A 132,902-nucleotide genomic window follows, 5' to 3' on the forward strand; every position below is an offset into this window, starting at 1 on the left:
GCACAGAGCCCAACTCAGGGCTCAATCCTAGGACCCTGAGATCATGACCTGAGCTGAAATCAAGAGTTGGAGGCCTGACGGAGCCACCCAGGTGCCCCTGGCATTCTGCATTTCCAACAAGCTCCAAGGTGATATGGATGCTGTTGGTCCATGACCATACCTGAATAGCACACTTCTGTCCATTCAGGGACAAAAGATTCTGGAGCATGCAGACAGCGCAGGTAGAGAACTCACCCTCCATATTCATGTTCCTTACTCTGTGAGGACGAGATGGACATTACCAGAACTGAACAGGCTCTCCCTGGACATTCCCACCCTACCGGATCAAGGGGCTGCATTGCAGTGGAATGCAGTGACCAACCTTGGGTCACCTCAAATGGCAGTGTGTCGGCTTCGCCACAAACTACGGGAGTTTTTAATCATACTGCACTGAGGGACTTGCCCACACCATACCAACTGTTCATGTGGATCTTCGTTGTGATGTTAACAGCTTATATAAAATTTCTGATTCCTAAGCAGCGGTATTACTGAAGAGAGGCCGTGGCCCTGCCTCTGCACAGGAGAGAATCCACCCGCAACCACAGATCTGAAATCATCTAGATATTGTCCGGACAGCAGCGGGACAAAGGTCTCGGGGAGTTCGGATCCAAGCAGAGGACTGCGGAATTACTGCAAGTCGTTGGAGAACCCATGTCTACAGACAATGTTTCTACATGTACAAACTAGTTTTTTTGTAGATGTCATTAAGATAAATTTTTTTTAAATATCTTAAGTGTGAATAAGTTCAGGCTAGTTATGGCACACTATGTATTTTCTCAATTAATGGATATTAAAAGACAATCCCATATCACTCGGGGTCATCACAATATTTGGACATTAAAAAGGGGTCCTTGTCTTCCAAAACATACGCCAGACATAGCCTGACATAGGAAAATTCAAATCCTTCAATATTTCAGAGAATAAATGATAAATATGTCATTATTAAATATGTAAAGAAATTATGTTCAAATTCTGAATGACTGAATTTCTCATTATTTAAATGAGGAAAGAAAAAGCTGCAGCCGAATTTAACCTCAGATGGTTTAATAGAGGGATCTTATTCACTATATACAGGATTCTCTAACGACAGTGGGCTGGTCCCAGCCGGGCGACCTGACCAACACGGAAACCCCGGGGCAGCGCAGGGGCCACTAAAAGTTGACCGTCTTGGCCGGCTTCACGTCTTCCATTTCGGACAACAGCCAGCGGTAAGTACGATGGCGCCGCAGCACCTCAATGGCCTTGAGCTCCAGGGGTGTGGCCTGAATTCCAAGGTCTTCCAAGCCAGGCAGGTGGGGCAACAGCATGTCCGTGATGTGAAGCTGTGGACACACAGAACCATGGAGAGCTCTGAGACCTGACCAAGAACACAAAGTGCCATCTCACCGAACCCTGAAACACTCAAGTTGGCCTGAGTCCCATCACTGAGACTTGTCTCCAAAGGACACGTGGCTGCTTTTGATTCCTGCACCTCACTAAAAGTAGACCACAGAAAAAGAGTTTAAGGGAAGGAAAAAGGCAAGGTCACCAAATATCAGTGCAAATAGTTCTACCCACGAACACAGAACACTGGCTCCAGATGAGCCATTCCCCAGACTGAACCAGAATCAATCTGCAATGGAGAAGCACCAGTCACATTGTCAAGGTGGCTTCACAGGAGGTCCAGGAAGAAAATAAAACAGGGGCTAATGCAGAAGCAGCCCATTCCCCAATTCTCCCTTGTGCACGGGCTTCCTGCTTCCATTCACACTGCTGAATTAAGGAGATAACTGGCATTTGTTCCTTGCTCATTAAGAGATAATCCATTAACCTTTATGCTCCTACTATACTTCATCTGGTTGATCGATGCTCACCAAGATCTAAAACACCAAACCCATCTTGTTTGTAGAGGAGAATGAGCTGGAAGACTTCCACAATCCCAGACCATCCACAAGCACACGAAGAGAATCAATACGCATATAGAGCAACTCGCTCCTTCATCCTCCCCACCTGACAAGGTCTGCAATTTTGATCGGAGTGCTGTGAGGCAGCCTCCAAATCCAAAGCCCAATCGGCCTACTGTATCCACACCCACTCCATTATCAGTGTAAGAGACACATTTGCACGTATTCAGACAGTCAGTCCTCCTGTCTGGTTTTTCATGAACGTAGAAGGGATATCTTGAAAACGGTCTCAGCTTTCCAGACACAGCCAGTCAGAGGGGAGGATCAGGCCTGCCCCATTCACATCTGCTCCCCGAGGACTTTCTCATCTTCTCTATGTTTTAACTTTTAGGTAACATTCAGAGGATCATTTGGCTATTCTTGCTGAGAAAAGGTCAATAGGTCTTCAAAGATAGAGACAATACAGAATTTTTATTTTATTTTGTGTTCTTCCTCGAAATACTTTTACCCGCAGTGTGGGAGACCAGCACGGGAGACAGCAAGACAGAAAGAGCCAGAGCTCTGGAACCCAACACACTGTAGAGGGACAAGACAGGCAGGCAGCCCAAGACTGGTCAAGAGAATGAGAAAGGAATAATCGACCTACTTGGATTAGGGTAGGCAGAGTGGACACCTTTCTTTAAGCCAAAAATGCTCAATATTATTGCATACACCTTCAGAATAAAAAGTTGAAAAACAAAACAAAACAAAGGGCCTGGAGAGGCAGGAGTAGTAAGATCTGACATATATTTTGAGGGTTGCCTGAATAATACCTGTTGATGGTCTACGGCTGTGCTGCCTAGTACAGTAGCCACTGGCCAAATCTAATTTTCATTTAAGTTTAATTAAAATTAAATAAACTTAAAATCTTATTTTTGCTGTTGCACTAGCCATATTTCAAATGTTCAACAGTCCTATGTTGCTAGTCGCTACATTTTTTTTTATTATGTTATGTTAATCACATACATTACATCATTTTTTATTATGTTATGTTAATCACATACATTACATCATTAGTCGCTACATTTTGAACACTGTAGATTACAGAACATTTCCGTCACTGCAGAAAGTTATGCTGGACAATACTGGTTTAGTATTAGTAATCAGGGGAGAATTCCTAGGTTTTTGGCTTGAGCAACAGAGAGAACAGTGATCTCATTAACATAAGATGAGAGAGGCCAGGAGAGAAGCAGGTTTGCAGTTCTATTTGTGGAGATGTTAAGTTTCAGGAAACTGTATTAGACCCAAATAGATATAAGAGTCTGCAGCTGGGGAAGGTGGGGGGCGATTCAAGGCTGGAGATAAAAATGCAGCTGTGAGCTCACAGACAGCAGCTGGGGCATGGGACGAGGGGAGGGTCGTTCAGAGAATGAGCAAAGATACAAAAGGGCTGAGGACAGAGCTTGTCAGTCCCCCAACATTTACAGATCAGGGAGAAGAGGGCAAACCAGGAAGGGAAACCAAAAAGCATGGCCGAGTGAGAGGAAGAAAAGCAAGGGAATACAGAGATGGCCAGAAAACAGACTGGCAAGTGAGGGTTCAGGGAAAGAAGGGGTGATCACAGGTAATCTGGAAAAGAGCAGCTTGTGGGGAGAAATGGGAATAAGAGCCTGAACGGAGTGGGTTAGAAAGACTGAGGTAAGCAACGGTTAAAAGCAGGAATAGACAGCTCTTCTGAAGAGTTTGGACTCAAAAGGACCTAGGAACAGGATGGTGGCTAGAAGGGACAAAGGGGAAGGGAGGGTTTCACCTTTAAAAAAACGGAGCCCTGAAGGCATGTTTGTGTGCCAGCAGAAAAGGAAAACAGACCACGTTGGAGAGAAACTAAGGCAGCACCCCCACAGCTGAAGCAGGCTGAGGCGGGGTGAGTTTCAGGGCCCAAGCTGCAGGGCTCGCCTCAGAAGGATAGTGGACAAGAGCATGCAAATAACCCAAGCCAGCAAGCGAACAAAAATCAATTCTAACTTATCCATATCTAGCTCTCTGCCCCGTACCTGGCCAGGCAGATGTTCATCACATACTCACCCGCTCCACTTTATCCCTTGTTGTCCATGGCTCAAATGGACTCATTTCAAAGAGTCGTGCTAGCCATCTGGAAAAAGGCATAAATATAGCGCATGTGATAAGCGTCTCCATACCCAATACTCAAGCTAGCCTGCAAGAAGCATCAGGAGGAAGGCTGCATAGAGGCAGGGGCTCACTGACTGTTTTGTTTTTAAGAAAATAACCAATATCCTGGCACCACTACCTGTGAGGTTACCTTTCCTCTCAAGCTAACCCAGCCTGACTGCCCTCACTGAGAGCAGCCCTGTTCTCCATGGAAGACACAACAAATCCGAACAACTGAAAATTAAAATAAAGCCATTACTACCAACAAAACAAACAAAAAATATCTGACATTCAGAGAAGTCAGTGCCATCTAATCTAATTTAAACCTCAGACATTCAGATATGCTTCTGTTAAGAACGTGGGCCGAGCTGAGTAGTATTTAAGATGCAAATTGTAATCCTTAAAAGCAGGCGCCCCAAGGGAACCAAAAAAATTCAAAAGTAAGGAGAAGCCTAAGACGGATGATTCAAATCAGGAAGCAAACATAAAACCCAGGACAAGAGAGTCGCCTGCTTCAATTAATGCCATCTCTCCACTCTTACTGAAAACAGGGTTTTCCTTATCTGCCACCAAGTTCCTGTTAAGTATCCTCGGGGCAGGGGGTTTCAGCCTGCATCCAGGGTACCCTAGGAATTCCTCAGGGCCCCCACAGAGCACTGGGGGCACAGGCTGGGAGTACGTGCTCTGAGGATCGCCCCTCACTACAGCTAGAGCAGCTCTGCTTCTATCTGATTTACCTAGTAGGTCTCCAGGGGGTTACTGAATGCGGGGTTCCACAGCTTTCTTTTTTAAAAACTTAGCATAAAAAAATGAAAAAGGAAGCTGAAGATGGGTCAAAATTTCTCTGGGAACAAAGTCTCAGATTCCAGACAACCTATCCCGATGGCACTTTACTGGGCTATTATAGCGTAATTAAAACACCCCCCACAAACCTCCAACTCTCTGTGCTCTGGCTGTGTGTTAACAGAGGACCTCCACTGCCCATTTCCGTGCCCTCGGTGGGCCACTCCGTTTGCATATGGCAACTCCACTATGCAGTAACTCTCAATTCCATGCACAGCCAAGGAAGCAGCTCCCAGCGGTCTGGCTGCACCAAAGCCGCTATCAGAATGACCTCACTACCGACTCCAGTGGATACTTTTAAGTCCTTCACCTTATCTGACTTTTCTGTAGCCTTTTATTCCACAAATACTGACAGAGTACCTACTGTGTGCCAAGCACCGTCCCAGGTGCAGGAGGTACAGAAGTGAACAAACTGCCTCGCTTCCCTTCTTGAAACAGTCATTTCCTCCCTAAAACACCCCCTATCCCCTTGATATCTAGGCTTCCAAATGCTCCACTTTTTTCACTTACATGTCTGATGACTCACTTTGCTCTTCTTGATAAATTTCCCTGACTCTGCAGGTCCTTTAAACGGAGGTATTCCTCGTGCTTGGCCCCCAACCCTCCTCCTTCACATATACTTCATGCTCTTCCCTAACCTACGTCAGTCACGGAGTAAGTGAGAATGAAGTAGACGGCTTGAAAAATAGAACACCCCCAATAAATAGTATCATCACACTGCATTCTGCCTATTTTTCTGACATGTGTGTTAGATCACAAGCTTTCTAAGGGTTTCGTATAATATCTTGGGTCCCTAGTGCCTTGCCTCAGACATAGTAGGCATTCAAGAAATATTTGTTGAATGAATGCAGGAGTGAAGTGCCATGTTGGTTTATAAGTCAATCCCTGGCAAACTGGATGTGAAGGTCTCCCTGACCAGACCACTAGTATGTGACATGATCATTCTGAGATTCTAAACCTGCAAAGGGAAGAAGTGAATCAAGAGGCAGGACAAGAAGAAGATAAGGCAACCACAAGGTCAAGTCTGAATCAACCCAGCTCCTTTCCCCAATTATATGATCAGACTGGTTTAATAAAGAAGGATCCTTTCCCATGTCTGGGTGAGTGATTTAGGGAAATCTGATTGCTCCTTCATACAACCTGCCGAGCAAGACACTTCTCCAAATTAAAATTCCGTGGTTTCTAATGAGAGAATCTGAAGAACTGCAGATTTAACCTCTCAACACACGTTGTTTTTCTCATCCACACTAATCCACATTTCCCTTTCTTAGACACCTCTGGTTCTGTCCTAGACTAACATCAAGACATCAGGAGCACCTCCTAGTTAAGAGATAGAGGCTCTACTATAACGAACATACTCCGTATAACCCTAAATGACAGCATTACAAACAAATGTATGGAGTTAGCTCTAGTTTAGAAGGCATAAAAAGAAACACTTTACTTACCGATAGGCAAACTGCGGCAAAGGGTACGGCAGGAAGGGTCTGTGAGCCACAGCAAAGACATACTGCACCAGGTCAAAAAGGACGTACTGACTGGGCCTACAAAAAGAAAACTTACAGTTCTCCAAATTATTGGCTCCTTACAGATTTTCTTTTCAAATTTAACAAAATAACATTTTCCTTATGAAAGAGGAAACACATATGCACTGCAGTAAATACAGACTGGCACAAAGAAAACTCACCCATAATCCCATCAAAAAAAAAGTTAATATATTTAATGTAGCCTTCTCATCCCCTTACATATACACATTTTTTTGCTTTTATAAATGTAAGATTACATAGGTCATCCTATTCTGTAATGTCTTTCATTTAACATTAAATCCCAATCACCTTTCTATGTCACTCAATATTCTAGCGCATATTTAATGATCACATAAATTGCACTGCATGTAATCATAACTATTTGATAAATTCCCAACTTGGGGGATATGGAAGCTATTAAAATATATTTTTCCTTTATAAGATAATGCTTTAATGAACATTCTTACAGTAAACATTTATACTTATCCATAATTATGTATTTATAATGTATTCTAGAAGTGGAACTGGCTCAGAGTATGCTTAGAAATTTTAAGGCTTTTATTGAATACTTCCATACTGCCTTCCAAAAAGGTCCTATCAATTCACATAAAATGCTAGCAGCCCTCTCACCAAAAATGAGTTTAGTCATAAAACTGTGCCAATCTGTTAGGTAAAAAAGGTACCCCAACATTCTAATTTGCATTACTTTAATGATAGAGATTTATTTTTCTTTTTACAGTTTTACCTACTACCTACATACACTTTTCTTTTCTCTCTTTCCTCCTGAAGTCCCGTCTATAAAGAATGATTTGTAAGAATTCTTTATATATACATATATATGTATGTGTGTGTGTGTGTATGTATTTAGAGAGAGAGAGAGTAAGAGAGTGAGAGAGAAAGCGCGCACGCATGAGGAGGAGAGGGAGAGGCAGACTCCCCACCAAGCAGGGAGCCTGATGTGGGGCTCAATCCCAGGACCCCGGGACCACAACCGAAGGCAGACACTCAACCGACTTGAGCTGAAAGAAGATGCTCAACCGACTGAGCACCCAGGTGTCCCAGAATTCTTTATATTTTAATGATATAGTTGGAAATATTTTTTACTGTTTGTATTTCACTTTTTAATGTTTAACTGTTTTGTGGCATACACAAGTTTAAACATTTTACTTAAGCAAAAGTTCGGATTTATTTTATGGTTTGATTTTATATTTAGAAAATCCCTCTACAGTAACCAGTGACATAAATTCCCACATATTTTTTCTTTTTATTTTAAAGGATTTTATTTATTTATTTGAGAGAGAGCACGAGAGGGGGAGGGTCAGAGGGAGAAGCAGACTCCCCGCTGGTTGGGGAGCCTGATGTGGGGCTCGATCTGGGACTCCGGGATCATGACCTGAGCCGAAGCAGACGCTTAACCAACTTGAGCCACCCAGGCGCACCCTGACTTATTTTTTCTAATGCTTTGGGGTTTAATCCATAACATACTTTCCTTCTGCAAAGTATTTTTGTATTGATATAAGGTAAAGGTATAAGACCATTTACTGAATCATCTATCCTGTCCCCATATTTTGAAATGTCACATACTGTGCTCACTTCAGCAGCACATCTACTAAAATTGAAATGTCACATACTATATATTCTTACATATATTTGAGACTGCTTCTGGACTTTCTATCCCACAGATCTGAATAATTTTGTACTGGTACAACCTAGCTTTAGTAATTATTATTGCTTATAATACATTTTAATATCTCTTCTCCCGTTTGCCTAGTCCCCTTTGCCTCAGAAAGCCTGTGAGAGCTCAAGAGTTGAATGAACATAATTCAGTGAGAAACTCCTCATTCTGACATTTTAACAAACAAAAACAAAAAACATGAAAATGTCAGCGAGGGGAACTACCAGACAAAGGCCTCAAGTAGCTTCCTTCAAGTTCCAGAAGGATGTGTAAGGATCACTGCAGGGCATACAAGCTATGCCAAAGAACAATTTGTAATCTTCACAATGACAAGCAATACTGGTATCATGGGTAAACTAATTATATGTAATATACTTGCTCTTCAGCTGCTCTGAAGCACTTTGTGTTCCATTAACTGTGACTCAAGGACCGGTTTAAGTGCCTCTGCTCACAGAGAAAGGTACACTGAAGCCTGTGTCTTTCCTAGCTTAGATTTCATGGTTCAGCATCGTAGTCATTCCTTTGCAAATAGCCTCAGCAAAACCTTGTCCCCCAGCCACCTCTCCACTATACTAGCGTAGCCAAGTCCCTCCTCTGGCTCATGCAAGTATCTGCCTTCTTTGTGCCAGAACCCCAGCAAGACAGAGCTGGAGAGAAAATACAACTGGGCTACCTGGCCTCACCTATATTTCTGATCACTAACTTCAAATGGAAGACTCCGTTCTGCTTTGCTACCCTACTATGCTCTCCCAAGAGGTGTTCTTCTGTGCTCCCAGGGAATACTTCCTATCTTCTCCTCGGTCCTCAAGGTTTCCATATACCTCTCTGACCCACCCCACCCTGCCTTTTAGCTGATGATCTCCCCACTCGTCATCATTTTCTTAATGGTGCCTTGTGAAGTACGGAAGTTTTCCATTTTGGCAGTGTCTAATTTATCAGTTTTTCCTTTTATGAAGTATGCTGTTGATATCACATCTAAAAAAATCTCTGCCTGGGGCACCTGGTGGCTCAGACGGGTAAGCGTCCAACTCATGGTTTTGGTTCTGGTCATGTCTCCGGTTGTGAGATCAAGCCCCGTGTCCAACTCCACACTCAATGCCAAGTCTGCTTGAGAGTCTTCCACCCTCCCTCTCCCTCCCCCTTGCTCCTCCCCCCACTCACACTCCCTCTAAAATAAATAAATAAATAAATAATAAATAAATAAATAAATATCTTAAAAAAATTAAAAATCTCTGCTTAGCCCAAGGTCTAGAAGATTATTTTTCTTCCAAAGTTTTATAGTGTTAACTCTTACATTTAGGTCTCTAATATGTTTTGAGTTAATATTTTCATGTATTGTGTGAAGTTAAGGGCGTATGTTCAATTTTTTGCATGTGGATTTCCCAGGACCGTTTGTGGAAAAGATTATTCTTTCCCCATGAAGTGTCACAGCACTTTTGTCAAAATCAATCATCCATAAACAGAAAGGTTGATTTCTAGACTATCAATTCTGTTTAATTCATCTATATTCTATTCTAATGCCAGTATCACAGTCTTTATAACTATGGTTTTAGAGTACATTTTGGAATTAGGAAATTTAAGTGCTCCAATTTTAGTCTTGTCAAAATGGTTTTGGCTATTGTGGATCTTTGCATTTCCCTATAAATTTAGAATTAATTTGTCAATTTTTGCAAAAAAAAACAAAAAACCTGCTGGACTACAGATAGGATTGGGTTGCATAAATAGATGAATTTGTGGAAAACTGCCATTTTAACAATATTGGCTCTTTCAGTCCATGACCAGGAGATGTCTGTTTACTTAACTCTTCTTTAATTTCCCTCAGCAGTGTTCTGCAAGTTTCTAGATACAGGTCTTGTATTTGTTAAATTTATACCTAAGTACTGTGTTCTTTTGATGCTATTGTGAATAAAATTATTTTCTTAATTTTATTTTCAGATTGTTCATTTGCAAATATATGGAAACAGTTTTATATACCGATCCTGTACCTGTGACCTTGTTGACTTTATTAGTTCTCATAGTTTTATGTACATGTGTGTCTAGCAAGAGATATTTAATGAATGAATGGTAGAATGAACCAACATCCTATAGTTAATAACTATGAAAAAACTAGAAGCAAAATTAAGGTCTTATGCTTTTGCCTTCACCTCAAAGTGTCTGAGAAATAAGCAAAGTTTTCCCCTGGGCTAAAGAGACAAAAAGAGAAACGCAGGTGCCTATCCAGAGTTCGCACACACAAAATGGGTACACTGCCATGCCTAGCACTTCCTTTCCCACCAACATGCCAAACAAGTATGGCGCACTGCAGCTCAGCAAAGAGACTGGAAGGGGCTAGGCAAAGGTAAAGAGGGAAATGGCTAACTCCTCCCAGAGTTATTTCCAGCAAGTAGTAAGCAAAATCTGTAAAGCCATTTCTACTCTTCTTTTCTTCAGAATCCTAGTGTAACTACCGTTTGACTAGAGTCAGAGGTCTTTGAGTCTAGTGATTTATGGACCCGGAGCTGAACACACTTTTTGTGACTAATTCTCCTGGAGTATATAACTCTGTGCTAACACAGTGAACTAGGAACTCAAGAGAGGGGCACATATCTTACAGCCGCTAGATACAGAAACACAGTATGATTTTTTACACTGACAAAAATTTTACTTAAACTAAGCCTATAACAATAGTGAAAAACATAACAATGTATGAATTCATAATCCTGGGAATATATACTATGTTTCCTGGCTTGAAAAGTGTCTTTTCTCTGGAAGCAAATATTTCTTAGGAATTAAGCTATCACTTAGTTGTTCAATCAGATTCTCACCTTTCATGGAACATCAGGTGTCATTAGTTTTGCTTCATAGAATAACAGGGTTCCAGGCCAATTATTAGGTGATTTGGTACCTATCAATCTGGTGGACTGAGTCTTAATTTTTTCGTTTTAGTTAAGTCAGAAAAAAGGTCCTAAATCCAGCTGTGACAGGATTTAATAAAATCAGGTAAGTCACACAGCTTAACTGTGCCCCATCTGTCCTAAGAGCAAAGAGAGCATATCATAAATGATCAGTCTTGTACAGCACAAGCAACTGTACCCTAAACCATCCATCTCCAACCTTTTGGGGGCATTGCAATACTCTATCAAAAGCAATTTAATTTTGCAACTGTACTTATTCCCTAAAAGTATTCTGGTTGTGTTTCTGAATCTATAGTAACATGCTTTATATGTTAAAACATCACTGGAGTAGTACAAAAGCATCCTTGGTGATCACTGGACTAAGTATATGTAATAGTCTAGGGCAACTGGTTCTCTCAGACTTTGGTGACAGAAAAATCACTTATTAAAGCAGATTCCCAGTTCACTCAAAATTCTGATTTAATAGAACCGTTCAGGAGATTCTGACAATAGCGGCCTTTGGACAGCTCTTTGAGACACACTGACCTCAGGGCTAAGGGAATAAAATTTCTGGAATAAATACAGTTGAAGAAAAACACTAAAAATGCAACAAATAAATCTGTAGTGACATGTTTAAGTTATTGTTCTTGTAAATCATTACAATTTGTTCATTTTAACAGGTAGCACAATTTTAAAGTCAAACTCTAGTCACCTACCCAACGAAGGCAAAAGATTTCCCTCTGGAATCTGGATCCTTAATTGCATTAACAATTCCTTTTGATACATCTACAACCTGTAAGAAATCGTAACACATGTTTAAATAATTGTTGAAAGAGAAAAACAGAGGGATGGGGAGATGGAGGGTGAGAGGGAGGGAGGAAGGAAGGAAAGCAGGCCACATCAATCACAACCAAAAAATAAAAAAAATTTTAAAAATAAGTTCAAATAATGGCATTGTCCTTTTTTTTTTTTTTTAAGATTTTATTTTGACATAGAGAGAGAGAGAGAACAAGTAGGCAGAGAGGCAGGCAGAGGGAGAGGGAGAAGCAGGCTCCCCGCTGAGCAGGGAGCCCGATGCGAGGCTCGATCTCAGGACCCTGGGATCATGACCTGAGCCGAAGGCAGTCGCTTAACCGGCTGAGCCACCCAGGTGCTCCCTGGCATTGTCCTTTTTGAGAAAGCTCCTTAAAGAACCCACTCCTCAAGGGCTCAAATGAGTCTACATATAAGTCAAGTAAAAATGGTCTACATATTGGAAGGTTCACCTAAATATTTTTTCTAGTCAGAACATGTTCACACTCAGACAGCTGCTGAGGCCTTCTGATTGGACTCTGCTCACTATCTCTGCAATCTCACCCCTTATCATTCGTCCTAATGCTGTTACCATGCCGCACAAATTAGTAGGCGGAATCCTATGGAACTGCCAATATCCTACCATTTTGACTTTCCCAAATAATAATCTTAAATGATTTCAGACCCCATGGTTTTCAATCGGGGGTGATTTTGGCTTCTCCTGGAAGGCCCTTTTGGCAAAATGCCTGGAGAGGTTTGTAGTTGTCACAACTGGGGGGGTAGTGCTACTGCCATCTGGTGGCCGGCGGCCAGGACTGCTGCTGAACAGTCTACTGTAACAGCCCCTCCAACAAAGAATTATCCGGCCCAAAATGTCAATAGTGCCACAGGTGAGAAACCCTGTTTTCAACATAATATGGAACCTAACATGCTCTTACCTCTGGACCCCTGTACACACTGTTCCTTCTGCTTGGAATGCTCTTCCCCAAACACCTTCATCTGACTTGCTGCTAGCCACCTTTAAGGTCTTACCTTCAATGCTGTTTCCTGTGGGAGGCTATCCCTGAACCTCAAGCCTGGATTCAGTGTCCCTCTGCTGTATTACATAAATCCTCTCCCTATCACAGCACTTACCACACCGCATGACAACTGCTTTGCTAGCCTGCCTCTGACTGAGGCCAACGTGAGGAGAGCAATCTGTGTCTAGTTCATATCTCTATATTCCCAGTGATGTGTACAGTGTGCCTAGCACATTCAATCTATTTTTCTTAAGTGAGCAAACAAATGAACACACAGAGAATACATGTACCTCTTAGATAAACTGAGAGGCAAGCAGTTGGAGCAAGTTGAAAAGAAAAAATGATGGAGTTACAGGATTAGGATAAAACCAGAAAACTGATCACCTGCCTCTGAATCCGCCAAAGCCCTTTCATCCGGGGTACTTACGTATACTGGGTGCTTCACTGTCTTCTTGCCCAAGGAAATAAGAGGTACACCACCAAACCAGCGAGTATCTGACAAAAGAAAGAGAAGTATGCTTTAGAAGGCCTCGACTACTAGAAGCCTCACCAATCTCCATATGCTCCAGGTTAGCAGAATCATTTTGCATAACTGAAATAATGGAATAAATGTAGCTGACATTGAGGAAGCTAATGGGCAGCCACTTGTTTGTCAGATAACAAACATGGAAAGTAAAAAGGCCAAATTTTTAAGGACGTGGAGAGCAAGGGAAAATGGTCAAATGGCTTGGCCACTTGGTGCATGGCCATTCCCAAGATGGGAAAATCACTGCACCCCATTCTAAGGAGGAACATAGGAATCAGTAGATCAGCAACACAACATGGGTAACTCAGAAAAGACCACTCTGGTAAAAAATGGAAATTTAGGATATGATGAATGCATTACCACAAATATGTGGGAAATGAAAAGATTATTTAATACATGGTGCTGAGACAATCATTTTACTAAAATGAGAAAAAAAGAGAAGAAGGGAGGGAGAGAAGGCTCATATCTCACCATAAACCAAAGCAAATCCCAAGTGGACTGAATGTAAAGGTTAAAAAAAAAGCCTTACAAAAAAACTTTTAAAGTAGACATTATTTATAAGAGCATCAAAAAGAATAAAGCACTCAGGAATAAATGTAACCAAATTGGCTAAAGACTTGCACATTGAAAACTGTAAAACACTGCAGAAATAAAACTTTTTAACGATTTATTTATTTGAGAGAGAGTAAGAAAGAGAGTGGGGAGAGAGGCAGAGAGAGAGGGGGAGAGAGAATGTCAAGCAGACTGCAAGCTGAGGGCAGAGCCTGACATGGGCTTTATCACATGACCCTGAGATCATAACCTGAGGCAAAACCAAGAGTTGGATGCTTAACCAACTGAGCCACCCAGGCGCCCCACTGAAAGAAATTTAATAAGCCACAAATAAATAGAAATACATCTCATGTTCATGGTGGAAGACAACACTGTTAATATGTCAAACCACCCAAAGAAATCTACAGGTAATGCAATCCCTATCAAAATCCCAATGGTATATTCTGCAGAAGTATAGAAAGCTCCATCTTAAAATTCATATGGAATCTTCAGGGACCCCAAATAGCCAAAACTATTTTGAGAAAGAAAAACAAAGTTAGATCATATGGGAGATTTCAAAACTTACTACAAAGCTACAGTAATCAAGATCCAAACTGTGGCATAAAGATAGACATATAAACCAGTGGAATAGAATAGAGAAATAACTTTTGTATGTATGGTTAAATGATTTTTTTGACATAGTGCCAAGACCATTCAATGGGGAAATGACAGTGTTTTCAATGACATCAGTTTCAATGATGCTGGGAGAACTGAATATCCACATATAAAAGAATAAAGTTGGACCTCTACCTTACACCATATACAAAAATTAACTCAAAATGGATCAAAGACTTAAACATAACAGCTACAACTACAAAATCCTTATAAGAAAATACGGGGGAAAGTTTCATGACACTGGATTTAGCAATGATTTCTTGGCTATGATACTAAAACATAGGAAACACAAGTAAAAACAGATAAGAAATGAATTTGGGGAAGGGAGGGAAGACAGTGACATAATTCAGTCCAAATCAGATGATAAATTTTATTTTATTTTAATTAATTAGTTAATTAATTTAGTAGGCTCCATGCCCAGTGCAGAGCCCAACATGGGGCCTGAATTCACAACTCTGAGATCAAGACCTGAGCTGAGATCAAGAGTCAGAAGCTTAACCGACTGAGCCACCCAGGCACCTCAGTAAATTTTATATTATATGTTTTTTACCACAATTTTTTTTAAATTGGAAATTAATACAGAATATGAAAAGACATGAGCAATCAGAGTGAAAAAACACAGGATAAAAATATCTAAATTGGATAAATGAACTGTGGTCTATACATACAATGGAATATCATTCAGTTATAAAAAAGAAATGAGCTATCAGCCATGGAAAGACATGAAGGAAGCTTAAATGCAGAGGCTAAGTGAAGGAAGCCAATCTGAAAAGGTGACATAGCATATGATTCCAACTATATGATATTCTAGAAAACAAACTATGGAGACAGAAAAAGATGAGTGGTTGTCAGGTATTAGGCGTGTGGGTAGCAGGGTAAAGAGGAAAGGATAAGAAGGTCGGGCATAGGAGATTTTTAAGGCAATGGAACTATTCTCTATGATAATCTAATGGTAGGTAGATGTCATTATACATTTGTCGAAATCCACAGAATGTACAACATAAAGAATGAATCCTAATGCAAATTATGGACTTAATTAATAATAATGTATCAATATTGGCTCATCAATTTAACAAATGTACCACACTAATGCCAGGTGTTAATAATAGAGAAAAGTGGGTGCCTGGGTGGCTCAGTCGGCTAAGCATCTGCCTTCGGTTCAGGACATGATCTTGGAATCCTGGGATCGAGCCCACGTTGGGCTCCATGCTCAGCGGGGAGTCTGCTTCTCCTTCTCCCTCTGCTGCTCTCCCTGCTTGTGCTCTCTGTCAAATAAATAAATAAAATCTTAAAAAAAAAAATAATAGACAAAAGTGTTGTGGGCAGAGATCCAGGGTTTAAAGGGTATGTGAGAACTCTGTGCTTTCCATTCAACTTTTCTGTAAACCTAAAACTACTGTAAAAAAATAAAGTCTATTAATTTTAAAACAATTTAAGTAAATATGCCAGCAACAAAAAATAACAGTAAATATAACAAAAGATGTTATAATATGTAGTCTAAATCAGTAAGAAAAACATCTCTCAAAAAAACAAATACACATAGGCAAAGGACGTATAAAGAAAACTGAAAGAAAAAATATGAATAGCTAACAAGGAGAAACAGGAAGCAACTGATAAAACTGTACCCCACCAACCATCCTAGGACTTCCTAGGAGGGTCAGAATCCTCTCCTAATACATAAGTGAATAAATTGAGAGGTAACTGGTAATTTGATAGAATCGGAAACTAAAGCTGGGTTCTTATCACAGACTTTAAAAATGTATTCTCCCTTCCCACCCCCACAAATGTACAGGGAAGTCACTTTTTTTACCCGTAAAATCTAAAAATCTCATCACTTAGTCAAGGAGACTGATTTCTTCTGCCAAGACAAGTCTAATTATTAAGCAAACAAAGCCTGAGAGCAAGCATAACACGATGCCCAGCCCATGAAAGCAGTTTACATACCAGTTTAACAAAGGCCAAATTCCTATTTATTAGTCCCTAATCCCATTCCACAGAAATTGCTATTAACAAGGAAGACTGACATGATCTTAGGATCATGAGGTTGAGCCCCGTGTCAGGCTCTGCATTCAGTGAGGAGTCTGCTTGAGATTCTCTCTCTCCCTCTGCCCTCCCCCTGCTCGCGCACTCTCTCTCTCTAAAATAAATAAATAAAATCTTTAAAAAACAAACAAACAAACAAGAAAGACTGATTACATGCACCTGACAAACTACGATGCTGCCTCTTTGTCTTTCAAAATCAACATCCAAGGGACTTGGCAATCAGACTGAAAGTGAGAAAGCAGTTACGAGGGGCTTCATGTGAAAAATAGAAGTAAGGCCAATATTTAAGCACTGACTACGGGCTACTTCATTTCAGTAACATGCCACTCTTGAGACAGACATTTTCATCTCCATTTCAATATACAAGGAAGCTGCCCCTCGTACACCTGCCACAGTCACAGAGCTAGTCAGTCTCTGTCTCCCAAGGCTGCACTCTTCCCGTGAATCTAAGGTGCTTCTTTTCTTAGACAGTAATGAAGACCACACTAGGCACATTGAACCTTTGGGGAGAAAAAGGCAACTGGGGAAGAGAAAATATACCTCAGTCTGTCGAGTCAGAGAACCCTGTTAGCTTGCGCTTAACTTCAACCTGGTTAACCGGTATCCTCTTTTCTACTACTAAGAATACAAGAGAGAATACATACTTGCAAAATGATTGAGGAATCTATCCTCTCTTCCAAAGATGTCCGATGGCTTTATGATGATGGCTTCCGGAAATGCATCTCTCACTTCCTTCTCTCCAACAGCCTAAACAACCAACCAAACAAAAAATAGAGCTCAGAGATGAGTGAACAGAGCTTGCGTTCCTTCCACTATCAGGACGTTACTTATATTTCAAAGGTCAGTTTCTCCAGATTAAGGCAGGATTCATAAAAGTCAGTTACACAGAATTTTTTTTTAAATAACACACAAAAGTGCCCTGCTTCTAATGGCTCTTTTTGGGTTTCTTCCTATATTTATCCTGGGGAAGCTTACGCAGAAGAAAGGAGAAAACTCAGAGTAGAATTTTTCCAGCCTCCATTTTTCTTTCTAACCATAGGTTCTCTAGATGGTGTCACCAATCTAGCAGGCTGCCAGACAAAGGAGAGTGTGTTCGGAGGCCACGATATGGAAGTGGCAGCACACATACCTACCCAGAGTGGGGACAGGCCAGGAACCTTTCTAACCTCAACACCCTCGCTTGTTTCCATCTACCTCCTAGACGAGGCCTCTTTCCGTGCAAGTATCAGCACCTTATCCAGCCTTCCTCCCCACCTGCACAGCCACTGCGAGTGACATATATGTCCAGGTGGACTTGAACCTCTGTTTCTTCAGCTTCTCAACTCCAGTGATCTCTTCTTTTCTCCACTTCTGCCCCCTTCAACTCATTCAGGCCATGGACCATATCAACAACTGCGATTACCCTTCTTCTGAAATACTACATGAAGACATCCTGTTCTCAGATGGCAATCTCCCATACTTCCAGCTGCTGCTTCTTCATCACCTGTTCCTGGGATGTCTGGTCATCACCTTCTCAGGAGCGCTAGTCCTCTGATGCTGCTTTCCTCCACATCAAGTCCTCCTAACTTACCTCAGACTAGATTCCATGGCCCAACTTGTCAATCAGTCTCTTACCAATACTGTAAACTATCTCATCCCTTTGTCTTTACTCCTCCACCCACCAGGCAAAATCCCAATTCTGAAACAACCCCATTAGCTTCCTTCTTTGAGCCATGCACTCCCACTGTCTTCAGAGCTAGAGGAAAATAAATACATAAAAATCATAAATTGGACAACTCAATAGCAAAAAAAAAAAAGTCCCAATTTGATCAAAAAATGGGCAGAAGATCTGAATAGACATTTTTTCCAAAGAAGACACACAGATGACCAACAGGTACATGAAAAGGTGCCCCAAATCACTAATCATCAGGGAAATGCAAATCAAAACCACAATGAGATATCACCTCCCACCTATTAGCATGGCAATTATCAAAAAGACAAGAAATAACAAATGTTAGTGAGGATGTGGAGAAAAGGGAACCCCTGTGCACTGTTGGTGGGAATGTAAATTGGTGTGGCCACTATGGAAAACAGTATGAGGGTTCCCCAGAAACTTAAAAATATAACTACCATATGATCCAGCAATTCCACTTCTGCTAACATGTCCAAAGGAAATAAAAACACTAACTTGAGAAGATATCTGCATCCCCATATTCAGTGCAGCACTATTTACAATCATCAAGATATGGAAGCAATCTAAGTGTCCATCAGGAGATGAAGGGTTAAAGATGTCATAAATACACACACACACACACACACACAATGCAATTAAAAAAGAAGGAAATCTTGCCATTTGCAACAACATGGATGGACCCTGAAGGCATTATGCTAAGCAAAGTATTCAGACAGAGAAAGACAAATACCATAGATCTCACTTATAAATGGAATAAAAAAAAAAAAACAAAAGCAAACAAAAACCCCAGCAAACTCATAGATACAGAGAACAGATGGCCAGAGGCAGGGGTAAAGGGGATCAAAAGGAACAAACTTCTAGTTATAAAATAAATAAGTCTCAGGATGTAACATACAGCATGGCGACTACAGGTAATTTGAAAGTTGCTAATAAAAGAGTAGATCATAAAAGTTCTCATCACAAGGGGCGCCTGGGTGGTCCAGTCGGTTAAGCGTCGGACTGTTGATTTCAGCTCAGGTCATGTTGGGCTCTGTGCTCAGCAGGGAGGCTGCTTGTCTCTCTCCCTCTGTTCCTCCTCCTGCTCATGTTCTCTCTCTCTTTCTCAAATAAATAAATAAAATCTTAAAAAAATAAAAAGTTCTCATCACAAAAAAAAAAAATCTGTAACTATGTGTGGTGATGTTAACCAGACTTACTTATTGTGGAGATCACTTCACAATATATACATATGTCAAATCATTACATTATACACCTGAAACTAATATAATGTATGTCCATTACACCTGAATTCAAAAAATCATAAATTGCTGCCACTTATATACTCATGTCATAAATCTTAACTGGGACTTCAACATAACCCAAGTACTGTTTTCTTCTAATTAGCTGTTCTCTCCTATGACAATTTCAAACATTCTCTATTCTATTCAAATTCCTCCCTTACTATGCTCTTTCTTCCAATAAATGACTTCACCTTCTCATTCAAAGAGAAGATATGGCAGCAGACAAAAACCACCTCAAGTTCCCACCAGAAAATCCACAACTCTCCTCCTTTCTTATCTCCTCTGCTCCAGGACTCACTTCCTTTCACTTTCTCAGGAGCCTGCCCAACTGACTCTCTCCTTTATCCTCAGTCTCACTCTTTACCAGCACCTTCTCACCAGCACTTACACAATGTCAAGATCTTCCACCTTAAAAGAAAAACGATTCTCAACTCCACGTGCCCCTTCAGCTTCTTGCCCCATCCCTCTTCTTACCAAACCACTTAAAAATGCCACCTGCTCTTACTGTCCCCACTGCCTCAGTTCCTGCTCACTCTTTGTTCACCTGTGCTCTAGATTCTGCCCCAACACTTGCACCCAAACCATTCTTAATCAGATCAAAAATGACCTCCATCCATATTGGTAGATCCAAGGTGACTTTCCAGTTCTCACCTCACTCGGCTTCTCATTGGCATTCATAAGCAACTACTCCCCCCTTGCGACACTATCTTCCCTTGGCTTCCATGACCTTATACTCTCCTGGTTTCCCTTCTACCTCACCATGTCCACTCCTTCTCAGTCTTTGTTTGTTTGGGTTTTTGCAGGTGCCTCCTTGTCTACCAGAGCACTAATCATTGGTATTCCTCTGAGCCCTGTCCAAAGTTCTCTCAATCTACGCTTCCTCACTAGGCAATCTTATTCCCAAACATTGCTTCAATTAACCGGTTTTATTTTTTTTTTTTAAGATTTTATTTATTTATTTGGGGGAGAGAGAGAAAAAGAGAGAGAGCATGAGCCAGGGGGAGGGGCAGATGGAGAAGCAGGCTCCCCACTGAGCAGGAACCCTAGGATCATGACCCAAGCCGAAGGCAGATGCCCAACTGACTGAGCCACCCAGGCACCCCTAATTAACTGGTTTTGTATCTTCAAACCAGACCTCACTTCTGAGCTCCAGGATCATAAACCCCATTCACCATTGTTACTTGGATGATTGACAGACACCTGAAATGCAACCTGAGTCCAAAACTGGATCATCCTCTTCCTTCTCTGTAAATACTATTTTTCTATCTTTGCTGTGCTTTAGGATTACCTAGGGATAGTTAAAAATATCGATGCCCAAGTTCTATCCCCAGAGATTCTACTTTCATTGGTCAGGGTGCAGGATTTTTCAAAGTTCCTAGTGCTTCTAGTGGGCAGCTAAGGCTAAGAACCACTGCCCGAAAGCCTTGTCCTTCTCAAGTGTTTCTCCCCTTATTCACCAGCACTACCATCTACCTTGTGGTGTACACCACAGGGCTGGACATCTCTGAGTCTTCTCCCACCACTGACTCCAGCCCCAACCCTGGCCCTTCCAAACAAGCATGGATTCAGACGATTCTGTGAATGCCAGATGCAGGTAGGCAGAGAGTGCATACGCTCATTCTCCCTCATCCATGCAGTATAAAAATGCTGAGGCTTGAATGTGCTGCCAGCCAGTTCCATGACTATGAGAAACAGCTTACACAAAAAGAAGGAGCTGAAAGAATCACAGAGAAACCAAGCTGAAACTCTGATGAACCTTGGCACCAATGTGGCTAAGTTTCCTTATTGCTGGATTTTTCAGATTATAGGGGCCTATAAACTCCCTTTATATTTAACCAGTTTACACTGAATTTTCAGATGCTAGCAATTAAATGCTCTGAACTGATAGACAGATGCCCTCTCTACCCCCATTATATGCTCCTACAGCACAGCTCCCTACTTTGCAACACCAGGCACAAGTGGAATATTTTCCTCAATAGATTAGAAACTAGATAGGGGCTAGGACTGTGTCTGTTTTATTTGCTACTGTATCCCCACCATCTAATACAATATACAGCACACTGTAGGTACTTAATAAATCATTTGTTCAATAAAAGAATGCAGTGGGTCAAAAAGCTGGAGTCCCTGGCAAAGAACTCTGCGGTCCTTACCAATGTGACCCAAAGCAGGCTCATGACAGCAGAAAACAAATGCTAAAGACAGCCCCAGACACTGCAATTCCTTTGAGTCCCTGATAATAAAGACATTTCAGGCTATAGAATGACCCCAAATCAGAATGGTCAATCCCTAGGTACAATCTGGATGACAATGTGGTTTCTGGAAGTATAAAAAGCCTAAATACTAGATTTCCTTGGCAAATATTTATCCCTGTCATCTTCAGCCTTTACATTACCCCTGTAAGAGTAGCATACGACCATACTAGGCATGAGGTTTGAGAAAAAAAGATGGTCTTTCAACCTGTAGGTGATACGGGTAGGACGCTTTTGACAGAAATAATACTCTACCTTTTATGAGGTTTACTATATAATCCTATTATGTCCCAAGCAACTTTCAGCATTTGAGAACAAGTATCCATCTCTGAAGCCCCTTACCAGAGTTCCCTGCAAACAGAAAGCACTCAACCAAAATGTCAGAATACAACACACACATCACACACATCAATCTAATTCTGGATATGGAGAATTAGAGAAACCCCTTTTATTTCTGGATATGTCAGTGAGAAACCCTTCTCACTTAACTCATGTTTCAAAGGGGCCAAGAAACTCTGGGAACCACTTCCCAAGTCAACTTGTCACCTACCTTATTTCTCAGATATCTAGAAGGGCTTTTAATATCAGCATTCAGATGTGAAACATGAATGAGCTTTTCAACTCCAGCTTCCTTGGACACTTGAGCAATTGCACGGGGAATCTTCACAAAAATATCCTCAAAATCAAAGTTTCTGGAAGAAGGAAGAAAAAAAGGGGGGGGGATCAGTTAAGAACACCTGTTTAAGGATTCCAAAGCTTTCTGTGATAAGCTAGTTTTCATACTATTGCTGGAATTCTTAATAGTTAAAACTTTTAAATGGCAACAATTTAACCCAAAGTCAAAATTAATATATATATGTGTATTTTATATATATAAGTTTTACTGCTCATCATCATTACTGTACATAATTTAAACCTTACCATAAGTCATAAATCAGCACACATAATATTCTCTGTGCTCCAGGAATCCCAAGGCTGAGACCCTTTGAGAACATCTGGCTGCAGTGGCTGGGAAGGGGGGAAGTGTTGGGAGCTGAAAAGGGACCCACTTCTTATCCCTGGGCCTTTGTTTCCCCCAGGGGGGAAAAAAAACTAAAAAAATCAGTCACCAGTTTAATCCAATAACATTAACATTACACAATAACATTAATGCTTACACTGTACAAGGCGCTGTTATTAGTCACTACAGGAGATTTAAAGTTGAATGAGACTCTCCAAGTCACCAAAGAACTTAGAAATATGTGATGAGGCAGACTTAGATTATCAAACTTTAATAAATGTTAAGAAAATGGTATGAACAAAATGTGCAACTATAAGATTAAAACACTATCTGTTGATAAACAACCTACACAAAGGCTAACAAGAACTGTTCAAACCAGTACTCATGTCATCTTTGATTAACAATGTGAACACTGTTTACGCAAGAAAAACCAATGTTCAGCTTGATGAACAGTAGGATGGGCAAAATCGTCCTGCCTAACCCATCCCAGCTGGACGAATCTAAAACAGGATCAGCCATTATGAACCAAACGGTCATTCCGTCAAGCTGATGACACCAACCACACTGACATAATCCCTACCGGCTTTTTATGGGTAGCGCATCACATTGCTCACTTATACCAGACTTACTGCCAACTGAATCTCCTGAAAGGGGGTTTTTGGGTATGTAAACAGGTGTCCAATGCTTAATGATGGACTAACTAAAAATGTGACAACTACAATTCCTGACATTAGAAGGTACCCAGTGAATGTCTACTGAACCTTAAGATAGCATATGCAAAGAAAAAACAAGAGCCAAAGACTTACTTGGTTTCCCATTCTCGCCCAACAAGATTAATGACCACATTGCTGTGCTTCACTGCTCTTCGGATAGAATCTTTGTTCCTCCCGTCCCATTCCTATAAGAACAACAGCCAGTCAGATGCAAACATAAGGGCAAGTTTCAAAACAGGCCATCTGTTGTAGTCATAATATGGTACCATTTCATACAGGCTCCATTTATTACAAGAGAAATGGTCATGAGGTCTCAAATTCCCTCCTGATTCTCTGACTCTCCTGGAGACAAAAAGATCACAGTCTATTTTATTCAGGCAATGAAATGATAGAATTAGAAAAGACAATATTCATTTTTAGTGGGGCACATCCATTTCTGGCCACCCAACTGCCCCTTGCAACTTGTAAGGGAATCTGGCTACCAAATCTCCCTTCCTGAAATAGAGCCAAAGAGTCAAGGATCATTTGGGAGGAAAACTGACTTGCCCTTTTTGCAGCAACCAGCTACAGATTGAAGGTAGGAGGAGTATCTCTTAAAGGCTACCATTAAATTGGGAGCATTCATGACTATTTTCTTATCTCTCCTTAATGCTTTCCTCTTTATAATCCTAGATGTAGTCATTTCTTCTAGTCACTTCAGATCTAGTCACTTCAGACATTGAAAACAACACACAGGGAGGAGTGACCTGCCTAAAAGTGCAGGGTGAGCCAATGGCAGATTTCAGTGTAGAACTACATGTCTGAGTGATTCAAGCCTACAGTCAGGTTGACGATTCTTTTCCAAAACGGAGACCAGGGATTAAATTACCTCAAAGATACAGCATTTTCTATGTTAAAATGAAATTGGATTTTTTAAACATTTCGAAGGAAAATAATAAGTAGTAAGAAGTTCTTAGGGTCAAATGCTAAGGGGTATGTATGAGTGAAAGGAGAGTGAGTGAGAAAGGAACAATGGGGCAGGGGGAGTGACTGGGCGGGGCCCACTAACATACCTGTGCAATTTAGAAAGGGCTCCAGAAACCAGACTCAAGAGCAAAAGATGAAGCCCTCAAGAGGAGGAACTAGTTATAACTGATGCAGGAGAGGGGGTACAAGAGACATATAGAGTGACAGCTGGGGAGTCAGACAACTCCATTTGCCTTTTGTGAATGGTGTACAAAGTTATCTCTCCAACCTCTATGTAAAATTTGAAAATACAACCTATCTCAGGGGTTTGCTATGAAGATAAAGTAAAAGAGACATACAATCTGCAGCACAATGAGTGACACAGCTAATAAAAAAAAACAGTTCTTGGGGCACCTGGGTGGCTCAGTCGGTTAAGCGGCTGCCTTCGGCTCAGGTGACCGAAGGTCACTTTAAAAAAAAAAAAAAGCAGTTCTACACATAAAAAGCTAAAAAGACTTTTTTTTTTTTTAAGATGGCAAGAGTGGGAAAAAAAGAATCCAAGAAGTGGATTCCAAAACTCAGAGTGGCTTGGGGTACATCTGCAGGAATGGCACAAGAGAAAAGCCTGGAGAGAAAGAATTAAAAGGAAACCAAATTCCCAGGGATAAGGCCCAGGGGGTACAATCAAGTTTGCAAACCAAGTGGTTGTTCAGACAGTAGTTTCCACCACAGACTAAAGCAGGGAAATCAGTACCTCACACTTAGTATGGTTCACCCTTGTCAAAAATAAACAACAATATAGTGAAGTCTTTCCGTTTTATCTTTCTCATACTTCCCCTTTTGTAAACATTATTATATTCAAAGTAATATACTTGGGGCGCCTGGGTGGCTCAGTTGGTTAAGCGTCCGACTCTTGATTTAGGCTCAGGTCATGATCTCAAGGTCGTGGGATCAAGCCCCACGTTAGGCTCCATGCTGGGCACAGAGCCTGCTTAAGATTCTCTCTCCCTCTGCCCCTCCCCGCCTTCACGCTCGCTCTCTCTCTCTCAAAAAAAAAAACGTTATATGTTTAGTCTCTGTATTCTCTATTAACACTGAGAGCTCCCTGTGGTCTTGTTCATCAAAACATGCTCAGAGTTTAGCTCAACGTCAGGCATTCTATAAATACCTGTGGAAAGAATGGAATATGTATCATATATCTCAATTCCAATGACTCCACATCTGCAAGCCAAAGTTTTCACCGATCATTCGTGAAATACTTTAATTTTGAGGATTGACAAAGTGACCAATAATCTCAAGTCACAAAGAAACAGGAAAAAAGCTAAGCTCCTCTAACTGTAAGACCAAGAAGATATTTGAGAATAAGATTTTAGAGAAGATGGCATCAGGGAAATCCAAATCAAAACCTCAATGAGATACCACCTCACACCAGTCAGAATGGCTAAAATTAACAAGTCAGGAAACGACAGATGTTAGCGGGGATGCGGAGAAAGAGGAACCCTCCTACACTGTTGGTGGGAATGCAAGCTGGTGCAGCCACTCTGGAAAACAGTATGGTGGTTCCTCAAAAAGTGGAAAATAGAGCTACCATATGATCCAGCAATTGCAGTACTGGGTATTTACCCCAAAGATACAAAAGTAGGGATCCGAAAGGGTACGTGCACCCAATGTTTATAGCAGCAATGTCCACATTAGCCAAACTGTGGAAGAAGCCAAGATGTCCATCAACAGATGAATGGATAAAGAAGATGTGGTATATATATACAATGGAGTATTATGCAGCCATCAAAAGGAATGAGATCTTGCCATTTGCAACGACGTGGATGGAACTGGAGGGTATTATGTTGAGCAAAATAAGTCAAACAGAGAAAGACATGTATCATATGATCTCACTGATATGAGGAATTCTTAATCTCAGGAAACAAACTGAGGGTTGCTGGAGTGGGAGGTGGGGTGGGAGGGATGGGGTGACTGGGTGATAGACACTAGGGGAGGGTATGTGCTCTGGTAAGCGCTGTGAATTGTGCAAGACTGTTGAATCTCAGATCTGTACCTCTGAAACAAATAATGCAATATATGTTAAGAAAAAAAAAAAAAGAAAAAGAAGAAGAAGAAGGTAGCAGGAGGGGAAGAATGAAGCGTAGACGAACCATGAGAGACGATGGACTCTGAAAAACAAACTGAGGGTTCTAGAGGGGAGGGGGGTAGGAGGATGGGTTAGCCTGGTGGTGGTTATTGAGGAGGGCACATTCTGCATGGAGCACTGGGTGTTATGCACAAACAATGAATCATGGAACACTACATCTAAAACTAATGATGTAATGTAGGGGATTAACATAATAATAAAAAAAAAGATTTTAGAGAAGAAAAACACTTTAGAAACAAGAAATTTCCAACATATTCTTAGCTTGTGAACATTCAGTAAGGAATAAATGAAAATGTTATTAAAAATAAGTAAAAATTTGGGCGCCTGGGTGGCTCAGTTGGTTAAGTGACTGCCTTCGGCTCAGGTCATGATCCTGGGATCCTGGGATCAGGTCCCACATCGGGCTCCTCCTGCTCTGCGGGGAGCCTGCTTCTCCCTCTCTCTCTGCCTGACACTCCCCCTGCTTGTGCTCTCTCTCTCTCTCTCAAATAAATAAATAAAATCTTTAAAAAAATAAGTAAAAATTTAAAAGAGATCACAAATAATCTGCATGAATATATCAGAGATCTTCAGAATGTTTACCAAATTATTTTTTGTTTTTATTTATTTTCTTAAAGATTTTATTTATTTGACAGAGAGAGACACAGTGAGAGAGGGAACACAAGCAGGGGGAGTGGGAGAGGGAGAAGCAGGCTTCCCGCTGAGCAGGGAGCCTGATGCGGGGCTCGATACCAGGACCCTGGGATCATGACCCAAGCCAAAGGCAGACGCTTAACGACTGAGCCACCCAGGCGCCCCCCAAATTATTTTTTAAAAGGGGAAGTATGTACATGGAAGAGCTCAACTTCATACAGAATGATAAAAGCAGGACAATTTAGCCAGAACAGGAGACTGAGCATCAAGGCCCAGAGTGTTTCTCAATAGGATAACTGCAGGCACTGGGGACAATGTAACTCCCTGTGGAAACGGACTGCTCTGGGAGCTGTATGATATTTAGCATCCCTGGTCCCTAGCTAATAAACCAGTATGGTCTCCAATCATTGTGGCAACCAAAAAGGCCCACACGTTTTTAATCACCCCCTTGAAGGGTCCCCCCCTACCCTGGTTCCCTACTGCCTCACCCCATTGGCAACTCTTGGCCAAAGGAAAAACCTGCAGATTATAGAATAGCAATAGGGAAGCACAACGAGCACTGTTCTAAATTCAGTCTGTGCCAAGGAAACCAAGTTATAAAACACCCTATTTGTGATTTTCACCATCTACAGAAGAACTGTCCAACAGAAATATAACATGAGGCACACAGGCAATTCTAAATTTTCCACCAGTCACATTTAAAAGAGTAAAAAGAAACAGGTGAAATTCATTTTAATAATATATTTTATTTAACCGAATATATCCAAAATATTATTTCAATATGTAATAAGTGTAAAAAATTATTAATGATATATATCACTTTCTTTGTACTAAGTGTTTGAAATCTGGTGTGTATTTTGTATGTACAGCATCTCTTAATTAAGATTAGCCACATTTCAAATGTTCCATGACCACACGTGGCTGGTGGCTACCATACTAGATGGCACGGGCCTACAGCAGGGGTCAGCAAACCATATCCCAAAGGCAAATCTAGCCTGTAGTCTAACTTTGTAAATAAAGTCTTTTTTTTAACATTTTTTAAAGGATTTTTTTATTTATTCATTTAAGACACAGAGATACAGAGAGAGAGAGAGAGAGAGCATGAGCAGGGGGAGAGGCAGAGGGAGAGGGAGAAGCAGGCTCTCCGCTGAGCCAGGAGCCCGATGTGGGGCTCGATCCCAGGACCCTCGGATCATGACCTGAACCAAAGGCAGACGCCCAACCATCTGAGCCACCCAGGCGCCCCTGTAAATAAAGTTTTATTAGAACACAGCCACTTCCATTCATTTATACATTATCTATAGCTGCTTTCAGCCTAGAAGGGCAGAAATGAGTAATCATGAAAAGACCCTGTGACCCACAAAAGCTAAAATATTTACTATCTGGCCCTTTACAGAAAATGTGTGTCAACTGCTGGGCAAGAGTTTAAAAGAAGGGGATGAATGAAGGATGCCCTTGGTTCACTCTGGGATGAAACTATTGCTTTATTACACTGTCTCTCTCTCCTAAAAATGTCCTCAGTAATTTACATCTGTCAACTCCAATAATCAGTCACACAGGCTCTTACCAGAAAGATAATCTGGCCCAGGTCACCCATGGGACGAAGGTGCATGGTGTCATATGGATCACACCGATAGGGTACGATCACCTGTGACCCCATACGTCCTAAAAAAGAATGGATTGAAACAAGGATCAACATTAACATAATATGGATATTTACTTTATAGGACAATGAATGATTTGGTAAATATTTAACTTCTAGTATGATAAATGAATGGATACCATGTTTAACAAAAAGCATATTTTGCTGTGCGAGAGATGCCGTAACTTTTCAGAGACCACATTCCTGTTTCTACAACCTATACAGAAAGCATGATAATGCTTCCTAATGAACAGCAGATCAGAATTACATAAACCCAAGATAAGAGTAATCTGTAACACTGTTAAATTGAAAGAAACATGGTTCATGGCTTCTCATTAGGCAACCCTAATAAATGGCACTGGGGCATACGGAACTTAAAGAACTACTTACCAAGATGGTTGACAACATATCGGCCCAGGAATCCTGTTGCTCCAAACACAGTGGCCACAATCCCACTGACTGAGGAACGCCCACCTTTGCCATGAGGTATGAGTGCATGATGAAGCTGGCGCTGGGGTGGGCCATGAAACACAGCTGTGGCTCTTGCAGTAATAGAAGAACCTTAAACAAAACCCCAGAGTATACAAAAATGGTAAATGTTAATATATATCTTTTCCTAGAAACTGGTAACATTATTTTGTTATCAGTACTTTCATATACTTAAGATGAATTTTTAAATCAAAAGTTGTAATTTAAGTGCCAACAGCAATAATAAACTACCGCAACAAAGAATCCATGTGTCATAAGGAAATATTAAAAATTAGAAAATACAGTTGATCTTTCAATAACACTGGTTTGAACTGCATGGATCCACTTTTATGCAGATTTTTTCAATAAATACAGCACAATACTATATTTTCTCTTCATTATGATTTTCTTTAATAACATTTTTTCTCTCACTTTACTGTAAGAACACAGTATATAATACATACAGGTAAACATACAGAATATGTTAATCAACTATTTATGTTACCAGTAAGGCTTCTGGTCAATAGTAGGCTATCAACAGTTAAGTTTTAGGGGAACCAAAAATTACACATGAATTTTTGACTGCAGGGATGGGGGGGGGTCAGTGCCCCTAACTACTGTATTGTTCAAGAGTCAACTATAAACTTCCTGCCCTATGGGATACAATATACCTAGGAAGATAAATCACATTTAAAAAATTAAAGTTACATATTAAGAGAATATAAACCTCCACAATAAAAGGAAATGAGAGAATGCACAGGAAGAAAGCAATATAAGAGGAAGGATTCTTGAATAAAATGGATTTTGGGGGGGCGCTTCTTCCAGTTTTACTGAGAAATAATCAACATATATCACTGTGTAAGTTTAAGGTGTACAGCACGATGGTTTGATTTACATATATTATAAAATGATTACAACAGGTTCAGCTTATGTCCATCATCTCATAGAGATATAATAAAAAAGAAAAAAGAAAAAAAACAATTTTCTCCTAGTGATGAGAACTCTTAGCATTAACTACCCTAATGTTTTATCATTATCATTCGGCAGCATTAGCTATAATCACCATGTTGTACATTACATCTCGAATACTTATTTATAACTGTAGGTTTGTACTTTTGACCACCTTCCTCCAATCCCCCTTCTGCAACCCTCTGCCTCTAGGAACCACAAGTCTGAGCTCTTTTTCTCTGAGTTTGGGTCTCTTTTTAATCCCACATATGAGGGAGATCATACAAAGTTGAGATCATATGTATTCGTCTTTCTCTGACTTATTTCACTTAGCGTAATGCCTTCAGGGTCCATCCATGTTGCAGCAAATGGTCGGATTTCCTAGTTTTCTTTATGGGCAGATAATATTCCATCTTATATAAATACCACAACTTCTTTATCTGTTCAACCCTCGATGGACACTTAGGTTGTTTTCATGTCCCGGCTATTGTAAATAATGCTACAATAAACATGGGAGTGCAGGTACCTCTTTTGAGTTAGTATTTTCATTTCCTTTGAACATATTAGCAGAAGTGGAATTGCTGGATCACATAGTAGTTGTATTTTTAATTTTTTGAGGAACCTTCATGCTATTTTCCATAGTGGCCGTTCCCTTTTCTCCACATCCTCGCTAACATTTGTTATCTCTTGTCTTTTTCATGATGGCGATTCTAATGCGTAAGGTGATATCTCATTGAGGTTTTAATTTGCATTTCCCTGATGACAAGTGATGTTGAGCACCTTCTCATGTACCGGCTGGCCTTTCACATATCCTCTTTGCCCATTTTTTAATTGGGTTATTGGTGGGGTTTTTGCTATTGAGCAATAAACTAGTTTGAGTAAGGCTGTAAAGAGGAACAACAGAAAGAATAGATTTCCGTGTGAAACATGTAAAACATATAACAATGTAGACGTGGGAATGAATAAGCCCAGTGCAGGGAACAGAAGATTTACCTGGAACAGACTCTGAAACTGATAACGAATGAAAAAATAAAGTTGATGATACATGCTGGAGGCAGAGGACTATTAGTAGAGAACATTTTTTTAAAAAAAGAGTACAGTTCAGACAATATAAAGCTACTGAAAATCATCAAAAGTCATGACGAAAGGAGTGTTTGAGAAAAAATTTTCTGACCTTTAGAAAGGTTAATTTGTCAAACCTCTCACTATTTACATCTCCACACTATATGCGCAAGGAGACCATGTGGCCTTAGCCTGGACATCTGCAAGGTGGGGAAACACGACTTCCCATTGCAGACCATTCTCATTAGAGCCATTCTAACAAAGGGTTCCACCACATGGGAGATCAATGACTGTTTCCCAGCAGCTTTGATCCCTTTGTTCCTCTGGAATGACAAAGAACAAATTTAACCCCTCTCCTGCATTTAAGTTCAGCAATTATATCTCTACTAAGTCTTTTCCAGGTTACACATTCCTAGTTCCATCAACTATTCTTCATTTGGCAGAGGTGTAAAACTCCTTTGGAATCACACTCCCAATTTTCAAGTCCCTTGAAACATATTATGGCAAAGTTTTAGAGCAAATTACTTAACTTTCAGAGAATAAGTAAAAACCAACTAAGACATTTAAAGGGCTAATAAACTTTTGCTACAATCAACAAACTGTTTACCATCAGCACTGGTGCTTTGTAAACTTGGGGAAAACTGAAAGAAACAAATAGTAATTGCTTTAGAAAATCTGTATTGGAAAAAAAAAAAAAGGAAGGAAGGAAGGATGGTAAGTAAGTAACTAAGTAAGTCTGTGTCTCTTCTCTGCACATGATTCTCCAGTGGCATTCTACCCAGAAACCATGGGTTTTCCCTAATCAGAAGCATGAAATTAGAGAAAAAGCCTAGCTTACTGAACAATGACTGAAACCACAAAGATTAAAAACAAACACTGCAGATCAGACACTTAACAACAAACTGTTACCACAATAACAGCTAAACTTACAAAACTGTTAACAGATGCCAGGCATTGTTCTAAGTGCTCAGTAGGTATTATCTTATTTAATACTATTCTTACTGTAACTTTACAGATGTGGAAGCTCAGGCTCAGAGAGTTTAAGTGACTTGCCCGAAAAGCCAGCAAAGGAGACTGAAAAGCAGCCCAGTAAGGTAAGGGGAAAACAAAAGGAAATGATACTCAGAAGGTAAATGAAGAAAGGGACTGACAGAGGTAACAGTTAACTCTATCAAAGGCTGCTGAAAAGTGAAGTAGGATGGGGACAGAGGACCACAGACCTAGAAGATGTTGGTTTTGAGTGGCCTTAATAAGAACAATTTTATTGCTGTGGGAATGACAGCCTGACTCGAGCAGGCAAGAGAGAATGTGAGGCAAAGAAGTGGGAAAAGGAGTATCAATGATTCTTCTGAGGAGAGATGATGTGAAAGGGGGTAAAAGGACTAGAGGAACATGAGGATAAGGAAGGATTTTTTTTTTTAATATTAGCTATTATAACATATTTATACACTGATGGAAATGACCCAGTAGAGGGGAAAAATGAATGATTCAGGAGAGGGAATGCACAGGTAATTGAAGATGGGATGGAATGCAAAACAAAGGAAGTGGCTTTAGATCAAAGCAGGAGGAGCTCGTCCACTATCACAGGAGGGAAAGCTGAGAATTATCACAGCTCAGCTATTAGATTTTTATGGTGGGAAAAAGATCGTTCTCATCTGATTCCTCTGATTTCTAGGTAAAGGTGAGAATGAGACAGAAGCACATGTTAAAAGTTTTAGGAGACTGACAATGTTAAATAATCATTATGGAAAAGGCAAAGCAAATTTCTTGAAAAACATAATACTGAAAATCTACTTGATATCTGTATTCATGAATTTAAAATAAGGTCAGTCAGTTTTGAGTTTTCTGTAGCTCAGTTCTCTACTGCAGGAAATGTGTGGAAAGCTTGGTTTAATTAGTGGGGGTTTTTTTGTTTGTTTGTTTTTTAATGCCACAGGCAGATGGGCTGGGGAGTTAAGAATGTATGGGGGAATGATTAGAATGATCTTTAAGGAAGGAAATGAGGACACTGGATAAAGGACAGTAAATAAAACAGGAAGAATGACTGGAGTCAAGGAATTAATATCTCAAATGATTGTTAGGAGATTTACAATAAATGTATATAAAGCATTTAGCACATTATCTAACGCATGTTAAGCACTCCATGAGTAACAGATGCTTTCATTTGTTATTACTTCAGAATCTCTTGGGTGATGTTACACTAACCTCATGAGATTATTTATTTTCCCCCAACAATTATAGGCCAAGCACCATTCTAGAAACTGTGACTAGCACAATAAAAATGACAAAGTCCCTGGCCTCGGGGAGCTTACATTTTAGAAGGTTGACTTGAAAATTAATATGTGGGTAGGTACCTGTCACAGTGCCTTGCACTAGGTAGGTACTCAATAAATAAAAGTTGTTACCTTCTTTGGCTCCAACCTCTCTATTTTCTTCCATATGTTATGAACCATTAGGAGAGTAATATTCTTTACTCATTATATTCCTCTGCTCAAATACCTCTATTGGCTTCTTACTGTAATATATAAACCAATCTTCTCCAAACATATTTGCTTGCATATTGCATTAGTTTTATTTTTTATTTTATTTTTTTTTAAAGATTTTATTTATTTATTTATTTATTTGACACAGAGAGAGAGAGAGACAGCTAGAGAGGGAACACAAGCAGGGGGAGTGGGAGAGGGAGAAGCAGGCTCCTGGCCGAGCAGGGAGCCCGATGCGGGGCTCGATCCCAGGACCCTGGGATCATGACCTGAGCTGAAGGCAGACGCTTAACAACTGAGCCACCCAGGCGCCCCTGCATTAGTTTTAAACATTTATAAATCACATATACATACTGTGTAGTACCAATACATCATATACACTAAAAAACATTAAAGCACTTAGAATAGTGTCTGGTATATAGTTTAAACTACGTAAGTGTTAGCTATTGTTGCTGTTTTATTACTGAAAATGTTTTTTCAGTTCTAATACTGTATTTTTGTACCCCACTGATTCCTCTTGCAAAACCCACTTTCAAGACCACTGAACTAAACTGCTTGACTTTCAAAGTCCTCCAATTTTTGATCTCATCTAACATAGTCAACTTTCTTTCCTACTATTCCGTATCTACAGGTAGTCATTTCACTGCCTCCTAAGTACTTTGTGATTCCATTCTCACCACCTTGTCCTTGCCCACGCCACGAAAAGGTCTAGTTTCTCTGACTTTCCAAATCAAAACAACCCTAAAAAAAAAAAAAAAAAATCAGTGGAAGCACTAAAATTCTCCACTGGTCTTCCAATCTTCCCTCACTACTTCAAATGATACTAATCTTTCCCTTTTCTGATTTCCTACAGTACTTAATAGTCTCTCCATATCTCACCATATATAATTGTTTTACACGGTTCTGTTCTATAGTTTTTTGATTATGTTACACACTAGACTTGCCTCTCTAGAGTTTATGCAAAAGCTTACTTTACCAGAGACAATAAAGCATAGAGGTTAAGAGCACAAGCTATGGCTTCAACTAAAAAGAAGTTAAAGTGAAAATATTTACGAAACTATTTAGGACTGTGGTTAGCAAATAGCCAATACACAATAAATGGTAGTTATTATCATTCATGATCTACATTATGTCACACCAACGTAATACTTTCACAAGAACCAACAAATGTTCTAGAGGGGAGGGGGGTGGGAGGATGGGTTAGCCTGGTGGTGGGTATTGAGGAGGGCACATTCTGCATGGAGCACTGGATGTTATGCACAAACAATGAATCATGGAACACTTCATCTAAAACTAATGATGTAATGTATGGGGATTAACATAAGAATAAAAAAAATTAAAAAAAAAAAAAAAGAACCAACAAATGTCTTTGCAAAGAAGTCATGGCTACAAAACCATCCACAAAATCGATGTGAACCAATCACCTTCCCAGTGGTATGTAGGAGCTCTATCCAAGATGGAAAATAGAAAAGTATCCTCCAAATACTCCTGACTTGCTCCTCAACCTAAACATCAGAACGACTTGTGGAGCTTTTTTAAAACCCAAGGTGCAAGGACCCAACCTCAAAAATTCTGATTCAATAGCTCTGCAATGAGTCCCCATTTCTATTTTTTTCTAAAGCACTAAAAATGATTCTGACATGAAACTAACTGTGAGAGCAAATGATATTTAATAATGACTTGAATACACTATGGAAATATACAACTTTTGGAGGTCGATTGAGGCAAATTTGTGAAAGGGTGGAGGGGGAAGAATGATAATGAAGTGTAACTGTATTCCCAATTTCCTTGCTTTTCTTGACTCGTTTTGTGAGTGTAAGGGTAAATTTATATTTTCAAATTGAGGAACATGACAGCAAATCCAATCAGAATAGAAGGAAAAATGAACAACGCTTAGACAAACCTTAAGATATCCTTTACTCTTCACTTTCCTTTCCACCAAGCTCCTCATTGTTCTCTCCAGCATCCCTCGCTCCCCCAGCCCCCAGTGCCTCGACCTAACACACTCTACATATGCAGGGATGCTTTTGACTTAGAAAGTGCTTTTATAAATATTACTTTATTTAATCGTTTCAGAAACTCCCTGACGTTGTGGTATTATCATCCCCACTGTAACACGAAGAATCTGAAATTGAGATAGACTAAGGGCTTGCACAAGTTAAGAAACTTTTCTCACTATCCTTTTTTTCCCCCATCCTTTTCAGATTCCTCCCCACAAACCCCCGAACGTCCCGCCGCCGGCCACACACACTAATTTTTCCTAACCTCGAACCCTTACAACCCTATGAGAACTGATTCTTTCGATCCTTTACGTGCTCCCCACTTTCTCCTTTTCCCTTCCCGTTGCTCACGTTCGCTCAGCACAGACCCCTTCCCAAGTGTACAATTTAATGTGAGCCAAGGAGGGGAAAAGGAAAGCAGAAACTACAGGCAGTCCCGGACCTAGAAAGACCAAGGTGCTCGGGGAGTCGGCGTGACCGCTGCAGGATGGCGCCACTCTCAACACTTCGGAATCCCGATCGGGGGCCGCTGTTCCCGGTGACACTTACGTGACATTGGCAGGGCCCGGACAACCCGGGGGCGAACGGCAGCCGCCATCTTCTCCCACAATACCCCACGGCCGGCGCGCCAACCCACTACGGCTACTGAGCTGGGCCAAAGTGATCTTCCACGCCTGTCTGCGCAGGCGCTAACCGGGAAGAGACGGGGTGGGTCAGAGATTGGGGTAGAGTGTGGAGAGTAGAGAGCTAGAGAAAGAGAGTGGGGCGCAAGGGAGGAAACGTGAAGGAGAGGGCAAAGAAAGGAAATAGAGAAGAATCCTGGGGTTACAATCTCAGATCTGGAGTGGACTATAATCTTATTGCCAAGGAACGTGAAGTTAAGAGTCAACCAGTGACTGACTGAAGGACTTGCAAAATGGCAGAACCCGAGCTGCAGAGAGCCCAACTTCCCTGACTCAGTTCAGTTTGTTATTCCCTGAAAATGTCAGCAGCTCTGGTGAGACTAGGGGAAAATGGAGGCGTGGCCCCAGCACTCGGGAAGTTCTCAAAGGAGAGAACCAGGGTCCAGAGGAGAGGTTGGACAAGAAAGGAGTGAGGCGGGGCGTAGCGAAATAAAGGAAGAGAAATAGAAATGAGGATGTGCACCTCGAACTCACCAAGCACATTCTCTCCTCGGAGCCATAGCTCTTGCTGTACCCTTTACCTGGCATGCTTGCTCAGATGCCTACACCAGCTCAAGTTTCTGCTCAAAGAAAACTTCTCTGACACCCAAGGTGGTCATCATTCCATCGTCTATGTTGTTTTTACTTAATATGAAAGCACTTACCACCACCTGACATATGACTCCAGGGATTCTTAACCTGGGGTGTGATTCATGAGTGGGCTCAAGGAAATCTGTGAACCTCCTGAAATGTTAAGTAAAATTTAGTGGGTATGTATGCCACTGCACATTTTTCTAGAAAGAAACTCAAGGTGATTCTAGAACAATAGTTTATAATTTTTATTTTCTTAACTGTGGACCTCTTTGAGAATCTGCACTGTTCTAGAAAGAGGTTTCTAGAGCCTGAGGAGATTGCAGAAAGATTAAACACTTGGATTTTTAAATAGTTTATTCTGGTCGCTCACTATTTCTGAGTGGGAGACAGCAACCAGCAACCTGTCCTGAGACATCTGCCTTGGGCTTATCAGAAAACAAACTAGTTTGGGGGAACTTTCTAGATTTGGTAATTCTTTCAGTGCTTTGTTTTTGTCAGGAAGAAAGCAGTGTGAGTTGCTTGGATGGACAAAAGTCCCCTAATGAGTAGAGGTTGCCTGTTATTGGGCTTGTAAGATTGGTTGTTTCCCACTCCATCCCCGCCCCCACTATTTCCTGAAGTGTCCTGTACCAAATTGAATTGGAAGAGAAAAGAAACTCCTGAAAAAAAAGAAAATTTCTTGAAGAAATTTTATCAGAGAGGTTTAATAATGCTACACAGTCATATTTCTTGGCCTCATCCGGTGTTCACCCAGCACTTAAAATTCTCTAATATTTGCTTCTGAGGTCAATATGAATATAAAATACTTAATTGGTTCTGATAAACTGTCAGACCCTGTTATCATCAGCAGCCTCCTAACACCTGTGAAACATGGCAAGTCTGCTATTTTACACTTGAAGTCAAACACTGACTCATGTTCTCAATACTAATTTCAAGATTGCATATTGTTGAAAGAGCACTGACTTAAAACTCAGAATACTAGATCCCAGTCCCAGCTCTACCAGTTAATAGTTGTAATCTGGGCAGATTTCTACACCTATCAAACAGGGAAAGTAATACCTGCCCTGTTACCTCAAAAGATTATTGTGAGGATAAGATGACATAATGGGTGTGAAGGTGCTTTGTCAACTGCAAAGTACTATATGCAGGTATGTGAAGTTCTATTTAAATACCACCGAAGTATCAAAGTTCTAGACTGTTAGAGCTGGAAGGGATCTTAAGAGATGAGTAAGCCCAATTTCTTTATTTTAAAGATGAAGAAACTGAGACAGTATAAAAGATCATCAATAGATAAATAACCTTGTTGAAGAAAGCCTGTAACAAACCAATCAGTCACTTTTGAATCTGTTAACAATTTTAACCTTTATCTTGTGGCCTTGATCAAGATTCTTTTTGTTTCATGGAAACTATGTACTAGTCCTATACTCAATCATTAATTAAGAGTACATAGGGTAATATTTCCAAAGAGGATGTACTAAGAATAAAGTCCTCCTCAAGGATAGAAATTGTCAACCAAATGCCTCTAAGTCTGATTTATCCCACTACCTTTCCTCAGATTGAGGCACTGTAGAGAATGGATTAGTGCGACTGTATCCGACCATTGAAGATAAATTATAACCCAGAAATGGTCAGTCTGGGCAAAATATCTGCAAATTTACTTGTTTGTTTATTTATTTTTACAAAAGCTAAGATGCTTATAATGCAGAGTCAAGGCTGGGTCCACAAAATGAAGTGATTCTGTGGGCTTTGCATAAAAAAAACTTAGTAGATGCTCAATTTTTATTTCTTCCTCTCTGTATCCTCTGAATTTGTTCATACATACGAAATACTCTGTTGTTTTAAGTGCAATCCATTGGCAAAATTTTCCCCTCCCACATTCCCTGCCTAAATTAGATACTTCAAGGAGAAAATTAATTAGGGGAAAGTAAGCCCAGTCCTTCCAAACTAAGCGTCAGAGACATGGAGTATATCTTAACCTATCCCCCTTGTCCTTTGACAACTCAGTTTCTGATAGCCTCACTACTGTTGCTATAGAGACAGTGATATCACCAGTTGCAATTCTGATGTCACTCTTCAGTCCCAACAAGGGGGAGGTGCATGGAAGTCTGGGGGAGGAAACAAGATCTTGAGCTGAGTAAGAACATCCCAGCATCTTCACTGACTTTTAAAGTATAGTCTGGAGTCTTCTGTGGTTCACTATTCCAGTGCTACAGAGGTAGGAAATTCCACTGGACTGATAAAACAGCCCATTTTCTGAGCCTCTGTAGTTAAAAAGGAGAATTCAGTGACAAGTGATGGTTAACTTAATGTTCAACCCAGCTTCCCTCTTTGCACAGTCAATTTTAATTTTACATCAGAGTTTTCTGGAAATAAATGAGCCTCTCCCTCAGTAGCATTACAGCTAAACCTATCATCTTTGCTGCTGAAATTTTAATTTTGTTGCAGATTTAACCAGATCTCCTCAGCCATCCTTTTGGGATCATGAGGGTGTCTTACTCCTCACTTCCCAGTTTGACTGGAAGCTTAACTAACTGCTGACTTCTTTTCATTGTGTAGCTATTCCAAAAGTTGTTGTTTTTCTCCTAGTGCTCGAGTAGCAAAATCAGACTGGTGTAGCTCTGAGTCCTGATTCTCATTTACTTTCATCCTCTTTACTCTTATTTCTGAAGTCTTGGCTAGACAACAGAGAATTGGAAAAGACAGGATATATATATAGCCATGTGGAGAAAGTGTCTGTATTTATCGTACACCAGAGGAAGAAGCTAAGGGAAAGTGAAAACGGAGGAGATCCACAGAGAAGTTTAATAGTGAATGGTATCACCAAGGGAAAAGACACACACACACTTCTAATCCTTATTTAAACAAAATCAATTGTAACTGATGTCAGCAATAACCAAATTTATTGACTGTGTACAATGTGCCAGGCACTTAGAAGAAGGGAATGAGAGAGAAAAAGAGAATGGATATAAATGAATATATTCTTCCTTTTTAAAACTAGTAATAAAACTTGGTTGAATAAACTTTAAAACCTGATCAGGTATGTATCACCCTGCAAAATCTCCATTTATGTTGCCTGTAATTTGGGCTTTTCTGTGACTTTAAGAACCTTGAATAAACAGGAGCCTCTTGCTTATGATGGATGTAGGAGAAAAATGTCTTGAGATAGAGCTACGGTCTGAAGTACAGGAACCATAACCCATAACCAAATCCCTGTGCTATGCCCTCTCTGGCTGACATTCACGATTTGCACTCCTCCTCAATTATTACTGAGGTAGTAACCACATTGGCATTTTTAAGGGGTATCCTTCTATGGGCCGCAGGATCCCTCTGTTGGCATAGAAAAATTTCATAGCTTCTGGGATGTTAACCTGCAGAGCTCTAATACTTAAAGGAATATATCCAGTGTTTTTAACATTCCCTTTCTAGGCCTCAGTTTCTTAATGTGTAAAATGAGGGTGTTAGAATAAATGGTTTCTAGGATCCATTTATCTATACATTGTATAGAGTTAGCTTTCTTTCCTCATCAAATTTAATAGGTAATACAAATCATCTTTTTTCTCTTTTATTTTCTACCCTAACTCCAGGATATTATTCACCAGCTTTGAACTTAAGATATTTATCAATCTGTTTATTGGCTCCACTAAAGTCTAGATTTTCCTTCCCTCTTTTTCATTTCATTATGGGAAATGTATACAGATTTAGAAGTCTGAATATCATTATCATCAAAAGATATTTAAGTACTTCATATAAATACAATTAGCCAGGACAATTTAGGGAGTTTAAAGTCTAAAAGAAGCTTCATGGATGCAGATAAAAATGCAGAAGACAAAGAAAATAGAATAAAAACATTAGTACATATAAGTGTTAAGTGTTTGCTGGATATATATGACTAAAAGGTTGTTGATTTATTTGTATTATTGGGATAGGAAGTTCTGTTAATAAATCATTGGATAAATATACCTTGGATATATCTCTAGGGTGAATGTATCCCCAAAAGCAATCAAGCTTCAAGAAAGCCTGAATGTGTGGCTTAATAAATCATTGGATAAATGATTAATAAATCATTGGATAAATATACCTTGGATATGTCTCTAGGGTGAATGTATCCCCAAAAGGAATCAAGCTTCAAGAAATGGCTTACCACCATAGCAAACTTGAGCAAACCATTTTTTTGTTGTTCTCAGATTCTCCTATTTAAGAAAGAAAGAAAAGATTATACTATCTGGAATTTGAAATAGGCAGTATTCCTATATTCATTCTTTCAGCAGGTGATTATTAAGCACCAACTTAAGACACTAGTTACTGTGAGGGATACCAGCATGAGTAAGAAAATGCATCTGTCCTCAGAAAGCCAGCTAATAAAAGAGATGAAATATATGTGAGCAATTAAAGTGCTAGATGGGATGTAAAGGTTGAAGCAAAATATGATGGAAACTTTGATAGAGGAGCAATCACATTCAGTTAGGTACTTAGAAAATATTTCACAGATGTGGTAAGCTTGTCCTGAGCTATCAAGCAAGGGTGGGATTTAGAAAGACATCACAGGGGGGAGGAGGAGGTGCATGGATATTCCAATATGAGAGTACAATGCCCTAATGTCTTCTATTTAAATGTCTTAGAAGAGGAAGTACAAGGAAGATCTTTGATCTGGAAGCTAGATCTAACATTAACTATAAATTCCCTTTACAACATGAAGATGTGTATTTCTCCCAAGTCCTCAAAAGAATATTTACAAAGTGCTTTGAGATCCATGAATTCAGGACACTTATTCTTCATTCTAGCTACTTACTTTCTGACCTCCTAATCAAGAAGTTTGAGACTAAGCTAAAAACTTTTAGTTTTGTCATTGTTAAATAAGCCTTTATGATTATTACTGATTTGAGAGTGGAGAATAACAATAGTTATTTCAGAAAGTGTTGGCCAGAAGGTGGAACCTTTTAACCTTTTTTTTTTTTGGTCATCTGGGAACATCAGACTACACCCAGATTAAGATCTGGACTATAAATCTGAATGTCATTTTTGTACTCATGACTTGTGTACTACATGTGAAAAATAATGAGTAAGTCAAAATCATTATTTGGTAATAAGAGCAATAGGGCTCATAGGTAAAATTAGTCATTTTTATTTGTGTCTTTCCATTGCAGATCCCTTATATTTCATGGCAGGAGGGTTGGATAAATTTAGGGATAGTGAAGACAACAACAAATTAATCACGAACTTTCCTCATATCTCAGAACCTGTCCTCAGTAAGAGTAAGTGATCACATAATTTCCTTACTTTTGTACTTGATTTTCATTCTTGCTTTTAAATTGCAATATATAGCTTAAATAAGTCAGGAGCCCCTATTGATTTTGTCATTTTCTATTAGAAGTAATTCATTAAGATAAAATATCAACTGGAGATTGAAAGGTAAGTTTCTGGCTCTCACTTGGTCTATCAACAGTTCAGAGCAACCTGTTTCCAAGTCTTCTCATTCTCTGTCCAAGTAATAGTAACATCCATTCCTTTATTCATGGCAATATGCTTACTCAAGCATAAGAATATTAGCATATAATAGTTGCTGAGAGACAATACAAGGCTTAACTTCATAGACATTAAGAACTCCCTTGTTATGGTTGTAAAAAAAAAAATTAAGATACTGAAGAATGTTAGGAAATCTTAGAAAATTTTTAAAGAAAAGAATAAATAAAAATAAATCTGGAGCTGGCCAGTTTTTCTCAGAATCTCCAGGGATTCTCATTCTTATGTTGATGTACCTTAGAATCACCCAGGATGCTTTTAAGAAATTGAATGCCTAAGTTTCCCCACCCCAAAACCACTGAAATGGATTCCTTGGGAGGTAGTATCTCAGATTCAGTATCTTTAAACAGTTCTCTGGGTGATTCTAACATCTAATCAGGGAGGAAAACCCACTGTGTACCGAAGGAAACTATTGTATTACAGTGTCAGGAAGAGTAAGAGAAAAAGTGTTCCTAATCTGAGTTAGTGATTAGGGTGTGAAAACAGGTACAAATCCTTGTGGGAGCAAAGGACAAGTAGCTCTCAAAAGGTCTTCTATTTTTTTAAATAATTACTTATAATAGTCTATATAAGAAAAATAATAAATCCATTTATAAATAAGCTTAAATCATGTGTAATCTGTATTTGATTTGTGTTGGTTTTATTTTGAGGGAGATGTCAACCCCCACCACTGCCCAAAGTCCTTTAAAATAAACATTTCCAATTAACCAGATATTCAACTCTTAATAATGCTTATTTCAAGCAATTTTTTATAAAATTAAATTTCACTGTAAAAAAAATAGGATAAGCTTTTGGACTTTATTGTGACAGTTTAAAACAACTTATAACAATTTTATTTTTTTAAGATTTTATTTATTTGAGAGAGAGAGAGAGAGAGCGCACGCACACAGGAGCCAGGGGGAGGGGCAGAGGGAGAAGCAGACTCCCCACTGAGCAGGAGCTGGATCCCAGGACCTCAGGATCATGACCTGAGCTGAAGGCAGAAGCTTAACCACTTAACTGACTGAGCCACTCAGGTGCCCCTCTAACAATTTTAAATAAATGTTTTATTTTATTCTAACCAAATATGAATATATATATATATTTCTTAAAGATATTTACATTAGAGAGGAAAAAATTGACCATCTTATTCCACCTTGTTGAGAAGTAGAGATGTAAGCAAAGTTTATAATGAAAGAAGGGAACTTCAGTGTGGAAGCCTGGTAATGGAAGTCTGGCATGGAAAAAGATGTCAAAGAGAAGCCTCTCATACTTGTAGATTATCAGCGGACAAATATGATAATTAGCCATGTTTTCAATAAGATGCGATGCTAAGGAAAGTGGACAAGACTAAGACCAAAGGAATAGGGGCTGTTATGCTAAATTTTGAGGTTAGCAAAAAGCAAGTATAAGCAATTCTTTCATGAAAAGTGGCAACAAATGAAAGAAGAGAGTGGTAGCAGTTAGAGGGAGGCTTGGGATGGGAGAAGACAGCTAAAACGATTATCAGTTTTCTGGTTTGGAAAACTGGCTAGATGGCAGTGCCATTACTGAGATTAGGGAGTAGAGCAAAGTATTGGGAGGGTTATGGAACAATCAACATCAGCAAGGGCATCCACGCAAAGGTCCATTGGATGGTGTACGTGGCATCTTTCTCTTGGCATCCAGAAGTTTGGCTGAACCATGGAGACTAAGAATTTCCCCACCTTTGGCTATTTGGAGGGAGGGATTGGTCTTAAGGAGGAGCTACTAGACTTACTACTGCTAATATAAGTTAAGTTAGTGCTCTGGAAATTAATGAAAATGAAGCATATATTACTTAAAAGTAAGTTGGGGCAAAAAATAATAAGTTAGTGGGACAAGAACAGGCAGAGAAAAGAGAAATTAATTCTATCTTGATCGCATTGAGTTTTGAGTGTTTAGTGAAAATCCAGGATGTGGAAAGGTTGTCAAGCAAGGACACATAGAGCAGGACATGGTTACATAGGTTCATTCACGAACAAATCCATATTAAGCACCTCTAGCACATAGCAGACACTGGTCTCAGTACTAGAGATACATGTATTTAAGAAATCTTAATGCAACTGAGAACTGAGAATGAAGAGATCTAGAGTCCTGTGGGTTGAAGAAGCTCTTGGGACAGGTCTCTATTGAAAGCATTGCTCCTATTTTCCACACCTCAGCCATTTGTTTATTTCTCATTAATTTCATGTAACTTGTCCTTTGATGACCCTTTCTCATTTTTTTTCTACTTCCAGATGTCGGATAGGGTTGACTGGTTACAAAGCCAAAATGGAGTATGCAAAGTTGGTGTCTTTTCACCTGGAGATAGCCAACCCCAGGACTGGAAAATGGTAAGGGTCGACTTCTTTATAAATACTAATTTAGGAATAATGTGGAATACCATTAAGAATAGACTTATGAACTCCACGACCACTCCTCACCTCTCTTACTCACTACTCTTACTTACTCACTACTTACTTGAAATTCTTGGGGAAAAACATGAACTCCTCTAGAATAAAAAATTCTTATCCCTATTGCTTTGGGGGGAAAATCCCATATATGGTAATTTCATAGAAGAAATATAGTATAATTAATGCAAAACCTATATATTACAGCTGTAAAATTTTCTTTAATTTTCAAACAGAAGGGGATTGGATTTCAAACAAATGTCTACAAAGTTCATAGAAACTATTTTCTGAAATGTAGGATGCCTCAAAATTCTCAGAACTATAAGGTCTCATCTAAGTAACATTATCATTCTGCCGTCATCATTCAACAAACATTTATTAAGTACTTAGTATCAGGCACTGTAAGTCAGGGTCCAGTCAGAAGATGGAAACCATAGCAAATAATGTGATATTAAAAAATTTAGTGAAAGATAGTTAACTACTAAAAGCTGTAAAAGGAGACTCTGAGAATTCCAGAAGTAGCAAGTGTAGAGAGCAGCCACTACCCCTAGGCTGCAAGAGAGTGAACAGGAAAAGACTAAGAACTAACAGAAGCTCCCTCTTCTTCAGCCAAGGTGGCTTGAGATCTCTTTGGAGAGAGTGTGGCTGCCACAGGAGCACTAGCCTGCTGGGGCCGAAGACACTTCCCAGAGGGTTCAAGTGGGCCAGAAGTGCAGCGTCTTTCCAGTGCCCTCTACTAATAAAGCCAGCTGCCAAAGAAGAAATGTTTAGAGGGGTCCAGTTCCAGTGTCACAGAACAAGGCAAAGAAGGGTAGACTTGGAGTTGAGGGACAGACATGGATCACTGGCATAGACTCTGTGCTGAGTCCTAGGGTCAGAGATATAAAAACAGATTAGACAGAATTCTTTTTCTTTAAGGATCTCATAATCTAATGGAATCACTATGGCAATTCTCATCCTTAGTATTAATATTTCTCAAACACCTATTTGCATGTAATGTTACATGACCCATCTTCTGTTTATTCAAAATCTATTTGGTCTATCTTATGTAGCCTGAGAGAGAAAACACTAACAAATCTAAGACATTAAACATATAGATAATAAATATCCAATTACTATAGAGTAAGTGCCAACCAAAACTGCTTCTATCAGATCTTTTATTTACCTCTGCTCTTTCATGTAGAAAAACAAAAGATAGATAGATTTCAATACTAAATCAAATAAACAGAAAAAGTCATGATTTTTCATTAAGGGAGGAGGACTCTGGGGGAGGCAAAAAAAAAAAAAAGAAAGAGGGGCGCCTGGGTGGCTCAGTCGGTTGAGCGTCTGCCTTAGGCTCAGGTCATGATCTCAGGGTCCTGGGATCGAGCCCCACGTTGGGGCTCAGCGGGAGTCTGCTTCTCTCTCTCGCTCGCTCTCCCTCTAGCCCTCCCCACTGCTCGTTCTCTCATTCTCAAATAAATAAACAAAATCTTAAAAAAAAGAAAGAAAAAAATTTCTGCCCTCATAGACCTTACTATTAATTTGGGAAAATAAAAAATATACATGTGAAAATATAAAAATAATCAAAAAGTTCTAAATAACCAGTAGACCCTAAATATAAGAAGTTCATGATAATTTGCCAAATGGATTTTCTAGCAATAATCGCTATAGCTGTTTAAAGAACAGATCAAAGTGGGAAGTGGTCAGGGAAAATTTCATAAAGTATATTTAACAGAGCTAGAGGTGAAGAAGAATAAGATGGTAGGTATATATGTTGACTTCAAACTAAGGTACTGGAACAGAAGATGGCTGAGGAGAGAAAATTAAACCCCTTAACCCTTTTTATAGTCTCCTTCATGGATGTGAAAAATTTCCCTGGCCTTAAATAAGAAAGACTCAGAAGTAATTTGGCATCCACCTTCTCCAGCTGCTCATGATACTACCGTATAAAGAGAGAAAGAGTTAAAGATTGCAAAGGGGCAATGGGGTTTGGAAGAGATGGATATTTGATTATAGACTGCATTGATAGAAAAACACAGGTGGTTAGTCTTTCAGTCAGTCACTATGGCTTCATCAACCACTTTTGCAAAATTCTCCTGGATCAAGTAGAATAATGGACTTAGGGTACACACTTCTTAGGTTTAAAAAATGTAAATGGACAATAAAACCTATAAACACAGCAAGCTAACACAATTCTTTATACTCCATCATAAAGCTGCATACTATGCTATATATTTTTTTATTATTGTGTTATGTTAATTACCATACATCACATCATTAGTTTTTGATGTAGTGTTCCATGATTCATTGTTTGCGTATAACACCCAGTGCTCCATGCAGAATGTGCCCTTCTAATGCCCATCACCAGGCTAACCCATCCCCCCACCCCCCTCCCCTCTAGAACCCTCAGTTTGTTTTTCAGAGTCCATAGTCTCTCATGGTTCATCTCCCCCTCTGATTTCCCCCCCTTCATTCTACACTATATTTTTTTAATTATCTGTGAAAAGAATTGAAAAAAGATAAAAGAAAAAGCCCCACATATGCATCATAAGACTTTCTTGTACAGGTTACAGCCCAATTATGAAACATGCCTATTTGCAGAGAATGAGCCTATCTTTAAATATGTAGGTAATATAAGGGATAATTTTCAAAAAAAAAAAAGGGGGGGTAAAATCCGGACTCTCAACCAGATATGAAAAGGAACACATGTTAAAGATTTTATTTAACTCATTAATGAGGTAATTAGTGAGGTGTTACAACCAGTTCAAAGGAGAATAAAGAAAGAGATGGATTATAGACCAGGAATATTGAAATGAATGCGCAAAGAGAGGCCAAAGTGGCCTCTTCCACAGTGGAGAAGGGAAGTCAGCTGAACCTCCAGTAGGCAGAATTTACATGTCTACAGACATGTAGACTTATTCTGCATTGTTGTCAATTATCTACAGTTTACAATTGTAAAATAGCCCCCACAGAATCAGAATCAGATTATGTGAAAGGCTGTAAACAATGTTTAATCTGTAGACGATAGACAATGTATCGTTTTCTGTTGGAGCACAATTTTCCCCCTACAGTTGCCTCCATTTTGATAAATCTCAAAATAAAGTAATTTTGATCACAAAATAAGGCTAATTTCATCAGATTTGGTTGATTATTTATATAGATATAGCAATCAGATGGGCCTTAAGTTTGCTTTACCAGAAGTCTTCATAAGGAAGCTCAAATTGAACTTTTAAAGGCCTCCATTCCTTGCTATTCTGAGAGTAGGAAGTCAAGAATAAGAAATTTTTTCTACCAGGTTTCACCTTCAGTTCCTATAAAAACAAGAATGTACACCACTGGATTTCCCTGAAACCATTGTTCCTAAATATAGTTAAGTTATACTAATAAAAACTTTTAGGCAAAGTGCTTTCCATTTTTTCTATTTCATAAAAAATATGTGGGGGAGGGGAAGTATATAACTGTAAACTGTTATACACTAACTAAGGTGCATACTAGCAGAACGCACGAACACACATAAAACAACTTCCTACAGCCATATACATCCCTTTATAACCAAGTGGCAGAAATGGACATATTTATTAACAGACCCAAAGATATAGCTTCTCTATCATAATAAAAAATAATAAGCAAAAGCATATAAACTATTTTTAACCATTAGTATTTCAGTATTCTATCTTAGAAATGATCAAAGTATCCAATGAATATCCATTAAATAACTCAATACCTGTGTTTTAAGTTACATAAAAATGCTGGAAATTTACCATCAAGCCAACAATACTATAAAATATAATAACTGTTAAAATAAGGTTTGTCAGAATAATATTCAATTTGATTAACACAAATTTATATTTTTTATGATGTTAAACATTAAGTAGAAGTAATACTAGCTTGCTGGATTTGTATAAGTTTATGAAGAGCATATCAAAGTAAAATAAAAATGTATACTTGCATTATATGTGTAATACTGATAAATCATAAAAGACATAGCTGTTTTTATTAAATCAAAATTATTAAATTCATCTTGTTTGCCAAAGATTACCCTAACTTATGTGAACTTAAGCTCCTAAAATCTTTCTGGGTTAGGTTCTTTAAGAATTCTCCAGGGACACCTGGGTGGCTCAGTTGGTTAAGCCTCTGCCTTCGGCTCAGGTCATGATCCTGGGGTTCTGGAATCAAGTCCAGCATCAGGCTCCTTGCTCAGTGGGGAGCCAGCTTCTCCTTCTGCCTGCCACTCCCCCTGCTTGTGCTCTCTCTCTCTCTCTCTCTGACAAATAAGTGATAAAATCTTAAAAAAAAAAAAGAATACTTTTTCCAATCAGAATAGAGATCCTTTAATTTAAGGGACTTTATAATCTGATTTGGTATCATGTGGGAGTAGGAAGATATTACTGCTTACACTTAATGCTTTTATGAATGACAAATACTAATAGCTTATAGCCTCAATTCTAAACTTTCAGCCATTGGATTCAAATGTCCAGTTTTCAACAACAATCACAAGGCATACAAAGAAACAGGAAAGTGTAACTCAAAGGAAAAATGTAGATCAACAGAAATTGTGTCTGAAAAAGACCTGATGGCAGATCCACTAGACAAAGACTATAAAAACTTGGGGCACCTGGGTGGCTCAGTCAGTTAAGCATCAGCCTTCAGCTCAGGTCATGGTCCCAGAGTCCTCGGATCAAGCCCCATGTCAGGCTCCCCACACAACAGGGAGCCTGCTTCTCCCTCTCCCTCTGTTCCTCTCCCCCACTCATGCTCTCTCTCATGTTCCCTCTCCCTCTCAAATAAAGAAAATAAAAATAAAATCTTAAAAAACCAAACAGACAAAAAACAACTGTCTTAAAGATGTTCAAAGAACTAAATGAAACGTGGAGAAAGCCGAGAAAACAATGTATGAACAAAATGCAAATATCAATAAAGAGAAAACCTAGAGATAACCTAGAAGAAACTATGCAGATGAGAAGTATAATAACTGAAATGAAAATTTCACTAAAGGAATTTGAAAGCATATATGAGCAGGCAGAAGAAGGAATCAGCAAACTTGAAGAGGACAATGAAAATGATTATTTCTAAGGAACAGAAAGAAAAAAGATTGAAGAAAAGTGAACAGAGCCAAAGGGACCTGTGGGACACCATTAGGCAAACATAACACATTGTGGGAACCTCAGTAGGAAAAGAGAAAGAGAAAAGGCAGAGAGGATATTTGAAGAAATAAAGGCTTAAGCTTTGCAAATTCGATGAAAGTCATGAATATAAATATCCAAGAAGTTCAACAAACTCCAACAAAGATGAACTCAAAGAGACCCATGCTGATAGAGGGTACATACCTCAATATCATAAAAGCCATCTATGAAAAACCTACAGTGAATATCATTCTCAATGGGGAAAAACTGACAGCTTTCCCCCTAAGGTCAGGAACGCGGCAGGGATGTCCACTATCACCACTGCTATTCAACATAGTATTAGAAGTCCTAGCCACAGCAATCAGACAACAAAAAGAAATCAAAGGCATCCAAATAGGCAAAGAAGAAGTCAAACTCTCACTCTTTGCAGGTGATATGATACTTTATGTGGAAAACCCAAAAGACTCCACCCCAAAACTGCTAGAACTCATACAGGAATTCAGTCAAGTGGCAGGATATAAAATCAATGCGCAGAAGTCAGTGGCATTCCTATACACCAACAACAAGACAGAAGAAAGAGAAATTAAGGAGTCGATCCCATTTACACTCGCACCCAAAACCATAAGATACCTAGGAATAAATCTAACCAAAGAGGCAAAGGATCTGTACTCAGAAAACTATAAAATACTCATGAAAGAAATTGAGGAAGACACAAAGAAATGGAAAAACGTTCCATGCTCATGGATTGGAAGAACAAATACTGTGAAGATGTCAATGCTACCTAGAGCAATCTACACATTCGATGCAATCCCCATCAAAATACCATCCACTTTTTTCAAAGAAATGGAATAAATAATCCTAAAATTTGTATGGAACCAGAAAAGACTGCGAATAGCCAGAGGCATGTTGAAAAAGAAAAGCAAAGCTGGTGGCATCACAATTCCGGACTTCCAGCTCTATTACAAAGCTGTCATCATCAAGACAGTCTGGTACTGGCACAAAAACAGACACAAAGATCAATGGAACAGAATAGAGAGCCCAGAAATGGACCCTCAACTCTATGGTCAACTCATCTTCGACAAAGCAGGAAAGAACGTCCAATGGAAAAAAAACCAGTCTCTTCAACAAATGGTGTTGGGAAAATTGGACAGCCACATGCAGAAGAATGAAACTGGACCATTGCCTTACACCACACACAAAAATAGACTCAAAATGGTTGAAAGACCTAAATGTGAGACAGGAGTCCATCAAAATCCTAAAGGAGAACACAGGCAGCAACCTCTTCGACCTCAGCCGCAGCAACTTCTTCCTAGAAACATCGCCAAAGACAAGGGAAGCAAGGGCAAAAATGAACTATTGGGACTTCATCAAGATAAAAAGCTTTTGCAAAGCAAAGGAAACAGTCAGCAAAACCAAAAGACAACCGACAGAATGGGAGAAGATATTTGCAAATGACATATCAGATAAAGGGCTGGTATCCAAAATCTATAAAGAACTTCTTAAACTCAACACCCAAAGAACAAAGAATCTAGTCAAGAAATGGGCAGAAGACATGAACAGACATTTTTCCAAAGAAGACATCCAAATGGCCAACAGACACATGAAAAAGTGCTCAACATCGCTCAGCATCAGGGAAACCCAAATCAAAACCTCAATGAGAAACCACCTCACACCAGTCAGAATGGCTAAAATTAACAAGTCAGGAAACGACAGATGTTGGCGGGGATGCGGAGAAAGGGGAACCCTCCTACACTGTTGGTGGGAATGCAAGCTGGTGCAGCCACTCTGGAAAACAGTATGGAGGTTCCTCAAAAAGTGGAAAATAGAGCTACCATACGATCCAGCAATTGCACTACTGTGTATTTACCCCAAAGATACAAATGTAGTGATCTGAAGGGCTACGTGCACCCCGATGTTTATAACAGCAATGTCCACAATAGCCAAACTATGGAAAGAGCCAAGATGTCTATCGACAGATGAATGGGTAAAGAAGATGTGGTATATATATACAATGGAATATTATGCAGCCATCAAAAGGAATGAGATCTTGCCATTTGCAATGACGTGGATGGAACTGGAGGGTATTATGCTGAGTGTAATAAGTCAAACAGAGAAAGACATGTATCATATGACCTCTGATATGAGGAATTCTTAATCTCAGGAAACAAACTGAGGGTTGCTGGAGTGGGAGGTGGGGTGGGAGGGATGGGGTGACTGGGTGATAGACACTAGGGGAGGGTATGTGCTCTGGTAAGCACTGTGAATTGTGCAAAACTGTTGAATCACAGATCTGTACCTCTGAAACAAATAATGCAATATATGTTAAGAAAAAAAAGAAGAAGAAGATAGCTGGAGGGGAAGAATGAGGGGGGGGACATCGGAGGGGGAGATGAACCATGAGAGACGTTGGACTCTGAAAAACAAACTGAGGGTTCTAGAGGGGAGGGGGGTGGGAGGATGGGTTAGCCTGGTGATGGGTATTAAAGAGGGCACGTTCTGCATGGAGCATTGGGTGTTATGCACAAACAATGAATCATGGAACACTACATCAAAACTAATGATGTAATGTATGGTGATTAACATAACAATAAAAATATTTTTTTAAAAAGAGACCCATGCTGAAACACATTATAATCAAGCTTTCAAAAGACAAAGACAAATGGAATATCAGTAGAAATGATGTTTTATACTGTCAGGCCTGGACCTTGAAAGTCTCCGATTTAGTTCTCCCTGATCTTGATTGTTCCTCATATACTTGAAGAATGGGTTTTGAGGCCCAAGGGGAGAGTGAAATCATGCAAAAGCAGAGCTTAAGTCCCCGCGTCACTGCAAAGAAAGCTGCTCATTGAATGTCCTCTCTAAACAAGGTGATTGAGAAATAAACCTCTATTTTCTTATACCACTAATACTTCAGGGGCTATGTGATTTAAAACTAGCATTATCCCAAATAATATATTTTGCTTGTGTCATTTTGTTGCCAGGAATGCCCACCCTGTTATATCTATCAAAATGTTTAGAAGTCCATCTCAAATGCCACTACTTTTTCTAGTCACCCACCCAAAATTATCTATCCTTTTTGTAACATTAAACATATCTTTTTATTATTTTCACTGATAGCAAAGTATTTAGTAACATTTATGTTCATATTTTGTCTCTACAGTAGATTTTATTCTTCCAGAATGCAAAGATCATATTTCTTTCATCTTTTATATGTCCCACATTCTCTGGTACAGTGTATTGTACACAGACACTATATACATATTGAATTATGCAGGTAGTTTGTATTACACATCACCTACCCTAAATCCCTAAATCACCTCTACAGTAGAGGGCCATCATGGTAGATAGTTTGTATATTCGAACTTGATTTTCCATTTCTCGAATGCAGTCTCTGCTCTGACTCCACCACCTTTTCTCTGTCTCTTTCTCAGACATGCTTATAGGCAGCTCTCCTAAAACTTCTTCTTAAAGCTAAATTATGTCCAAAATGAATTTCCCACTTGGGGGTGCCTGGGTGGCTCAGTCAGTTAAGAGTCCACCTTCAGCACAGGTCATGATCCCCAGGGTCCTGGGATTAAGCCCTGCATTGGCCTCTCTGCTCGATCGGGAGCCCGCTTGTCCCTCTGCTTGCCGCTCCTCCTGCTTGTCCTCACTTTCTCTCTCTGTCAAATAAATAAATAAAATCTTAAAAAAAAAAAAAAAGAATTTCCCACTTGTTACTGATCTTTGGTTCAGAAAAACAATTTTTGAAAAAATTCATCACAGAAACTCAGAAAGTAGTTTCCCTGTACCTCCCATAGGAATGAATCACAGTACACACCCCTAGCCATACTGTCTTCCAGCATGTCTCTTTTCACCCGGAGCTCTACTTCCCCATACATATATGGTCAAGTTTTATTTCCTAGTATTCCCACAGACGGTTAACTATGTTCCACTGCATTTCCTAAAAATCAAGCCTATTGATTTCTCTTACTCTTATCTTACCTCTTCTGAAATCTAATCTTAATTTGAAATGTTTAAGTAGTATTATCTTATATACATCACTATAAGAGTACAAATTTTGTGCATATTATCTCATTTAATACTAATTATAATCACATGAGGAAATTATTAAAATTAACAATAATTACCATATAATTCAGCAGTTCCACTTCCAAGTGTATATCTGGAGGAAACAAAATCACTATTTTGAAGTGATAACTGCACCCTATGTTTATTGCAGCATTATTCACAATAGCCAAGACATGGAAGCAACCTAAGTGTCCATCCATGGATAAATGAATAAAGAAAATGTAGTATATATATACAACAGAATATTATCCAACCATAAAAAGAAGGAAGATTGCCTTTTGTAATAACATGGATGGACCTAAAGGGTATTAAGCTAAGTGAAATAAGTCAGACAGAGAAGGACAAATACTGTGTGATCTCACTTATATGTAGAGTCTTAAAAAAGAAAACTCTTAGATACAGAGAACAGATAGGTGGTTGCCAGGGGTGGGTGGTATGAGAATGAGCAAAGTGAGTTGAGAGAGTCAAAAGGTATAAACTTCAACCTATAAAAGAAAGTCCTGGGGATTTAATGTACAGCATAGTGACAGTAGTTGTTATTACTGTATTGTATATTTGAAAGTTGCAAAGAGAATAGATCTTAAAAGTTCTTGTTACAAGAAAAAATAATCTTGAACTATGGTTTGGTGAAGGATGTTAACTAGACTTATTGTGGTGATCATTTTGCAATATGTACAAATATTGAATCATTATACTGTATACCTGAAACTAATACAATGTTATACATCAATTAAATCTCCATAAAAAATAATAAACTTCCAACCACGTATCAAAAGTAAACACAGAAACACAAGACTCACCTGTCCAGAAATCAAAGAACTCTTCTACTTCCAAGTGGGCACAAAATTCTTAATTGCTTTGAGCTTGAGATGGGCAAAAAATCCTAGCAAACCAAATTTTCTATTGTCTCTTAGCCAACAGAGAATAGATCTCTACAAACAATTAATCCATTAAAGAGATCACCAAATGGTTAAACAATAAAACCAAATTCTTGATCACCACTGTTATTGGCCATCAAGGAACCAAAATGAACACTAAAAGCAAAATTAGTGCAGAGAAAAATTAAAACTAGAAAAAACAGAATGCAAAGTTCTGTTGCCACCTTGGATTCACCTCTGGGGTCAAAGAAAAGATGCACCTGGTATACTTCCCTCAAGATGATATTTGTCTCTATTAGGTGAATCTGCTGGACATCTTGGCAAAGAATTCCAAAACTGTTAAAAGATCATTTTCAGAGAAGGTGAAATAATGACTTTCATATATATATATATATTTCATATATATATGACATTTATATATATATATATATAAACTCATGGTGGGGATCAGACTCGGTGGCTCAGTCCAGTAAGTATCAGACTCTTGCTCTTAGCTCAGGTCTTGATCTCACAGTTGAGAGTTCAAGCCCCACATTTGACTCCATGCTGGATATGGAGCCTACTTAAAATTAATTAATTAATTATCTCCCTATTTTTCTAATTTTTCTATTTGTCTAATTTTCTTATAATTAATTTCATTAATTAAATTTCTGAAACTAATTAAACTAAAATAAACTCATAGTAAATGTTTTAATCATTAACAAGAGACTGGTGAGGTTCAAAGGAGAATCAAAGAAAAGAACCACATATATAGATCAGGAATATTGAAGTTAATGTGCAAATGGGGGCAAAAATGACCTTTTCTACAGTGGAACTTTCTCTGGTCAGAATTAACATGTATAAACAAGAATTATATTGCATTGCTATCAGTTATCTACAGAGTTGTAACATAGCTACAAGAGAATCCAAATCAGAAAATGTAGAAGACTGTGGTATAGCTTATGCATAGCTTTCCACTAAAGTGTGAAATTTTAACTATTATTCGAATTAGGAGAACCATTTAGGAGGACTTCGCACCAAGCACGATGGCCCACAGACAGCTTAAACCAGCCCCATAGCAGACTGATACAACTGCTTTTCTCTTCTTTCCAAGTCATCAAAACATAGCAGTGTACTGAAGGTGCAGAGAGCCAATTCTAGAGTCAGAACTGGATTTGAATACTAAATTCCATCATGTGGCAGCTGTGAGATCCTAGCCAATTTATGTTACTTCTCTAAGCCACAGTTTTCTCATCTATGAAACCAGAACAGTAATACTTCCATGTATTATGAGGCTGTATATGAGGACTAAGTGAAATAATGTGTGTAAAGCACTGAGCACAGTGCCTGGCAAACACAAGTATTTAAGAAATAGTAGCTAGTAACTTATGTGACACTTGGTAATTAAAGTGCCAAATTATTCTTTAAAGATGGGCAATACTTGCAGTCATTCCTAGATAGACATTAATATAATGACAGTACTCCTTTACATTTGATAGTAAATAGGACACTTTCACATACTTAATTTAGCCTATGTTCAAGTGAAAATTATAGATTGTAATATTTAAATGTAAAAATATGTATATGTGCTTATTACAGCTAGTGTTCATTAAAGAATCTGTATTCATTCAAAACTAATAAATTGTCCACAGATATTAACTCCTCAATTAAAAATTAGATTGTTCACTTAAGTGATATCAAATAGTTCATTGGAAGCCATTTAACATATCAATACCGTGCTTGTATTAAGCCTGGCAAAGTGATTAATTATGCACAATTGTCCTTGAATTCTCTAATTTTTTTAAAACTATAGTTTTAATAAGAGATCTAAATAAAAACAGATAAGCCATAGAAAATAGCAAGTAATATAAATATAAGAAAAATTGGATTCAGTTCAAATGCTAACTCTGCTACATATCAGATGGCTGTCAGATCTTAAGGATATATATTGTTAAAAGCAATATCATGTAGTGGCTGAGAGCATGGGCTCTAGAGTCAGACTGCCTGGGTTGGAACTCCTGCTCCATCAGTGATTAACTGTATAACCTCAGATAAGTAACTAACTAGATCTCTCCTTTCTTCAGTCCCTTCCTCTGTAAAATGTGGATAATAAGAGAGCTAATATTTAAGTTTACTGCAAGAATAATGTTAAGTGAGGGACGCCTGCGTGGCTCAGTCAGTTAAGCATCTCCCTTTGGCTCAGGTCATGATCTCAGGGTCCTGAGATGGAGCCCTGCTCTCCAGGGAGTCTGCTTCTCCCTCTGCCTCTGCCCCTCCCCTTCACTCATGCGCATGCTCTCTCTCTTTATTAAACAAATAAAATCTTTTTTTTTTTAAGAATACTGCTAAGTGAGATAATAATCTTAAAATACTTGGAACAGTGCCTGATACATACTAAGTACCTAATAAATGTTGGTTACTTTTATTGTGATGATACCACAGTTAAGGCTTGAGAAAGGTGAGCATTTTTGTAATGAAATCTTCGAGGTTGTCCTGAATGTCCCATGTCTTTACTTTGTTATAGTCGGATGAATCCTTGTCTGTTTTTAAGGAAGCCTCAACTGATCCTATCAGAGTGCTCAGCTGGCTCCGCAGAGATTTGGAAAAAAGCACAGCAGGGTTCCAAGATGTTAAGTTCAAGCCTGGAGAACCCTCACTGGGTGGGGAAATGAGCGACTTAGGAGACCCCCGCAAGGGTTTCTCTGTGGACTATTACAATACCACCAACAAGGGCAGTCCAGGACGATTGCACTTTGAGATGACTCACAGAGAGAACCCCATCCAGGGCGCCAGTGTCCATCTCGGTAATGGGAGTTCGGTAGATGAAGTTTCTTTCTATGCTAATCGCCTCACAAATCTAGTCATAGCCATGGCCCGTAAGGAGATCAATGAGAGGATAGATGGTTCTGAAAACAAATGTGTCCATCAGTCATTGTACATGGGAGATGAACCCACACCCAACAAAAGCTTGAGTACGGTGGCATCAGAACTGGTGAATGAGACTGTCTCTGCATGTTCCAAGAATGCTACCTCAGATAAGGCTCCAGGCTCTGGTGACAGAGCCTCAGGATCATTACAGAGTCCCCCAAATTTGAAATATAAGACCACTCTGAAGATCAAGGATAGCACCAAGGAAAGCAAGGGTCCAGATGATAAGCCTCCTTCTAAGAAGTCTTTCTTCTACAAGGAAGTGTTTGAATTTTGTAATGCAGGTGATGCCAAAGAGGGTGGAAGGTCCTTACCTGGGGAGAGAAGGATGTTCAGAGGGCAAGAAAGGCCTGATGACTTTACAGCTTCTGTTAGTCAAGGGATCATGACCTATGCTAACAGTGTGGTATCTGATATGATGGTTTCCATCATGAAGACACTGAGGATCCAAGTGAAGGACACAACCATTGCCACCATTCTGCTAAAGAAGGTACTGCTCAAGCATGCAAAAGAGGTAGTCTCAGATCTTATTGATTCCTTCATGAAGAACCTCCACAATGTCACAGGGACCCTCATGACTGATTCAGACTTTGTCTCAGCTGTAAAAAGAAGTTTATTCTCTCACGGAAGCCAGAAGGCCACAGATATCATGGATGCCATGCTGGGTAAGCTATACACTGTAATGTTTACAAAGAAACCCCCTGAAAATATCAGGAAAACTAAGGACAAGTCTGAGAGTTACTCCCTTGTCTCCATGAAAGGAATGGGTGACCCTAAAAACCGAAATGTAAACTTTGCAACCATGAAATCTGAAGGTAAATTGAGGGAAAAAATATACTGTCCTGCATCCAAACCAGAGAAGGAGAAGTCTTGTGCCGAAACTCTGGGTGAACACATTATCAAAGAGGGATTGACCTTTTGGCATAAAAATCAACAAAAAGAAGGAAGATCTCCAGGTTTCCAAAGGGCAACATTTACAGCTCCCAACAAACAGTACAAGCCTGTACCAGACATTCCTCTGGGACATCCTTTGGATACTTGGAACCTCAGTCCCCCTACGCATCACCAAGAGAAACCTGAGAATTTTATGTGTGATTCAGATTCCTGGGCCAAGGACCTGATCGTATCTGCCTTACTTCTTATTCAATACCACCTGGCCCAGGGAGGAAGCATGGATGCACAGAGCTTCCTTGAAGCTGCTGGCAGCACCAACTTGCCTGCCAGCAAGTCCCCTGTAGTTTCTGATGAGTCCCGCCCTAAGTCTCCTCAAATGGGAGGTGACCAAGAAGAAGCAGAAAAGAAGGATCTAATGAGTGTTTTCTTTAACTTCATCCGGAATTTGCTTGGTGAGACCATTTTCAAGAGTGACCAAAGCCCTGAACCCAAGGTGCCAGAACAGCAAATTAAGGAAGAATATAGCCACCAGTGTGAAAGACCTGTAACCCCTTCTCCCATCAAATTAAGTGAAGGCGATGAGGCTGGTGGTACCTTTGCTGGGCTGACCAAGATGGTTGCTAGCCAGCTAGATGGCCACATGAATGGGCAAATGGTAGACTATCTGATGGACTCAGTGATGAAGTTATGTCTCATTATTGCCAAGTTCTGTGACTCTCCCTTGGCAGAGCTGGGAGATGATAAGTCTGGGAATGCGAGCAGGCCAACTTCAGCCTTCCCAGATAGTTTATATGAGTGCTTACCAGTCAAGGGCACAGGGACAGCAGAGACTCTCCTGCAGAATGCCTATCAAGCTATTCATAATGAATTGAGAGGTATGTCAGGACAGCCCCCTGAAGGATGTGCAGCATCCAAAATGATTGCCAGCAATCATAGCCCAAGTGATACAGTTCAGAACAAGCAACTCCAAGCTGTACTTCAGTGGGTAGCTGCCTCTGAACTCAATGTCCCTATTTTGTACATTGCTGGTGGCGACGAAGGAATCCAGGAGAAGGTAAGGAAGTAGAGTCAGAGGAATTTGGGAAGATTTATTAAGGGTTAATTAGGGTTTAAAGTTCTGTTTTCTTTCTGAATGGGAAGACAGTTACAAGAAGAGTAGGAGGAGGACAGTAAGAATTTGAAGATGCCTCTTGGCAGAGATAATGGATAAAGTAAAATTGGGCATATCAAAGTGGAAAAAGGAATAAGTATATATAAAATGTGATATTGATTTATCATATGTGTATGATATGTGATAATCAAATCTGATTCTTTTTTCTGCATATATTGGTGGGAATGCACAGATGAAAAACCTCCAAGAGACTTAGCAAAAGAGTCAGATAAAGGTCTGGGCCTCAGGCTGAAATTTGGATAGGACAGCATATTGCCTTAAGAATGAGAAGGAGCTGCTGGGAGGCATCCCGGGAATGTACTGACGGGGTGGGAGGTTAGGGTAAAGGATCTAGGCTTATACCCTTTCAAACTTGTCATTACTCTCTCAGCTGGTTGTCTAGGAACTGTTGGGGATTTGACAGGATTCAGTAAATAACATCCCTCTTCCCCTTACTCTAAGTTCTGAATCAATTGAGAAGTAAGACTAAAGAATAAGGCAGATGGGAAATCAACCTATCACTGTTATTACTGATAAAGGTAAGTACGTGCCTTCTAACTCCTTGCTCCTCCCCATGAGGCCTTGGAACTGCTTACTGAAGAGAATTGTGCATGTGTCTGGTAAAATTGGTATATAACTTTACAGGCAGACCTCAAAGGCATTGTGGGTTCTGTTCCAGACCACTGCAATAAAGCAAAGTCAAATGAATTTTTTGGTTTCCCAGTGCATATAAAAGTTATGTTTATATCATACTGTAGTCAATTAAGTGTGCGATAGCATTATTTCTTTTTAAAAAAGTGCATACTTAAATTTAAAGAATGCTTTATTGCTAAAAATGCTAACCATCATCTGAGCTCTTAGCAAATATAATCACTAGTCAAGATCACTACAACAAATATAAGAACGAAAATGTTTGAAATATTGCAAGAATTGTCAAAATAGGATGCAGAGACCAAGAGTGAGGAAATGCTGTTGGAAAAATAGCAGCAATAGACTCACTCAATGCAGGGTTGTCACAAACCTTCACTTTGTAAAAAATGCAGTTTCTGCAAAGTGCAATAAGCAAAACACAATAAAACACGTATGCCTGTATATCAGTTTCAGGGGTACATTATAATTCGATATCTGTATATACTACAAAGTGATCATCACCAAAGGTCTAGTTACCATCCATCACCCCACAATTCAGCTCTTGACCCATTTCACCCACCCCTAACCCAGTTTCCCTCTGGTAACCACCAGATTATTCTCTGTATATGAGATTTGGGGTTTTTTGTTTGTGGTTTTTTTTTTTTTTTTTAGATTCCACACATAAGTGAAATCATACAGTATTTGTCTTTCTCTATCTGACTTATTTCACTTAGCATAACACCCTCAAGGTCCACCCCCGGCTTGTCGCAACTGGCAAGATTTTCTCCTTTTTTATGGCTGAGGAGTATTTCATTGCATACGTGCGCACGCGTGCACACACACACACACACACACACGGCCCATACCTTCTTTATGCATTTATCCATCAAAGGACACTTGGGTTGTTTCCACGTCTTGGCTACTGTAAAAAATGCTGCAATGAACATAGAGGTACATACAGCTTTTCAAATTTGTGTTTTTGTATTCTACAGATAAATACCCAGAAGTGAAATTGCTGGATCATATGATAGTTCTACTTTTAATTTTTTGAAAAATCTCCATACTATTTGCCACAGTGGCTGCACCAATTTACATTTCCACCAACAGTGTATGAGAACTTCTTTTTCTCCGCATCTTCTCCAACACTTGTTATTTCTTGCCTTTTTTATGATAGCCATTCTGACAGGTGTGAGGTAATATTTTATTGTGGTTTTGATTTGCTTTTTCCTGATAATTAGTAATATTGAGCATCTTTTTATGTCCCTGTTGGCAATCTGTCTTCTTTCAAAAAATGTCTATTCCGATCTTCTGCCCATTTTTTTGTTACAGTATTTTTTAAATGTATTATTATTGAATATAGTCAACACACACTATATTAGTTTCAGGTGTGCAAAGTAGTAACTTTACAATTCTATACATTACTCAGTGCACACCATAATAAGCGGAGTCACCATCTTCCACCATACAAGGTTATTACAATGTTATTGATTATATTCCTTATGCTGGACTTTTCATCTCCATGACTTTATAACTAGGACTTTGTACCTTTTAATCTCTTTCACCAGTTTTGCCCATCCTCCAACCTCCTTCCCTCTGGCAACCCCCAGTTTGTTCTCTGTATTAAAGAGTCTCTTTGGTTTTTGTTTGTTTGTTTATTCATTTGTTTTTTAGATTTCACATATAAGTGAAATCATGTAATATTTGTCTTTGTCTGTCTTATTTTTTTATTATTATGTTCAGTTAACCAACAAATAGTACATCATTAGTTTTTTTTATTATTATGTTATGTTAGTCACCATATAGTACATTATTAGTTTTTGATGTAGTGTTCCACGATTCATTATTTGCATATAACACCCAGTGCTCCATGCAGTATGTGCCCTCCTTAATACCTGTCACTGGGCCAGCCCATCCCCCCACCCCCACCCCCTCTAAAACCCTCAGTTTGTTTCTCGGAGTCCATAGTCTCTCATGGTTCGTCTCCCCCTCCAATTCCCCCCCTTCATTTTTCCCTTCCTTCTCCTAATATCCTCCATGCTATTCCTTATGATCCACAAATAAGTGAAACCATATGATAATTGACTTTCTCTGCTAGACTTATTTCACTTAGCATAATCTCCTCCAGTCCCATCCATGTGGATGCAAAAGTTGGGTATTCATCCTTTCTGATGGCTGAGTAATATTCCATTGTATATATGGACCACATCTTCTTTATCCATTCATCTGTTGAAGGGCATCTCTGCTCTTTCCACAGTTTGGCTATTGTGGACATTGCTGCTGTGAACATTGTGATGCATATGGCCCTTCTTTTTACTACATCTGTGTCTTTGGGGTAAATACCCAGTAGTGCAATTGCTGGGTCATAGGGTAATATCATTAGTTTTTGATGTAGTGTTCAATGATTCATTAGTTGTGTATAACAACCAGTGTTCATCATAACACATGCCCTCCTCAATACCCATCACCCGGTTACCTCATCCCCCCACCCCCTCCCCTCTGTAACCCTCAGTTTGTTTCCCAGAGTCCAGAGTCCCTCATGGTTTGTCCTCCTCTCTGATTTCTTCCTATTCAGTTTTCCCTCCCTTCCCCTGTGGTCCTCTGCGCTATTCCTTATGTTCCATATATGAGTGGAACCATATGATAATTGTCTTTCTCTGCTTGACTTATTTCACTTAGCATAATCCCCTCCAGTTCCATCCATGTCAATACAAATGGTGGGTATTCATCCTTTCTGATGGCTGAGTAATATTCCATTGTATATATGAACCACATCTCCTTTATCCATTCATCTGTTGAAGGGCATGTCAGCTCCTTCCACAGTTTGGCTATTGTGAACATTGCATTGGGGTGTATGTGCCCTTTCTTTTCACTACATCTGTATCTTTGGGGTAAATACCTGATAGTGCAATTGCTGGGTCGTAGGGTAGCTCTATTTTTAACATCTTGAGGAACCTCCATACTGTTTTCCAGAGTGGCTGTACCAGCTTGCATTCCCACCAACAGTGTAAGAGGGTTCCCCCTTTTCCACATCCTCGCTAACATTTGTTGTTTCCTGTTTTGTTAATTTTTGCCATTCTAACTGGTTGGTGTAAGGTAGTATCTCATTGTGGTTTTGATTTGCATTTCCCTGATGGCTAGTGATGTTGAACATTTTTTCATGTGTCTCTTGGCCATTTGTATGTCTTCTTTGGAGAAGTGTCTGTGCATGCCTTCTGCCCATTTTTTGACTTGATTATTTGTTTTTTGGTTGTTGGGTTTGGTAAGTTCATTATAGATCTTGGATACCAGCCCTTTATCTGAAACGTCATTTGCAAATATCTTCTCCCATTCCGTGGGTAGCCTCTTAGTTTTGTTGACTGTTTCCTTTGCTGTGCAGAGGCTTTTTATCTTGAAGAAGTCCCAAAAGTTCATTTTTGTTTTTGTTTCCCTTGCCTTTAGAGACATGTCTTGAAAGAAGTTGTTATGGCCGATGTGGAGGAGGTTACTGCCTATGTTCTCCTCTAGGATTTTGATGGATTCCTGTCTCACATTGAGATCTTTCATCCATTTTGAGTTTATCTTTGTGTATGGTGTAAGAGAATGGTCCAGTTTCATTCTTCTACATGTGGCTATCCAATTTTCCCAGCACCATTTCTTGAAGAGACTGTCTTTTCCTCTGGATATTCTTTCCTGCTTTGTTGAAGATTAGTTGACCATAGAGTTAAGGGTCCATTTCTGGGCTCTCTGTTCTGTTCCATTGATCTATGTGTCTGGGTTTTTTTTTTTTTTTTTTTTTATGTGTCTGTTTTTGTGCCAGTACCATGATGTCTTGATGATCATAGCTTTGTAATATAGCTTGAAGTCTGACTCATTTTTTAATCAGGTTGTTTTTTGTTGTTGAGTTGTATGAGTTTGTCATATATTTTGGATATTAACCCCTTATCAGATGTGTAATTTGTAAATATCTTCTCCCATCCAGTAGGTTGCCTTTTCATTTTGTTGATGGTTTCCATTGCTCCACAGAAGCTTTTTATTTGATATAGTCCTATGTGTTTATTTTTGCTTTTGTTTGCCTTACCTTTGGAATCAGACTCAAAAAAAAAAAATCACTAAAACCAATGTAATGGAGCTTACTGCCTATGTTTCCTTCTAGGAATTTTATGGTTTCAGGTCTTATATTCAAGTATTTAATCCATTTTGAGTTAATTTTTTATACAGTGTAAGATAGTGGTCTAGGTTCATACTTTTGCATGTGGCTGTCCGGTTTCCTAAGCACCATTTATTAAATAAAACTGACCTTTCCCTGTTGCATATTCCAGGCTTTTTTTTTTTTTTTTGTAAATTAATTGACTATATGTATGTGGGTTTATTTCTGGGCTCTCTATTCTGTTCCACTGATGTATGTGTCTGTTTTTAGTGGCAATACCATATGCTTTTGATTACTATAGCTTTGCAGTACAGTTTAAAATCAGGGAGCATGATAAATCCAGATTTGTTTTTTCTTTCTCAAGACTGCTTTGGCTATTTGGAGTCTTTTGTGGTTCTGTACAAGTTTTAGAATTATTCTAGTTTTGTGAAAAATGCCACTGGGATTTTGATATATTGCTTTGAATCTGTATGGACATTTTAACAGTGTTAGTTCTTCTGATGCATGAGCACAGAATATCTTTACTTTTATTTGTGTCGTCTTCAATTTCTTTTATCAGTGTCTTGTAATTTTCATTTCACAGTTCTTTCACTTTCTTGGTTAAATTTATTTCTAGGTATTTTATTCTTCTTGATGCAGTTGTAAATGGGATTATTTTAATTTCTCTTTTTGATAGTTTGTTATTATTGTATAAAAACAAAACAGATTTCTGTGTATTGATTTTTTTCCTGCAGTTTTACTGAATTCGTATATTAGTTCTAACAGGTTTTTGGTGGAGTCTTTAGTGTTTTCTGTATATATTACCATGTCATCTGTAATTAGAGACAGTTTTGCTTCTTCCTTTCTGATTTGGATGCCCTTCATTTCTTTTCCTTGCCTAACTGCTGTGGCTAGGACTTCCAATAATATGTTGAATAAAAGTCCAAGAATGGGCTTTCTTATCTTGTTCCTGATCTTAGAGGAAAAGCTTTCAGCTGTTCAACATTGATTATGGCATTAGCTGTGGGCATGTCATATATAGCCTTCATTATATTGAGGTAGGTTCCTTCTATACCCACTTTGTTGAGTGTTTTTTTAAATCATAAATGGGTAATAAATTTTGTCACATGCTTTTTTCTGCATCTATTGAGATCATATAATTTTTATCCTTCATTTTGTTAGTGTGGTATATCATATTGATGGATTTGCAAATGTTGAGCCATCCTAGCATCCTCAGAATAAATCCCACTTGAGCATGGTATATAACTCTTTCATTGTACTATTGAATTTGTTTTACTAATATTTTGTTGAGGATTTTGCATCTATGTTCATTATGGATATTGGCCTGTGATTTTCCTTTTTTCTGGTGTCCTTATCTGATCTTGGTATCAGTATAATGCTGGCCTTGTAAAATGAGTTTGGAAGTATTCTCTCCTCTTCAATTCTTTGGAAGACTTTGAGAAAGCTAGGTATTAAATCTTTTTGAATGTCTGGTAGAATTCACCTGTGAAGCCATCTGGTCCTAGACTTTTGTTTTTTGGGAGGCTTTTAATTACTGACTCAATCACCTTGCTAGTAATCAGTCTATTCAGATTTTCTTCCTGATCCAATCTTGAAAGATTACTTGTTTCTAGGAATTTATCCATTTCTTCTAGGTTGTCCCAGTTTGTTGGCCTGTAGATTTTCAAAGTAGTCTATGATCCTTTGTATTTCTGTGGTATCAATTGGAACTTCTCTCTTTTGTTTCTGATTTTATTTGAGCTCTATATGTGTGTCCTTAGATGAAGTAAATTTCTTGCAGGCAACAAAGAGATGGGTCTTGTTTTTCTTATCCATTTTGTTGATTACTTTCAGTTTTTGTAGTTCCTCTCTGTTCCTTTCTTCTCTTGCTTTCTTTTCCTGTGGTTTAGTGATTTTCTTTAGTGTTATGTTTAGATTTCTTTCTCATTGTCTTATGTGTATCTACTATAGATTTTTGCATTATGGTTACCATGAGGTTTGCATATAACATCCTATATATACAACAGTCTATTTTAGGTTGATAGCATCTTAAGTTTGAGCACATTTTTAAAATTCTACATTTTTACTCCCCACCATGTTCTTTTTGTTTTTGATGTCTTATTTTACATCATTTTATTTTGTATGTCCCTTAACTATTATTATAGTTACAGGTAATTTTGCTACTTTTGTCTTTTAACATTTTTTTTTAATTATGTTCAATTAGCCAACATACAATACATCATTAGTTTTTGATGTAGTGTTCAATGATTCATTAGTTGCATATAACACCCTGTCTCATCACCACACATGCCTTAATTCTTAATACCCATCACCCGGTTACCCCATCCCTCCACCCCCTCCCCTCTGTAACCCTCAGTTTGTTTCCCAGAGTCCAGAGTCTTTCATGGTTTGTCTCCCTCTCCGATTTCTTCCCATTCAGTTTTCCCTCCCTTCCCTTGTGGTCCTCCTCACTATTCCTTATGTTCCACCCTCTTACACTGTTGATGGGAATGCAAACTGGTACAGCCACTCTGGAAAACAGTATGGAGGTTCCTCAAGTCATTTTTTAACCTTTAACCTTTACATTAGCTTTATAAATAGTTAATCCACTACCTTTACTTATATTTGCATTTACCAGTGAGATTTTTACTTTCATATGTTTTCTTGTTACTAGTTAGTGCATTTCATTTTTAGCTTAAAGAAGTTCCTTTAATATTTCTTATAAGGCAAGTTTAGTGGTAATGAACTTTTTTAGTTTTTGCTTTTCTGGGAAACTATCTCCCCTTCAATTTTGATTGATAACCTTGCAAGGTAACTCTTCTCAATCTCAATTTTCCTCCAGCACTTTGAATATATCATACCATTCTCTTCTGGCCTGCAAAGTTTTTGCTGAAAAATCTACTGATAGTCTTGTGGGGGCTCCCTTCTATTTTCTCTTCTAAAAGAAAAGTTTTTTTTTTCTTGCTGCTTTAATATTCTCTATCTTTAAGTTTTGACATTTTAATTATAAATTAAATTATCTCTTTGGGTTCATTTTATATAGAACTTTCCTTGCTTCCTAGAACTGGATGTCTGTTTCCTTCCCCAGGTTAGTAAAGTTTTTAGCCATTAATTTTTAAAATATATTTTCTCCTGTTTTTTCTCTCTCTTCTTCTTCTGGGACCCCTATAATGAAGATGTTATTCTGCTTGATATTGTCCTGCAGGTCTCTTAAGATATCCTTACTTTTTGAAATTTATTTTTCTTTTTGCTGTTCTGATTGGGTCATTTCCAGTGCTGTCTTCTGGGTTACTGATCTGTTCTACTTCATCTAATCTTCTGTTGAACCCCTCTAGTGTATTTTTCAGTTTAACTATTGAATTCTTCAGCTCTGTGACTTTTGTCTGGTACTTTCTTATATTTTCCATCTTTTTATTGAAGTTCTCACTGTGTTTATCCATTCTCCTCCTGAGTTCAGTGAGCATCTTTATGACCATTAATTTGAACTCTTTATCAGGTAGATTACTTATCTCCCTTTCGCTATGGTCTCTTTCTGAGGTTTTGTTTTATTCTTTCATTTGGAACATATTCCTCTGTCTTTTCATTTTGTGTGACTCTTTAGGTATTTATATTTGTTTCTAGGTATTAGGTGAAACAGCTATCTTTCCCAGTCGTGAAGGAGTTGTAGCTTCATGTAGGAGATGAACCTTATTGTTCAACTGTGCCTTAGCTTTTGGTTGTTTCTCAGACTTTAGTGATTTTCTTTTTGTTTTTAAATTTTTTATTTGACTTTAATTTAATTAACATATACTGTATTATTATTAGTTTCAGAGGTAGAATTTAGTGATTCATCAATTACATGTAACACCCAGTGCTCATTACTTCAAGTGCCACCCTTAATGCCCATTACCCAATTACCCCATCCCCTCACCCACCTCCCTTCCAGCAACCCTCAGTTTGTTTCCTATAGTTGAGTCTCTTATGGTTTGTCTCCCTCTCTGTTTTTATCTTATCTTATTTTTCCTTCCCTTCCCCTATGTTCATCTGTTTTGTCTCTTAAATTTCACATGAGTGAAATCATATGGTATTTGTCTTTCTCTGACTGACTTATTTCACTTAGCATAATACCCTCTAGCTCCATCCACGTCATTGCAAATGGCAAGGTTTCATTCTTTTTGATGGCTGAGTAATATTCCATTATATATACTATGTACATCACATCTTCTTTACCCATTCATCTGTTGATGGACGTCTGGGCTCTTTCCATATTTTGGTTACTGTGGACATTGCTTCTATAAACACTGGGGTGTATGTGCCCCTTCAAATCACTGTTTATATCCTTTGGATAAATACCTAGTAGTGCAATTGCTGGGTCATAAGGTAGTTCTATTTTTAACTTTTTTGAGGAACCTCCATACTGTTTTCCAGAGTAGCTGCACCAGTTTGCATTCCCACCAACAGTGTAAGAGGTTTCCCCTTTCTCCACATCATTGCCAACATCTATTGTTTCCTGAATTGTAAATTTTAGCCATTCTGACTGGTGTAAGGTGGTATCTCATTGTAGTTTTGATTTGTTGCTTGATTTGTTCTTAATACAGTTCTTGAGGTTATGCCAAGACCTGTCAGTGTTCCAAAGGGAGGGATCTCAGACAGTGCCTAGTTTCAAGTTAATTGTAAGCCAGATCCTCAGGCAGCAACTTTTAAGGTATGTAAATATATACAATCTTGGGGGTCCACAATTACAATCCCTGATGACTTCCAGACTAGGAGATCTGGAGGTATTCCTGGGCAACACTTGCAAAAATTGCGTATTTAGACATGCACATAAGCTCCTTTTAAGGAGGTATCAATAAACTGTGGTAAGGCCAAGGGACTGGGCAAAAATATGGTGTCTCCCTGCCTATGTTCTTTGGGGGTGCCTCTGTAACCTCTGGGTGTGTGGCAAACCTGAAGCCTGCCCCTCAGGCTGAAGTTCCAGGACAAGAAGATAGGCCTTTTCCACATGAAGACTGGATGTTTTAGTGGGCTGTCTGTGCAGTACCATAGGGTGGTAGCTTGCCAAAGACTCTCTCTGATTGTTTCAGACCCCTAGGACCCAGAAATGCAATCCCCTTTGGCCACCAGAGCCAGGTTCTCAAAGAGCATCCCCTGTGTGATTTGTGCCTATCCACTGACTGTGGCATGGTGAGCTGTGGCTGCAGTGTGCAGGAACTGGGTGCTCCCACTGGAGCTAGCAGGCTAGGAGGTGGTGTGAGAAGAGGGCATCCACTCAAATGGCACAAACAAGGCGGAAGGAAAACACAAAAACAGCTCCTGCCAGTGCCTTCATCCACAAAGAGAGTACCAGAAAGTTTCTGCCTCTCTGGCAGATGAAGAAATGAGTCTTCTTCGCATATAGTCTAGGAGCCTTTCAAACTGTTACTTTTGTGCTAGGTTCCAGGATGAGTGGGTTTGTGTACAAACCCTTTAAAAGCAGATTTTTCATTCCCTATAGCCTTTTGGTTCTCCTGGAAGTATTGGTTTTTAAGGCCAGACACTTTGGGGGCTTATTTTTCTGGTGCAGTTCCTAAGGGTTGGGGTGCCTGATATGGGGCACAGACCCCGCATTCCTCAGGGACAAGCTCCATTTTATGAGATTCCTCCTGATTTAGGTCACTGTGCCTAGGGTCAGGTTTATTGCTAGACCATGTCTCTGTTTCTCCTACCCATCTTTTTTTTTTTTTTAAGATTTTATTTATTTATTTGACAGAGACACAGTGAGAGAGGGAACACAAACAGGGGGAGTAAGACAGGGAGAAACAAACTTCCCGCGGAGCAGGGAGCCTGATGCGGGGCTCGATCCCAGGACCTTGGGATCATGACCTGAGCCAAAGGCAGACGCTTAACGACTGAGCCACCCAGCCGCCCCTCTCCCACCCATCTTGATGTGGCTCTTTTATTCTTTCTTATGGAAGCACTGTTTAGTTGGCTTTGGGGTCCTTTTCAGAGGGAATTATTCCATATGTAGCTGTAGATTTGTTGTGTTTGTGGGAGGAGGTGAGTTCAGGATCTTTTTATGCTGTCATTTTGAATCCTCCTCTGAAAGGAAATTTTGAGGCTGGAAAGCATGAGTATTTATGCAAGTTGCTGCTTCATGGTAATGTAGAGGAATTAAGAAACAGAGCATCCCTACAACACATACACACACACACACTTAGGACTTTTGATAACTTCATCTCAATTGAGAGAAATGGAATAGCACCAATTAAGTAGTAAGCATGGCACAAGAAGCTGGAATTATTTATAAAAATAATTCATCCTCATAGAAACCAGGAGGGATTTTCTCTGTTTAATAAGTGGCATTAGTAATCCTTATAACTGGGTTACTTGATTTATCGGATGCCTGGGGAGACACGGGATTGTATAATATCCAGATAAGGCTTTACTAAACAAGAAACTGTATGATTTATAGACTTGCTATTCAAAGTGGGTCTGTGGACTAACAGCATTTGCATCACCTGGGGGCTTGTTATAAGTACAGAATCAAGCTCCACTCCTGCCCTACTGAACTAGAAATTCAATTTTAGCAAAATTCGCAGGTCATATGTGTGCACAATTAAGTTTGGGCTAGAGGACAGAACATGGGGTTCCAATCTGAGATACATCCCTGAGTTCTTTTACAGTTTTCCCAGTCGGTAAAACAGACAACTATTTTGGTACATAACAGTTAACAGAGGGGGCTATTTTCACAAAAGCTAATGAAAAAAAAATCTAAAAAGGAGCATAGGTTTCATGTGTATAATGTGTGAAATGTTTTTGTTCTATATCCATCTTTTAAGTCAAGCCCAGCATACATAATATACATAATACATTCTGGTTTTATATTATTTTGAAATAGAGCCAGAAGCAGGGTTTGATCCCAGGACCCTAGGATAATGACCTGAGCCAAAGGCAGACGCTTAATGACTGAGCCACCCAGGCACCCCATGGAAAGAGATTTAATAAATATATGGAAATACTCTCATGCTGATGCAGTAACATTGGAATCCCCATGAACCCAATTCCTTTAAACAAATTTGTATCCATGTTTGACTAGATAATATGTGCATAGTATTATATCCAAAGGCACAAAAGGCACAGTGAAAATTAAGTTTTTTTTTTTCCTATCCTTATCTCCCATCCCATTTCCCTCCCTGGAGAAAAACTTTCTGATCAATTTCTTCTTTATCCTTCCAGAAATACATATGCATACACAAGCAAATACTTAAAGGTATATATATTTTTTTCTTTAAGTCACAAATGTTAGTACTATATATATATATATTCTGTTCTGCAACATATTTAGCTGCCACATTCTTTTTAGTAGCTACATATTATTGTATGAAGACTCTGTACTTAACCACACATACATAGGTATGGACATTTCAGTTGCTAATATTTCAGCAATGCTGAATGCACAGATTCAAACATCTCTGTATGTGCTAAATACCTAGGAAAGGAATTTCAAGATGTCTGTGAAAAATGTATTTGTGTATTAGATATATATTTCCAAATTGCCTTCCATTGAGCTTGTACCAATTTGCACATCTATTAAAGCAACATGAGAATGCCCATTTCCCATGCTTTGTCCCACAATGAGTGCCAAAATTTTTATCTTTGCTGAATGTTGCCTTTCTTTGCACATGTCTTATTAGGAATGAGGATAAATATCTCTTTATATGTTTAAGAACCACTTGAATTTCCTTTTTCATGGATGAATTGTTCAAAACCTCTGCCAATTTTTCTACTGGGTTGCTAGTCTTTTTCTTATTGATCTGTTAAGAGTTTTATATACATAATAAAATTAGCCTTTATGATATTAAATACAATTTTTTGTCATTTGTATTTTTATTTTGTTTTTGTCATATATTTTTAAAATGTTTATGTAGTCAAATCTAAGTAATTTTTCAACTTTTTTCCCGGATTTTGTGTCATATTTTAGAAAACATTCTACACTACAACATATTAACAAAACTTACCCATGTTTTCTTCTAGTACTTTTATGATTTTTTAAAAATATTTAAGACTTTGATCCATTTTCAATTCATTTTTATTTAAGTATGAGGTAGGGATGCAACCTCAAATTTTTTTTCCAGATGGCTACCTGTCTTTGGTTCTTTTCTTGAATTTTCTGTTCTGTTCCATTGAATTGTCTACTCTTACATTTTAATAGCATACTGTTTTAATTACTGTTATTCTATAATGTGTTTTAATATATGATAAGACTAGGGACTCCTTATTTCTCTATCTCAGAACTTTCTAGGGTACATTTCTGTTTCTATCCCCCAGCCACAAGTATCCATTTACCTGTTTTCCATCATTATAGATTTACCTCTTTGTCATTTTATATAATGGAGCCATAAAATTAAAATAAAATAAAATAAAATAAATAAAATAAAATAAAATAAAATAAAATATGGCTCTTTTACATCTGGCTCTTCACACTTAACATAATGTTCTTGAGGTTTATCCATGTTGTAGTATGTATCAGTTCATTCCTTTTTATTGCTGAATAGTATTTCATGAAATGGCTGTACTGCATTTTGTTTATCCATTCACTAGCTAATGGGCATTTGGATTGTTTTTACTCCTTTGCTATTATGAATAATACTGCTATGAATATTCACATACAAGTCTTTGTGTGGACATATGTTCTCATTTCTCTTGGCTAATAAGGAGTAGGATTGCTACATTTTAAGGTAAGTATAATTCTTAAGAAACTGCCAAACTTTTCCAAGATGACTGTACCATTTTACATTCCCACTAGCAATTTATGTGGGTTTAAGTTTCTCCACATTCTCATCAACATTATTCTTTTTTTTGTTATAGCTCTTATAATGGTATCTCACTCTAGATTTAATTTGATAGACCTACATTAAAATGACTAAAAATGTTGAACATCATTTTGTGTGCTCATTAGCCATTCATATATATTCTTTGGTGAGTTATCTGTGTGAATCTTTTGCCCATATTTTGACTGGGTTGTTTTCTTTTTTATTATTATTATGTTATGTTAATCACCATACATTACATCATTAGTTTTTGATGTAGTGTTCCATGATTCATTGTTTGCATATAACACCCAGTGCTCCATGCAGAACGTGCCCTCTTTAATACCCATCACCAGGCTAACCCGTCCCCCCACCCCCCTCCCCTCTAGAACCCTCAGTTTGTTTCTCAGGGTTCATAGACTGGGTTGTTTTCTTCTTGTTATCAAGTTAAAAGAATTCCTTATATATTCTGAAAAAAAAAAGAACCCCTTATATATTCGGATACAAGTCCTTTATGAGGTATACATGATTTGCACACATTTTCTCTCAGTCTGTTCTTGGGCTTTTGATGTTTTATCTAATAAATCTTTGCCTACCCCAGTAGTTCTCAACTGCGTCAGCTGTGAGGGGAGTTGCTACTTGGGTCTAGTGGTAGAGGCCAAGAATGCTGCTAAGCATCCTAGAATGCACAGGACAGCCTGCAACAAAAGAATTACCTGGCCCATAAGGTAAATAGTGCCAGACTGAGAAACCCTGACCTAACCCAAGGCCATGAAGATTTTCTCCTTTGTTTTCTTCTAAATGTTTGATAATTTCAGCTCTTATATTTAGGTCTGTGATCCATTTTGAGTTCATTTTTATGTATAATGAGGTAGGCATCTAAGTTCATTTTTTGCATATGGATATACAGTTGTCTCAGCATCATTTGTTGGAAAGACAAATGGATATCTGGCCCTTTTGAATTATCTTTCCCCTTCATAAAAAAATCAATTGACCATAAATGCTGAGGTTCTAGCTTTCTTTTGATTGGTGTCCCAATGATACATTTTTTTCAATAATTTTACTTTTAAATTACCTATATCATTTGAAGAGAGTGTTTTTGTAGGTAACATATGGTGTTGGGTCTTTTTAATCCATTCTGACAACTGGTGTGTTTATACCATTTACATTTAGCCTAATTATCGATATGTTTGGATTTGGGTCCACTGTTCTAATTTGCCTCCTTTTCCCCCATTTGTTGCCTTCTTTTAGATTATTAACCTTTTTTTTTAGAATTCCATTTTAATTTATCTATTGTGTTTTTGACTCTATGTCTTTGTATTGTTTTCTTAAGTAGTTTCTCTAAGGATTACAATAGACATTGACTTTTCAGAGTCTATGTAAAATCAATAGTTACCACTTAAACTGTGGTACTGAAATCGTAATTCTATTAGTCTCATTACCGTCCCCCTTATGTTGTAGTTATTTTATATAATCTTACGTATACTGGAAAAATCCATAGACAATGTTATTTTTGCTCTCAATTATAAACATACAGCTGTACCTCATTTTATTTTGCTTCGCTTTATTGTGCTTTGCAAATATTGCGTTCTTTACAAATTTGAAGGTTGGTGTCAACCCTGTGTCAAGCAAGTCTATTGGCACCACTTTTCCAACAACATTTGCTCACTCTGTGTCTCTGTGTCAATTTGGGTAATTCTCACACTATTTCAAACTTTTTCATTATATTTGTTATGGTTATCTGTAGTCAGTGTTTAAAACTCACCGGAAACTCAGATGATGGTTGGCATATTTTAGCAATAAAGTATTTTTTTAATTATGTACATAGTTTTTTAGACATATGCTATTGCACACTTAATAATGTAAACAAAACTTTTATACGAACTGGGAAACCAAAAACTTTGACTCGCCTTATTGTGATATCATTTTATTGTGGTGGCCTCGAACTGAACCCACAGTATCTTCAAGGTATGCCCATATTTTAAAGAACTGAGAAAAATAACTTCTTATTTATATTGAGATTTTTACTGTTTCTGTTGTTTTTCATTCATTCCTGATGTTCCCAGCTTCCTTCGAACACATTTTCTGGCAATGAAATGACTTCTTTTAGTTTTCTTTAATCTGAAAATTTTTTTGGATCTTATTCCTGAAGTATAATTTTTGATATAGAATTCTGATTTGGCCGTTCTTTTTAGTGCTTAAAAGTGTTATATCATATCCTGACTTCTGTGGTTTCTGATCAGGAATCTGCTGTCATTTGAATTTTTCTCTTATAAATTATGCAGCATTTTCTCTGGCTGCTTTCATATTTTTTCCTTTTCTTTAATTTTTAGCAATTTGATTATGACAGGTCCTAAAGTGAATTTCTTTGGGTTTATCTTATTTTAGGCTCACTGAGCTTTTTTAATTTGTCAGTTATATCTTTTGGCAAACTGGGGAAACATTCATCCATTATTTCTTCAAGCACCACACTTTTCTCCTCTCCTGGAATTCTAATGACATAAATATAAGACCTTTAGTATTGTTCCACAGGCCCCTGAGCTCTCTTTATTTTTTCAAAGAGGTTTAATTGAAGAAAGTTTAATCAATCTCTTATATTGTTCAGTGTGTGTGTGTGTGTGTGTGTTTTCCCTATGAATCGGTCTTTAAGTTCACTGACTTTCCTCTCTTGTCTTCATTCTATTTAGTCCATTTTGATTTTGTGTTTTTTAGTTCTAGAATTTTCATTTGGTTCTTCTTTATATCTTCTCTTTGTTAAGACTTGGTCCTTCCATTTGTTTTAAGAACATCCATGTGTACTTTAGTCTCTCTCATGGAAATTTCCCCTTTTGGAAAAGCTCCTGATATTTGGCCTGTTTGTTTTCCTTCCTCTCGGAGAGTCAGGTGCAGTGTACACAAAATAAAAATCTGGTTACTTAGATGAATGGCAATGTACTGTGTTCATATGGCTAGAATGATTGCTTTGGCTAATTTTTCTCATTTTAAGCTTGGAGAGAGAGCTAAACATAGGGTTCAGAAACCTGGGCATGCATGTTGCCTCTGCTAATTTCTAGCACTGTATTACTGACAAGTCTTGCCACCCTTCTGGGCTGCATCTTCCAGGGACTGAATGGATCTCTAAGCCGCTTTCCTGCTTTTCTAGCATTCTAGGCTGTCTGTTCTATAGGGCATGGAAAGCACCATGTGCATTTGTCCTCTGGCTATTTCCCCCTGCCCTTGTTTGGTCTTGGGACAATGATGGAGACTGTTTCGTGATATTACAGTGAATTTAAGAACTTAAGAATTCTTAGAAAACAGGACTACAGGGCGCCTGGGTGGCTCAGTTGGTTAAGCGACTGCCTTCGGCTCAGGTCATGATCCTGGAGTCCCTGGATCGAGTCCCGCATCGGGCTCCCTGCTCGGCGAGGAGCCTGCTTCTCCCTCTAACCCTCCCCCCTCTCATGTACTCTCTCTCTCTCTCTCATTCTCGCTCTCTCAAATAAATAAATCTTTAAAAAAAAAAGAGAGAGAAAAAGAAAACAGGACCACCATTGACCAAACACCCACTGGAAGCAACAAGATTTAGTCTTAGTGGGAAATTGTATTTCCATATGATGAGCAGGTGGATGCTAACATCTCTTCTTTAAGGATGATATAACTCTCTTCTGTCAGACAGGCTGCATACTTGCCAGTTATGGCGAGGCCTTTTTACTGCAGTTTACCAAGGTCTGCCCAGCCTCTTTGTTCTAGCCTTGGCAGGCCCTTTCCTGTCTGCTCTGGGATGCTCTGCCCCTCTACTACTGCTTTTCTTTCCTTTCCCCAGCTACTTCAGCTCTCGGCTGCTGCTGTGGACAAAGGACGCAGTGTCGGTGAGGTCCTGCAGTCAGTGCTGCGCTATGAGAAGGAGCGACAGCTGGATGAGGCGTTGGGAAATGTTACGCGGCTGCAGCTGCTGGACTGGCTGATGGTGAACCTGTGATCAGCGCCCACCTACCACTTTCCCCTCTTCTCCTCCCTTCTTACTTCCACAGTTCCCCTCTCCATATCCTTAAAGAGCCCTAACATTATCTTCATACCACTCACATCAAAGACATGTCATCTTATGCCAGTCACTGGATCTTGCAGCTTTTCCTGTCCATGCAAACAAGAACACAAAATTAAAAAAATTACAATTAAAGGGCTCCAGATGTATGTTTCCTTGGGATCCAGTGGGAAAATAAGGTGAAGAAATTTCAGGAATTAAAAAAATAATCAGATGGATAGCAGAAGAAAAATAGTGCTGGCCTGAGAGGCCCTGGCTAAGGTCATACATCCTGTTTCTAATGTATCCGATCTGTGCCACAACTTGAAGATGCCCTGCCTTAAAGTGTTCCTAAGAATAAGAAGCCACAATTTATTTTAGCATTTATAACCATTCCAATCACAAAATATTTTCTATTCAACCTAAATCATTCAAATTATGATACTGAGGACTTGGCTTCTTCGCTTCTCTCTGGGGGGTTGCAGAACAATTGTCTCCCTCAACTTTATCCATGGTTGAAGATAGCTAGTGTCAAAAAAACGTCCAGAAGACCTGAGTTCTACTGCCAGTTCTATACTTTTCTGGCTATAGGACCTGGGACAAATCACCTGCTATGGCACTTCTCTCATTTAGTGTCCATATCTCCCCACTGAAGAGGCATTTTCTGTTCTTATCCTGACCTTTCTGTGGAATTTTATATTTTTCATCTTTCTAGAAACTTTCTCCTTTTCTAATTTTTGGGTGTTTTTTTTTTCCATCTCTTGGGGACTCTATTTAAGTCTGTTACCCCCTGGCATATTTATCTTTCCTACTTTCTTTTGACTCTCTGCTATTCTCATTCTGTTTCACCTTTCCTGGGTGATCTTATCTCACCCCATTGCTTCAATTATCCGGTATCTTCCTTCATGAAATATTACAAAGTAATTGAAAACTATAAAGCCAGGTATATTTTCCATGTTGTTTATGAGGTTATGATCTTAAGTTTCTTATAAAATTGTATCTATTCTATAATTACAATCATATCGAGATTATGTATTCATGCAGAGAAGGACTAGAAAGCCAAATGAGATTTTGAGGGTGATGGATGAGTGAATATATCCTGTTGTTTACTCAGCTTCCCTTCCTTTGGGAAATATTCTGTCCCCTACTCCATGGTGCTACCATCATCACAGTATGGGCTTGTGACCCAGGCTGTCCAATCACAAGATCCCAATATCTCAGACATAGTGCTTGGTTCAAGTCCAGTCATTTCTGAGATTTTCCTACCAGCACTGCATCTTTTGACAGGATACTGGTGGTCACTTTAACTTCTGGGCAGAGCTTGTCTTTAGAATGAAAACCACAAAAAGAAGCAAGGCTAATAGGTAGAGAGGGAATCTGAGCCCTATGACCTTGTCTGAATTTTTAGACTCCATAACGCCTGAAATCACACTTATCCCTCCTGATTCCCCAATTACATAAACAACTAAATGTCCTTTGTTGCTTAAGCTAGTTACAAGCTAAATTCAAACTAGTTTTTCATTTTCATTTTCAAACAAGAATCCACAGGTCAGCTGTCTTGGGGAAAAAGAAAATAAAAATATTTAGAGTTCTATTAGTGATGCTATGACATTGAATACTTGCCCCTCCGCCCCCATATACACACATCATTTGTGCAAGGACATTCTCTCTCATCCCTCATAATAGGAATCATGCTAACCGGCCATGTGAATAAAGTTTTTTTTAAACAAACCTTTATGCATTAAAAAACAACAATCTGAAATATTGTACAATATAAGTGCTGTCTCTAATACAAATTATTGGTGGAAAGGAACAGGACACACCTTCAGCAAAGGTCATATAATAGGTGGTAAAATATTCATGTTCTTGGGTGAGGAGTTTTTACTTTGTTTTTCTGGGGAGGTCTCGGACCCCTCTGGTCCAACAGCTGCCTCTGGCTTTCTGGAAGCTTCTATTAGTTGAGGCAGCTGGACAACTTCAGCTGCATGCTGCAGAGAGCCCTGCTGATCACCCGAATTCTGAACCTGCTTAGTGGTGCCACCTTTTATTTTGTCTATGGTCTCTTCTTTGGTGATCACCTCTGCCGAAGGAGAGAGAAGACAGAAGGAACAGTGTTCAAATGTGAATTATATTCTGTCCATTAGCCTGTAAATTACTTTGGGAAAATCCTGGTTGTAATGATATAAAAACACATTCTATGTGCTTTATAAATGAATAATGCCAGGCATTATTCTAAGCACTTTACATTTACTAATTTCTTTGATCCTTTCTGCAACCATAGAGAATAGGCATTATTCTCATTCTCATAAATGAAAAAAACTGAGAGACAGAGAGGCTAACTAAATTGCCCAAGGGCCCACACGTGGTAAATGGTAGAGCCAGAATTTAATCCCAAGCAATCTGACCCCAGTGACCATGAACAAAACCATGAGGCTATATTGCATATAAAAGATATCTGCATAATGCCATAATCTGATAAAATTTCAAAAGGTAATTATAGGTCAGGCAGAGGAGGACATGGTGAAAGAAAAGGAGGAGAAAGGGAATTGAAGACAGGAGAAAAGTGGAAATTCCTAATATAAAGGGGCAAGAAAGGAGCAAACCCAGCTAGAAGCAAGTCTCCTGAAAGAGGCTAAATCTCAAAAGTGAGAAATGACAGGCTAGTAGTGATGTACTCAGAATAACTATCCAAGGTTGAGTTCAGAGAAATTGACATGAATCTTCCAGAGATACCCGAGCCCTGGACTACAGGAAGAGGACTGGCTATTTGAGGGGCTGTACCTTTTATGTCCAAGTGATGATGCCCTCGAACCTTGGCCTTCGGAGCCTCAGAGGGGAGACAGAGACTGGCTTTCCTCAGGGTCTGGGGTCTGGACCGTGGTTTGAGATTCCGTGGCTCATGAATCCAAGCATGCTTGAGGGCCTGGTCAGGCGTCATACGAAGAGAAGGTTCCCATCTATATACCAACAAAGCCCAGCACGGGTTATTGTTTTGTTTCCCTTTCTAATGTTGAAAACATTTGAAAAGACACTAATAAAGAACCTAAATGAGATATAATAAAAATAGTTCATTCTTAAAGAACCCATTTAAACCATGTTATAACTCAAAGATATCATTATAGAACAGAGATTACAACATAAAAAAGTACCTGGAAACAACTATGAAAATAATCTTTTTAGGAAATTTGCATGACAAACCAGGGAATATATTACAGCCCAAGTCTTCCAGAGTTCCTAGAATTTCCCTCCCAAGAAATATTATAGAAAATCTTAACCATGGGGACTTAGAGGTCAATAAACTAAGATCAAAACAAAGAGATGCTTAATTTCAAGTTCCAAACTACAAAATCTGGGCCTTCAAATATATCACACACAAAATTACAGAGTGTTAGAATATTAATATTATAAGGAGATTTGGGTATAATCCAGCCAAACATCTAATGCAGTAACAAAAGGCATCTGACAGAACCTTCAACATGGAATCATCCTGTCATTCTTGAGTTATTTTTAGTGACAAGGTACTAAGTCACAGAATTAGCTATTCCAATCTTGATAAAACCAATTCTTTAAAAGTTCTTCATTTTTACTGAGCCAAAATCCACTAGGACTTTTACACTAGTAACTTAGATCCAGCTTCTAATTTTACCCATTAACATTACAGTAGTCCCCCCTTACCCATAGGGTAATACATTCCACCCCCAGTGGATGCTTGAATCCACAGATAGTACAAAACTCCACATATACTGTGTTTTTTCCTCTACATACATACCTATGATAAAACTTAATCTATAAATTAGGCACAGTAAGAGATTCACAATGAGAACTAATAATAGAATAGAACAATTATAACAATATACTCTAATAAAAATTATGTGAATGTGGTCTCTCCCTCTCAAAGTATCTTCTAGTGCTATACTCACCCTTCTTAAGATGTGAGATGATAAAATGCCTACATGATGAGATGAAGTGAGGTGAATGACAGATATAGTGTGATGTAGTGCTAGGCTAGTATTGACCTTCTGACAAGACATCAGGAGGATCATCTGCTTCTGGACTGCAGTAGACAGTGGGTAACTGAAGCCACAGAAAGCAAAACCATGGGGGGGCCCCACTGTATACAGAATGAGACAACTAATCTTTTATGTCACAATCCTCCAACTATCCAAAAACATTTACATTACTACTAAGTGTTGGCCATATAATAAGGTTGTCACCTTCCTAGATGGGAAATTTCAGCTGTTGTCTTACGATGTTCATCATGCTGGGAATAGCTTCTAACTGCAGGTAGATGGCATTAATATTCTAGATTTATAAGGTCGTAAACAACCCAAGCTCCCAGTTCTTTTTCTTTTTTTTTCCCCAGTTCTTTTTTAAATGAGCTACTGCTAAGCTATAACTCCCCTCTCCTTACTTTCTAAAGTTGGCCTATAAAGCTTGACATAGGACTTTACATTTGCCCCTATTAAATTTGACTCAAAATTTTTAATCTGTCATTCCAAAAATTTGTTAATTAGCAAAAAAAAAAAAAGGAATGATAAGATAATAGGCCCCATTAGCTTGATCACCTCCTGCAAGTTGTGAGCAACCAGCCTTTTGCCCTAAAAAAGAAAAAAATTTCTTTCTTGGTTCTGAGTTGTGTTCTGGATGGTTGGGGTTTCTGGACAACTCACCTCAGTCTCAGTAGTGAGTTTCTGTCATTTGCTAATGCACATTCATTCTGTGGTCTCAGCAAAAGGCTGGGCAGGGGGATGGAGATAATGGTGAAATATAGGATCCTTCTCTAGCTCCGTTCTTCAAATGAGTAGCATGACCCTCTAGATGGGAAAACTTTCAGCAGTATTTGATGGCCTATCCTCTGAGCTAGTACCTCAATTCCCAGAGTGCACAAATACAAGAGGAGTATTTTGCTAAAACTATTCCATCCCACTGGAAGAATGAGAGAACATAAACATATGGTTTCAAAAATACTCAACAATTATAGGACTGATAAAGCTAAAGACACCTTAGGAATACTTCATTATATAGAAAAGGAAACTGAGGCCCAGAGAGAGACAATAACTGACCAAATATCATGTGGCTAATCTATTTGCCATTTAGTGCAGACACACTTGCAAAACCTCTTTTAAAAGAATGACAAGAGCTAACATTTTTGAAACACTAGGCATTGTTCTGAATGCTTTATGTACTGTTCCTTTTTTTTACTATGACTTCACCGAAGTACAGAACCTAATTTCTAAGAGTCAAAATTAGCATATAGATTCCAAAAAGCTGTACATAATAAATGGTTTATAAATCATCCCTTCTCTAATCCTTTAATTTAGGCTGTAAACCCTAGGGGAATGGAGAGGGACCCAGAAACCATATACTGGGTGTGTATGCAAACAGTTACAACATACAAGAGGTTGACCTCAGTTCCTGAAGCAGAAGCTATTTAGAACTGGCCTACAACCTTGCTGCCAGGCAGTTTGAGGCCAAGAAGGCAAGCCCTACCCACACACTAATCCAGGGCAAGTCACTGAACCTCAGTTTCCACATCTCAAAGCAGAGCAAATCATCTGCCCTCCTAGTCACACAAGAATGGAAGAGAACAGTCTAATGAGGAAAAGCATTCTACAGACTCTCAAGCTCTATGGTCAGTATTTATTATTATTTTTATAACTATGTCCCAGCCCCAGACTTTCACCAGCAAACGTGGGAAAATACAGTGTTTAAGAGGAAACCCAGAGGCAGAGACACCCCTGCAAACTCACACCAAACACCTTCTGAGAAAGTCCAGGAAGCTGGTGTCGTAGGTTTTCAGCACCATGGTGAGATCCTTAGAATCCGGGTATCTTTTTTTCCCCCTGTTGTTGGTCATATTTTTAGGAAAACCTTTGGAATCTTTGGAGATACAACATTCTGTGTTTAGTTCCAGGTGTTAATATATATTGGTCACATCATAGCTGTTCACTCAACCATGCTGCTTCTTGGAGTGGTCTTTGCAGCTCTAGCTTTGTCCTACACCACCCCCCTCCCACACACACAAACATGCCCTCCATCTCATTCAGATGGAAAGAATCACATGTAGATTATCCAATGAATATGCAATTAACCTTTACAAACACTTTTCCCCCCTATTCAGTATGTTCTGAGCCTCCTTTCCACCTCCTCCTCCCAAAATCAAATGGCTTAACCTTAACTAGGATAAAATAATAATGAGAATGAATAATAATAATAATAATAATAATAATAAATCTGAAGTGGCAAAAACATTCAGCTTTGAACAAAAAAAGATGTTGTCTATTCTTGGATTATCTATGCCCTTGCTCCTTTCCCACTAACCCAATAAAATAATTTGGAACATCCCTGAAGTATAACAAGAAAGTCATTGTAGGAGAATCATCTGCTTTCAGAACTCATTTACAAGCCACAGAAGCAAATTAATCTCATTACTTTTTTATAGTCACATCAAAATTTTGTCCATAAATTGGAATGATTAAACTTGCTTTGTTGCTTAAGACACAGTCATTCTGACTGATTAAAACTCTCACCAAATGTATTTATCATGCCTGGAAAGAAGCCCTGAAGACAGCTCCAGAGGTTTCTCTAGAATATTCTGTGCAATGCTTTGAAGGGGAGGCCACTCATTTGGACATCATGTTCAGAAAAGATGACCACTTATGCTCACACCTTGTAAATCTGCATATGGATGGATGTGAATATACACACACAATTTACACATTAAACAATTCTCACAAAAACTCAGTAGGAGTCACATGATGGACATTCTGGAAGGTGCATAATGAAGCCCTTCTATTACTTTTATAATCAATGCAATATGTGGGGCCTCAAAAAGAACATCTGCTCACACTGAATTCCTAGAAGAGACCCTGAATGTGTATATGTGTGTATATAAACACATGGGTATGTGTGTTTACAGACATAAAAATGAGTTGGGAGTATTGCAGAGGGTGTAGGTACTGTGAACTCATACAAACCCCATTTCCTTTTTGACTATGGCACCAGTGCTCCCATTTGACCCTATGTTGCTCTTTTTACAAATGACTGAATAATCAGGGTCACAGGCTTATAAATAACAGCTTCTAAAGTCATCATTATGTAATTGTTTTTCTTGTACAAGTTTTTCTCACCTCTCTTGCTCCTCAATATTTAATTAATCTCTCCATCTCCTTGTGACCTGGAGCATCTTAGTGCCTTTGAAGCAACAGCACTTTGCTGCTAATGAGGGGTATAAACTACAAGTGGCTGGGGGTTGAGGAGCTGTTGGCAGCCCAAATCTGGGGAAGGGAGAGCCAGTAATTGAGGTGAACATAGTGTTTCTCAAACTTATCATAAATATCACAAAGATCTCTTGTCAAAAACATACAGACTCCTGCATCCCACCTCAAATCTGCTATATCATAGGTTACACAGGAAGATAATGGGAATTAACATTTTTGTCAAGTTTCCAACTGATTCTTATAATCAGATAAAGTTTGGGAAATGCTGAAGAAGATGCAGATCCCAATAAAGTCCTTTCTTATGCAGGAAGTGAAGATGTGGATGTTGCTACCAAAAACACATCATTATTCTAAAGCCTCATGCTGGTGGTAAAAACCAGTACTCTATGAACCAGACCCTCTTACCAAAATGCCCTATATTCCTTTCTTTTTAGTGCCCCCCACAACGTAAAATCTTAAATTCAGTGTTATGGGCTTAAGATGTGACTCTTCCCACAATGTCTTTGTCTGTCAAGAGGGAACACCAATTTCCCTACTTTTCTTTCCCTAAATCCTTTGAAATCCAGAAGGCTAAATTAAAAGTGGTGGATGGTAAAAGCATACCTGGGGTTAAAAGACCAGTTCCATTGACCTATGTATGTTATAAAAACAAGTCAGCTAAAATCTTCCTGCCTGCCATCAGACTGCTCTAGAAGAAGGGTTAGTGCATGGGCACTGTTCTAAGGCAGCCAGGACACTTACCGTGCCCACAAGGAAGGTCTTCAAAGCTCCAGCCATGACTACAAGATGATGTCTCAAAGATTTAACCTTGGAATGGCATGGGACTAACCAATCAGAAAGGATAATAGCTTTGGTACTGAAACAGGGTCATGGAGGACCCTCAGCTTGCCAGGCCTTAAACTTTTAGTTTCTGGATATTGGCAAGTCCAACAGGTCCTGGGAAAGGGGCCAGGGAACCTGTAGCTGTGGCAGGGGCTTTTTACCAAATGGTGCAGGAGTAGATTACATTTTAACCCTCACATGACTGAACTAATGTATACTGACTGACCACCAACATGACTAAAACCGTCTTGTCCAGGAATCCCCCCATCAGGGTATTTTTAACTCTTTTACTTATGGGGCAAGCTGTGGAAAGAAAATAAGGGATTTGCCCCTATTTTGAAGGCACTCTTGTGTGGAAATAAGAGGTGAGAGGGCTAGGAATGATGGATATTCCATAGCCAATAGTAGCCTATGAACTATCCCGATGGGAATGAGTGGTCAGAAATGTCATTCCAGATGGTGAAGAGCCCCTATCTGTGGAGTCCCCTTTCCCTCATGTCTGGCTTCACTCCACTTGGCCGAATTTCTGGTCACTATGGATTTTTCTACGTAAGAATCCCTTAAGTTCTTGTGGTTCTTTAAGAGGATTTTAGATATGGGACCGACTTCATCTATTTGGTGCATAGTGCCCTGGAAGCCCTGCCTCAGTCGGACCTTGTTAATCCACCTGTCCATCTTGCACAGCACCAATCAGACAGAAAGGCAGAGGATCAGAAAATCCAGAGCCTGGAAACTGTGATGGAGGTTGGGCAGCATGGGGCCATGGATGAAGCTTAACTCCAGCAATTAGGTAGCCGTCCTATACATAACTGGCAAGCCACAACATATCCACAGCCAAACTGTTCTAACAGCTTTATTTACCCATTTTATAGCAAAGTTGCTATGATTCTGGCACAGTAAAGATTTGGAGGATTAAGAGAATTTCAGCAGGAAAGAATGATGCTCCATTAATGATATAATGTAGCAAAGAAATTTCCCACCATTCTTAGAAGCTTCTGTTCTATGATTTCTCTGCACAGCACATAGTATGAAGGGGCAAGCTGCTTGCAGGAGAAAGGAGAATTTACAGGAAAGGGCATAGTTATAAGCTTTCAAGTTTCAAGATCTGCTGATAGATCTTCTGAGCAGAAATCTTGTCATTTTTATGCCAAGACCTCCTTCCCAATGTGACTCCCCCATCCCATCTCCATCATGCTTTCTGGTACCACTTCTCAGCAGCTTTTTACTTTTCTAGCAGAAGCTCCTAATCACAGCTTGCCCTTTGGGATGGGCCCAGGCAAGAGCATTGAATGAGGTTTAGGTATGGGAGGTATGGGAGGTATCTCCAAGGTCTATGAGACTTCATCATCACAATGGGAAAAAGAGCATTAGAGCTGGGGACTTACCAAAGAATGTCCATCTCCTGGAGGCCGTCTGAATGAAGTGGGTTGGTGGCAGGCCCAGCACCTTCAACAAGTACAGTGCAGTGGGTTCACTCTTGTGGAGTCACACATTAGAGCTGGATGGGACTTTGGCTAAATTTTGCTTCTACAGATAAGGACCAGGGGATATTAAGTGATAACCTCAAGCCAGTGATAAAAAGGCCAAAAGCATGGGTCTTCTGACTCCTAATTTAGGGCACTTTCAGTATTCTGAGTATCAATATCAGCCATGTTATTTTAAATAGCATTAAGACCAACTGGAGGTAGCCCACTTTTATTGGCAGCCAGATCTCATTGTCAGAATAAATAAACCAGTGTATATGCTGACCACCCTTGAATTAAGGAATGACATATCCCAGCTCTGGGAGGTGGAAATCACCAGATGGGCATCAGTCCACTATATGACAAAAGAAAAGAAAAGAAAAGTGTAGCACCTACTTATTCACCTTTACCCACTGCAGCCTATAGGGATGTACAGAGACAGAGAAATTACAGGTGTCCTCAGCCCTAGGTTACCTATCCCTGCAGCTGGGTTCCCAGCCACATCCATGCACAACACTATCCTCCTCCTCCTCCTCCTCCTCTTCAGCCTCAGTGACACTGAGGTCAGGAGGAAGCTGAATCAGTTCTGGGCCAGGGGGGACCTCAACCCAGATCCCATGCTCCTCAATTCTTCTTGGTATTGGAAACAGGATTGGTTCAGGAATGCTTCATTAAATCATTCATCATCAACCTTAGAAGCCAAGTACTCTGATCATCTCATTTTACAGAGATCCAGAAGGGAGAACTGACTTGCCCAAGAGAAAGGGCTGGGACTAGACTCCATGTTTACTGATTTCCAGGCCAGTGTTCATTCCATCACAGTTATCATTTATAGCTATTATTACATAAATTATTTTAATACTTATTAGTTTCAACCATGAAATGAAACTATGTTTAATAATTCTCAAGGGTATGTGTGTGTCCCTTTGACCATCCATAACTTCGAGTCGATCTAGAAAATAGAAATTTGGGATGGATAGATAGATAGATAGATATTAGATAGATAATTAGAAAGACTAAGATATATATATACACACATATATACACATATATACACACACACACACACATAGAGAGAGAGAGAGAATATCTTTGTCCACAGTCAAAATATTTTTGTTCACTGGTATAATCCTAAAATGCGAAATTTCTAATTTTTTAGGGTTATTTTCTCCTGTTTTGTCTAATTTAGCTCCATAATACGATGCCTTTAAGAATAATACATAATAAACAATCATACAATGAGCCTTGGTAAAGCTTTTTTATTGGAAAATATTCTTTCCAAAAAGTCAGGATAGTGAATGACTAATTACTGAACAATACATAGATTTGTATAGGTGTCATCTCTGGTTTTTAGATATTTCTGAGTACATTTGAAAGACTGGTATAACAGTTTCATTTTAAAATGTCACAAAAACAGACATATAGACCAATGGAACAGAATAGAGAGTCCATAGAGTTGGACCCTCAACTCTATGGTCAAATAACCTTCGACAAAGCAGGAAAAAATATGCAATGGAAAAAAAGATAGTCTCTTCAATAAATGCTGCTGGGGAAATTGGACAGCTATATACAGAAGAATGAAACTTGACCATTCTCTAACACCATACACAAAGATAAACTCAAAATGGATGAAAGATCTCAATGTGAGACAGGAATCCATCAAAATCCTAGAGGAGAACATAGGCAGTAACCTCCTCCACATCGGCCACAGCAACTTCTTTCAAGATACATCTCCAAAGGCAAGTGAAACAAAAGCAAAAATGAACTTTTGGAACTTCATCAAGATAAAAAGCTTCTGCAGAGCAAAGGAAACAGTCAACAAAACAAAGAGGCAACCCACAGAATGGGAGAAGGTATTTGCAAATGACACTACAGACAAAGGGCTGATAGCCAAGATCTATAAAGAACTTCTCAAACTCAACACCCAAAAAACAAATAATCAAGTCAAAAAATGGGCAGAAGGCATGAACAGATACTTCTCCAAAGAAGACATACAAATGGCCAACAGACACATGAAAAAATGATCATCATCATTAGCCATCAGGGAAATTCAAATCAAAACCACACTGAGAGACCACCTTACACCAGTTAGAATGGCAAAAATTGACAAGGCAAGAAACAACAAATGTTGGAGAGGTTGTGGAGAAAGGGGAACCCTCTTACACTGTTGGTGGGAATGCAAGTTGGTACAGCCACTTTGGAAAACAGTATGAAGGTGCCTCAAAAAACTAAAAATAGAGGTACCCTGTGACCCAGCAATTGCACTACAGGGTATTTACCCCAAAGACACAGATGTAGTGAAAAGAAGGGCCATATGCACCCCAATGTTCATAGCAGCAATGTCTGCAATAGCCAAACTGTGGAAAGAGCAGAGATGCCCTTCAACAGATGAATGGATAAAGAAGATGTGGTCCATATATACAATGGAATATTACTCAGCCATCAGAAGGGATGAATACCCAACTTTTACATCAACATGGATGGGACTGGAGGAGATTATGCTAAGTGAAATAAGTCAAGCAGAGAAAGTCAATTATCATATGGTTTCATTTATTTGTGGAATATAAGGAACAGCATGGAGGACATTAGGAGAAGGAAGGGAAAAATGAAGGGGGGGAGATCGGAGAGGGAGATGAACCATGAGAGACTATGGACTCCGAGAAACAAACTGAGGGTTTTAGAGGGGAGGGGGCTGGGGGGATGGGTTAGCCCAGTGATGGTATTAAGGACGGCATGTACTGCATGGAGCACTGGGTGTTATATGAAAACAATGAATTGTGGAACACTACATCAAAAACTAATGATGTAATGTATGCTGATTAATATAACATAATAAAAAACCCAAAAAACTAATGATGTACTGTATGGTGACTAACATAACATAATAAAATTAAATTAAATTTAAAAATAAAAAAATAAAAATAAAATGTCACTATTCTAGCAGAAAGAGAAATTAAGAAAATAATTGCACCAATATAACATCTAAGAATAAACTTAACCAAAGAAGTAAAAGAGCTGTACTCTGGAAACTCTAAAACACTGATGAAAGACATTGAAGATGACATAAACAAATGGAAAAATATTCCATGTTCATGGATTGGGAGAACAAATATTGTTAAAATGTCCATACTACCCAAAGCAATCTATAGATTTAATGAAATCCTTACCAAAATACAAACAGCATTTTTCACAGAATTAGAACAAATAATCCTAAATTTTGTATGTAACCACAAAAGACCCCAAATGGCCAAAGCAATCTTGAAAAAGAAGAACAAAACTGGAGGTATCACAATCCCAGATTTTAAGATATACTATAAAGGTGTAGTAATCAAAACAGTATAGTGCTAGTACAAAATTAGACACATAGATCAAAGGAACCAAATAGAAAGCCCAGAAATAAATCCATGACTATATGGTCATTTAGTCTTTGATAAAAGAGGCAAGAATATGCAATGGAAAAAAGACAGGATTATACCAGTGAACAAAGACATTTGACTATGAATAAAGATCTAATCTCTCTCTCTCTGTCTCTCTCTCTATAGATGATAGATAGATGATGATAGATAGATAGATGATAGATAGATAAATATATATATGTTAGTCTAATTATCTGATCTCTATCTATCTATATCATCCACCTACCTACCTACCTACCTACACATCCATCCATCCCAAATTTCTATTTTCTAGATCGACTCCAACAGTGTTGGGAAAACTGGACAACAACATGTAAAAAAATGAAAATGGACCACTTTCTAACACCATACACAGAATAAACTCAAAGGGGATTAAACCTAATGTGAGACCTGAAACCATAAGAATCCTAGAAGAGAGCATAGGCAGTTATTTCTCTGACATCAGCCATAGCAACATTTTTCTAGATATGTGTCCTAAGGCAAGGGAAGTAAAAGCAAAAATAAACTGCTGAGACTACATCAAAATAAAATACTTTTTGCACAGCAAAGGAAACAATCAACAAAACTGAAAGACAACCTACCAAATGGGAAAAGGTATTTGTAAATGACATATCTAATAAAGTGTTAATATCCAAAATATATGAAGAATTTATACAACTCAACATCTAAAAAATAAATAATCCAATTAAGAATGGGCAGAGGACACAATTAGACATTTTTCCAAAGAAGACATCCAGATGGCCAACAGATACATGAAAAGATATTCAACATCACTCATCATCAGGGAGATGCAAATCAAATCCACAATGAGATATCACCTCACACCTGTCAGAATGGCTAAAGTAAAAAACACAAGAAACAACAAGTGCTGGCAAGGATGTAGAGAAAAAGGAACTCTTATGCACTGTTGGAGGGAATGCAAACTGGTGCAGCCACTGTAGAAAACAGTATGGAGATTCCTCAAAAGATTAAAAATATAATTACCATATGATCCCATAATTCCACTACTGGACATTTACCCAAAGAATACAAAAGCACTAATTTCAAAAGATAAATGCACCCCTATGTTTATTGCAGCATCATTTACAATAGCCAAATTATTATGGAAGTAACACAAGTGTCCATCAATAGATGAATGGATAAAGATGTACACACACACACACACATATACATATATATATATAGAGAGAGAGAGATGTATATATATATAAGAAGTTGTGGTATATATATATATATATATGATGTGTGTGTGTATATATATATAAAGATGTGGTATATATGTATATATAGATGTGGTGTATATATATAATGGAATATTACTCATCTATAAAAAAGAATGAAATCTTGCTACTTGCAACAACATGGATGGATCTACAGAATATAATGTTAAGTGAAATAAGTTAGATAAACACAAATACCATATGGCTTCATTTATATTTGGAATTTAAAAAACAAAACAAATCAACAAAGATAAATGAGACAAACAAAAAAACAGACTCTTAACTATAGAGAACAAACAGATGGTTACCAGAAAGGAGGTGGGTGGAGGATGGGTGAACTAGGTGAATGGAATTAAGAGTACACTTATCAGGGTGCCTGGGTGGCTCAGTCAGTTAAGTGTCCAACTCTTGATTTCGGCTCAGGTTGTAATCTCAGGGTCATCAGATTGAACCCCACATTGGGCTCTCTGCTGGGCATGGAACCTGCTTAAGATTCTTTCTTTCTCTCTCCCTCTGCCCCTCCCCATCCCACCCACCCTCAACTCATGCTCGAGAGTGCTCTCTCTCTCAAAAAAAGGTAGAGTACACTTGTCATGTTGAGCACATACTGTATAGAATTATTGAATCACTACATTGTACACCTGAAACTAATATAACATTGTATGTTAATTATACTGGAATTAAAATTTTTTAAATGATTAAAAAATAAACAAAAAGAAAAATGTCACTTTCATAATATGTTGGAAATTTCATCCTCTGCAATTTAATATATATATTTATATATAAATATATATGTTATATATAATATTTACATATAACATATTTATATATAATAATTTATATATATTTATATATCTATATATAAATATATAATATTTACATATTCAATATAAAAATGTTAGATACCAACTCAAAAGTGTACAGAGGGGCACATAATTCCAAAAATACTTTTAGGGAACATCCAACAACAACAAAAAAGTATGCAGGCCCCTGCCCGACAGCGACTGATGTAGCCCAGTGTTTGTGTGCAAGCTATGGATCCCACAGCGGCCCTCCCCCTCACCTCCATGATGCAGGCTAGCTGCTCTGCTTCATTCTCCCCAGGGAAGAGAGGGTAGCCTGTGTACAGCTCAGCCATGATGCAGCCCAGGCTCCACATATCAATGGCCATGTTGTAGGGATGGCCCAGAATCACCTCTGGGGATCTATAGAACCGGCTTTGGATGTAGGTATATACTGTGGGGAAAGAAAGAGAACCATCAGGTAAAATCCTCCTCTCCAAAACACACTTCCTCAGGACACCTTCTCAAGGGAAGGTCGAGGATAACTAAGACTCCCCCACCACTTTTCACTCTCCAGGCTTTTCAGGGAGATGGAAACACAAGTGCTGACCAGCACTTCTTTTTTTTTTTTTTTAAAGATTTTATTTATTTATTTGAGAGAGAGCATGAGATAGAGAGAGAGAGCATGAGAGGGGGGAGTCAGAGGGAGAAGCAGACTCCCTGCTGAGCAGGGAGCCTGATGCAGGACTCAATCCCGGGACTCCAGGATCATGAACTGAGCCGAAGGCAGTCGCTTAACCAACTGAGCCACCCAGGCGCCCTGACCAGCACTTCTGAGTCAGGTTACGTATATAATCTCATCAAATCTTCACAGCAACCTGATTATCATGTGGTGTTACTATCCTCACTTTATTGGTCAAGAACTCTAAAGTAGGCGTTGTTCTAGGGAAAGATATTTAAGTTAGCCAAACTTTATAAAAAAGGAAACAGACTAATATAAAGCTAAATTTTCAAACTATCACGTTAATTTGGGGTAGATGCTTTCTGAAAGTATTGTGATTTGGCAAGGGAAGAGGCATATTAAAATGGAAAAAGAAACATGCAAAATGCACACTCTTCTAATGTGTATTCAATGTATTATGTGCATTGTGTTGTATAATGTAAAGAAGGAAGAGCCCACAAAATCTCAGCAGATAAAGCTGTACAGAAGACAGTACTATGGGGAGCCTAGATTTTACAGAGGTGGGAGAAACGGGACACTACAGTTACTTCCACATGCTGACATTCTTTACCCAGATACTGGCAGGGCAAGAATTCTGTAGTCACTTGTCTGTTGTTTGATTGTTTACAGTAAAAACATAACTAAAACAAAATAAAGATATAATAAAAATGACTTTTATACCCTGCCTACATCCAAAATGCTTTTGATGCGCTTTGCAAAGTACATATATACACAGTGTAACTTTAAAAAACGGATTTAATGGACACTTCTATAATCCTTAACATGTTGGGACGCCTGGATGGCTCAGTCAGTTAAGCATCTGCCTTCGGCTCAGGTCATGATCTCAGGGTTCTGGGACCCGGTCCTGCATTGGGCTCCTTGCTCAGCAGGGAGCCTGCTTCTCCCTCTGCCTGCCCCCTCTCTCTCTCTGACAAATAAATAAATAAAATATATTTTAAAAAATCCTTAACATGTGCCAGGCACTATTCCAAGTGCTTCATACAGAGCAACTCTCAGTCCTTATGACAATCCTGTGAAGCAGGTGCTATGATTGTCCCATTTTAAAATGAGAAAACTGAGGCATACAAAGATTAAATAAATTATCAAGGTCACTCAGCTATGTGGCAGAGCTGGGATTTGAACTCAGGCCGTTCAAGTCTGATATCCATACTCTATACTGCCTCATGGTTAAAATAAAGATAAAGGGAAGTCAGAAGCTATATAAAGGGGGAAGTGACTATCTGAAGGCCAGGATAGGATCATTACAAATTCTGCTGGCAGCCAAGGCAAGAAAGAGGCTGCACAGCTTTCATAGCTGAGAAGAGTAAGCAAATGAGTACTTTGTGGGAGGCAGACTGTTTTCTAGCTGGAATTTCTTATGGGTTCCGTACATAAAAGATAACATGTGTCTTCAAAAGTAGTGCTGCAGAATATTTAGAAACAACCATCTAGTAGTCTTTTCTTTAGCCTCAGGAGGCTTCCTCTGACACTCCCTGCCACCATGAAGGTTGGTCCCAAACCCCTCTTTGCTGTTGCCTTGATACAGTCTGTACGTATTTATAATCACTGCACCTGTCCTGTTACCTTTGTATCTTTGTTTCTTCCGTTGAACTGTAAGCAATCAGAGCACAGGATGTGTTCGGTTTTTTGTTCCTATACCCAGAACGGTGACAAACACATACAAGATACTCAATTAAGTGTTTGTTAAATGGTACGTGTTCTTGCCATCAAACTTGATAAAAGTCAAAGAAGAGGCACTTAAATCAAGTTCAGTGACAGTTGTACAAATGTACTCCAAGGCTGCTTTCTGGATTCTAGCCTGGAAAAAAATATAAAGTCTAGAGAGCTTAGGGCAGTGATTCCCAAACCTCAGAATGGCTGTGTGTTCTATAGTACAGACTGCTGGGATCTCCCCCAGAAATTTAGATTCGGTACATCTGGGGCGAGGCCCTGGGAGTTGTAAATTTTCAGAGGCCTCTAGTAATTCAGATGCACGCCTAGTTAGTTTTGGGAGCCAAGGCTCTGGGGTAATTCCAGATACAGAACTTAAGAGCTGTAAAGGACCTTTGTGGTATTTGAGTCCAATCTTCTCATTTTATAGATGAGGAGACTTAGGCTCAGAGAAGTGAAGCATCTTGTTCAAAATCACACCAGCAATTGCTGTGGCTGAGTCCGGACTAGAACCCAGGTGACCTCACATCAGAAGTGGTGTTTCATTCAGTAAGGGAAAGAAATCGCAATAGGAAAATTCAGACAAAGGGACCAGAACGTGCCTACCTTTCTGGTGTTCATAACAGCTTGATCCAAAGTCAATGACTTTAACAGAGACTTGGCCCTTTTGGTATAACACTATATTCTCCTAGAGAGAAGGAGAAAGACAGACGTCAGTTTTAATAATGTTGCTCTACACACTCTATTTACCAGAATGCCTGCCATCCTCCAGGACCCAGTTCAAAATGTGACCAGTTCCAAGTTGGCCTCCTCCCACATCTCCAAACACCATGTTCTCCGCCCTCCTCTGACTTCCCATTCGATTTGTGGTCTGTACCTCTTGTTTGGACCCAGCATTTGCTGCTTTGCAGTATTTCTTTTGCATATATTTTGTCTCCTTTCCCATATAGAATGTGTAACTCCTGAACCCTATGGGTTTATTTTTATCTCCTTGGCACCAGACTCTATCTCTTGCTTGCCTAAGGTCTTAGAAATATCACTGACTGAATTTAACGTTTCCATTAAGTGCTCCCCCAACATACTGATATGTCAGTAATGGACCAAAAAAAGGCAATAATTTAATTTGAGTTGTGATTCTTTCGCTGACTTTGGGGAAAACGTGAAACCAGTGTCGCCGGAGAGTTGTGGTTAAGCAAGCAGAGCTCCTGGGCTCTCAGAGCATGAGGGTGTACTACCTAGGCCTGGAGTTTAAAGCCCCAGTCATGTTTTCACAGCTCTCAGTATCAAATGAATTGACTATTATGAATATCAGATGAATTAGTTCCTTACTGAGTCCTTAACTTTCTAGATATGACACAGCAGGCCTGGTCTGAAGCCTCCAGCTTCACAAATTAAGAAAGTACAAATTTAGTCCATATACCTTTCCTAAAGAATATCTATATTAACTGGAAGGGTTCATTCAGCAAAAGTCGTTAAAAAGCAGACATTTCTAGTGTGTCTCCAGACCAGTGGAAAGATTCCTTAACTAAATGGTGTAGGCCCTCCCATCATATTGACAGAAAAACTCTATAGTGGGGATGGATGCATCAGACCATCAGAGCTCACTGAAACTATCCTAACTCCTTGATTATTTTTTTTAATTTTAAATTCAATTAATTAACATATAGTGTATTATTAGTTTCCAGGGTAGAGTTCAGTGATTCATCAGTTGTATATAACACCCAGTGATCATTATATCAAGTGCCCTTCTTAGTGTCCATCACCCAGTTACTGCATCCCCCCACCCCACCTCCCCTCCAGCAACCCTCAGTTTGTTTCCTATGATTAAGAGTGTCTTATGATTTTCTCCATCTCTAATTTTGTCTTGTTTTATTTTTCCCTCCCTTCCCCTAAGCTCATCTGTTTTGTCTCTTAAATTCCACACATATGAGTGAAATCGTATAATTGTCTTTCTCTGATTGACTTATTTCGCTTAGCATAATACCCTCTAGTTATATCCACGTCATTGCAAATGGCAAGACTTCATTTTTTTTTTGATGGCTGATATATATACCACATCTTCTTTATCCATTCATCTGTCAATGGACATCTGGGCTCTTTCCATGTTTGACTATTGCGGACATTGCCACTATAAACATTGGGGTGCAGGTGTCCCTTCAGATCACTACATTTGTATCTTTGAATAACTCCCTGATTCTTGATCTACACTCACCAAGCACTCTCCTGGTTGCATGCACACTTTTCTAGGGGCATATATAGTCCAGTTTACTATTTCTCAAAGAAATCCATTATGTCATGTGAATTTCCTTGCTTAGAGTCAGTCCCCTAAGCCCCAAAACCATGGATGTAGTGACTCTTTGAAGCTGCAAAGCTGAGGATTAGGAACTTGAATGTGGAGAATAAATCAATGTATCACCATTCTTGTGAGACTCTACCAGTAAACCCTGAGAGAACATCTCTATCTTGTCAATATTGGATTGCAAAAATATCCCAAATTTGCCCAATGAGTTACAGTTTTTTAAAAATTTTGTTTTGGTATGGAGGTTCCTCAAAAAGTTAAAAATAGAACCACCCTACAATCCACTAATCACAATACTGGGTATTTACCCCCAAAATACAAAAACACTAATTCAAAGGGATGCATGCACCCCTATGTTTATAGCAGCATTATTTACAATAACCAAATTATGGAAGCAGCCCAAGAGTACATCAGCTGATGAATGGATAAAGAAGAGGTGTACAATAGAATACTACTCAGCCAAAAAAAAAAAAAAAAGAACGAAATCTTGCCATTTGCAACAACATGGTTGGATCTAGAGAGTATAATGCTAAGGGAAATAAGTCAGTCAGATGAAGACAAATACCATATGATTTCACTCACATGTGGAATTTAAGAAACAAAACAAATGAGCAAGAAAAGAGAGAGAGAAAAACCAAGAAACAGACTCTTAACCATAGAGAACAAACTAATGGTTATCAGATGGGAAGTGGGTGGGGGGATAAGGGAAATAGGTGATGGGGATTAAAGAGCACACTTATCATGATGAGCACCAGGTATGGTATGGAAATGTTGAGTCACTATATTGTACACCTGAAACTGATATAACACTGTGTTAACTATACTGGAATTAAAATAAAAAACAATTAAAAAAATCAACTGTTTCAGGGAGGGTGAGGAGAAGGGAATGAGGAAAAGTTAAGGGATATTTGCATATCTGTGAGAATCATCTTGTTTTTGGAACCAGCTCCTGATTGAATATCTTCACACCCTTATACCTTTCCCCTAGCTACCTCTCTGTACTCCTCAAGCTTGCAATCATTAACTCTTCTAACAAGCATTTATTTGTTGCCTACCATTACTATTGCCAGGTACCATGACAGATCCTGGGAATAAAATGGTGAGAAGACAATGGTCCCTGACCTTGGGGGAGCTTGCAGTCAGTGGAAGATAAAGAAACCATCCCTACATAGCAACCAGGGCAATAATAGAGCTAGGTATAGAATACCAGCAGGACATGTGGGAAGGGCACATTCAGTTGGAGCAGAGGATTTGCTGTACCCTAGAACCAACTCAGAGTACAGTGCATAAACTCAGGATTTAGTACAGCAGTTCTCCATCTCTCTGCATAACATATGTCTCTGCACACCCCCAAGCCTTCTGTAGGAAAGCCCTCAGACCTTCCTGCTCCTGTCAGTCTTGATGATAAACTACATCTCTCTGCATTGCCCCGATATCTGTCCCTTAGTCTTCACCGAATCTCTCGTGGTTTACACAACATATAAACATAACTGCTTGGCTTCCACCCTGGAGCCTTGGTTATGATGGCTTCCCAGTTACCACTGGGAAACAGAATGGGGCAAACAATTTCTGAGGGTGGGAATCAGCTCCCCTGGCAGGACAGAGCTTGTACTCACAGGCTTGAGATCACAGTGAATGATTTTCTCTACATAAAGCATTTGCAAACACTTCAAAACAGAGAGGGTGAAGCGCCGAACTACTGACAGACTAAAGCCTTGAAAGCTATTATTCTTCATCAACTCATATAAGTTGATTCTGGAAAAGAGAGAGAGAAAGTGATGTGTATCAGTGCAGAAGGTATAATGCTGAGTTTGAGCCTGCAAACAATCCCATATCACCTGGTTTCCCTCTGGTAGTAGGCAAACCTCAAACCAGGAGGCAGGGCTTTCAAGTCCTATAAACTCAACCTTCCCCTTGATTCATGGTGGATCTGGTGTGAAGCTCCACTGTGCTGGGCTTTCAGACGTCCCCTTGTTTCTTATGTGGCAAGGCCATTAACCACTTTGTTACTCATGTGGGTGTTAAAACGTTGGGCCAAACTTCTGAAATATTCATAGTTTCTCAGGCCCTTGGAAGAGATCCAGGAAGTCCACCACCCAACCGAGGGGCCACCCCTGCCCCAAACTAATAAGGCTATCTAAAGACATATAAATGTTCCTGATAGGTAAGGCAACAAGAGAGTGGATAGATAGGGGCTGAGGCAAAATGGAGAAGCCCTACCCTATCTAAAGTGAGCCTGGATGCTTGGTCCCATCCAACTGTAGCCTTGCAGAAATGAGGGTTTACTCTTGCTAGATTATACCAAATTTTCTAAACAGGCAGAAGCCTGCACTACTGTATAAAAGCCTGCTATATTATGTGAAATCTGCTGACTTACAAATGTTGGAAACAAATGCAAAGCATTTTAACAAGAAAAATATATCTGTGAGCTGCCAGTTTGTGACTCTGCAAACCATAAGATGGGGAGAAGAGGGAAAGAAGGGGCACAACTCAGAAACAACTCCTTCCTGGTTTCTCCCAATCTTCCATTTCCAAGCCTTCTCTAACTCTGGAAGTATTTAGGAAGCTATTCGTTCTTGGGGAGTACAGGGGAGATGTGAAGCTCTAGCCTCATTCTGACTGGCTGTGTGACCCTGGGCAACTCCTAACCTCTCTGGTCTTTGGATTCACCCTCCGCACACCTGTCCCCCCTCTCTTTTCAGAGCTCTTTTAAGTACAATGACATCTAACTGTGCAAATACTGTGAGTAATGGTCTAGAAAGGCAGCCTGGCTTGTTCATTTTGACAGAAGGAGGATAATTCGCCTCTGTATACTGGGAAGTGGACCACATTCTGTAGTCATCAGAGATGCTGAGAAGAGTATCAACCTTCCTTCTGATTCCAATTTAGCTGGTTCCTAGAATTTCACTAACAGCAATGGTGCCATGGGAGCACCAAGCTACCAGCTCAGTGAATCCCATAATACTGAGCCTCTGAGCGTCTACCCTAATTATTCCCCTTTGCTAAACGCTTTCTGGGTTTCTGATTTTGTTCAAATTATGGAAGATGGTCTTCTCAAAGAGAAAAGTAATCAAATTAGCATGTCCTTCCAATTATCACACCCTTCCAGCTCCAATATTCAGCTAGGTGATGCCAATCTATTTCAGTCAGGTTCTGCTTCCTAACCAAAAATACCTGCTCCTATCCTTATTTGCTCAAAATCAAAGTCCTTTCCCCACTGGGAACAGCTAGCTTCCTGTTCCCTTGGGTTCCAACCTCAGCACCACAGGATTATAAAGCCAGTGAGTGGGGACATGGTGGCAAAGGATAGTCCTTTTCAATATATTTCAGTATCAATCTTGAGGGCAGAGGGCTTGAATTGGTTATGTCACCCAGTTTGGCACCCAGAACTTAGGCAGCACATCCTGAGTATGCTGGCAGGTGACAGGCATGACTGAGGCATGGGGTGAGATGGGCAGCTTTGGGCCCAGCTCCTTTGATTCCTTGGTCATCATGTCCACTCTAGTCATTAAAAGCTCACATCTAGAAAAATCTAGTGTTCTGGCCTCAAAGTTTCTCTTCTGTCACCTTAAGCAATTTTTCAAAAGAAAATGAACTAAAAGAAAAAGCAGCTGACCCCAGGAGTTCAAAGGTGATGCAGAGATGATTGCGAAAATAGAAAAAGTCCTTCATGTGTACCACATTGTGGGTGTTGTCTTTGTCCTTCCTTCTGAGAGCTTCCAGGATCTTCAGCTCCACCAGGGCCTGGTGGTGAAATCTGAAGTGGTGGGGGAGTGGCAGGGAGGATAGGAAATGGGGACAGAATTCACAGTGTCATGTAATGCTACAGCAGTTAGCCCCTTTCTCCAGCCCCTCCCCATCACCCCAACAAGACTGTCCAGGGAGAGGGGGCAGAAAGCACTAAAAGCTTCATATTCTTGCTTCCTCTGTGCCCCATTGTGAAATCAGATAGAGAAAGAGGAAAAGGATGAGGAAGATCAAAGGAAAATGCAGAGTTAGGAAGGGTTGGCATTATGAAGGGGCCAGAATCACACAGACCACCTCTCCCATGGCCTAGGCCATCTACCAAACCACACCTCTTCTTATTCCTGATGATTTTCAAGGCCACCAACTCATTGTTTTTGTGATCCAAGCACTTGGCCACCTGTCCAAAGGACCCTTTCCCGATCATCTCCAAAACCTCATAGCGGTAGGCAATGTGGTCATGCAGGACCTGCAGAAGCCAGACCAGGGTAAGGAACAGAGTCATAGGCTCTGGGGCTTCCCTGATAGTGGGGCCCCTGTGTCAGCCCATGGTTTACGCCTGGGGGAACTTTCTGAACTGCACCAGGTATTTGTGTAATTCCCATCCTCCTCTCATTGCTTAGGTTGTTGCTCAGATCCAAGGCTACCAAGGTGGTGCCAGGAAGGTCCCACAGGCTCTATCCATGTCAGGCAGTGCAAAGAACATTGGATGGTCTTTAGAAAACTTGGGTTCTAGGAACACTTGGGTGGCTCAGTCCGGTTAAGTGTCTGCCTTAGGCTCAGGTCATGATCAGGGTCCTGGGATCGAGCCCCACATCAGGCTCCCTGCTCAGCGGGTAGTCTGCTTCTCCCTCTCCCTGCCGCTCCCCCTGCTTGTGCACACACACACACCCACTCTCTCTCTCTCTCTCTGTCTCTCTTTCTCTCTGACAAATAAGTAAATAAAATCTTTAAAAATTAAAAATTAAAAAAAAGAAAACTTGGGTTCTAGTTCCAGCCCTGCTATTATCTCTAGTTTTCTGCTTATGTGGGAACCTGCAAAGTAAGAGGACTGAACAAAGTGGCTCTCAGGTCCCTTCCAGTTTGGATATTTCATAATTCTTGAATGCAGCTGAGCAGTAGCCTCAGTTTGGGGGAAGTTCTATTTCAGACCCCTGGTGTGTCTGTTCTGCCTCTTCCTGGTCAGATCTAGTTCTTCTCTTGACTTATCCAGATTTAATTCTAACTTGACAGTAAGCAGTACAGAACTCAAACCTTTCTCAACTAAGAAGAGAAGCATTTTCCAAGAGCCAGAATCACCCATTCCCTCCATGGGCTGGAAACTAGAGAACAGGTATTTATTCAAAGCAACGGGAAATTTTTGATTAAAAAGACTTTATCTGCGTATCTTCAGACAAGTCACTTACTAACTCTGAGCTGAGTGCCCTCATCTGTAACTGAAGATCCTGGATAAGAACCTCTAATGCCTTCCAATTCTGAGAATCTCTGATTCCCAGTTTTTCACTCAGGAATTTGGGAGAGATGAAAGACATATGTTTATATACAAGTCCTCAGGAAGTGTTTGTGATTCTGTGGTGGTAGTTCTTTCATATAGCAGGAATCAGGATCATGAATATGAACAGGTACAACTTTACTAATTGTGGAAGTGGATTGCCCTACTTGTATAAGTTTGTTATGACAATGTATAGGGAAAGGGCAAGGGACAAGTTCCGCACATGTTGGCATAAAGATATTTTGTACAGGTCACCAGTTTGGTTGTATCATAATTATCTATCTACATGTCAACTTTGACATTGATTGTCATTACTTGAGGCTAAGAACCAGGTTGTACTCATTTTTATATTTCCTTTTATATTTCCAGAGTCTAGCACATGCTCAAGCATATGAGAGGTTCTCAAATAGGTATTCAGTTAATGATCGCTGACAGAATAGAAATGAGAATGCAATTGTGCTGCTTGTTTGGGAATTTGGCACACACAGGAATGCAATGAAGATGGAGATTCTGAGTATACAGTGAGCATGCATCATCTACCTGCCTGCCTCCACCAGTAGCATAGCTCCCTAATATTTGAGACTGAGGAACTGAGCTCCAGTGAATTAACTTAAAGGTAGTGCTGACATCCCTGGGGAATTTCCCAGAGACTCTACACCCAGGTAGGGTTTGGGGTGGAGGAGCTAAGGATGTCTGGATGAATTGGAAGTAAGGTTTGTATTGGAGATACTTAACCAAGGATCCATTAACAGCCCACCCCTCTTTGAAACTTTATGTATGTTCAGGGTGCCTTTTCTGGAATAAGTACTTACAGCATATATCAGACTCCCAAAGGGATCCTTGGCCTAAAAATGTTGAGAACCAGGGCACTAGATTGAGGATTTGTGCCAGAAACTCTAAATCCTTCCTTCTCAGAGTGTGACCCAAGGACCAGCAGCATGGGCATTGCCTGGAAACTTTTGAAAAAGGCAAAAATCTCAGGGGCTCCGTCCCACACCTGCTGGATAAAAGTCCACATTTTTAACAAGATCTCCAGGGGATTAGTGTGTATAGTAAAGCTTGAGAAACACAGCTCTAAATACTCTTAAGAAATAATGTCTCTTTGGGGCACCTGGGTGGCTCAGTCAGTTAAGCATCTGCCTTTGGCTCAGGTCATGATCTCAGGGTCCTGGGATCGAGCCCCACGTCAGGCTCCCTGCTCAGCAGGGAGTCTGCTTCTCCCTATCCCTCTACCTGCCTTTCTGCTTACTTGTGCTCTCTATCTATCTCTCTGTCATATAAATAAATAAAATCTTTTTTTTTAAAAAAAGAAATACGTCTCTTCTTTGAAGCCATCAAAGACCAATCTTTAAATGTAACTAAGTTGTGAAGAAATGTCCAGAGGAGGAATTTCCCAGTAGCCTACTAACCTGGTAGACTAAGCACCACATATCTGGACATTTTCAGAAGTGGAAATTCCTTTCTGAAGCAAAAGAGACACTTTTTACTGCCCAGATTTTGCCTTCAGGCCGGTAACAGGCACTGTCCTAGCGAACCCCAGATTACAATCAGAAGAGGAGAAGGAGAGATCCATCTTTGCTAGGATCCATCTTTGGGAAATTGAAAGGAGTTAAGGACTAGGTGCCAGAGACTACAATGACAAGAACTTTTCTTGGCTGTGGAGAAATGGCATTTAAAATGAAATAGAAAAAGGTCCATGTATGGGCTTGTATGGAGGAGACAAAAAAGAGGATGTTGGGAAGACTGCATCTTATTCCATGAAGTATGGCCTTTCCAATGGGTGCAGAGCTATGCAGAAAAAAGAGCCTGTGGAAATTTGCCCAGGACACAAACCTGTTACTCCAAATACTCTTGGAGAAAAATCAGTACTCTGTTAGCAGAGTAGTTTGTATATTAATTGCAGTTTTCCCATGTTTAAACATGGCATTTCTTTGGTTTAGCAACTATTAGAATCCTTCAGGATGCCTAGTCTGAGATGTATTGGCACCAAATGCTATTAAAACACACACACACACACACACACACACACTTTTTTTTTTTTTTCCTTTCCAGACTACTTCTTGTCCTTAAGCCCCAGGCCCCTAGAGTTACCATGACCTATTCTCCATCACCTTCATATAGGAGCCGTGTTCATCATCGAAACTTGTTTTGCTGAACTTCTCAGGAGTCATGTGGAGCTTCTCTGCTTCAAGCCCCAGGAACCACAGCTCTGTATAGCCCAGAATTTCACTTTGCTCATATGAAGATAGCTGGTTCTTAAAAAACTTTAGGGCCTCTGTGTGAAAGACATTATAGTTGTCAGTTGAGGCAACATGGGGATTTACCCAGGGTCCTGATGATGACACCCCTTCTAGCTCATGAGACAGTCACTCCTTTCCTCAACTAGGTGCCTTACTAAGGACCATGTGTCTTGAATCTCACAGGGTAGAAATGTAAAGGATAAATGTTAAGGTGTTGTACTATTTCAATAAATCAGGAGGGAAACACAAGGAAGGGAAAGGAAGAATTTAGCCCTTTGCTAAAAGCTATGGGTTGCAGCAGCATTGGTAAAAATTTGAGGAGGAAAGCTAGTGTCAAGTAGTATGTAGTTACAGCAGCAGTTTCCAAGTTTGGGGCTACACAAATAGTTTATCCCAAGAGGGTTTGCAAACTATAATGTCTTCAAGGGCCAGGCAGGTAACTAAGTGCAACTTTAAAGGCCCAGGAGGTATTCCAACTCAAATCTGCAGCTCCGACTGCAAGGAAGGAACATGTGTTTGCTCTTCTCTACCCTTCTCTGCCCAGACCCCATCAGGTGTTTGGTGTTTGGTCTGGCAGCAGGTGGGGTGGGGTTCAAACTTTAAGGAGATAAACTGGAGAGTGCTGAGAGAGAGAGTCCTGGGGTTTGGGGGTTGGAGGGGAAGGCACCACATTATTTGACAAACTGCTGAAGAGTTGGATAAGGAACTGCCAGAAGGAAAAAAGACATGAGAGACAAGACCTGTGTGAAGGGCAGTCATGTGAAAGCTGAATAAGGCATATTCTTAGCCCAGAAGATAGAACCAAGACCTAAGAGAGCAAAGAAGGAGAGATGAGCTCTTTAAAGGCAGAACTAACTCAAGACTGAAGTGATTGCCTTGTGGGTGGTTCCTAAGATTGTTTAAGAAGAGGAAGGACAACAATTTCAAAGCTGTGGGTAAAGAGCTCTAAGTGTCAGATAATGTTGGCACAGTGGGTGTTGGTTCTCTTTCTTTGAATTCTAATAGGGGATGAATCTCTGAACCTTGTGAGGAGTTGGGCTCCTGGCCAAAAACTTATGTGTGATCTTTCAGGCCCAACCATAGGTAATTACAAAGACTTCCTGGCAGGGTTCATGGGGAAACTGCCATCCCCACACCAGCATTGGTGCAGACCCAGTACATGAACTCTCTGAAAAGTTGCTCAAGGGCTCAGGTTCCCCTGGGCAGCCATGTGCATATACACATCTACATTTCTAACCCAGAAGCCCCTATTCAGATGCTTTCCTCAGGTATTTCTGACAAGACCTCCTTATCAAGAGGAAGAAGTGAGACATCAAGACACTTGCCCTACTCTGACTCAGTACCCAGTACATTTCCACTCCTAGCTCTTCCCCTCTACTTCTTCCTCCCCCTCCTGCATAAAATGACAGGAAGCGGGGGGGGGGGGGGCAGAGCAAGATGGCGGGGGAGTAGGAGACCTGGATTTCATCTGGTTTCAGGAATTCAGCTGGATAGAGACCAAACTATTCTGAACACCTACAAACTCAACAGGAGATCAAAGAAAAGAATAGCAACAACTCTCTAAACAGAAAAGCAACAACTTTCTGGAAGGTAGGACGTGTGGAGAAGGGAATCTGAGACAATATTCGGGAGGATAGACGGCGGGGGAGGGGGCCTCCATCAGCCACTTCTGGCAAGTGATAGAGCCGCGGAGCACAAAATCGGAACTTTTAGAAGTCAGCTCCTCTGAGGGACGTCGCTCCAGTGGCTAAGCGGGGCGTGGAACCCTTCGCGGGACAGTGTGGTCTCAGGACCCTCGGGGTCACAGAAAGACCAGGGGTTCCTGAGTGCGGCAGAGCTCCCAGGGATCAGTGCAGGGAAGCTGGCTGCAGAGACAGAGCCGAGGTGCGGGCTCTCAGCTCGGGGTTGCCATAAACCATGATCCGCAGCAAAGTTGGGCCACTGCTCCTCCAGCAGGGACCCAACAAGCGGCAGATCCGGGGAGACTCCCCTTCCTCCCCCGGGAGGAGCAGCAGGGAGTGCACTGCAGGGATCTGCTGGGTTTGGAGACCACACGGGGTTGTGTGACAGAGATAGAAATGCTCGGTCACAGGCCAGGTGAGCACGGAGTGCGGCCAGAGACCAGGGAGACGGAAGTGACTGACTGCTTTTCTCTGGGGGTGCACTGAGGAGTGGGGCCCCAAGTTCTCGGCTCCTCTGGGGCGGAGATTGGGAGGCTGCCATTTTCACTCTCGTCCTCCAAAGCTCTATGGAAAGCTTACAGGGAACAAAAGCTCCTGAGAGCAAACCCAAGCAGATTACTCAGCCCGGACCAGCAAGGGTGGGGCAATTCCACCTCTGGCAAAGACATTTGGGAACCACGGCAACAGGCCCCTCCCCCAGAAGATCAGCGAGAACAGCCAGCCAAAACCAAGTTTACCGATCAATGAGAATGGCGGAACTCCAGCGCTAGGGGAATAATGCACATAGAATCCATGGCTTTTTTCCCATGATTCTTTAGTCTTCCAAAGTTAATCTTTTTTAACTGTTTTTTTTTTTGTTTGGAATTTTTCTTTTTCCCTTTTTCTTTCTTTTTTTTTTTAATTTTTTTATTCTTATGTTAATCCCCATACATTACATCATTAGTTTTAGATGTAGTGTTCCATGATTCATTGTTTGTGCATAACACCCAGTGCTCCATGCAGAATATGCCCTCCTCAATACCCATCACCAGGCTAACCCATCCTCCCATCCCCCTCCCCTCTAGAAACCTCAGTTTGTTTTTCAGAGTCCACCGTCTCTCATGGTTCGTCTCCCCCTCTGATGTCCCCCCCCCATTCTTCCCCTCCTGCTACCTTCTTCTTCTTCTTCTTTTTTTTCCTTAACATATATTGCATTATTTGTTTCAGAGGTAGAGATCTGAGATTCAACAGTCTTGCACAATTCACAGCGCTTACCAGAGCACATACCCTCCCCAGTGTCTATTACCCAGTCACCCCCTCCCTCCCACCCCACCCCCCACTCCAGCAACCCTCAGTTTGTTTCCTGAGATTAAGACTTCCTCATATCAGTGAGGTCATATGATACATGTCTTTCTCTGTTTGACTTATTTCGCTCAACATAATACCCTCCAGTTCCATCCACGTCGTTGCAAATGGCAAGATCTCATTCCTTTTGATGGCTGCATAATATTCCATTGTATATATATACCACATCTTCTTTATCCATTTCAACCAACATCTTATCAATCCCTTTTTTAAAAAACATTTTTATTTTTCATTTTTAGAGTCATATTCTATCCCTTCATAGTAGTTACCCTTATTTTTGGCATATATATATATATATATAAGTTGTTCTCTCTTTAGAATTTTGAGATAGTTTCTTCTAACAGATCAAAATATACCCTAAATCTCTAGTGTATGGTTTTGTTCTACTCTCCTGTCTGATCACATTCTCTCCCTTTTTTTTTTCTTTTGTTTTAAATCCTCTTCTTTCTTTTTTCAACCAACTTCTTATCAATTCCTTTTATAAAATTTTTTATAATTTTCATCTTTACATTCATATTCCATCCCTTCCTCGTATCAACCCTTATTTTTGTACATATATAAGTTTTTCTTTCTTTAAAATTTTGGGAGACACTTTCTTCTAACAGACCAAAATACACCCAAAATCTAGTGTGTGGCACTGATCTATGCACCAGCCTGATCATATTTGATCACATTCTGTTTTGTTTTGCTTTGTTCTGTTTTTGTTTGTTTTTATCTTTTTCTTTTTTTTCTTTTTCTTATTTCTTTCTTTCCCTTTCTTTTCCCCTGGCTTCAGGTCTTTTCTGATTTCTTTAGAGTATATTTTCTGGGGATGTTCTTACCCTATTAGCATTTTGTTCTCTCATTAATCTATTCTCCTCTGGACAAAATGACAAGATGGAAAAAATCACCTCAACAAAAAGAACAAGAGGTAGTACCAACTGCCAGGGACCTACTCAATACGGACATTAGTACTATGTCGGATCTAGAGTTCAGAATCATCACTTTAAAGATACTAGCTGGGCTTGAAAAAAGCATGGAAGTTATTAGAGAAACCCTTTCTGGAGAAATAAAAGAACTAAAATCTAACCAAGTTGAAATCAAAAAGGCTATTAATGAGGTGCAATCAAAAATGGAGGCTCTAACTGCTAGGATAAATGAGGCAGAAGAGAGAATCAGTGATATACAAGAACAAATGATGGAAAATAAAGAAGCTGAGAAAAAGATAAACAACTACTGGATCACGAGGGCAGAATTCAAGAGATACATGATACAATAAGATGAAACATTAGAATAATGGGATCCCAGAAAAAGAAGAAAGAGAGGGGCAGAAGGTATATTGGAGCAAATTATAGCAGAGAACTTCCCTAATTTGGGGAAGGAAACAAGCATCAAAATCCAGGAAGCACAGAGAACCCCTCTCAAAATCAATAAAAATAGGTCAACACCCCGACATCTAATAGTGAAACTTACGAGTCTCAGAGACAAAGAGAAAATCCTGAAAGCAGCTTGGGAGAAGAGATCTGTAACCTACAATGGTAGAAATGTTAGATTGGCAACAAACCTATACACAGAGACATGGCAGGCCAGAAAGGACTGGCAGGATATATTCAGAGCACTAAATGAGAAAAATATGCAGCCAAGAATACTATATCCAACTAGGCTGTCATTGAAAATAGAACGAGATAAAAAGCTTCCAGGACAAACAAAAACTAAAGGAATTTGCAAACACAAAACCAGCCCTATAAGAAATATTGAAAGGGGTCCTCTAAGCAAAGAGAGAGCCTAAAAGTAACATAGACCAGGAAGGAACACAGACAATATACAGTAACAGTCACCTTACAGGCAATACAATGGCACTAAATTCCTATCTTTCAATAGTTACCCTGAATGTAAATGGGCTAAATGCCCCAATCAAAAGACACAGGCTATCAGATTGGATTAAAAAAATGACCCATCGATATGCTGTCTGCAAGAGACTCATTTTAGACCCAAAGACACCCCCAGATTGAAAGCGAGGGGGTGGAAAAGCATTTACCATGCTAATGGACACCAAAAGAAAGCTGGGGTGGCAATCCTTAGAGCAGGCAAATTAGATTTTAAACCAAAGACTGTAATAAGAGATGAGGAAGGACACTATATCCTACTTAAAGGGTCTATCCAACAAGAAGATCTAACAATTGTAAATATCTATGCCCCTAACATGGGAGCAGCCAATTATATAAGCCAATTAATAACAAAATCAAAGAAACACATTGACAACAATACAATAATAGTGGGGGACTTTAACACCCCCGTCACTGAAATGGACAGATCATCTAAGCAAAACATCAACAAGGAAATAAAGACTTTATATGACACACTGGACCAAATGGACTTCACAGACCTATTCAGAACATTCCATCCCAAAGCAACGGAATATACATTCTTCTCTAGTGCCCATGGAACATTCTCCAGAATCGATCACATCCTAGGTCATAAATCAGGTCTCAACTGGTACCAAAAGATTGGGATCATTCCCTGCATATTTTCAGACCACAATGCTTTGAAACTAGAACTCAATCACGAGAGGAAAGTCGGAAAGAACTCAAATACATGGAGGCTGAAGAGCATCCTACTAAAGAATGAATGGGTCAACCAGGAAATTAAAGAAGAATTAAAAAAATTCATGGAAACCAATGAAAATGAAAACACAACTGTTCAAAATCTTTGGGATGCAGCAAAGGCAGTCCTAAGAGGCAAGTATATAGAAATACAAGCCTTTCTCAAGAAACAAGAAAGGTCTCAAGTACATAACCTAACCCTACACCTAAAGGAGCTGGAGAAAGAACAGCAAAGAAAGCCTAAACCCAGCAGGAGAAGAGAAATAATAAAGATGAGAGCAGAAATCAATGAAATAGAAACCAAAAGAACAGTAGAACAAATCAGTGAAACTAAGAGCTGGTTCTTTGAAAGAATTAACAAGATTGATAAACCCCTGGCCAGACTTATCAAAAAGAAAAGAGAAAGGACCCAAATCAACAAAATCATGAATGAAAGAGGACAGATCACAACCAACACCAAAGAAATACAAACAATTATAAGAACATATTATGAGCAACTCTATGCCAGCAAATTAGATAACCTGGAAGAAATGGATGCATTCCTAGAGATGTATCAACTACCAAAACTGAACCAGGAAGAAATAGAAGTCCTGAACAAACCTATAACCACTAAGGAAATTGAAGCAGTCATCAAAAATCCCCCAAGAAACAAAAGCCCAGGGCCGGATGGCTTCCCAGGGGAATTCTACCAAACATTTCAAGAAGAATTAATACCTGTTCCAAAAAATAGAAATGGAAGGAAAACTTCCAAACTCGATTTATGAGGCCACCATTACCTTGATCCCAAACGAGACAAAGACCCCATCAAAAAGGAGAATTACAAGCCAATATCCTTGATGAACATGGATGCAAAAATTCTCACCAAAATACTAGCCAATAGGATCCAACAGTACATTAAAAGGATTATTCACCACAACCAAGTGGTATTTATCCCTGGCCTGCAAGGTTGGTTCAACATGTGCATATCAATCAACATGATGCAATACATTAACAAAAGAAAGAACAAGAATCATATGATCCTCTCAATAGATGCAGAAAAAGCATTCGACAAATTACAGCATCCTTTCTTGATCAAAACTCTTCAGAGTATAGGCATAGAGGGTACATACCTCAATATCATAAAAGCCATCTATGAAAAACCCACAGCAAATATCATTCTCAATGGGGAAAAACTGAGTGCTTTCCCCCTAAGGTCAGGAATGCAGCAGGGATGTCTACTATCACCACTGCTATTCAACATAGTATTAGAAGTCCTAGCCACAGCAATCAGGCAACAAAAGGAAATAAAAGGCATCCAAATCGGCAAAGAAGAAGTCAAACTCTTACTCTTTGCAGATGATAAGATACTTTATGTGGAAAACCCAAAAGACTCCACCCCAAAACTGCTAAAACTCATACAGGAATTCAGTCAAGTGGTAGGATATAAAATCAATGCACAGAAATCAGTGGCATTCCTATACACCAACAACAAGACAGAAGAAAGAGAAATTAAGGAGTCGATCCCATTTACAATTGCACCCAAAACCATAAGATACCTAGGAATAAATCTAACCAAAGAGGCAAAGAATCAGTACTCAGAAAACTATAAAATACTCATGAAAGAAATTGAGGAAGACACAAAGAAATGGAAAAACGTTCCATGCTCATGGATTGGAAGAACAAATATTGTGAAGATGTCAATGCTACCTAGAGCAATCTACACATTCAATGCAATCCCCATCAAAATACCATCCACTTTTTTCAAAGAAATGGAACAAATAATCCTAAAATTTGTATGGAACCAGAAAAGACCCCGAATAGGCAGAGGAATGTTGAAAAAGAAAAGCAAAGCTGGCATCATCACAATTCCGGACTTCCAGCTCTATTACAAAGCTGTCATCATCAAGACAGTATGTTACTGGCGCAAAAACAGACACAGAGATCAATGGAACAGAACAGAGAGCCCAGGGGTGCCTGGGTGGCTCAGTTGGTTAAGCGACTGCTTTCGGCTCAGGTCATGATCCTGGAGTCCCTGGATCGAGTCCCGCATCGGGCTCCCTGCTCAGCAAGGAGCCTGCTTCTCCCTCTAACCCTACCCCCTCTCATGTACTCTCTCTCTCTCATTCTCACTCTCTCAAATAAATAAATAAATCTTTAAAAAAAACAAAACAGAGAGCCCAGAAATGGACCCTCAACTCTATGGTCAACTCATCTTCGACAAAGCAGGAAAGAATGTCCAATGGCAAAAAGACAGTCTCTTCAACAAATGGTGTTGGGAAAATTGGACAGCCACATGCAGAAGAATGAAACTGGACCATTGCCTTACACCACACACACAAATAGACTCAAAATGGTTGAAAGACCTCAATGTGAGACAGGAGTCCATCAAAATCCTAAAGGAGAACACAGGCAGCAACCTCTTCGACCTCAGCCGCAGCAACTTCTTCCTAGAAACATCGCCAAAGGCAAGGGAAGCAAGGGCAAAAATGAACTATTGGGACTTCATCAAGATAAAAAGCTTTTGCACAGCAAAAGAAACAGTCAACAAAACCAAAAGACAACCGACAGAATGGGAGAAGATATTTGCAAATGACATATCAGATAAAGGGCTAGTATCCAAAATCTATAAAGAACTTATCCAACTCAACGCCCAAAGAACAAATGATCCAATCAAGAAATGGGCAGAAGACATGAACAGACATTTTTCCAAAGAAGACATCCAAACGGCCAAGAGACACATGAAAAAGTGCTCAACATCGCTCAGCATCAGGGAAATCCAAATCAAAACCTCCATGAGATACCACCTCACACCAGTCAGAATGGCTAAAATTAACAAGTCAGGAAATGACAGATGTTGGCGGTGATGCGGAGAAAGGGGAACCCTCCTACACTGTTGGGAATGCAAGCTGGTGCAACCACTATGGAAAACAGTATGGAGGTTCCTCAAAAAGTGGAAAATAGAGGTACCATACAATCCAGCAATTGCATTACCCAAAGATACAAATGTAGAGATCTGAAGGGGTACGTGCACCCTGATGTTTATAGCAGCAATGTCCACAATAGCCAGACTGTGGAAAGAGCCAAGATGTTCATTGACAGATGAATGGATAAAGAAGATGTGGTATATATATATACAATGGAATATTATGCAGCCATCAAAAGGAATGAAATCTTGCTATTTGCAGGGACGTGGATGGAACTGGAGGGTGTTATGCTGAGTGAAATAAGTCAATCAGAGAAAGACATGTATTATATGACCTCACTGATATGAGGAATTCTTAATCTCAGGAAACAAACTGAGGGTTGCTAGAGTGGTGGGGAGTGGGGGGGGTGGGGTGCCTGGGTGATAAACTTTGGGAGAGGTATGTGCTATCGTGAGCGCTGTGAATTGTGTAAGACTGTTGAATTCTTAATCTCAGGAAATAAATTGAGGGTTGCTGGAGGGGGTGGTGGGGTGGGAGATATGGGGTGGCTGGGTGATAGACACTGGGGAGGGTATGTGCTATGGTGAGCACTGTGAATTGTGCAAGATTGTTGAATCACAGATCTGTACCTCTGAAACAAATAATGCAATATATATTAAGAAAAAAAAAGATAGCAGGAGGGGAAGAATGAAGGGGGGGAAATCAGAGGGGGAGACGAACCATGAGAGATGATGGACTCTGAAAAACAAACTAAGGGTTCTAGAGGGGAGGGGGTGGGAGGATGGGTTAGCCTGGTGATGGGTATTAAAGAGGGCACGTTCTGCATGGAGCACCGGGTGTTATGCACAAACAATGAATCATGGAACACTACATCAAAACCTTATGATGTAATGTACGGTGATTAACATAACAATAAAAATTTTTTTAAAAAATGACAGGAAGCTTGTTCAGCTCCCTAGGCAGTGAGCTCTGCCTGAGCTCATATATGTCTGACCTGGAGTGGTGCCACTCCCCAGGGAAAATGGAACACTGGGGAGTCAGCGTTTTCCCCTATTTATCCTCTTCCTTATACTATCACAGTAAGTGATGAGATGCTTACTGTTACTTTCACTTTGGCTTATTGCCTTAGTTGACTTCTCTAACACCTGGCAGCTTATTCCTCTTTGGTTCAGCTCAGCTCATGACATCTTGACCATCTAGAACCAGCCCCACTAAACACTGCTACTTCCCAAAAGGCATACCTGCTGCTGTCAGAGGCACCTTGTGCTTTCTTGGTGGTTTCTCCTCCGGCTTGGGATCTTCAGTTTTAATGCTTGAATGAAAAAGCATCTCTGAAGCCTGGAGCTCAGAGGCTGGCATCTGACTGTGACTTTGATTCTCCTGTCCAGACAAAGAGACTTGAAATAAAGGACTGCTTAGACTTTTGGGTGTCACGAACCATTGATCAGACCAACACCCACCTCCAGACAGATTCTTCTCCTACCTTTCCAGGGAGAAAAATGATAATTATCAGACATTAGGTTTTCTCAGTCTTCCTCTCAAAGGAAGTATCTGTCTAACACATTATTCTCTGTGAAGCCTGTGCACAGTGCCTTATGCAGTTGACAACCCCAGTGACATCTTGCTCCGGGAAGAAATGGGAACAGTTTTTTTATTACTCCTCTTGAGAAGGTCATTTCCTAACTAGATAAAGTGATTTGCCCAAGGGTACAAACCCTTGAACTTATGTGTCTATAATACCTCTTTAACTTGGCACTTTTCTATGTTATCTCTTTTGGTCTTTACACAAAAAAGAGTAGGGGACACTGGATGAAAACAAGCATTTCATATGCTTCTACTATTTATATACGACACTTCATTCTTCTTTTCCTCAATGAATTCTAATGACAACCCTATGGAGAGCCCATTTTGTAGATAAAAGAAAGTCAGTGATTTATTTGCTAAGGTTTACATTCATTGTAAAGAGTGAGAACAGTGTCACCCAACTCTTCAGGTGACATTGTGCTTTTCCCACCATCCTGGCCTTTCTAAACCTGGTTCCAGACCAAAGTCTTTGACCTGCCTGCTCAGGGCCATGTCCACTGCCCTGTACTCACCTGATACAGCAGGGGTGCCTTTAGCAAGATTTTGTTGCTGATGTGTGGGAAGTTAACCATGTTCTTCTTCCCCTTGGTATCCACAAAAGGGAGTGAAGTAATGCTGGTGTTTGGATTCTATATAAGGAAAAAGTGGATAAGGTGCAGAACCCTCAGGCAAGAAATCTATGTCTCCAGGGAGTCATTTCTCCCAGCTCCCCTGTCACAGCAAGAATGAGTCTGAACCAAATCCAGGTCTAAATTTATTTTCAAAGCTCTTGTAGAGAAAAGCAGAGTGGTCAAGCAGATGAGCTCTGGGTTTGACTCCCTGCTCCACCACATATAACTGAAGATCGTGAATAGGTCACACAACTCTTTCTCTAAGCTTCAATTATCTCATCACTACCATGGGGACAAAAATGGGATCTACCTCATAAGGCTTTTGTGAGGTAAATGAGGCAATTCATGTAGAGTATTCCATAAGTGTTAGCCATTATCATCATTCCAATATCTTACCACCCTAATATGGGAAAGCACTTCCTGCTATATAGTGTACATCTCCCTTGGTGCGACATAAGCTTGCATTTCTTCTACATTATTGATTTGACCTCACTTGGATGCCTGTCTCCATGAATTGATTGATTACAAGAGAGGTAGTCTGTCATTGAATAGCAACATTTAAATTTGTGTGGAGGTGAGGCATGGTGATGTGGATAGAGTATATGCATCTTGTTATGCTGAGTTGATGAAAAATGCCTCTGAAAAGCTATTCTGGCCACCCACCTACCCTCAACCTTTCCTAGAGAAAAGACACTAAGCATCACTTCCCACCTTAGGCAAGGATCGAGTCATTCTGAGGTTCTTGAGCTTGGAAGGTGACTTCTGGGCTTGAACCAAAGGCTTACTCTCAACCTAGATCAGGTAGAACAGTATTGGAATAGTGTTTAGCATGCTATCATGTCAAGCTATTGAGACATATTTTGCTTCATTACAACAATCACAATACAGTTGAAGTCAGCTCTCTTGATCCCAAAGCTAGGAGGAGCTAAGAAAGGCCTAGAGAAGTACTGAATGAATGTATGAATGAATGCATATCAAAACAAGTGGTCTTTCTGGCAGTGCTTATCTTGGATTGACTTGTCCTATGGTTTTCATATGTTAAAATAATCCATAGAACCCTTTCTTCAAATAAAATCTTAACTGGGCACCCTGGACAGGGAAAGAAATAAAAGCTGAGCTGCTCTTTCCACAGAAAAGAAAATGCCCATAGTCTTGTCCAGGGACTCTTTCTACCCTCAGAGTGGCTCTGAAGGTGCCCTATTGGAACCCACTAAAATATGGGAGCCCAGTCTGAACACCAGTGACCTGATCAGAAGAGACTTCACATCTAGAAAGGGGTCAGGAGGAAAAGACCAAAACAGCAGAGCTGTGTCCCCCAAAGGGTGGCAATCACACCATGAAAGTATGTGACATAATTGTGTGTGATACAAGATAATGGTTATCTAATGTTTATACATTTATTTTAATATACATTTATTTTAATTTGAAAAACTACAGCATATTAAACCTATAATTTTACTATGTAAAATGAGACCAAAATTTAAGTTAAAAAAATGCGAGCATTAAGTAGACATGGTAAAAACCATGAAGGTGGCACTGAAATTACTAAAGTTTAGCAAAAACAGGCTACAGTTTGAATCTAGGTTCTTCTCTTTGAAGCAGAATTCGTGGGTTCTCCTTCTTCCAGCACCCTATTAGGGAACTGAACGAGATTTATCTGAGACACAGCTGGTGCCAGACCCACCCCTGTAAAACTTGGTATACCGGCCACACTGAAATAAGAACTGGAGACAGTACTTCAAGTTAGTATCACCTAGCACAGCTAAGCCCTCTACAGAGCTATAATGATGGGGACTATGTAGAATAGGCCACCTTGACCTCCCAGAATAGGGACAATATCTGAGGGAGTAGGAGCTGCATAGAGCATGGCTCATGGCCTTAGACCAAACTAATTTAATTGGCTAACATATACTAATGCAGGATTTGGTTGTCTATTGTCTATTGAATGGACAATGATGATATCTGAGCAAATACTGCAGTCCCAACTTCTCATCAAATAAGTCTGTGGGGATTAAAACTTATAATAGTCATCAACAATGTCAAGCTGGCATTGAGAACAAATTGGGGAGACTGGACAGACCAATGAAAAGTATGTTAACAAAACATAACTAAATACCAAGCAAAGGACATGAACAGTGAGTGTCAACAAAGAAGGAAGAGATCACTGTTAATGCAGTCTGCTGGGGGGATGTGAGGAGGCTTTGTGGAAAGCATGTGGCTTGGTCTGGGCTTTATCTGGGAGGAAGGGTAGAGAGTGTATTCATTAGGTGAAACAGTATCTGGGAATGCTCTGAGGGTCTTCACTGCTCATGCTGTCTAAGCTGGAGCAGAGGGTACACTGGATTGTGGAAGGCACTGAATGCTAACCCAAGATATTTGGTCTTTATCTAATGGGCAATAGTGAACCACTGACAGTTTGAAAGTCTGGGTGTTACATATGCAGAGCAGTACTTCAGAAAGACCCTTCAAGCAACAATGTGGCATAAAATAATAATCACAGATATGAACTCTGACATCAGACCTTAGTTTTGAATCCCAGCTCCACTATTCATTAATTGTTTGAACTTGGGCAAGTTATCAACCTTTCCTCATGTAATATAGAGATAATGACAGTACCAATCTCATAGGATTCTTATAAGGACTAAATGAATTCATGTGCACAAAACTCTTTTTTTTATTATTTTTTATTATTTTTGTTTGTTTGTTTGTTTGTTTTTATTTTTTTAATTTTATTCTTATGTTAATCCCCACACATTACATCATTAGTTTTAGATGAAGTGTTCCATGATTCATTGTTTGTGCACAACACCCAGTGCTCCATGCAGAATGTGCCCTCCTCAATACCCACCACCAGGCTAACCCATCCTCCCACCCCCCTCCCCTCTAGAACCCTCAGTTTGTTTTTCAGAGTCTATCGTCTCTCATGGTTCGTCTACCCCTCCGATTTCCCCCGCTTCATTCTTCCCCTCCCGCTACCTTCTTCTTCTTCTTCTTTTTTTTTTTCTTAACATATAATGCATTATTTGTTTCAGAGGTACAGATCTGAGATTCAACAGTCTTGCACCATTCACAGCGCTTACCAGAGCACACACCCTCCCCAGTGTCCATCACCCAGTCACCCCATCCCTCCCACCCCAGCCCCCACTCCAACAACACTGTTTGTTTCCTGTGATTAAGACTTCCTCATATCAGTGAGATCATATGATACATGTCTTTCTCTGTTTGACTTATTTCACTCAACATGATACCCTCCAGTTCCATCCACGTCATTGCAAATGGCAAGATCTCATTCCTTTTGATGGCTGCATAATATTCCATTGTATATATATACCACTTCTTCTTTATCCATTCATCTGTTGATGGACATCTTGGCTCTTTCCACAGTTTGGCTATTGTGGACATTGCTGCTATAAACATCGGGGTGCACGTAGCCCTTCGGATCCCTACTTTTGTGTCTTTGGGGTAAATACCCAGTAGTGCAATTGCTGGATCGTATGGTAGCTCTATTTTCAACTTTTTGAGGAACCTCCATACAGTTTTCCAGAGTGGCTGCACCAGCTTGCATTCCCACCAACAGTGTAGGAGGGTTCCCCTTTCTCCGCATCCCCGCCAACATCTGTCGTTTCCTGACTTGTTAATTTTAGCCATTCTGACTGGTGTTAGGTGGTATCTCATGGAGGTTTTGATTTGGATTTCCCTGATGCTGAGCGATATTGAGCACTTTTTCATGTGTCTGTTGGCCATTTGGATGTCTTCTTTGGAAAAATGTCTGTTCATGTCTGCTGCCCATTTCTTGATTGGATTCTTTGTTCTTTGGGTGTTGAGTTTGAGGAGTTCTTTATAGATTTTGGATACTAGCCCTTTATCTGATATGTCATTTGCAAATATCTTCTCCCATTCTATCGGTTGTCTTTTGGTTTTGTTGACTGTTTCCTTTGCTTTGCAAAAGCTTTTTATCTTGATGAAGTCCCAATAGTTCATTTTTGCCCTTGCTTCCCTTGCCTTTGGTGATGTTTCTAGGAAGAAGTTGCTTCGGCTGAGGTCAAAGAGGTTGCTGCCTGTGTTCTCCTCTAGGATTTTGATGGACTCCTGTCTCACATTGAGGTCTTTCAACCATTTGGAGTCTATTTTTGTGTGTGGTGTAAGGCAATGGTCCAGTTTCATTCTTCTGCATGTGGCTATCCAATATTCCCAACACCATTTGTTGAAGAGACTGTCTTTGTTCCATTGGACATTCTTTCCTGCTTTGTCGAAGATTAGTTGACCATAGAGTTGAGGGTCCATTTCTGGGCTCTCTATTCTGTTCCATTGATCTATGTGTCTGTTTTTGTGCCAGTACCATGCTGTCTTGATGATGACAGCTTTGTAATAGAGCTGGAAGTCCGGAATTGTGATGCCGCCGGCTTTGCTTTTCTTTTTCAATATTCCTCTGGCTATGCGGGGTCTTTTCTGGTTCCATACAAATTTTAGGATTATTTGTTCCATTTCTTTGAAAAAAGTGGATGGTATTTTGATGGGGATTGCATTGAATGTGTAGATTGCTCTAGGTAGCATTGACATCTTCACAATATTTGTTCTTCCAATCCATGAGCATGGAACGTTTTTCCATTTCTTTGTGTCTTCCTCAATTTCTTTCATGAGTGTTTTATAGTTTTCTGAGTACAGATCCTTTGCCTCTTTGGTTAGATTTATTCCTAGGTATCTTATGGTTTTGGGTGCAATTGTAAATGGGATCGAGTCCTTAATTTCTCTTTCTTCTGTCTTGTTGTTGGTGTATAGGAATGCCACTGACTTTTGTGCATTGATTTTATATCCTGCCACTTTACTGAATTCCTGTATGAGTTCTAGCAGTTTTGGGGTGGAGTCTTTTGGGTTTTCCACATAAAGTATCATATCATCTGCAAAGAGTGAGAGTTTGACTTCTTCTTTGCCAATTTGGATGCCTTTGATTTCTTTTTGTTGTCTGATTGCTGTGGCAGGACTTCCAATACTATGTTGAATAACAGTGGTGATAGTGGACATCCCTGCCATGTTCCTGACCTTAGGGGGAAAGCTCTGTTTTTCCCCATTGAGAATGATATTCGCTGTAGGTTTTTCATAGATGGCTTTTATGATATTGAGGTATGTACCCTCTATCCCTATATTCTGAAGAGTTTTGATCAAGAAAGGATGCTGTACTTTGTCAAAAGCTTTTTCTGCATCTATTGAGAGGATCATATGATTCTTGTTCTTTCTTTTGTTAATGTATTGTATCACATTGATTGATTTGCAGATGTTGAACCAACCTTGCAGCCCAGGGATAAATCCCACTTGGTCGTGGTGAATAATCCTTTTAATGTACTGTTGGATCCTATTGGCTAGTATTTTGGTGAGAATTTTTGCATCCATGTTCATCAGGGATATTGGTCGGTAATTCTCCTTTTTGATGGGGTCTTTGTCTGGTTTGGGGATCAAGGTAATGCTGTCCTCATAAAATGAGTTTGGAAGTTTTCCTTCCGTTTCTATTTTTTGGAACAGTTTCAGAAGAATAGGTATTAATTCTTCTTGAAAGGTTTGGTAGAATTCCCCTGGGAAGCCATCTGGCCCTGGGCTTTTGTTTTTTGGGAGATTTTTGATGACTGCTTCAATTTCCTTAGTGGTTATAGGTCTATTCAGGTTTTCTATTTCATCCTGGTTCAGTTTTGGTAGTTGATACATCTCTAGGAATGCATCCATCTCTTCCAGGTTATCTAATTTGCTGCCATAGAGTTGCTTATAATATGTTCTTATAATTGTTTGTATTTCTTTGGTGTTGGTTGTGATCTGTCCTCTTTCATTCATGATTTTGTTGATTTGGGTCATTTCTCTTTTCTTTTTGATAAGTCTGGCCAGGGGTTTATCAATCTTGTTAATTCTTTCAAAGAACCAGCTCCTAGTTTCGTTGATCTGTTCTACTGTTCTTTAAGTTTCTATTTCATTGATTTCTGCTCTGATCTTTATTATTTCTCTTCTCCTGCTGGGTTTAGGCTTTATTTGCTGTTCTTTCTCCAGCTCCTTTAGGTGTAGGGTTAGATTGTGTACTTGAGACCTTTCTTGTTTCTTGAGAAAGGCTTGTATTGCTATATACTTTCCTCTTAGGACTGCCTTTGCTGCATCCCAAAGATTTTGAATAGTTGTGTTTTCATTTTCATTGGTTTCCATGTATTTTTTTAATTCTTCTTTAATTTCCTGGTTGACCCATTCATTCTTCAGTAGGATGCTCTTTAGCCTCCATGTATTTGAGTTCTTTCCGACTTTCCTCTTGTGATTGAGTTCTAGTTTCAAAGCATTGTGGTCTGAAAATAGGCAGGGAATGATCCCAATCTTTTGGTACCGGTTGAGACCTGATTTATGACCTAGGATGTGATCTATTCTGGAGAATGTTCCATGGGCACTAGAGAAGAATGTGTATTCCGTTGCTTTGGGGTGGAATGTTCTGAATATGTCTGTGAAGTCCATTTGGTTCAGTGCATGTGCACAAAACTCTTAAACCAGTGCTTTGTATGTGGCAAGGTAAATGTTTGCTAGAAGTAATTCTCCTCTTTTGTAAAATGGAGAGCGGTTTTTTGGTATTTCTCATGAGAAAGGAAAACATGGACTCAGAACTAATGGAGAATGAGCAAGATGATGTGCAATCAAACAATGAACCATGGAACACTACATCAAAAACTAATGATGTAATGTATGGTGATTAACATAACAATAATTTTTTTTTTTTAAAAAAGATGATGTGCAATCTAAAAAGCATTGAGGATATTTAACATGAGAGAAGATAAAACAAAACAAAATGTCTGAGAGGTTAACAATTCTGATACTGCCATACATACATACCGGAATCAAATGACTAAATAAATAGATTGTAGATGACAGAAACCAGGTTTCCCATGATGGATTGGAAATTTGTAGATAATCAAGGTCATTATCAACATTACCACCATGTGATAATGGATTAGAGTTGGAGACATCAATAGGAACTCATGTTTAACTCAATGTAATTACAAATGGTTACATATAGAAAAATTTATAGATGTGTGTATATGCAAGGGTTAATGCATGCCTTGTGCACACACATACACACACACACTTCTTTGCTTTGTTAGCTTTAGAGGTTCTAAAAGAAATAACACCCCCATAGAAACAAGCATACCTAACACTCACAACTTGGTTTCTAATACCATTCTCCAGTAAAAGGAACCAAGGCTCCTTGGAGAAGTGATTGATTCTAGGACTGGGTCAGGAAATGCACAAGATGAACCTGGAGTATTTCCTAGTGACATAAAGTAAGGAAGGGCTCAAAAAAAAAAAAAAAAAACCCCACATTGATGAGAGTGTGTCCAAAGGGCACAGGAACCAACTGAATGACCAAATCTGGACCAACTTTAGCAACAAAATAAAGTAGTGTTGGATTAGAACTCAAAGTTTAAAATAAATATCTATGAATCCATACTGATGCAAATAAATGATTCAATAAAGAAATAAATAGGGGAGAAGAAACAAGTCTCCCATGCAGAAGAGTTCCTGATATATTATACAGACATTCCACACTAGAGGAGGGGAGCACAACTCCCCACTCCTTAAGCTGTGCATAGTGACTGGTTTCCAAAAAGTATAGCATGGAAAGGAGGGAAGAAAAGCAACTTTACCAGAGAAACCAGACAAATACTACCTTACCCAGGTAATCTAGTCAAAATAAGCAACCATAAACCATGTGGATAGTATGTGTCATTGATATGCTTGATGAAAATGGCACTTTCCCTCAAGTAGGCTTCCTCCCAAAGCCTACATCCCCAATGGCATCATGAGAAAAACAGACAAATTCCCATAGAAAGGCATCTTACAGTATATGTGACCAGCATTCCTCAAAGGTGTAAAGGTCATCGACAACAATGAAAGTCTGAGAAACTGTTACAGCCAAGGAGAGCTTAAGGGGACATGACAACCAAATGTAATGTGACATCTGAGGTAGGAATCTGGAGCAGACAAAGGACATTAGGTAACAAGGAAATCTGCCTAAAGTGTGGAGTTTAGTTAAAAATGTATCACTATCTAAATTTTAAAAAATCTTTAAAAAAATAAGAATGGTGTGCATGGGCAGCTCAGTTGGTTAAGCATCTGACTTGTGATGTTGGCTCAGGTCATGATCTCAGGGTTGTGAGATCGAGCCCCATGTCAGGCTCTGGTGTTCAGCAGGAAGTCTGCTTGAGATTCTCCCTCTCTCCCTCTGCCCTCTGTCCCTCACCACACTTGCATGAATGCATGCTCTCTCTCTCTCTAAAATAAGTAATAAATTTTAAAAATCTAAAAAGATGTATCAGTATCAGTTCATTATTTCAACAAAGTGGCCACAACAAATATAAGATTTTAATAATAGGGGAAACTGGGTGTGGCATATGTAGTGGTATATGGGAACTCTGTCCTATCTGCTCAATTTCTCTGCAAGTCTAAAACTGGTTCTTAAATAAGTATATTAATAAGACAAACAAAACTCCTGAGGGGAGGGGAAATATCAGAAGGGCCATTGCTGGGGCGCCTGGGTGGCTCATTCGTTAAGCATCTGCCTTCGGCTCAGGTCATGATCCCAGAGCCCTGGGATCGAGCCCCGCATAGGGCTCCCTGCTCCGCGGGAAGCCTGCTTCCCACTCCCCTTGCTTGTGTTCCGTCTCTCACTGTGTCTCTCTCTGTCAAATGAAATCTTAAAAAAAAGGGGGGGGGGGCGCCTGGGTGGCTCAGTTAAGTGTCTGCCTTCGGCTCGGGTCGTGATCCCGGGGTCCTGGGATCAGGCCCCGCATCGGGCTCCCTGCTCGGCGGGAAGCCTGCTTCTCCCTCTCCCACTCCCCCTGCTTGTGTTCCCTCTCTCACTGTCTCTCTGTCAAATAAATAAAATCTTTAAAAAAAAAAAAAAAAGAAAGAAAGAAGGGTCATTGCTTATGACTCAGTATAAGCTTGTTCTACCTGATCTGAAGGACAGAATGAGGTCAAAGTGTGGAATTCATAGAAAGGTAGTTTCTAGCTCAATATAAAGAAGGATTTTCTAGAGCTTAGAGCTGTCCAAAAATGGAATGGGAGTCCTTATGAGCTAGTGAGCTCTCTATCACTGGAAGGGCCAAGTCCACCTAATAAGCCATGTGAGAAATGTGCATGGACTCATGGTGGTGGACAAGATGCGACCTCCAAAGTCCCATTTGTCTGTAAGACTCATTCAGGTGACCCCTGGGAGTGTCTTGAGTGGATCCTTCATCCTCTCATGGAACCAACACTGAGAACTGTCATATAGAACAGTGCTTCCCAACCTTTGTCACACTATGCCACACTATAAAAAATTATCTTTGTATGATAACCTGGGGTAAAAAGAGGAGGCAGCTCACAGCAGGCTACCAGCACAGGGTTCCAGCTGCCCCAAGCTTGTCTGCCCCGAGGGCTGCTGACCTCTACATCCGTGCACAACTCTACCAGTGTGCCACACAAGTTTACAAACTTGCTGCTTCTTTGTCTCCAGCAACTTCCTCAAGAGGGTCACTATGCCCCATAACAACATTCCATTCTATCGCAGCATCCCCAGGAGGCAGCAAGAAGAGGGTGTGATCTCCTGCATGCATGGTGGCAAAAAAGACTTTTTCCTTTAAGACCAGGAGCTTCGTTGCCCTGTTCTGCGGTCCCTCACTGACCTCTGAGCCAATGTAAGAGGAATCTCTAATAGTCATGAGCTCTCTATCCAAATTTAGAGTCCTCAGTATAAAAAAGATTTTATGCACAGAGGTCCATAGCATAGGCAGTAATTCCTATGCTGTCTAAGACCTGGGCCCTGCCTGAGGCTGGAGAAAACCTCTGGAGGAGCCAGAAGATAAAAAGACAGGGCATCTGAGGATGCCACCGGGGCCCTTTCATGGCTCCTTTTTGTGTGCATCACTGGTCTTGGAGGCCTCCTCAACAGCCAGAACTGACCTGTGAATCGCCTTTATTTTCTAAACTTCTTATATGAACATGTACAGCTTTTATAATTCAAAAAAATACCATTATTAAAAAAAACGATATTACAACAGAGAACTCAAAATGGTTCATTGCAACACTAGGGAGGAAAGACACTCTTTCCCTGAGAGCCCGAAGCAGACAGAATTATATCGGAGAAGACACTGTCAAAGGACCTTGACTTAGAGCCTCAGAGCAGGGACATTGCACTGTGCAATGTCAAAAGAAGGGAGGTAGACCCCTTTGCTCACAAGTGGGCTCAGATTCCTAAGATTCTCCACATCTAGGCCCACATTCGAATCTTGGGATTCCCTTAGGGTCTCCAGCTATGCTTGTCATCACTGGGTGATACACCCAGAGGGTCCAGGCCCTGCACCAACATGCATGGTGACAAGGCCGGTTGATCAGAAGCCTGGTGTCTCAAATCCTGACCCTGGGCCCCTCCTCCATCTCTCTTGTGCCTCTGTCTTCTGAACTGGAGACTCTTGGGTTCTCACACTCCTTTTGTTTTCTCAGCAAAAGAAAAAGGCCAATTCCATCTCATTACTTTGCAAAAGCCAGCTCATCTTTCTCAAATAAAAACTGTGTTCAGCTTAAAACCTGATTCGGAGGAAGGTGGGAAAGCTGAAACCCAGCTGCCCCATCCCCCACCCATGTCCCCAACAATCAGACAAATTGCTGAAAGGCACCAAACTATTCCAGTTGCTGATTCCTATTACTTGGACTCAAGGATTCTTCCAGGAATACCTGCTTCCTGCCTCCCCACGCTGAGATGACACCTGGAATCACAGAGTTCAGATGGACTTTAGTGATGCATTCATTTTTAACATATTTACTGAGCACATCTATGTGTCAGGCAGTGTGCTAAGCACAGATCACAGAGTCCAAGGGTTTCAAATTTCCTGAAAAGCTCTTAAAATACAGAATCTCCAACCTGACCCCAGACTCCCTAGTGGTAGAACCCAGAAACCTGTATTTTTCAAAAAGCTCTCCAAGTGAGTAATGTGCAGCCAGGATGGGAGCCACAATCTAATGCCATCCCCTCCTTTGGAATTAATCTCTCCCCACTCTGAACTTGGCTTTCCTTTATGTCCTTGATATTTATGTATCCTTCCTAATTTTTCGTGAATTCTTATCTCCCCTCAGCAAGAGTGCTATGACAACAAGCATGAGGCCTCTCAAGAGTATTCCCTCTGGCTGGTTCATTTAGGGGTCCCCACAGTGCCTAGCCATGTGTCAATATCCATGGCATCCATAGTCACAAGAGCCTGGACTAAGCTGGGACCACCTGCAGAGACTGGGCATATCATCTTCCTTGCTGGGACAGTTGGATTAGTTATAGGTTGTTTCTAATGAAGGCTGCCTCTTTGTATGTTGTCACAGGGAGGTGCCTTTTTTATAAATTTAGATTATTCAACACAAGCTGGCTGCAGTAAGCACAACCTCCCACTTGCAGGACTGAATGAGAATGTTTTCACAAACTTGCAAATTTTCATCTATGATTTCCTACCATGGGTAGCATAATTATGTGAGAATGAAGATATTCCTCTAAGACTATGCCTACCATATCCCTAGTTTAAGCACCTGTTTCAGTGGTCTCCTAAGCAGTACCCTGTCCCTTGTCCAATCCATCCTCAACTGCCTAAGACCTCAGATATTAAACATGAACATCCGATCTTGTTGCTACACTGCTTAAATCTCCCCAGTGACTTCCCAGGGTATGGATGTCCTAGCATACAAACCCTCCCAGTCTCATCCCTGTCATGGGCCTGGCCCTGCCTTTTTGGCTCCAGCAATTATGAATGCCTTGCAGCTCTCAAACACCATGCTTGTTCACATCTCAGCACTTCCATTCCTACTGTTTCTGCTTGGAATGTTCTCTCATCACCCACTTACCACCTTCCTCCATTCCAAGTTCCTATCATTCACCTGGTGAATTTACCCAAGGTCAAGCTCTGGCCAAAGTGCCACATTCTCCATGAAGCCTCCGTAACCACTGCCCCATGCTTCATACTTGCTCCGATCACAACACCTGCAAAGGTTTGTTGCACAAGGTTGTCTGTCTTACATCTGCCTTCTGTTGCCAGACTATAAGACCCTTTAATAAAAGATATGAGTCTTATCTCAGAATTCTGAGCATAACGTGGTATCTCCCACCTAGTAGTCACTGAAATATTTGCTAAAAGAAGGAAGGGAAGGAGGAGGGAGAGACTGAGGGAGCAGGAAACCCTAGTCCTTGTCCTCAAAGACTTAAGTCCTCAAAGACTTAAGCCACCAGGAAACAACTGAGCTTGGACTTCAGCCTCTCTTCCTGGTTGGTAGTCCACCCTCTCCCCTGTGTGTCCACATTCCCTCTCCTAGTGGCTTCAATTCCCACTAGGGGAACCAGTTCTGTCCTGCTCCCTAGCACTTCCTTTTGGAAGGAATGCCTCCCAATCAGCAAATGCACATAAGAGAATTCCCCGGCCAATACCTTCTCAAAGGTAACTGCATTTTCAAAGAGAAAGTATAGAAAAGAAAGTGTTTGGGTGCAAATAAATTAATCTCTACTCACAGAAGGGTTCCTGGCACTGGGGAGCTAGATGAAAGAGATCATTCATTTTAGGAAAGAAGGTCTTCACAAACCTTATCATCATTATCATCAATCACATGGACATGTAACTTCTATGTCAGAATAGAGGACAGAATTGCACACAAGAGTGAAATCTCCAGTCCTATATCTTGCCTCAGTGCCCTCTCCCTGGTGACACCGTGCCTCCCCCTTCACTACTTTGCATTCTCCTCAGGCCAAGCCCCCACTCCAACATGCACAGTTTACCCATGACTCACAGGGGAGTATATTTCCCGCCCCCTCACTCAGCGCTAAAGGATAATAGGGTCCCTTTGTAGGGCTAGTTAGAACAGAATCTCGAGATGCACTGTCTCATCTTATTACCTTGGACAGAGCCCTGGATGTCCTCATCTGCAAAGTTCACGGGGAGAAAACAACTGGGCTCTCAGCAGGCATCAAGGCCACCCTGGTCTCCTGCCCCTGGGCTACCCAGATGTTTCAGAAAGGCATACACCTCCATCAAAACACCTGCCTCAATCATACCTCACTGGCTATTTTTCTATTTTCTCAGCTGGCTCCTCCTTGTCTCTTCCTCCTCCCTGTTAATTAAAAAAAAAAATCTCCAAGTGCATGATCAAGGTTGGGTGAGCAGATGAAGCTCAAGTTCTGTGATATCAGATCACAGCTTCTTCCTTGTAGGCTCCATAATCCCTTCCCAGAAGACAGAACAACCAAGAGTTCAAAACAAATGCATTAATGCAGAGAGAGGGTATAACAAGAAGAGAGAAAATAAATCTTTGGGGACTCTCTACAGAACACAACAAGTTTGACGATTAGGCCCATCAGAGCACTGCAGAGAGCTGGGGGAAAGAGACAGTTGCTAGGCTCCTCAAATCCCCAGCTAAGGCATTAAGCAACTATTGCTGCATAGAGCTTAGGCAAATTGCATCTCTCCACGCCACTTCTAGCTAAGACTCTTCCCTGAAAGCCCCTTTGCTGTGTGTGAGGAAGCCCAGGATGTCTGGACAGAAAAGATTATCCTCCTGTTTATACCCACAGCCAAGCCTGGACTCAGGAGACCCATTAGCAGAGTGAACATGGCCAGCCACTTGGGAGGACTGAGGCTTTCATCTACCTGATGCAGTGTCCTCTCTGGAGTCCTACCCACCAGCTTATGTCCCTGGTGAAGGTGGAGGAAGGAGAGCCTGGCTGTCCTTAGGGCTTGAGGGAGGGGCAAGAGCATGAGCCTGAAAGACCAGATGCTTGGAGACATTTTCTAATGTACCTAGTGCATGGCCTTGGGGGAGAGATTTCCCTTTTGGGGCTTCTGTTAAGTGGAGCTTGGACAATTATGGTGCTGGAAGCCACCTTAAGGAATCTGTAGTCAAATGCCCTCATTTTACAGATGGAGAAAGGGAAGTTAAGGTTATCCATGTCATCGAGGTATTAACATACTACAAAACTCACCCAATTAGGAGAAGGAAGGGAAAAACGAAGGGGTGGGAATCGAAGAGGGAGACGGACGAAGAGAGACTATGGACTCTGAGAAACAAACTGAGGGTTCTAGGGGGAGGGGGTGGGGGGGTGAGTTAGCCCGGTGATGGGTATTAAGGAGGGCACGTACTGCATGGGAGCACTGGATGTTATACGAAAACAATGAATCATGGAACACTACATCTACTGATGTATGGTGACTAACATAACATAATAAAATTAAATTAAATTAAAAAAAGTTATCCGTAAGGTATTTCATATTCATTTTCTCACACCAAGTCTTTGAAATGTGGTGTGTATTTTTCATGTGCAGTACACCTCCAGTTGGACGAGCCCCATGTCAAGGGCTCCATAGCCTCATGTGGCCAGTGGTTGCAGTATTGGACACAGTAGTTCCAGAGGGCAAGGCTGACAGTAAACAAGTAAACAAACGAATACATAATATAATTAGAAAGGGTGGTGAGCGAAGGCCTGTCTAAGGAGGTGGTATTCAGCAATTGAATGATTGGAATGATAGAAGAGAAATAACAGAGCAAGTACCTGTTCTTCCAGGGCTGAAAATAGAAAACATGCCTTTAGAGGGCTCGTAGCACCTATTCATTAATTGTCAGAAAAACTGCAAAGTAACCCTCTAAATTAACAGACTCTTCAGTCCCAGAAGCTGGCCACGAGGCAACACGTTTTCTTTGAACAGAGTTACAGAAAAGCCAAACATCATGCAACGTACTCACTCGCTGAGATAACTGAGGTCCAGAAGAGAGGATGTTTCCTCTGTTGGCAGTTTGGATAAACTCCAACATTAGACCATTTTCCTCAATTGCACAGAGATCCTACATCACTGGGAGCCACTGTGAGAGCTCTGTGATCCTGACCGGCTAAGCTGAAAGGATGGGGACTCTCCACAGGCATCCAAGGCAAAGGACTCCCTGCGGAGAGCACTCCGTAGCAGGCGGCTCTTTAATATTCTACCGTGTTTTAGCCAAATGAATGGGGCATTTTTTAAGGCATTGTATACTACTATCTAGAGGACCACACTGTTGTCTTAAATCAATTATTAAAAACAACATTTTAAAGACTTCCTTAGCTGAAACACTACCAAGATCCATATTTAAAATACTTAAATATTTAATTATTATTGTAAACATTATAGTTATAGCTTATAGCATTAAATGCCATGAAGTAAATATAAATTATTATCCATTTATTTAAATATTTTTTCAACACTTGCTTGGGGCAGTTGATATGCTGAGACCCATAGCCCTCTCATCTTCAGTGTTTTTTAAGATGAAGAGATTACAATTCATTCTTTTCATCCTCCAATTAATATCATAACTATCACTGAAACCCAAGGTTTCATGTGCTGAGAATGGTTATTGACTTGTTTGCTTTTCCCTACTTGGGCCTATTCAGCTCAACTGGATGAGAAGTCCATTGGAAAAAAATGAACAAATGGTGAAAAGACATTTATTTAGGGCCCATAAGAATAATTACCGATGTAAAGACAATAGCAGTAAATTTAGATAGTATTTTTGTTATTTTTATTTTTTTAAAGATTTATTTTGAGAGAGAGAGAGAGAGTGCATGCACATGCATGCATGAACCGGGGAGAGGCAGAGAGAGAGGGAGAAGGAGTAGCTCAAGCAGACTCCCCTCTAAGGGCAGAGCCTGATGAGGGGCTTGATCCCATGACCCTGAGATCATGACCTGAGCTGAAACCAAGCATCGGACGCTTAACCAAATGAGCCACCAGGTGCCCCTAGATAGTATTTTTAAATGGTATTGTCAATTGTTGGCAGTTACAAAAAAATACAGGATCAGTGAATTTGTCTTCAATGTGATTTTTTTATTTTATTTTTAACCATTCCTATCATAGCAACTATAGCAGAATATGTTTTCCTTAAAATTAATATAAATATATTACAGAGTTTTATAGGACAACTTTTAACAGAGTTGACATTACTCAGCAAAGAGGCATGGAACAGAGGGGTTAAGAATATGGGTTTGCACAATAGCCAAACTATGGAAAGAGCCAAGATGTCCATCGACAGATGAATGGATAAAGAAGATATGGTATATATATACAATGGAATATTATGCACCCATCAAAAGGAATGAGATCTTGCCATTTGCAATGACATGGATGGAACAGGAGGGTATTATGCTGAGCAAAATAAGTCAATCAGAGAAAGACATGTATCATATGACCTCACTGATATGAGGAATTCTTAATCTCAGGAAACAAACTGAGGGTTGCTGGAGTGGTGGGAGGTGGGAGGGATGGGGTGGCTGGGTGATAGACATTGGGGAGGGTATGTGCTATGGTGAGCTCTGTGAATTGTGTAAGACTCATGAATCACAGACCTGTACCTCTGAAACAAATAATACATTATATGTTAAAAAAAAAAGAAGAAGAAGAAGAAGAAGAAGATAGCAGGAGGGGAAGAATGAAGGGGGGGAAATCGGAGGGGGAGATGAACCATGAGAGACTATGGACTCTGAGAAACAAACTGAGGGTTCTAGAGGGGAGGGGGGTGGGGGGATGGGTTAGCCTGGTGGTGGGTATTGAGGAGGGCACATTCTGCATGGAGCACTGGGTGTTATGCACAAACAATGAATCATGGAACACTACTAATGATGTAATGTATGGTGATTAACATAACATCATAAAAAAAAAAGGTTAAAAAAAAGAATATGGGTTTGCATTCTGTCTGCCACGCAATGGTTTATGGCAATGGCTGGTTAACTCCACTTGAATCTCAGTTTTCCCATCTGTAAAACAAGGATAATAATTGTACTTGCCTCTAAAGTTCATGTGAGAGTCATCCAAACACTCAATAAATACGAGCTCAAGTAGGTAGAAAAAATTATATATAAGTTGCAAAACTTGTGATGATTTTTCTAAGTGATGACCAAGACCATCCTGTTTGCGGTAGATTTACTCTTTTAAGTATTTTATATTGATTTCCTTTGTCAAAATAAATGTTTTAGGAATTAATAAATTTTTGTGCCTGTGAATCACAAAATCATGTTTTTTATTGTACCTGGTAATGGCAAGGGTAGGGCTAGGGGGCAGTGGACTCTGCATTAAGATTCATTTTTATGAGTTATAACCCTGAGGGAGAGAAGGCTAAGGTTAAATCAGGAACACTGCTTGGAGGTGATCTAAGAGTCATAATTTTAAGGAGGTGGTCTGTGATCTACAGGGAGGAGACTTTTTATCAGGCCTCGGATAGGCTGTTGAACTCTGGCTCTTCCATTCAGTGACACAAGCAAGATTCAAAGTCAAACCTGAGTGCTGTGGGCTCAAGTTTGCCACAGAATTTTCAGAGTAAAGTTCCAAATAATATGATCTTTTGAGTCAGGTGTGAAATTCAAACTGAGAGCATTAGATGAAAAAGTACACCTCATTTAGAAGTAATCTTGTAGATGGTGATCACAAAGTCACCACATCACACAATTACCTTTAGGCTGTGGTGTTTCACTGGTTTTTGAGACTGGGTAAAAAGAAAGACACCATGTTTGTGTTGGGGGGTGGGGGGAAACAACCCCAAACACACAGACCTTTTCCGGAAATGTTTGGAACCATTCTGAG

General features: G+C 39.8%; 3 protein-coding genes across 5 annotated transcripts; 1 reads left to right on the forward strand and 2 right to left on the reverse strand.

Moving 5' to 3' along the window:
* Positions 1–1,066: 1,066 nt before the first annotated feature.
* On the reverse strand, positions 1,067–36,516 carry NDUFA9 (NADH:ubiquinone oxidoreductase subunit A9). 2 transcript variants are annotated; one of them, XR_010411619.1, is made up of 11 exons: positions 36,361–36,516; positions 29,241–29,411; positions 28,776–28,873; positions 23,578–23,669; positions 22,322–22,463; positions 17,215–17,317; positions 13,223–13,290; positions 11,701–11,777; positions 6,359–6,468; positions 3,987–4,053; positions 1,067–1,361 (listed from the first exon to the last, which is right to left on the reverse strand). XR_010411619.1 is itself a non-coding variant. In XM_045874021.3 (11 exons), exons 1-11 carry the CDS (start codon positions 36,407–36,409, stop codon positions 1,191–1,193), a joined length of 1,134 nt encoding a protein of 377 aa, XP_045729977.2. In that variant the 5' UTR covers positions 36,410–36,516; the 3' UTR covers positions 1,067–1,190. The 2 variants fall into 2 exon arrangements, 1 of the variants encoding a protein (XP_045729977.2); XM_045874021.3 differs by having other exon boundaries at positions 6,359–6,454.
* An 8,308-nt stretch (positions 36,517–44,824) lies between these two features.
* On the forward strand, positions 44,825–77,609 carry AKAP3 (A-kinase anchoring protein 3). The gene is made up of 3 exons (XM_064590358.1): positions 44,825–44,920; positions 57,535–59,886; positions 77,288–77,609. Exons 1-3 carry the CDS (start codon positions 44,825–44,827, stop codon positions 77,441–77,443), a joined length of 2,604 nt encoding a protein of 867 aa, XP_064446428.1. The 3' UTR covers positions 77,444–77,609.
* Positions 77,610–79,301: 1,692 nt separating this feature from the next.
* Positions 79,302–114,466, reverse strand: DYRK4 (dual specificity tyrosine phosphorylation regulated kinase 4). 2 transcript variants are annotated; one of them, XM_064591676.1, is made up of 11 exons: positions 114,328–114,466; positions 104,447–104,610; positions 101,176–101,312; positions 100,716–100,856; positions 98,716–98,854; positions 95,407–95,488; positions 92,690–92,862; positions 86,913–86,973; positions 83,236–83,365; positions 80,267–80,442; positions 79,302–79,565 (listed from the first exon to the last, which is right to left on the reverse strand). In XM_064591676.1, exons 1-11 carry the CDS (start codon positions 114,443–114,445, stop codon positions 79,321–79,323), a joined length of 1,566 nt encoding a protein of 521 aa, XP_064447746.1. In that variant the 5' UTR covers positions 114,446–114,466; the 3' UTR covers positions 79,302–79,320. The 2 variants fall into 2 exon arrangements, with proteins under 2 accessions (XP_064447746.1, XP_064447745.1); XM_064591675.1 differs by having other exon boundaries at positions 79,302–79,550; positions 80,246–80,442.
* Positions 114,467–132,902: the final 18,436 nt, after the last annotated feature.

Source organism: Mirounga angustirostris, unplaced genomic scaffold, assembly GCF_029215605.1.
Source record: "Mirounga angustirostris isolate CCGP_5_RB_7025 unplaced genomic scaffold, mMirAng1.0.hap1 SCAF_5, whole genome shotgun sequence".
NCBI lineage: Eukaryota > Metazoa > Chordata > Mammalia > Carnivora > Phocidae > Mirounga > Mirounga angustirostris.

Bases quoted from the DNA above. Each gene is read 5' to 3' on its own strand.
- NDUFA9 (XM_045874021.3), bottom strand. From the start codon at position 36,409: ATGGCGGCTGCCGTTCGCCCCCGGGTTGTCCGGGCCCTGCCAATGTCA. The intron at 13,291-17,214 runs GTATGTATTCTC...TTCTTTTGTCAG, and splicing joins ATTCCTCAATCATTTTGCAA to ATACTCGCTGGTTTGGTGGT. The intron at 6,455-11,700 runs GTAGGTGACTAG...TTCTTTTTGTAG, and splicing joins AAATCTTTTGCCTTCGTTGG to GCCCAGTCAGTACGTCCTTT.
- AKAP3 (XM_064590358.1), top strand. From the start codon at position 44,825: ATGTCGGATAGGGTTGACTGGTTACAAAGCCAAAATGGAGTATGCAAA. The intron at 44,921-57,534 runs GTAAGGGTCGAC...ACTTTGTTATAG, and splicing joins AACCCCAGGACTGGAAAATG to TCGGATGAATCCTTGTCTGT. The intron at 59,887-77,287 runs GTAAGGAAGTAG...TCCTTTCCCCAG, and splicing joins ACGAAGGAATCCAGGAGAAG to CTACTTCAGCTCTCGGCTGC.
- DYRK4 (XM_064591675.1), bottom strand. From the start codon at position 114,445: ATGCCAGCCTCTGAGCTCCAGGCTTCAGAGATGCTTTTTCATTCAAGC. The intron at 100,857-101,175 runs GTGTGGTTTGGT...CCACCACTTCAG, and splicing joins ATCATCAGGAATAAGAAGAG to ATTTCACCACCAGGCCCTGG. The intron at 83,366-86,912 runs GTAAGTCCCCAG...GTATCTCCAAAG, and splicing joins CAGGAGATGGACATTCTTTG to ATTCCAAAGGTTTTCCTAAA.